This window comes from Festucalex cinctus, chromosome 1 (assembly GCF_051991245.1).
Source record: "Festucalex cinctus isolate MCC-2025b chromosome 1, RoL_Fcin_1.0, whole genome shotgun sequence".
NCBI lineage: Eukaryota > Metazoa > Chordata > Actinopteri > Syngnathiformes > Syngnathidae > Festucalex > Festucalex cinctus.
The window spans coordinates 4275355-4380800 of NC_135411.1; the positions used below are offsets into that span (position 1 = coordinate 4275355).

At 42.8% G+C, this 105446-nt stretch overlaps 3 protein-coding genes, 1 long non-coding RNA gene and 2 pseudogenes across 8 annotated transcripts; 3 read left to right on the plus strand and 3 right to left on the minus strand.

Moving 5' to 3' along the window:
• Positions 1-2919: 2919 nt before the first annotated feature.
• Positions 2920-11469, plus strand: LOC144006379 (uncharacterized). The gene is made up of 3 exons (XM_077505190.1): positions 2920-3338; positions 9068-9270; positions 9469-11469. Exons 1-3 carry the CDS (start codon positions 3215-3217, stop codon positions 11467-11469), a joined length of 2328 nt encoding a protein of 775 aa, XP_077361316.1. The 5' UTR covers positions 2920-3214.
• An 8608-nt stretch (positions 11470-20077) lies between these two features.
• On the minus strand, positions 20078-84339 carry LOC144006386 (uncharacterized; annotated as a pseudogene). Its single transcript, XR_013279792.1, has 14 exons — positions 83914-84339; positions 71249-71506; positions 68258-68443; positions 63873-65720; positions 61487-61560; positions 60103-60238; positions 56090-56347; positions 51705-52990; positions 43591-45011; positions 38349-38606; positions 37919-38104; positions 32783-33028; positions 31112-32095; positions 20078-22363 (listed from the first exon to the last, which is right to left on the minus strand). The product of XR_013279792.1 is annotated as an uncharacterized LOC144006386 (transcript).
• Positions 33674-36534, plus strand: LOC144007060 (E3 SUMO-protein ligase ZBED1-like). The gene is made up of 2 exons (XM_077506318.1): positions 33674-35190; positions 35417-36534. The coding sequence occupies exons 1-2, from the start codon at positions 33715-33717 to the stop codon at positions 35846-35848; spliced, it is 1908 nt and encodes a 635-aa protein (XP_077362444.1). The 5' UTR covers positions 33674-33714; the 3' UTR covers positions 35849-36534.
• On the plus strand, positions 73046-74330 carry LOC144007711 (uncharacterized). The gene is made up of 3 exons (XR_013280319.1): positions 73046-73277; positions 73702-73932; positions 74206-74330. It is a non-coding gene; the product is annotated as an uncharacterized LOC144007711 (long non-coding RNA).
• Positions 84340-85738: 1399 nt separating the features above from the next.
• On the minus strand, positions 85739-89369 carry LOC144006980 (uncharacterized). Of its 4 annotated transcripts, XM_077506183.1 has the most exons (3): positions 88795-89369; positions 88530-88720; positions 85739-88140 (listed from the first exon to the last, which is right to left on the minus strand). In XM_077506183.1, exon 3 carries the CDS (start codon positions 87986-87988, stop codon positions 86144-86146), a length of 1845 nt encoding a protein of 614 aa, XP_077362309.1. In that variant the 5' UTR covers positions 87989-88140; positions 88530-88720; positions 88795-89369; the 3' UTR covers positions 85739-86143. The 4 variants fall into 4 exon arrangements, with proteins under 4 accessions (XP_077362309.1, XP_077362328.1, XP_077362298.1 ...); XM_077506202.1 differs by lacking the exon at positions 88530-88720 and having other exon boundaries at positions 88964-89369; XM_077506172.1 differs by lacking the exon at positions 88530-88720 and having other exon boundaries at positions 88960-89369.
• A 3122-nt stretch (positions 89370-92491) lies between these two features.
• Positions 92492-94356, minus strand: LOC144006393 (uncharacterized; annotated as a pseudogene).
• Between the last annotated feature and the right edge of the window lie 11090 nt (positions 94357-105446).

Here is a 105446-nt window from a genome sequence, read left to right on the forward strand (position 1 = left end):
ACCCTGAGCCACACCAAGTCTCTGCATCATGTCACGCCAAGTCTCTGCATCAAGTCACGCCAGGTCTCTGCATCACGCCGACCAAGCCAAAGCCGACCAAGCCAAAGCCGACCAAGCCAAAGCCGACCAAGCCAAAGCCGTTCAAGCCAAAGCCGTTCAAGCCAAAGCCGTTCAAGCCAAAGCCGTCCAAGCCAAAGCCGTCCAAGCCAAAGCCGTCCAAGCCAAAGCCGTCCAAGCCAAAGCCGTCCACGCCAAAGCCGTCCACGCCAAAGCCGTCCACGCCAAAGCCGTCCACGCCAAAGCCGTCCACGCCAAAGTCTACCACACCACGCCAGGTCGGCCAAGCCTGCCACGCCTTGCCAAGCCTGCCACGCCTTGCCAAGCCTGCCACGCCTCGTCAAGTCTGCCAAGCCTGCCACGTCAAGTCTGCCAAGCCTGCCACGCCTCGTCAAATCTGCCAAGCCTGCCACGCCACGTCTGCCACGCCTCGCCAAGTCTGCCAAGTCTGCCAAGTCTGCCAGGTCTACCAAGTCAAAACTATCCACGGGATCCCCTTGGTACTTTCCAAACCTGATCCTGCGCTAGGAAAAGGTCTTCGGAACGGTCCCGACGGGACTCTCGTCTGGCGTCATGGACGCCCTCCTGAACTGCCTTTTTGTCTGGGACGGAGGGGTGGGTCGTGTTCCCACCTCCGTGCCCCCCTTCCACCCGCCCTTGTTTTTGGACTCCTTGCTGAAAGGCCGTCAAGGGCCGGCCATTGAGGGGGGGGTACTGTCACGCCGCCACCAGAGTGGCGGTTCATGCTTTTGTTTTTACAGTCATGTTCCTGTTTTATTTTGATAGCCCTGACTCCACTCTCACCCCAGGTCACTTACCCTTCCTGCAGCTCAATGATTACCGGTCCACGCCCATGATCAGCACCACCTGTTCCCAATCAACCTGGACATAAAAGCCACCTGATTCTTCCCCTCTGTGCCGAAGTGTCACATATCTCAGTGCATGGAAGCGTCCTCTCAGTCCTCGTACCACAGTCCTTGTTTAATGTCTAGCCTTGCCTTGTCTTGCGCCTTTAGTTTGCCCTGGTTTTCCTCCCTTGTGGAGCGCCTTTTGTTGTCACTGTTTTTGAGTGCCCTTTTTTGTATCTCCCGTGTGGAGCTCTTTTTGTTCAGCCTTTTTTCCCTCCTTGAGAGGCGATTTGAGTTTCGTGCGATTAAAGCTGCAGCCTTGTTGGCCAACTTACACACTGCGTCTGAGTCCTACCTCCTCTCGTCGTGTCACTGTTAAAAAAAAAAAAAAAAAAAAAAGGTTGTCATTTTGAATGATTTTATATACTTTTTGGAGATTCAAACCCACTTTTCAGGTTTGGAAATATTTTTTTCAACGTTTTGAGAACGTTCAGAGTTTACAGGTTTCAAAAACGGGAAACAAATAAATGCCTCGGGAGAACAATGCCAAAATGCCATTTTTGAAACTTGGCTGGTGACCATTTTGAACCTCTGAAAATTTGTGGGTGAAACACTGTAAAATCATACTTTAAAAAAATGTCTGTCTTTTCTAAGCATTTTTTATTTATTTTTTACAGCTTTTTCTGTGATTTTTTTTAGTCATTCAAAAATATTTTTGGAGATTCACACCGAAGTTACGAGGTATTGGCAGGATTCTGATTCCAAACTTTTATCCTTGACTTCTCATTTCAAAACGAGTAATCCATCTTGTTCGGTGAGACGAATAAACATTTGGTTTCCCCGTCATAACAGCCCTCTGAGATAAACCCTGAGGACTGCAACAAAACTGAGTTTTGACACCCCTGAGCTAGTCTAACAGCACAACAACCTCCCAAAATCCCCACTTAACTGGCATTGCTGCTTGAAAGCGCCATCTTTTCTGTCATATGTGTGCACGTAAGGACCCAATATTATTTGTTGAACAGTTGTGATTCTTTCATAAACAATGAATTAAACAAGTTTCCTCCTGTAAACGTCATGTAACATATCATTTATACGCCTTTAAGGCAAGTTGGAAAATGTCCGAAGTCCTCTTGTTTTTAACAAATTTAAATCACCATAAATCACGCTGTCCAAAAAAAAAAAAAAAAGACCAGAGACTCTTGGGTGGATATACAGATTTACAGTCTGAGGTAAAACAGCAAGGATGTTTTAAAAAAAAAACTGTGCTACTAATAATTCTGGGGTACATTATCACAATTCATTATAATGCACATTTATCCAGATTTCTCCTTACTTTGGAAGCATGTCTTATTTTGGTATATTTGAATTTGATAATAATGTCGATACACAGTTTCATTTGATAAATCTTATGATTATTCTAGCGAAGTTTTACATTCATAAGTCTAAATTTACACATAAGAAACAATCCTTTATTGATTTTTTTTTTGTACCCGTGAGAAATTATTTTTTGTCATTGTCTGGTTGTCTGTGCAAAAGCTGTAAAAACGTATAACTATTGCAAACTTATCATTTATTTATATGATTTTGTATCAAACTATTTTCTTTTCTTTCAGTTTTACTATTGATTTTATTTGGTTTAGCTTTTGTATGTTTTAACTTTCCTGGCGTGTTCTATGTTCTAATTGTTTATAGTGTATACAATGATTGTATTATTTCCCCCCAAATATTTTGTATACTTATTGAGTGAATAGAGATTTAAAAAAATAAAAACTAAACTGGGCTACTCTATGTACAGGAGATAAACATGTTTCTTCTTATTCGTCCGAGTGCAGTTTAAAGGTCTATTTATTTTTATTATCCAAATGAATCTAGAATTAAACGTATAATTTTATGAGCTTTTATTTTAAATTATTATTTTTAAGTAAAATTAAATATTAACATTTTCGTGACATAAGATTTGTCCAACTGTATTTGCCGTAGATTTCACGTGGTAGCAGAAGAGCTACTCCATTCTAGGCACGACGCGTTTACGCTCGGCTTCACGATAAAAATAATTCAACACGAATTCGTACGGAACGAACTGACACATCGACACTTTGCCCCGTCACTACTTTATTGAAGTCAAACATAATTGCTACGTTTCGTGTCTGATTCAATCGTATCTCTCGGTCCTCTTTATTTTGCCTTAGCTTAGCTTAGCTTAGCTTAGCTTGCTAGGCGCCAAAAAACGAGACGCGTTTGCTATCGCCAAATTGGCTCAGCAGACGTCAATCGTGAGCGTAAAGTGTCGTGAATATCGTGTGAAGATGTTCACAATGGCGAAAGTCAAGTACGAAGAGGAGCTTTGTGGAGCACAGGAGGACAACGAGCGACAACGTCAACTGCTGGACGCCGTTTACAAGCAGCCTCGAGTTGTGTTGAACAGAGCAGGTTTGTCACTTGTTTCATCGACACTTTTCAACCATATGTACGTTTTTATTTCTGTAATGACTCTTCACCGGGTCACTTTGTTACGATACACAGTTTTTTTTCTTCAGTCGGTTTGGTACATTTCTCAGTCGATACGAATTGGATTTAGCAGAACTACAACTGAGGTAAAGCTAGCCGCCTTTTCTTTTTACGCGGTCAAGTCAGCCGCCTTTTCTTTTTACGCGGTCAAGTCAGCCGCCTTTTCTTTTTACGCGGTCAAGTCAGCCGCCTTTTCTTTTTACGCGGTCAAGTCAGCCGTCTTTTCTTTTACGCGGTCAAGTCAGCCGCCTTTTCTTTTACGCGGTCAAGTCAGCCGCACTTCATTTTTTCTGTTCGCCCTTTTCTAGGATTTACGGTAGTGTGCTCGAAGAGACGCTGGCGCGGAGAATGTGACCGAGAACAACATTGGGTTTTCAAAATAAAAGATCGGGTTTCAAAAATAAAATTAAATTCAAACGCAGTTTAAAGTATGCTTGGTTTTATTCTTCTTCTTATTATTATTATTATAATTACTATTATTATTATTATTATTATTATTATTATTATTATAATTAACAGTTTAAAAGCTGTTTCACAATAACAGTACCAATTCAAATTTCACTGGGAATGCACTCTTGTGGGGTGATATTGAGCAATAACATTGATATGTACAGTATTAAGTTAACGGTAATTTAAAATGAAGGAAAGGTTGAAATTGAGAAGAAAATAGGTGTGTGTCATCGAGCAGACATGCCACTTTGAGGCAGAACTAATTTGGGGTCAATAGGTCATATGACCTAGAAGCTATTAAGCAGAAAATAAGTGGAAGTCTAAAATGAAAAAAATAAAATAAAATAAAAGGTGTGCATCATCTATCAGACATGGCACTATGATGCTGCATTGGTTTGGGGTCAATAGGTCACATGGCCTGGAAGCTATTGAGCTAAGAAGCTGAAATTTACAGATAATGAGAAAAAAAATGGTTAAAAATAAGCGGAGGTCTCTTTTTTTTTTTTTTTTTTTTTAAGGCTGTATGCAAATGAATATGTACAATTTTCTCTTGTTTCCTACAATATTAGTTGCTGATGTCATGTTGATCAAAATGTATGCTGTGTTGACCCTAGTCTCACACCTTGACTCCGCAACATTTTTGCATTATTTTTTTTTGCATATTTATTTTTTTTGTACAATGAAAAATGGTTGAACAAGTTACAATACGTCAACCATATTTCTATATATTCCCAGTAGACTTTTTTTTTTTTTTTTGGGCAAATGTTAACTTTTAATAATCAAAAATCAATTCAACCAATGAGCAACCCGTTTTCTGAAATTTGTGTTTTCATCTCTAATATTCTAATATAAATTATGGTGAAAACAGTGCCTCTGGATTGGCAGACCGGGGTGGTGGTCCCCCTTTTTAAGAAGGGGGACCGGAGGGTGTGTTCCAACTATAGAGGGATCACACTCCTCAGCCTCCCTGGTAAGGTCTATTCAGGGGTGCTGGAGAGGAGGGTCCCTCGGGAAGTCGAATCTCGGATTCAGGAGGAGCGGTGCGGTTTTCGTCCTGGCCGTGGAACAGTGGACCAGCTCTACACCCTCAGCAGGATCCTTGAGGGTGCGTGGGAGTTCGCTCAACCAGTCCACATGTGTTTTGTGGATTTGGAGAAGGCGTTCGACCGTGTCCCTCGGGGAGTCCTGTGGGGGGTGCTTCGGGAGTACGGGGTACCGGGCCCCCTGATACGGGCGGTTCGGTCCCTGTTTGGTCCGCATTGCCGGCAGTAAGTCGGATTCGTTTCCGGTGAGGGTTGGACTCCGCCAAGGTTGCCCTTTGTCACCGATTCTGTTCATAATTTTTATGGACAGAATTTCTAGGCGCAGCCGAGGCGTTGAGGGGATCCGGTTTGGTGGCCTCAGCATTGCATCTCTGCTCTTTGCAGATGATGTGGTGCTGTTGGCTTCTTCAGGCCGGGATCTCCAACTCTCACTGGAGCGGTTCGCAGCCGAGTGTGAAGCGGTTGGGATGAGGATCCGCACCTCCAAATCCGAGACCATGGTCCTCAATCGGAAAAGGGTGGCGTGTCCTCTCCGGGCTGCTATAAAGGGCCCTCACAGCCCCGGCCACATTGGGGTATTTGCACATTGGGGTACTTGCACGTTGTGGTACTCGCACATTGGGGTACTGGCACAGCAAAATTTCTTTAAACATGGCATGATAAACCTTTACATGTGGATTTTTTTTGCCAGGTGTGATGTGTGTGTCAAGCTCAATGGGGTTTGGTGATTGTTAAGATCTGCAAAAATCAGCGTCCTTTTTTATTTTTAGGGAATGACTTGACCTGATTGGTATTTTTTGCAAAAGTATATATACCCGTCATCGCTCATATTCATTGCACGATGTTGCTTTTATTGTCCATATAGGCTATGAAAAATAAATAAAACAAAATGAAAAAGTACATATGTTTGGATCGGTCTGATACCAGTGAACATCTTGAGTAGTGGAAAAAGTAAAAGAATATTCATAAATTACTTAGTTATTACACTTACAATGAGTCTTACAATGTTTTTTTTTTTTTTTTAATGCCTTAAGGACTAGGTGACGCTGTATTTATAACTGAATTTTGTCACAGAGATACCTTCACGCCTTGACTATAAATATCCATGTCAAGTGTGGGATTTTTTGAAGCATGCACCGGGGAGTTATTAAGTACATCCTTCATTCACGATACTGCTTTTAACGTCCATAGAGGCTATCAAAAATAAATAAAACTAAATAAAAAATACTTATGTTTGGATAGGTCTGATGCCAGTGAACATTTTGAGTGGTGGAAAGTAAAAGAATATTCATAAATGACTTAGTTATCACACTGAGAATGAGTTTACAATTTTTGTAAAAATACCGTAAGTGGGGTATTTATTTATTTTTTTCATGCCTCAAGGGCTAGGTGGCGCTGCATATATAACTGAATGTTGTCATATAGATAGCTTCAGGCCTTGACTATAAACATACATGTCAAGTTTGGGATTTTTTGGAGCATGTACAGGGGAGTTATTAAGCATATCCTTTTTCAGTGCAAAACACAAATTTTGATGTCCCGCCCTCATCATATAGTATTTCGAAAAGTCAAGATTTTTCCCCCTGTCGTTGGCTCAGGTCTTGACATGGTCCAGGTCAAGTCTTAACTCAGTCGGATGAAACGTGTAGGAGAAGTGGGCAAAAGTATGCCCCCTGTAAATGTGAAAAAAATCGTCAAAAATGGGACATTCAAAAATTCGTAGCTCACTTCCTGTTCATTTTAGCATATGGGTCCAAGAGACTTGTTTGTAGGTCTAGGGCTTCCTCATACACCTAAAAATATTCGTCGTTCTTGCTTAAACGTACAACCGGGGCTGCGTCGTTAAAAATTTCTAGGGGGCGCTATTGAGTCATTTTTGTAAAAATAGCACAATCAACAATAAAATATGGCTCATTTTACCAAGCCAGATGTGTGTGCCAAGTTTCATGAGTTTCTGTGCATGTTTAGACCCTCAAAACCGACGTTGTTTTCTTGGCGAACAGCGCTTAGCCACGCCCACAGCAATTCGCGAAAACTCACAAACTTCGTGTTGTGACATCATGAAGGCCGAAACCCTCATCTGAGCAAATCTGAGGTCCAGTTAACGTGTTTGGACAAAAACGTAGAAGAAAATTCGGAAGAAAAAAAATGCCACTAGGTGGCGCTATCAGTAAGATGAAATATAAGTTCGTAGATGTCTTTAGGGCTGGACTCTCATCAAATGTGGGAAATTTTGAGAAGATAGGATCATCTCGGTCAAGTTAATGCAGCTTTTATAGTCACGAAAAATCTTCAGACTTTGCGGCACCGTAGCGGCCACGCCCTTTGGCGAAAAGTTACAATATTCGGTGTGGGGCATGATCAACATCTTAAGGCTTTTCTGACCAATTTTCAACTGGATCCCTTCAACGAGCTCGGCACAGTAGCTAAAAACGTAAAGTATGACATTTATTGTTACCACTAGGTGGTGCTATATGTATAACTGAATTTTATCATATAGATGTTTTCAGGCCGTGACTATTACGTTGCATGAGAAGTTTGAGATTTTTTGGAGCTTGAACATAGGAGTTATTAAGCATTTGCTCTTTCTGGACAAATGAAATTTTAAAGGCAATATTTGATGCCCTGCCCCCGTCATATAGTATTTCGAAAAGGCAAGATTTTTTGCCCAGTTGTTCTCTCAGGTCTTGAGATGATAAATGCCAAGTTTGAAGTGAATTGGATGAAAAATGTTTGCAAAGGGGGAAAAAGTATGACCACAGTGAATGTGCCAAAATTGGACATTAAAAAATTCATAGCTCACTTCCTGTACATTTTAGGAAATGGCTTCCACTGACTTTTTTTTTTGTGCGTCTCAGGGTGCTACATGTGCCTGACAATTTTCGTAGCTCTAGGTCAAACGGGCCGGGAATGGTTTTTATTTTTCTACGCTAGGGGGCGCTATAGAGTCGCATTGTTATGACAACTACAAAATATCAAATTTTTCGCCGGGCCCGAAGAGACTGCAAAGTTTGGTGAGTTTTCGTAAATGTTTAGGCCCTCAAAAATGCGATCGTTTACGGAGAAGAAGAAGAAGAAGAAGAATTCTTACAAAAACAAGAGGGACCTCGCAGAGGTCGCTGCTCGGGCCCTAATTAAATCAATTACAACCACAGTGCAGGCTATGTTAAAAAAAAAAAAGTGACAAAAAACACTGCCACTCATTCACATTGTTTTTTGTGCAAATGTTCCAATGGTGGTTGAGGGGATGGGGTGGGTGGGGAGATGATCGATACTGGCTTCCACCGTGTAAGTGACACGGGCTCGGAAGCATTTGTTTGTGTGTGTTGAATGTGTTGTGTGTGTGTGTGTGTGTTGGGGGCGGGGTCGATATATCTATACATGGCTTTATGTATCGATATTGGGATATGAAAAGGCGTATCTATACGATATCGATATATCAATATTTTGAACCCAGCCCAAGTTAATTCAATTGAAATAGAAAGGGTGTATGAAAACAAATTCCTTGTAGTAGTTATTGATGATAAATTATTTTGGAAGCCACACATAGAAATTGTTAAAAAGAAAATGTCAAAAATCATAGGGATACTCTATAAAACTAAGGATGTCCTGAACATGAACTCATTATATACATTATACAGTTCATTATTCTTACAATATCTGACCTATTGTGTGAAAATCTGGGCAAATGCAAATAAAACAAACACCAACTCTGTATTCAAATTGCAAAAGAGAGCTATAAGAATTATTAATTAATCAAAATATACTGAATCAACACATCGATTATTTATTAAATTAAATACAATGAAATTTTATGACTTGGTTGAGTTTAAATTAGCACCAAATTAGACACAGTCCTTATGATATAAGGGGTGCACATGTCTATAAAAAAACAAAAAAACAAAAACAAGAACAAATATTAAGCAAAGGTGTGTATCTGTTAGGTGTTAATTTGTGGAATCATTTGTGAATTGCCCTGAAAGGATGTGACTCACTTGTTGAGTTTAAAAAAAAAATGTTTAAAAGTTTTAAAAAAATACTTGTGTATAGATTTGTTATTCATTCACTCATGTGGCCCATGTGATAAACGTCAATATAAAATACATAACATCACAATAAATTAACTTTACCAAACCATGTGTATCTTGTGTCTCGCAGATGTCAGTGAAAAATATATTTTTCCTGAGCGGCAGGAGCCAGAGTTCCCTGGCGTGAAACAGGAGGAGGACTTGGAGCCTCTGCAAGTTAAAGAAGAGAAGCGGCAACAGCCTCCCAACATCAAAAAAGAGGAGCAGCTGCCACCATACATTGAAGAGGAGGAGCACTTCACAGAGTTGCCCGTGACTGGTGTCCATTTGAAGACTGAAGATGAACGTCAATATGAAGAGAACAAAGGGGCGGAGTCTCCAAGCAGACAACAAATGACAAATGATGACAGCCGGTTAGCTCTTATGTCAGATGGTGAAGACGCGTCACACGCTGCTCACACTGCTGACGATGAACAGTGTGACGATGATGTGACATGTCACACTGATGGCAAACGGTGGAAATGTTCTCAGTGTGGAAAAACCTTTGGTTCCAAGTCTCATTTGAGAAGACACGCGATGGGCCACACTGGTCATAAACCCTTTGCTTGCACAGTTTGTGGTCGAATTTTCTCTCAGAAGGGATCCTTAAAAATCCACACACGAACCCACACTGGAGAGAAGCCTTTTGCTTGCTCAGTTTGTGGTCAAAATTTTGCTCAGAGGGTACACTTAAAAACACACACAAGAACCCACACTGGAGAGAAGCCCTTTGCGTGCTCAGTTTGTGGTCAAAATTTCTCTGAGAAGGGAAGTTTAACAAGGCACACAAGAACCCACACTGGAGAGAAGCCTTTTGCTTGCTCAGTTTGTGGTCAAAAATTTGCTTTCAAGGGATACTTAAAAATACACACAAGAACCCACACGGGAGAGAAGCCCTTTGCTTGCTTGGTTTGTGGTCAAAATTTTGTTCAGAGGGAACACTTAAAAACACACACAAGAACCCACACTGGAGAGAAGCCCTTTGCTTGCTCAGTTTGTGGTCAAAATTTTTCTTCCAAGGGATACTTAAAAACACACACAAGAACCCACACGGGAGAGAAGCCCTTTGCTTGCTTGGTTTGTGGTCAAAATTTTGCTCACAGGGGACACTTAAAAATACACAAAAGAACCCACACTGGAGAGAAGCCTTTTGCTTGCTCAGTTTGTGGTCGAAAATTTGCTTGGAATATATGTTTAAAAGTCCACACAAAAACCCACACTGGAGAGAAGCCCTTTGCCTGCTCAGTTTGTGGTAAGAAATTTCGTGAAAAGGAAAATTTAAAAATACACACAAGAACCCACACTGGAGAGAAGCCCTTTGCTTGCTCAGTTTGTGGTCGAATTTTCTCTCAGAAGGGATCCTTAAAAATCCACACACGAACCCACACTGGAGAGAAGCCTTTTGCTTGCTCAGTTTGTGGTCAAAATTTTGCTCAGAGGGTACACTTAAAAACACACACAAGAACCCACACTGGAGAGAAGCCCTTTGCGTGCTCAGTTTGTGGTCAAAATTTCTCTGAGAAGGGAAGTTTAACAAGGCACACAAGAACCCACACTGGAGAGAAGCCCTTTGCTTGCTCAGTTTGTGGTCAAAATTTTTCTTCCAAGGGATACTTAAAAACACACACAAGAACCCACACGGGAGAGAAGCCCTTTGCTTGCTTGGTTTGTGGTCAAAATTTTGCTCACAGGGGACACTTAAAAATACACAAAAGAACCCACACTGGAGAGAAGCCTTTTGCTTGCTCAGTTTGTGGTCGAAAATTTGCTTGGAATATATGTTTAAAAGTCCACACAAGAACCCACACTGGAGAGAAGCCCTTTGCCTGCTCAGTTTGTGGTAAGAAATTTCGTGAAAAGGAAAATTTAAAAATACACACAAGAACCCACACTGGAGAGAAGCCCTTTGCTTGCTCAGTTTGTGGTCGAATTTTCTCTCAGAAGGGATCCTTAAAAATCCACACACGAACCCACACTGGAGAGAAGCCTTTTGCTTGCTCAGTTTGTGGTCAAAATTTTGCTCAGAGGGAACACTTAAAAACACACACAAGAACCCACACTGGAGAGAAGCCTTTTTCTTGCTCAGTTTGTGGTCGAATTTTCTCTCAGAAGGGATCCTTAAAAATCCACACACGAACCCACACTGGAGAGAAGCCTTTTGCTTGCTCAGTTTGTGGTCAAAATTTTGCTCAGAGGGTACACTTAAAAACACACACAAGAACCCACACTGGAGAGAAGCCCTTTGCTTGCTTGGTTTGTGGTCAAAATTTTGCTCACAGGGGAGACTTAAAAATACACACAAGAACCCACACTGGAGAGAAGCCCTTTGCTTGCTTGGTTTGTGGTCAAAATTTTTCTTCCAAGGGATACTTAAAAATCCACACAAGAACCCACACTGGAGAGAAGCCTTTTGCTTGCTCAGTTTGTGGTCAAAGATTCCCAACAAAGGGCAACGCTGAGAGGCACAAGTGTGCTGGTGAGAAAAGCGGTTGATGAATGAAGCTTGATATGATCTCATTTAGGAATTGACGTTTAAAATGGTGCAGAAATTTCTACCGCTAAATGAATGATTGATCTGTGTACTTGTATCGTGTGTTGTGTCTTTGCCTATTTTGAAATTGAGTTTGTTTTGAAAACGTAACATCAACCTGACAAGTGGCTGCAGATTATAACTGACGGCTATAATCTGTCATCTGTACATGTAAATGTCCGTTCATATGTAGTTTGCCTTATATACATATTAAAAGGCTGTTGTTGAAAACATTATTTTAGGTTAATTAATTATGCACAAATTAGTGTGTCAAAAAAATAACGCAACTGATCGCGAGTCTGATTGCAGACCGCAGACTGGGAACGGAACGCCCACGGAACGGAACGCCCCTATGCTCTTGATTGACGGAAAGTGACGCTGCTGTCGTGATCCAGTAGTGTTGTTCTCAACTTCTCTGCAGCGAGCGGTCGCCACGAGAACTACGAAACGAAATCATTCCATCCATTATCACAACCTCTTAGTTCTCAAAAAGTTCCCGGGGACGACACGAAATAATTTGTAAAATGACGAGTCGGGAGCAGAAAGTAAGTGGACATGTATTTTATTTAATGAACATTAGCACATAGGTCGCTAAAGAAAAGTTCGTTTCCCGCACAGAAAGTTTGAAAAATGAATTGAAATGATTTAGTGGAACACAATGTTTTTCTTCCATATCTCTCTCGTTGAATTCCAATTGTTATTTCGCATGGAACAATAGTTTGAACCTGTGTACCGTACAATATGCTGACCTAAAAGTAGTAACTTGCAAATGGGGAATCCACCGTGACGCTGTACGTAATGCAAAATGGTGTAAGCCCAATACGTCACATATTTGCAACAGATAGGCCTGTATAGCGTAGCTACGTAATTAATTACCATTAATGTATCGATGGGATTTGAATAATAACATAATTTTACTCTGTTGTGGCATGAACGTTAAGAAATCTTTACATGAGTCCAGTTTTTTCTATTTCTGTTGGTATGTTTTTGGATTGCCCCTCCGTGAGCCGGTACCTTAACGTGGTGGAGGGGTTTGCGTGTTCCAATGACCCTAGGAGCTATGTTGTCTGGGGCTTTATGCCCCTGGTAGGGTCACCCATGGCAAACAGGTCCTAGGTGAGGGGCCAGACTAAGAACGGCTCAGAAGACCCCTATGATGACGACGATATTTGGAGAAGCGTTTCCCTCGCCCGGACGCGGGTCACCGGGGCCCCCCTCTGGAGCCAGGCCTGGAGGCGGGGCTCGCTGGCGAGCGCCTGGTGGCCGGGCCTGCACCCATGGGGCCCGGCCGGGCACAGCCCGAAGAGGCAACGTGGGTCCCCCTTCCCACGGGCTCACCACCGGTGGGAGGGGCCAAAGGGGTCGGGTGCAGTGTAGGCTGGGTGGCGGCCAAGGGAGGAGACCTTGGCGGACCGACCCCCGGCTACAGAAACTGGCTCTTGGGACATGGAATGTCACCTCTCTGGCAGGGAAGGAGCCCGAGCTGGTGTGTGAGGCAGAGAAGTTCCGACTAGACATAGTCGGACTCGCCTCCACACACAGCTTGGGCTCTGGTACCAGTCCTCTTGAGAGGGGTTGGACTCTCTTCCACTCTGGAGTTGCCCATGGTGTGAGGCGCAGAGCAGGTGTGGGCATACTTATTGCCCCCCGGCTCGGCGCCTGTACGTTGGGGTTTACCCCGGTGGACGAGAGGGTTGCTTCCCTCCGCCTTCGGGTGGGGGGACGGGTCCTGACTGTTGTTTGTGCATATGCACCAAACAGCTGTTCAGAGTACCCACCCTTTTTGGAGTCCTTGGAGGGTGTGCTGGAGAGCGCTCCCTCTGGGGACTCCCTCGTCCTGCTGGGGGACTTCAACGCTCACGTGGGGAATGACAGTGAGACCTGGAGGGGCGTGATTGGGAGGAACGGCCCCCCTGATCGGAACCCGAGCGGTGTTCTGTTATTGGACTTCTGTGCTCGTCACGGTTTGTCCACAACGAACACCATGTTCAAGCATAAGGGTGTCCATATGTGCACTTGGCACCAGGACACCCTAGGCCGCAGTTCGATGATCGACTTTGTAGTCGTGTCATCGGATTTGCGGCCGCATGTTTTGGACACTCGGGTGAAGAGAGGGGCGGAGCTGTCAACTGATCACCACCTGGTGGTGTGTTGGCTCCGATGGTGGGGGAAGATGCCGGTCCGACCTGGCAGACCCAAACGTATTGTGAGGGTTTGCTGGGAACGTCTGGCGGAATCCCCTGTCAGAAGGAGTTTCAATGCCCACCTCCGGCAGAGCTTCTCCCTTGTCTCGGGGGAGGCGGGGGACATTGAGTCCGAATGGGCCATGTTCCGCGCCTCCATTGTTGAGGCGGCCGATCGGAGCTGTGGCCGTAAGGTGGTCGGTGCCTGTCGTGGCGGCAATCCTCGAACCCGCTGGTGGACACCAGCGGTAAGGGATGCCGTCAAGCTGAAGAAGGAGTCCTATCGGGCCTTTTTGGCCTGTCGGACTCCGGAGGCAGCTGACAGGTACCGGATGGCCAAGCGGAACGCGGCTTCGGCGGTTGCTGAGGCAAAAACTCGGGCATGGGAGGAATTCGGTGAGGCCATGGAAAACGACTTCCGGACGGCTTCGAGGAAATTCTGGTCCACCATCCGGCGTCTCAGGAGGGGAAAGCAGTGCACCGTTAACACTGTTTATAGTGGCGATGGGGTGCTGCTGACCTCGACTCTGGACGTCGTGAAGCGGTGGGGGGAATACTTCGAAGACCTCCTCAATTCCACCAACACGTCTCCTTTTGAGGAAGCAGAGTCTGGGGACTCTGGGGTGGGCTCTCCTATCTCTGGGGTCGAAGTCACTGAGGTGGTTGGAAAGCTCCTCGGTGGCAGGGCCCCGGGGGTGGATGAGATCCGCCCGGAGTTCCTAAAGACTCTGGATGTTGGGGGGCTGTCGTGGTTGACACGCCTCTACAACATCGCGTGGACATCGGGGACAGTGCCTCTGGATTGGCAGACCGGGGTGGTGGTCCCCCTTTTTAAGAAGGGGGACCGGAGGGTGTGTTCCAACTACAGAGGGATCACACTCCTCAGCCTCCCTGGTAAGGTCTATTCAGGGGTGCTGGAGAGGAGGGTCCTTCGGGAGGTCGAATCTCGGATTCAGGAGGAGCAGTGTGGTTTTCGTCCTGGCCGTGGAACAGTGGACCAGCTCTACACCCTCCGCATGATCCTCGAGGGTGCGTGGGAGTTCGCTCAACCAGTCCACATGTGTTTTGTGGATTTGGAGAAGGCGTTCGACCGTGTCCCTCGGGGAGTTCTGTGGGGGGTGCTTCGGGAGTACGGGGTGCCGGGCCCCTTGATACGGGCTGTTCGGTCCCTGTACGACCGTTGCCAGAGTTTGGTCCGCATTGCCGGCAGTAAGTCAGATTCGTTTCCGGTGAGGGTTGGACTCCGCCAAGGTTGCCCTTTGTCACCGATTCTGTTCATAACTTTTATGGACAGAATTTCTAGGCGCAGCCGAGGCGTGGAGGGGTTCCGGTTTGGTGGCCTCAACATTGCATCTCTGCTCTTTGCAGATGATGTGGTGCTGTTGGCTTCATCAGGCCGGGGCCTTCAGCTCTCACTGGAGCTGTTCGCAGCCGAGTGTGAAGCGGCTGGGATGAGGATCAGCACCTCCAAATCCGAGACCATGGTCCTCAGTCGGAAAAGGGTGGAGTGTCGTCTTCAGGTCGGGGATGAGATCCTGCCCCAAGTGGAGGAGTTCAAGTATCTTGGGGTCTTGTTCACGAGTGAGGGTGGGATGGAGCGGGAGATCGACAGGCGGATCGGTGCAGCGTCTGCAGTGATGCGGACTCTGTATCGGTCCGTCGTGGTGAAGAAAGAGCTGAGCCAAAAGGCAAAGCTCTCGATTTACCGGTCGATCTACGTTCCAACCCTCACCTATGGTCACGAGCTGTGGGTCGTGACCGAAAGAACGAGATCCCGGATACAAGCGGCCGAAATGAGCTTCCTCCGCAGGGTGTCCGGGCTCTCCCTTAGAGATAGGGTGAGAAGCTCGGTCATCCGGGAGGGACTCAGAGTCGAGCCGCTGCTTCTCCGCGTTGAGAGGAGCCAGCTGAGGTGGCTCGGGCATCTGGTTCGGATGCCTCCTGGACGCCTCCCTGGGGAGGTGTTCCGGGCATGTCCCACTGGCGGGAGGCCCCGGGGACGACCCAGGACACGCTGGAGAGACTATGTCTCTCGGCTGGCCTGGGAACGCCTCGGGATCCCGCCGGAGGAGCTGGTTGAAGTGGCTGGGGAGAGGGAAGTCTGGGTTTCCCTCCTGAAGCTGCTGCCCCCGCGACCCGACCCCGGATAAGCGGAAGAAGATGGATGGATGGATGGATGGATGGATGTTTTTGGATTGTAATTGGCCAATTCTACAGTCGGATGACAAAAGATTTATACAAATAAAATGTGTTCTAATTTGCACTCAGCTTCATCGAACCGTCTATAAAGATGGACACCTACCAGCACCCATTTTGGAAGGCTTGAACCGATACAGATGCAGCATTTGTGCCAAAGGTGGAGAGTTTGCATATGTTGTGGCACATCTGCAAACTCAAGATAAGACGGCAGTTTGTCATGAAGGTATGTTGTAGTTTGAAGACCACTATAATCAATTTAAATTTTGTCAATATGGCAATTCTTTCTTAGTTGCCATGGTAAGCAATTTTTATAAATATGAAAAAGAATGTATTGTTAGTTTTATGAATGATGAATACATTTCGCTACAACCTAAAAAGTACTCACTGATACTGATGCCAAGTAATGGATGCCACTAGTACTCTATATAGAAAATTACAATTAAACAAATGACACAGACTTTTAAAGAAAGACCTTTCAAATTTGAAAAGCTTTTTCTAACCTAATGCACAGAAATAAGGCTGGCTCGCATTTCCAGAAAGAGGAAAATAGATGAGAATGCCAAGGTAAGAATAATGGACAGAATTTTCCAAACCCCAATTAATCTATGCAAATTGTCATTGTAGTGTATACATGTCCAAAACATATAATTAATCCCATTCCCTTGAACTTAAGTCCGATGTCAGCAACCAAGGTCAAGAAGCCTTCTGCAGAGAGAGTGGTCGCTTCCATCTGTCAGGCATGCATGCAACAATTTTTATTTATGTATTTTACACTTTGGAGGTGAAGCACAGTTATGAACTGATGATATACACTCACTGGCTAGTCAAACAGAACTACACAGAGTAGAGACTTTAATATTGCATCTTTATCAGAGAATCATGTGGCTCTGACATTTATACAATATAAACAAATTATGTGAAAGCTACAAAAACATGCTGATAAGGAATTCTTCATTGCACTTCTCTTGTTCCAAGAAGATAATGATGATCATATTGATGATGAAGACAAGTCTATTTTTAGTTTATGCGGTTATGTTCACAGCTACCAGAGGAGATTTTACGATCCATCCTGATTCTTGCTGTCCTCAATGATGGCGAAGGCGCAATCCACGTGCTGGCCCTGACATGCACCCGATTCTGGATGATCATCAGATAAGAATCATTTCGTAGGGAAGCACATTTTCAGTGGCTAGACAGTAAGTTGTGAGGGAGTGGGGATCATGAGGATAAGTGGTTAAGATAATGGATGGGTGGACACACAAAAAAAAAATTCTGTCTGTCTGTCTATCTATCTATCTGACAGCTAAGGCTGTTTGAAAGCACTATATACATAAGATGACTTGACTGTCTGTCTGTATGTCTGTCTATCTACCAGGTGTCGTCAACTGGAGTGCATTTTCACCCGATTTCAAAAAGATGTACAGGATCCCCTATTGCCTCACCCCTTGCATCCAATGCAATTCTATATTTAAAGAATATAGAGGGTTCTGGGGACATGGAAAAAGAGGCGAACTCATTGGTTTTTATTCAGATTACAACATTCACAGACGCTGCAGAAACTGCATAAATTGATGTCACAAAATAAATGTGATTTGGAAAACAAAAAAATGGGAGTGGTTATTTGAAGTTACAGAAGCATGTACATTACATAATGCTTACATGTATCATAAAACCATGTTTGGAGAGGAATTTAAAAAAAAAAATGAAGTAGGCTACTTTTTGTCATAAATATACCACCTAGTATTGCTTGTTGTAGGCCTTTATGGAAAAATATATTTTAAAGATGGCTAACAAAAAATAACATTTTGTATGTATATCACAATTAAACCAGCTTTAAAATACTATTTCCACCTCATAATTTTGTGGAAATAGTCTTTTTCATATGTGCTACGTTTGTGTGTTTGTTGCAATAAAGTTTAGTTTGTCGCGCCATTAATTGCATTAAGTTGCTATTCTGTTTCTAAATAGTCTGTAATCTCCTGGCACTCTTAGCACCTGTCCATAGACCAACTCGGCCGACGAACACTGCAGGTCCTCCTTAGGTGCAGTACGAAGGCCCAGGATGATCCAGGGTAGCTTGTCGACCCAATTACCTTCAGAAAGACCAGCGCGCAAAGCGGCTTTCATCGAACGATGGAACCGTTCGCACAGCCCATTAGCCTGAGGGTGATAAGCGCAGGTGCGGTGTAGCTTGACCCCGAGGCCCTCAGCAAACCTCTGACGTGAACTGCGCACCCCTGTCGGACGAGAGGTCCGCCGGCGGTCCAAACCGAGCGACCCAGGTCCCGATAAACGCCCGGGCCACGTCACTGGTCGATATGGAGGTCAGGGGAACGGCCTCTGGCCAGCGGGTCGTCCTGTCCACCATCGTCAGGAGGTAGGTGAAGCCCTGGGAAGGAGGAAGCGGACCTACGATGTCGACGTTGACATGGTCAAACTTCCTCACAACAAAAGTCTCCAAAGGCGCCTTGGTGTGACGGTGGACCTTGGCTCGCTGACAAGCCACGCATGAATCGACCCAGGCCCGTACATCTTTCTTCAACCCAGACCAGACGAACTTCTGAGCCACCAACCTCGACGATGCCTTCCTGCCGGGGTGTTAGAGACCATGCACCATGTCGAAGGCGGCCCTCTGCCAACCAGAGGGCACCAGCGGTCTAGGCCAGCCCAAGGAGACGTCACACCACAGCTCGACCCCGGAGTCGTCGACCGCTACCCTTTCAACTTGCAACCCGGTGTCGGAGCTCCGAAGCAACTGGGTGCCACGATCGGAAGCCTGGTCGGCCGCCATCCGGGAAAAGTCGAGGCCCAGCTGTACCGTGTTGACGGCTGCCCTGGACAGACAATCCGCGACCATGTTGTCCTTGCCAGCGATATGTCGGATGTCCGTGGTGTATTCAGAAATGAACGACAACTGGCAACCGGCGGCTGAAAAAGACGAGTGGCTGCCACGCACCTTCGACGCGCTGCTCCAAAACAGCCCCAACGGCAAAATCAGATGCGTCAGTAGTGAGGGCGATCGGGGCATCCGGGCGCGGGTGGGCCAACAAGGCCGCTTGGCACAGCGCGGCTTTCGTCTCTTCAAAAGCCTTGACTCTCACATCGGTCCAGTCGACCGCACGGTTAGGGGCCACACCCTTAAGTGCGTCGTAAAGCGGGTGCATCACATGGGCAGCGTGGCGGATGAACCTGTGGTAAAAAGTCACCATCCCGAGGAACTCGCGGAGACCCTGGGCCGTCTGGGGTCGAGGAAAAGCGGCAACAGCTTCCACTTTTGCCGGGAGCGGGGTGGCGCCGTCCTCGTTGATGAGGTGGCCGAGGTATTGGATGGAGGGCACACCAAAGACACATTTAGCTCGGTTAATAATCAGTCCAGCCTGGCTGAGCTTGGAGAAAAGCTGCCGGAGGTGTGAAAGGTGTTCCCCAATGGAGGAGCTGGCCACCAGGATGTCATCCAAGTAGACGAAGAGGAACGGCATGTCCCGGAGAACAGAGTCCATGAGACGCTGAAAAGACTGGGCCGCGTTTTTAAGGCCGAATGGCATCCTGAGAAACTCGAACAGTCCGAAAGGTGTTATCACAGCAGTCTTAGGCACATCGGTGGGGTGTACCGGAACTTGGTGATAGCCCCGTACCAAGTCCACCTTGGAAAACACCTTCGCACCTGCCAGGTGGGCAGAGAAGTCCTGTATGTGCGGGACGGGATAGTGATCGTGCGTCGTGGCATCATTGAGGCGGCGATAGTCTCCACACAATCGCCAGCCGCCGTCCGACTTCGGAACCGTGTGGAGAGGCGAGGCCCACGGGCTGTCGGAACGACGAATTATGCCAAGGCGTTCCATGTTGGCGAATTCGGACTAAGCTGTGGCCAATCTATCAGGGTTGAGGCGTCGGGCCTTAGCGTGAACCGGCGGGCTCACGGTCTCGATGTGGTGCTCGACCCCATGCTTGGTAGTAGTGGCTGCAAATGTAGGCGTGGTCAGGCTGGGGAATTCTCCAAGAAGCCACGTGAACACGCCGTCATCTGAGAGCGGGCTGGCAAGGCCCTCAAACGTCTCCACATCACACCCACAAGCAACAGTGGAAAACGTCACAGCGTCCAACAGGCGGCCATTTTTAACATCCACCAGTAGACTGTGGGCACACAAAAACTCCGCGCCAAGAAGGGGAAAAGAAATGTCAGCAGTGACAAAGTCCCAAGTGAACCGGCGCTCCCCAAAACATACATCCACTGTCTTAGTGCCGTAGGTCCGGATCGGTGCATCGTTGGCCGCTGACAGGTGCGGGCCGTGAGTGCCCCCGGCAGCATCTTCAGCCGAGGCAGGCAACACGCTTCTGCGGGCGCCGGAGTCACAAAGGAATTTAAGTCTGGAGAGGGTGTCCATGATAAACAGCAGTCGGCACTGTGCGCCCCCACTCACAGCTGCAGCTGAGTGGAGGCGTTGCCGTTTTCCGACGCAACAAAGGAGCAAGGGGCGCGGCACCTCTTCGCCTTGGTTCCAAAACGTGCGTGAAAATAGCATAAGCCAGGGGCTGATCGGCCATCCACGGCAGAGCGTGCCTTATGAGGTGCCGTTGCGGTCGCCGGGACTGGGAAGGCGAAAATTGTTACATAGAAAGATAAAATGTGCAAAATGCACGAGCATATGGCGTGTTAGCTCGCATGGAGCTGTGGTGGTTTGATCTCGGGTTGAGTTAGCAACAAAAAAAGGAAAAAAAAAAAAAAAAAGAGTAGGACTTTTGCGTCAATCATTTCAGTGATAACACTGTTCAACAAAAATTTTTAATCGCAGATGGCTTTGTGTGTCTGAACGTATTCTCGACGCCTATTTGGGGAAAATTGCAAGGTGGCTTTATTTCTATTTCATACACAAGGCAACTCAATGTGCTTCACACAAGCAAATACACAACACCTACAAACATCAACAAACAACCATTAACAACATTTAGAAGCAAACAAAAATAACTTCCTAAATTACGTACAAAAAAAACATACATTGACATTTAAACACATTAACAGCAAACATTTAATATTTACAGGTTGAGTAGTTTTGAAAGCATTACATTTACACTTTTAAGATGCACTGACACTTTTACAGCACACCAGTCTCACTTCCCTTCATTTTTTGAAGCTTCAAAGATGGCTGCTATTGTCACCAGCACACTCGTGTCTCTCAGCAAGCTTTTTACAAGAGAATCTTTTAGCACAAACACTGCAACTGAATGGTTCCTTCCCACCATGTCTTCTTGTGTGCTTTCTTAAATTTGACATGGAAGAGAAGCTTTTTCCACAATCTGAGCAGGAATACGGTTTCTCTCCATTGTGTGTTTTTGCATGTGCTGTTAAAGAATTGGTGGAAGCAAAGCTTTCCACACATTTTGTGCATGAATATGGTTTCTGTCCCGTGTGTGTGTTCTTATGTGGCTTCTTAATTCAGACTTGGCAGGGAAGCTTTTGCCACAGGCTGAGCAAGAAAAAGGTTTTTCCCCAGTGTGTGTTCTTGAATGTAATGTTAAATGTGACTTCTGAGAGAAGCTTTTGCCACAGTGGGTACAAGCAAAAAGTTTTTTTCCAGTGTGTGTCTTCTTGTATGTATCGTTAAGTCTGACTTCGAAGAGAAGCTTTTACCACAGTCTGAGCAAGAAAAAGGTTTCTCGCCACTATGGATTCTTGTATGTGTTGTTAAAGCTGACTTCTGAGAGAAGCTTTTGCCACAATCTAAACAAGAAAAAGGTTTTTCCCCAGTGTGTGTTCTTGTATGTGTTGTTAAATCAGACTTCCGAAAGAAGTTTTTGCCACAATCTAAACAAGAAAAAGGTTTTTCCCCAGTGTGTCTTCTTGTATGTGTTGTTAAATCTGACTTCCAAAGGAAGTTATTGCCACAATCTAAACAAGAAAAAGGTTTTTCCCCAGTGTGTCTTCTTGTATGTGTTGTTAAATCTGACTTCCAAAAGAAGCTTTTGCCACAATCTAAACAAGAAAAAGGTTTTTCCCCAGTGTGTGTTCTTGTATGTGTTGTTAAATCTGACTTCCGAAAGAAGTTTTTGCCACAATCTGAGCAAGAAAAAGGTTCCTCGCCAGCGTGTCTTCTTGTATGTATTGTGAAATCTGACTTCCAAGAGAAGCTTTTGCCACAATCTAAACAAGAAAAAGGTTTTTCCCCAGTGTGTCTTCTTGTATGTTTTGTTAAATCTGACTTCCAAGAGAAGCTTTTGCCACAATCTAAACAAGAAAAAGGTTTTTCCCCAGTGTGTCTTCTTTTATGCCTTGTTAAAGCTGACTTCCGAGAGAAGCTTTTGCCACAATCTAAACAAGAAAAAGGTTTTTCCCCAGTGTGTCTTCTTGTATGTGTTGTTAAAGCTGACTTCTGAGAGAAGCTTTTGCCACAGTCTGAGCAAGAAAAAGGTTTCTCGCCACTATGGATTCTTTTATGTGTTGTTAAATGTGACTTCCAAGAGAAGCTTTTGCCACAATCTAAACAAGAAAAAGGTTTTTCCCCAGTGTGTCTTCTTAAGTGAATTTTCAAACTTCCTTTTGAACTCAATGTTTTCCCACAGTGAGAACATTCGCAGGATTTGTCGTCAGTGTGACACGACCTATCATCAGCAGCATGTTCATCATTACCATCCAGATTATCATCATTATCATCATCATCATAAGAAGAAAGGGACCTTATGTCATCATTTTTTGCTTGTGATGGTCCCCAGTGGTCTGCATCACTTTCTGGAATCATGTTTTGAGGATTTAAGATCCTGTTTGGAGGCTCCGCCCCTCTGCCCTCCTCACTCTCACCCTTGACTTCATCTTCACTCTTTAAAGGGGCGAAGGTCATTGGTGACTTGGTGACGTCATCCTCAACCTCCTCCTCTTTGACACGAACGGGCTTTTCTTCCTCTTCGATGTAAGGATGTTCTTCCTCCTCTTTAACATTCGGAGGCTTCATGTCCTCTTGGTCAGGACGAAGATATTTCTCAGCGACGTCTGCAGGACACAAGAAGACAAACACACATTTGGGTTGGTCAAGTCAAATTTCAAGCGTGAGATGATGTGCATTGTTGTTTCTACAGTGCACCTCGACTTGGGGCCACCGCACACTCGGATTGGCCCATCCAAAAAACAAAACAAAAAGAAAAAGGGAAAAAAAAGTATTGGCCTTGTTAAAAATCTGACAGCCGATATAAGGTCAAATCTAAAACTATTTTAATCTCTCTATTGATTCAAGTCGACTAAATTGAGTTGAGCTGATATTGTCCATCCGCATACATTTCAACTTTTACATAGAAAATTAAAACACCTATTTGTAACCATAGTTAGGCTGGAAGACCCCTACTTCCACATGATTCATCCCATTCTCATCTTTCAATTTAAACATATTCCAAATATTCACGCCTTACCCACAATTCACTATTTTGTACCCTACGCCTGCCCTCAGCGGCAGCCATCTTGGCCAATTGATTTGGTACACCAGGGATTCTCGCCAGGAAATGCCCCGGCTTGAATAGGAAGTGACCTCATTTCAACAGGAAATGACTTGTTTTCAACAGGAATGACCTGGAAGTGACCTGATTTCAATAGGAAGTGACCTGTTGATTTGAACAGGAAGTTACCCAGAAATGGCCAAAAATCAACAGGAAGTGACCTGATTTCAACAGGAAATGACCCGGAAATGGCCTAAAATCGACAGAAAGTGACCCAGAAGTGGCATCAAATCAACAGGAAGCAACACGATTTCAACAGGAAGTGACCTGATTTCAATAGGAAGTGACCCAGAAGTGGCTTCAAATCAACAGTAAGTGACACAATTTCAACAGAAAGTGACCTGATTTCAATAGGAAATGACCTGAAATCAACAGGAAGTGACACAATTTCAACAGAAAGTGACCTGCTTTCAATAGGAAGTGACCTGAAATCAACAGGAACTGACTTGTTTTCAACAGGAAGTGACCCAGAAGTGACCTGTTGATTTGAACAGGAAGTTACCCAGAAATGGCCAAAAATCAACAGGAAGTGACCTGATTTCAACAGGAAATGACCCGGAAATGGCCTAAAATCAACAGAAAGTGACCCAGAAGTGGCATCAAATCAACAGGAAGCAACACGATTTCAACAGGAAGTGACCTGATTTCAATAGGAAGTGAGCAGGAAATGGCATAAAATGAACAGGAAGTGACTCAGAAGTGGCTTTAGATCAACAGGAAGTGACACAATTTCAACAGGAAGTGACACAATTTCAACAGAAAGTGACCTGATTTCAATAGGAAGTGACCTGAAATCAACAGGAACTGACATGTTTTCAACAGGAAGTGACCCGGAAGTGACCTGATTTCAATAGGAAGTGACCTGAAATCAACAGGAAGTGACACAATTTCAACAGAAAGTGACCTGCTTTCAATAGGAAGTGACCTGAAATCAACAGGAACTGACTTGTTTTCAACAGGAAGTGACCCAGAAGTGACCTGTTGATTTGAACAGGAAGTTACCCAGAAATGGCCAAAAATCAACAGGAAGTGACCTGATTTCAACAGGAAATGACCCGGAAATGGCCTAAAATCAACAGAAAGTGACCCAGAAGTGGCATCAAATCAACAGGAAGCAACACGATTTCAACAGGAAGTGACCTGATTTCAATAGGAAGTGAGCAGGAAATGGCATAAAATGAACAGGAAGTGACTCAGAAGTGGCTTTAGATCAACAGGAAGTGACACAATTTCAACAGGAAGTGACACAATTTCAACAGAAAGTGACCTGATTTCAATAGGAAGTGACCTGAAATCAACAGGAACTGACATGTTTTCAACAGGAAGTGACCCGGAAGTGACCTGATTTCAATAGGAAGTGACCTGGAAGTGACTTAGAATCAACAGGAAGTGGCCCGATTTCAACAGGAAGTGACCTACCAATAGGAAGTAGTCCAATTTCAACAGGAAGTGACCTATCAATAGGAAGTAGTCCAATTTCAACAGGAAGTGGCCCGATTTCAACAGGAAGTGACCTACCAATAGGAAGTAGTCCAATTTCAACAGGAAGTGGCCCGATTTCAACAGGAGGTGAACTATCAATAGGAAGTAGTCCAATTTCAACAGGAAGTGGCCCGATTTCAACAGGAGGTGACCTATCAATAGGAAGTAGTCCAATTTCAACAGGAAGTGACCTGATTTCAACAGAAAGTGAGCCTTACTCCAGTCCTCAATCTTTCCTCCATTAATTAATTCACTCATTAATTTACCTTAATTAAGCGCAACCGCTTCATTCCATTTTCACGTGTCTTCTTGTGCGCAGTTCGCATATATGCCCATATGAACTCGGCACTGATTTGCAAACCGGAATCGATTGTCATTGACTACCGTCTTCGTGAATGCTACAGTTGCAACCAGTGATATTTTTGTAGCCGAAAAATTGACATCATAATTTTCGTGACTAATTGTTTTTCCTGACGAAAATTAAATGAAAACTAAAATAGAAGCCATTCATTCAGACAATAACTATGATTAAAATTGACTGACAATTTCGTCAATGACTAAAATGAAAACACAGTCGTGAAAATTCACACAATCCAATCAGAATGAATGAGAAAAGAACCACTCAGAAAATGTTGTGTTCACTGCACTTTAACTCAACTCAACTTTATTTATAAAGCGCTCTAAGAACAGGCATTGCTGTATACAAAGTGCTGTACATAAACATAAATTGTGCAGCTGTAAGATTAATCTCAAGCAATTTAAATTATGCACTTTTTCTTATTCAGGTGAAAAGTTACATTATTGTCAGTTCAACATGATTCATTGAAACAAGAAAGACACCATTGTATGAAATGTGTCTTGCGTGTTAAACTACAGTCACAAATAGGTGTGCTATAATTTTCTGCATAAAAGTTTAAACGTATGCTGAAGGAAAATAGACTAAACTGTGAATTTAGTCGACTAAAATTGGATCAAAACTAAAATACAATCAGAAGACTAAATTATGACTCAAACTTGTTAATTTTAGTCAAAAGACTATAACTAAAACTAAATTAAAATTTCTTGTCAAAATTAACACTGGTTGCAACAGCAGTGGAATGTAATAATGCAGTAATCATGACAAAACTGTGACTGTGTAGTGATCAGAACATAATTCACCCACGGAACGTTGGGACGAAGGGGGAGTTTGTTGGGATGAAAGGATGAAAGGATAAAAGAACAAAATGTTGGTAGGTCTGTGAGCCTCGCACAGAGTGTGGGGTTGTTGCTGTTAAACGATGAGAAGCTGATATCAATAAACCGCCGGTCTTTGGCTCCGGACTTCAACACTCTGCCTCCGACTCCCGTCACTGCTCGCTACATTGGTGACCCCGACATTCGCCTCGTTGACGTTTCCGAGGCTGAGAATTTGATCGAATTGAGCGACATGGCGAACTCCGCTGATCTCAAGTTACCGGAGTTTTGGGAGTCGGCCGCGGCGACGTGGTTTGTACAAGCTGAAGCTCAGTTTGCCATCCGTGGAATTACGGACGATTCCACGCGCTACTACCACGTCGAGGCCGCGCTCGGGAGCTCCACGGCGGCCAGAGCTACGGCGATAGCGAACACTACCATCTCCGAGCCACGTGCTCTGGCGGAGGAAGCTGACCGCTTTTTCCTGGCCACCCAGCGGCACAACCACGAGGTCTTGGCCTCTGCACGCGCCTTCCCGGTCCCGGCGGCCGCAACGGCACCTCATAAGGTACGCGCTGCCGTGGATGGCCGATCGGCCCCTGGCTTATGCTATTTTCACGCACGTTTTGGTACCAAGGCGAAGAGGTGCCGCGCCCCTTGCTCCTTTGTTGCGTCGGGAAACGGCGACGCCTCCACTCAGTTGCAGCTGTGAGTGGGGGCGCAGAGTGCCGGCTGCTGTTTATCATGGACACCCTCTCCAGACTCAAGTTCCTCTGTGACTCCGGCGCCCGCAGAAGCGTGTTGCCTGCCTCGGCTGAAGATGCTGCCGGGGGCACTCACGGCCCGCACCTGTCAGCGGCCAACGATGCACCGATCCGGACCTACGGCACTACGACAGAATGTGTCTTTGGTGTGCCCTCCATCCAATACCTCGGCCACCTCATCAACGAGGACGGCGCCACCCCGCTCCCGGCAAAAGTGGAAGCTGTTGCCGCTTTTCCTCGACCCCGGACGGCCCAGGGTCTTCGGGAGTTCCTCGGGATGGTGACTTTTTGCCACAGGTTCATCCGCCTCTTCCGCTTCATCCTGGAGGGCCGTGAGTTCACGGTCTTCGTCGATCACATGCCGCTCGCCTTCTCCATGTCGAAGTTGTCCGAGCCGTGGTCCGCGCGGCAACAGCGACAGTTGCCGTTCATATCTGGATACACCACGGACATCCGACATATCGCTGGCAAGGACGACGTGGTCGCGGATTGTCTGTCCAGGGCAGCCGTCAACACGATACAGCTGGGCCTCGACTTTTCCCGGATGTCGGCCGACCAGGCTTCCGACCGTGACACCCAGTCGCTTCGGGGCTCCGACACCGGGTTGCAAGTTAAACCGGCTCATGTTGACCATGTTGACCCCCTGGACCACCCCGCGCCCCCCCGCCGCGGCCGCCCCCCTGGGCTGCGCCTTGTGGACCGTGTGGGGTCCCTTCCAGTTGTTCCTGCATCCCCGCCAGTTGGTGCGCGGGTCTGTTCTGGTGTTTCTGCTGTGTCCCTCCCGCCCTCGCTCCCTGGGTCATGTACCCGCAGGGGTCCGGCAGTTGCCGCCCCGTCATCCGGAGTTTGATTGTGGGTGAATTCTGGGGGGGCTTGTGTAGTGATCAGAACATAATTCACCCACGGAACGTTGGGACGAAGGGGGAGTTTGTTGGGATGAAAGGATGAAAGGATGAAATGATAAAAGAACAAAATGTTGGTAGGTCTGTGAGCCTCGCACAGAGTGTGGGGTTGTTGCTGTTAAACGATGAGAAGCTGATATCAATAAACCGCCGGTCTTTGGCTCCGGACTTCAACACTCTGCCTCCGACTCCCGTCACTGCTCGCTACAACTGTTTTGTTTAAAAAAAAATAATAAAAAATAAAAAGTATCCCGACAAAATAATAATAGTTTGTAGTATTGTACCACCGTTTTAATACAGTCTTATTGTGCACCTAAGTGTTCTTAAAATCGCACACGTCTTGTCAGATACATTGGTATGACTGTCTCATGACTGTATAATCGGCCCCTGTCCGGAATCAACCAATCAAATCAATTTATTTCACTCTTTAAAATAACAGTTGAATTTAATTACTGTGCACAGTAATGCGGACTGCAGTTAATTTTTTTTAACGCTATATAGTAGTGCTAAGCAAGGGAGAGTAATAAGAAGTGTACAAACCTGCTGCGTGTAGCACAATTCGAGGCTGCTCGCAAACATCGTCCAGCGGTTGAAAATGTTGCTCGTTCTCTTCTTTTACTCCAAAATGTTCCTCCTCGTCCTTTGGTGTCGTTCTCGCCGACATTTTGGCACAATAATGCCAACAAAGTCACACTTGGTCTCTTCCTGACCACGTGTTGTGTTCTTCTCTTTGTTAGCGGCTAGCGAGCTAAGCTAAGCTAAGCTAACTCGGCCGAGAAGCATCAACGCGCACCGAGACGAGTTTAAACACACGCCGACATTTAATAAATGGTGTCGCAGACCTTCAAAATGGTGATGGGAGTCCTGTGTGTTCAGTCCAACACCAAATAAGAAAGAATGAATTAGCAGAGGACGTCTGATGAAACGCGATGTAGCCGCCGGCCACGGCAGTGAGCACGTAAAGAAACGAATGGAGACGTGCGGCGGAAGTTAAGTCAGGCCGGACACGCCCCCGCTGCGTTACGATTGGCTGTTGGAAATTGTCCGGGGGCTTCCGAGCAAGCATTGTCATCAAGTCATCGGCAGATGTCGCCATTTTTGCTGCAGTTGGAATCGAAAGCCTCATTCCCTTTTTCAGTGTTTTCATCCCGATACAATTGTAAAGTTTAAATTGGACTTATTGAAAAGAGCTCCAGTTTATTGTGGTGAATGTGCAGTTTAAAAATTCGCCATCAAAGTTGAACAAGCATTTTGAGGTAATCTGACGTGTCGCAAACAGGGCAGAGCGAAATTGTCGGCTGCGTGACGTCACTCCCGCGGCAATTTGAAAGCACGCATGGATTTTTTTTCCCACTCACTCATTTACACATGTAAGCTTCTGTGAGTGAGTTAGTGAATACTACTACTACTACTACTAATAATAATAATAATAAAAATACGTACGGGCTGTCAAAACCCGCGAGAGTGACGTCACGCAGCCGACAAATTCGCCCGGCTCCGTTTGCGACAATCATTGTAAATTAACATTTTAACCTTGCCCTTTGTCTTTGCAAATACCTTAAAACCAAACTAAAATATATAAAAATGCAAAAAATAAATAAATCTTGAGCAATAGCTTTGCAAATTATTTACCAAGGAGCGTTAGAGGGGTGTCAACCACCACAGCCCCACAACATTCAGAGCCTTTAGGAATTCCGGGCGGATCTCATCCAACCCCGGGGCCCTGCCACCGAGGAGATTTCCAACCACCTCAGTGACTTTGACCCCGGAGATAGGAGAGCCCACCTCAGATTCGCCAGACTGCTTCCTCAAAGGAAGACGTCTTGGTGCAATTGAGATCTTCTAAGTATTCCCCCCACCGACTCACGACGTCCCGAGTCGAAGTCAGCAGCACACAATCTCCATTATACAGTGTTAATGGTGAACTGCTTTCCTCTCCTGAGACGCCGGATGGTGGACCAGAATTTCCTCGAGCCGTCCGGAAGTCATTTTCCATGGCCTCAAACGAACTCATCCCATGTCCGAGTTTTTGCCTCAGCGACCGCTGAAGCCGCGTTCCGCTTGGCCAGCCGGTAACTGACAGCTGCCTCCGCAGTACCACAGGCCAAAAAGGCCCGATAGGACTCCTTCTTCAGCTTGACAGCATCCCTTACCACTGGTGGTTCGAGGATTGTCGCCGCGACAGGCACCGACCACCTTACGGCCGCAGCTCCGATTGGCCGCCTCAACAATGGAGCCTCTTCGGGCTATGCCCGGCGCTCCCCATCTCCAGAGGGTGTCCGTGTAAATATACACAAACATACACACATACTTAGTGTCAAGGCGTGGGGGTGTTGGAGGCAGGACCCAAATGCAGGGGGCAACAAAAACAGGGCAAGGCAGGGATGCAAGTAAAAAAGGGGATTTAATTAACAAAAAATGTAAACAAGGGACTATGGAAAAAAATCAACAAGATCAAAAACAAACACGAGGCATGGAAAAGAGGGACATGAACATGAACAGGCACAATGACTCCCCCAAGAACCGAACGGAAAACAGGTGACTAAATACACACAGGCTAATTGACAATGACTAGACACAGCTGGGCAAGACACAAGTGGCAAGGGAAGCTGATTGGTGGATACACTGGGAAGGGAAGACACACTCAGGTGGACGTGGTTTGACATAACGGGACAAGGGAAGAGACAAGGAACACATGACAAACAACCAAAAACACCAAAAGAAACAAAATCCCACCCCCCACAAAACCAAAACATGACACTTAGTATGAAAAGTCTCAAAATCAGGGAGGGATTAAATACTTCCTACACTCGTTTTTTTTTATTCAAAATCATTGACACTTTTACAGCACACCAGACTCACTTCCCTTCATTTTTTTTAAGCTTCAAAGATGGCTGCGATTGTCACCGGCACACTCGTGTCTCTCAGCAAGATTTTTACGAGAGAATCTATTAACACAAACACTGCAACTGAATGGTTCCTTCTCAGTTCTCACTATTCGGGTTTTTCCACCGTCGGAACTTTTGGATAACTTTTCAGTTGACCTTGGTAAAATTCAGTTTAGGTGTTTTTCCACCAACAACAATTAGCAGGTTAATTAAATTCCCCAGGTGGCATCCAAGTGCTATCTCGGCAGCAGGGTCTTGCTGAGCCAGGCAGGAACTTTGAGGGGGCGGGCTGCAATGTCCGCGGCTGATTGGTCAAATTTCTTTACAGCAGCTGGGCTCAGTCAAACTCATTTGAAATAATTACCGAGAACTCAAAGACGCCGTGGAAACACAATTCTAACTTCCCAGCTGAACTTTTACAACCAAGAACTCCCTTTCCCCAAAACTCAAAGTTCCTGGTCTTGCTGGTGGCAAAGCAGCTCATGTGTTCTTGTGTGTTTTCGTAAATTTGACATGTAAGAGAAACTTCTTCCACAATCTGTGCAGGAATACGGTTTCTCTCCCGTGTGGCTTCTTATGTGTCTTTTTAAATATCCTTTGTGAAGGAAACTTTTTCCACAGCATGAGCAAGAAAAAGGTTTCTCGCCAGTGTGTCTTCTTGTATGTGTTATTAAATCTGAGTTGTGAGAGAAGCCTTGACCACAAACTGAGCAAGAAAAGGGTTTTTCCCCAGTGTGTGTTCTTGCATGTGCTGTTAAATGTGACTTCCGCGCGAACCTTTTGGCACAGTTTGTACAAGCAAAAGGTTTTTCCCCAGTGTGCGTTCTTGTATGTCTTGTTAAAATTGACTGCTGAGAAAACCTTTTTCCACAGTATGTGCAAGCAAAGGGTTTTTCCCCAGTGTGCGTTCTTGTGTGTGTTTTTAAATCTGACCGCTGAGAAAACCTTTTGCCACAGTGTGTACAAACAAAAGTGTTTTCTCCAGTGTGTCTTCTCAAGTGAATGTTCAAACCTCCTTTTGAACTCATTGTTTTCCCACAGTGAGAACATTCCCAGGATTTGTTGTCAGTGTGACATGACCTCTCACCATCAGGGTGTTCACCATTACCATCCAGATCATAATCATAATCATCATCATCGTCGTCGTCGTCATCATCGTCATAATCAAAATCATCATCATCATCATCATCATCATGAGAAGAAACGGACCTTGTGTCATCACTTTTTGCTCGTGATGATCCCCAATGGTATGCATCACTTTCTGGAGTCATGTTTTGAGGAGTTGAGATGCTGTTTGGAGGCTCCGCCCCTCTGCCCTCTTCACTCTCACCCTTGACTTCATCTTCACTCTTTAAAGGGGCGAAGGTCATTGGTGACTTGGTGACGTCATCCTCAACCTCCTCTTTTTTGACGCAAAGGGGATTTTTTTCCTCTTTAAAATAAAGATGCTCTTCCTCCTCCTCTTTCACATGAGACTTCAGTTCCTGTTCGTCAGGACGAAGATATTTTTCACCAATGTCTGCAGGACACAAAGAGACAAACCCAAATTTAGGTTGGTCAAGCGTGAGTTGATGTGTATTATCGTTTCTACAGTGGCACCTCGACTTGGGCCCACCACACACTCGGATTGGCCAATCCAAAAAAACAAAAAACAAAAAAAGTTTGGCGACAACACTGCACATGGAGCACTTTGACTATGGATCAAAGGATGATCTAAGGTTTTTCACCAGTTTGTGTTCTTTTGTTTATTGCAAACGTTGACTTCTGAGGGAAACCTTTGTGGGAGCTATTTCTTGAAATTTTCAGTTCACTTTATAAGAGATGCTACTGACCCTGGGAATCTTCTGAACCATTTGTTTTTGTGACCAGAAATGTCAACGTTTAATATAGCAGGCGTTTTTAAATTTTGGGGAAAAATATTTACTGACAAAAACTTGAGCAATATGGTATTTACTTGCTTAAGTTTCCATGTCACTTTTTTAGACGATACAACAGAATCAAGATTGGCTTTTGTATTTTAGAAAAAAATTGACACCAATACCCCCCTTTACTGTAAATGAATATCGACTTCAAATATCGGTTAGTGGCCTCCTTGACGACTAAAAATCTCCATCGGTATCGGTCCTGAAAAAACATATCGGTCTATCTCTAGCCCTTATGTCATGATGACTTTGTGCTTGTGGTGGTCGCCAGGGGTCTGCATCACCTTCTGTCGTCATGTGTTGACGAGTTGAGCTGCTGCTTGGAAGCTCCGCCTCCCCATCCTCGTCTTCATCTTCACTCTTTAAAGGGACGAAGGTCAGTGGTGACTTGGTGACATCGTCCTCAACCTCCTCCTCTTTGACACGAACGGGCTTTTCTTCCTCTTCGATGTAAGGATGTTCTTCCTCCTTTTTAACATTCGGAGGCTTCATGTCCTCTTGGTCAGGACGAAGATATTTCTCAGCGACGTCTGCAGGACACAAGAAGACAAAACACACATTTGGTTTGGTCAAGTCAAATTTCAAGTGTGAGTTGATAGTACTGTCACAATCAATTTTTTTTTTTTTTTTTTTTTTTTAGAATCCATTCATCTCGAGGGTGTGCGCTCCTTCACCACGTGTCCAGTAACGAGATGAAATGGGGAATGGTGAGGTTCAATATTTCGCCCTTGCTACATTAGTGCAGCCAATTTGTCTATCAAAATAGCACAGGGGGAAAATCGCTTTACCAAACATCTGTGTACAAAGTAGGGGTGGCACGTATAAGACGTATTTAATACAACAGTGTCTTTATTGTTTCAATGAAACATATTGAACTGACAATAATATAACTTATAACTGTAGAGGGCCCCTATCCAGAGCAGGTGTTCGCCAGCCTCTAGGGGTGTCACGATTTCGATTTTTTATCGAAATCGATCGAAATTACGTCACGATTTCGAGCATCGAAATAGAAGAGAGGACACACGATCACCCCCCCCCCCCCCCCCCCACCTCCCCGCCCCGCGCCGCACCGCACCGCCGCCCCGCACCGCAACCCCCGCCCGCCCGGCCCGCCCGCCCGCCAACCGCCACCGCCACCTCCCAGGAAGCAAATGAGACGCAGCCAATGCAGCTACTAGCTAACAACGGCACTTGTTTGCTAACTTCTCCTGCACTCATGACAAGCGCGGACAAAGACACGCCAATGGAGCTTCAAGCCGCTTCCGCTTCTCTCAAGTCACCAGTGTGGAAACATTTTGCTTTCCCTGTGAGTTATGTCGACAACGTTCGCGTTGTGGACAAAAATACCACAGTTTGCAAAATATGTTATGTGCGCGTACCGTACCTGGCCACGGGAAACACTACAAACATGGCAGGACATTTACGCAGGCATCACAAAGATTTAGATTTGACAAATTCAACTAGAAGTGGGAAAACTACGGTCCAAACAACTATTTCATCCTCATTTACAGGAAAACTTCCACACACTTCAGCTCGCGCAAAAACTATAACGAACGCTATAGGTCTATTTATAGCGGCAGACCTGCAGCCTTATTCGGCGGTAGAAAGCGCTGGATTCAAACATTTAATTAATGTACTTGAACCACGCTACAGTATGCCCAGCAGGTCGCATCTTTCAACCAAAGTGTTGCCCTGCATGTATGAAGACGCTAAAGAAAAAGTTTTGCTGGGCCTGAGCAATGCAGAGTTAGTTGCTATAACAACAGATGGCTGGACCTCAAGAGCAACTCAAAGTTACATCACTATCACAGCACACTACGTGAATAAGAACTGGGAGATTGAAAGTCCAGTCCTTCAAACTCGCCCTATCTATGAATCACACACAAGCGATAATTTGGCAGAAGTATTAAAGGAAGCGGTACAAGAATGGAAACTGGACAGACAAGACACCACCATCCCTGTAACCACAGACAATGCCAAAAACATTGTCAATGCCTCAAATTCAGCTGGATTGTCACCACATATAGGATGTTTTGCGCACACAGTGAACCTGGCATCCCAGAAGGGATTGGGAGTAAACCAGATTTCTCGTCTGTTGGGCAAAGTCAGGAGGGTGGTCACCTTTTTTCATAAGAGCACAACTGCAGCAGCTGCATTAAAGGCCAAACAAGAGATGCTCCACCTTCCGCATCACAAGTTGGTTCAAGATGTTTCTACAAGGTGGAACTCCAGCTATGACATGCTCGCACGCTACTTAGAGCAACAAGCTGCTATTTATTCAGCACTCACAGAGAAAGATGTTAAAAAGAGTGCCAAAGAGCTCATCACACTCTCTGATCAAGACGTGACTGTCATGGAAGATATGATCCAGGTACTGAAGCCCCTGAAAACAGTCACATCTCTACTGAGCTCAGAACAGCAGCCAACCGTGTCTATGATCCTGCCACTCAAACACACCATTCTCACATCAATGAAACACAATGACACAGATTCACAAATTGTGAAGGATGTTAAATCTGCTATTGCAACCAACATGGAAGGGAGGTATTCCGATCCCAAACTTCAACAGTTCTTGAATGAGAGCACTTCCTTGGATCCTCGGTTCAAGTCTTTACCCCACCTGGATGACCTCTCTCAGAATGAGATCTTCAATAGTCTGACAGAGAAAATCATACAAAAGCATTCCATGCAGGTATGTTACCAATTGAAATTAACGTGATGAAATGTCAACATTTAATAATGATGCAAATTCATCTTTTAGTTCAGACAAAATTATTCATATTCTTCTGAGTAGTTATCTTCATTAATATATTCACATTTTGTATTTTAATATTTAATTATAACATTGTGTTTGTTGTCATCACAACCTCATTTTCATTACATTGAACAGCTGTTTTATGTGAATTTATCTTTTACAGTCTCAGGCCTCAGAACAAGGAACCAGCCAAAACCCTGCAGATGATCCGGAAACTGCATCACCTAGTGAAGGCAGCCCCCCAGCAAAGAGAACAGCACTCAGTGAACTGTTTGGTGATTTTTTCAGCACAGCCCACACTGCATCATCAACACCAAAACATTTGTCTGATGTTATCAAAGAGGAGATTGAGCTATACAAGATGGCTAAAGTAATTTCTGTGGATGCAAATCCACTGAAATGGTGGAAGGACCATGAGCATCAGTACCCAAATTTGTCCAAGCTCTCCAAACATTATCTTGCTGTGCAAGCAACAAGTGTAGCAAGTGAGAGAGTGTTCTCCACAGCAGGGGATATTGTGACTGCTCAAAGAGCAGCCCTTTCTCCAGAGAATGTTGACATTCTCATCTTCTTAAAGAAAAACTTGAAAATGTAAAAATAACAGTTGTCTTGCATGGCCATTAATGTGCAAAATGCAAATACTTAATATTTTTTTATACTCAGAGCAACCCTCTCTCTATTTCCAGATAAAGATGCCACATATTTTTGTTAAAGAATAAAACTTGAAAGAAAAATATAAAAATGACATTATCATTTTCAGGGGGCAAAAAGTCCAAGCTACCTATTTTTTTTTATGCTCAACTGTTAGCATATATCCTCTAATTGTTCTGACTTTGGACATGACAGGTATATTTAGTTTTGTTTCATTGCACATTGTTATTGTTATTGTCGTGTACTCTGCTGGAACTAAATATGACTCAAACAGCACATAAATCTTAATTAAAGAATAACTTCAAAGAATAAAGTAAAAATGGCAGTTGTAATTCTCAGGGGATTAAAAATACAAATTACTTGATTTGTTTCTTAATTGTGTAACTGTTGGGATATAGTTTGTTCAGGCTGTATAATTTGTTCCATGACTTTGGATACAATATATTTTTTTGTTGTTGTTGCACATTGGACATTACTTTAAGAGTAATGCACAGCACACTGTTGTAACCAAAAACAGTCAATAGATGGCAGGCACCCTCTGTGACTTTTTGTTTTTTATTTTTGTTTTTCATTTCACTAAGAACAAGACTGTTAACTGTATATTTAAAATAAATTCTTTGAGTTTGATCATCACTGCCTAATGTCAATTGTCATACATTACCTAAAATTACACAATAATAATGGAAATTGCATCATCTATATGTAGCCGATCATTTGAAATGATATTTACTGTACAATGAAAAAAAAACAATGATCACAGACTAGACTAGACTTAGCCTGCAGAAGCATATTCCTCTGTGTTGTAAAAGTGGTAGGTGTGGGGGGTTGGGGCGGTTAGGGGGCGTCGGGTGGGAGGGAGCTGGACCAAAAAAAAAAAAAAAAAAAAAAAAAAAAAAAAAAAAAAAAATCGAAAAAAAAATCGAATCGTGACCCCAAAATCGAAATTTAAATCGAATCGTGGAGTTGGCGAATCGTGACACCCCTACCAGCCTCCCATAAGAGCCTACATGGATGACCTTATCATCGCCACAACATCTGTCCCAGGGTGCAGGTGGATCCTGCAGGGTTTGGAGAGACACATCACATGGGCGAGGATGAGCTTCAAGCCCTCCAAGTCAAGGTCCATGGTTCTGAAGAGGGGGAAGGTGATGGACAAGTTCCGGTTTTCGATCTCGGGAACCGAGATCCCGACAATCTCGGAACAGCCAGTTAAGAGCCTGGGGAAGCTCCTTGATGCAACTTTGAGAGACTCTGCTGCCATACAGGAGTCTGGTGAACAACTGGGAGCGTGGCTCACCAAGGTGGACAAGTCTGGCCTGCCTGGTAGATTTAAAGCCCGGATCTACCAGCATTCCATCCTGCCCAGAGTCTTGTGGCCTCTCCTTGTTTATGCAGTCCCGTTAACAACTGTGGAGTCTCTCGAAAGGAAGATCAGTGGCTTTCTTCGAAAGTGGCTGGGACTTCCCCGCAGCCTCACCAGCGCTGCCCTGTACGGGACAAGCAACACCCTCCAGCTACCCCTCGGTGGGCTCACTGAAGAGTTCAATGTGGCACGTACAAGAGAGGCTCGACAGTATAGGGATTCCAGGGACAACAAGGTGTCATCAGCAGGGATCGAAGTGAGAACCGGAAGGAAGTGGAGAGCTGAGAAAGCAGTGGAGGTGGCAGAGTCACGCCTAAGGCAGAAAGCGCTGGTAGGGGTTTTGGCAATGGGGAGAGCAGGCCTGGGCTACTTCCCAAAGACCCAAGTGAGCCAGGCCCAGGGAAAGGAGAGACATCAGCTACTCCAGGAAGAGGTCCGAGCAGGTGTGGAGGAAGAGCGAGTGAGCAGGGCAGTTGGACTCCGGCAGCAGGGGGCATGGACAAGGTGGGAGAGCGGGTTACAGCGCAAAGTGACCTGGTCGAACATCATGCAGGCAGACTTCCACCGCGTCCGGTTCCTTGTGCAGGCAGTTTACGACGCCCTCCCGAGCCCAACGAACCTTCATGTGTGGGGGAAGAGTGAGACACCCACCTGTCCCCTTTGCTCTGGAGGAGGCTCTTTGGAACATCTCCTCAGCAGCTGCCCAAAGTCCCTGGCTGAAGGTCGCTATCGCTGGCGCCATGACCAGGTTCTGAAAGCAGTTGCTGAGAGCAAAACCCTGGCAATCAGCACGAACACACATCACAAAGCTCCGAGCAGGGCAGTCCCTTTCATCAAGGCAGGAGAGAGACCCCAGTCATGTCCACAGACAGCAAGAGGACTACTCCACACTGCCTCGGATTGGCAGTTGCAAGTCGACCTGGGAAAACAGCTAAAGTTCCCCCAGCACATCGCAGCAACATCTCTCCGGCCAGACATGATCATTACCTCTGAGGCTTCAAGACACCTGATCATGCTGGAACTCACGGTATCCTGGGAAGAGCGCATGGAGGAAGCCAATGAGAGGAAACGTGCAAAGTACCAGGAACTGGTGGAGGAATGCAGGGGTAGGGGCTGGAAGATTTTCTATGAGACGAAGTTGGCTGCAGAGGCTTTGCTGGTCGATCCTTCTGCAAAGTCCTAGGACGTTTGGGTGTATCAGGGGCGGCCAAGAAGAAGGCCATTAAGTCAGTTAGCGAAGCCGCAGAGAAAGCCACCAGGTGGCTATGGCTCAAAAGGGCAGATCCGTGGACTGCTACTGGGACGCAAGCTGAGGCTTGATCAACCTCGGCTGGGTCACCTGGGCAAGAGTGTCTGATGTTGCGAGACCCGAAACACTCAATGAACCCAGGCTACATCACTGATGATGCGTCCCAGTTGCATCCAGGAGATGTTTCTCTTAAGTTTTCACCTAAATAAAAAAAAAGTACAGAATTGCTGGAGATTAATCTTACAGTTGCACAATAATAAATACAATTAAAAAAAATAATTTAATTAAATAAAGTGCAGTGAACACTGAACAGTTTCTGAGTGGTTCTTTTCTCCAACCCGCGTTTCATTCATTCTGATTGGATTGTGTGAATTTCCGTCACTGTATTGTTTTCATTTTCCTTTTAGTCATTGATGAAAGTGTCAGTCAATTTTAGTTATCATGTCAATGAATGGCTTCTATTTTAGTTTTTGTTTAATTTTGATCTGAAAGAAAAATTTAATGATGAAAATTATTCGTTGACGAAATTAGCACTGCTCACATGCTGGCAGCACAGGATGACGCGGCACACGGACTATTTTGACCAGGTCACGAACCCCTCGTCAAATCATAATTTTTCGGCAACGTCCTCCGATGAGGAATACTAACGGTTTTTATTTGTGTAAAAGAAGGATAATCAGACACATTCACGAGCGGGATGTCAGCCAGGTTCGCGGAGGGGAACACGGACTGTGTTTCATAACCGCTTATAACTGTTTAATTTCATTAATTCTACTAAATTAAGCGTACCCGTTTCATTCTATTTTCATGTGTCGTCTCATGCGCAGTTCGCACATATCCCCAAATAAACTCAACACTGATTGACGAAATGGAATTGATTGTCATTGATTGTCCTCAATCCAAAATACTGCTGCTCATTACTGGTGCCCGTAAGAGGGAGCACATAACCCCAATCCTGGCCTCTCTTCATTGTCTGCCTGTAAAATTTAGAGTCCACTTTAAGATTCTTTAATTTTGTTTTTAAATCTCTAAATGGTCTTGCGCCACCTTATCTCACTGAGCTCTTGCAGCCCTACGCACATGCTCGGTGCCTCAGGTCAGCAGACCAAACTCAATTGGAGGTACCGAGGGCAAAGCGGAGGCTTAGAGGAGATGGAGCCTTTGCTGTTGCCGCCGGTCCCTCCCTTTGGAACGACCTTCCACAAAATATTAGGCCGTCCCCCTCTTTATCCTCTTTTAAAACACGTCTTAAAACACAACTGTATTCTTTGGCTTTTGGCGCACCATGAAACTAAACATTGTTTTTGGTGTTTTGTGGCGTTTTGATGTTTATTCTACTTATTTATCTATGTATTTATTTATTTATTCACTTGCCTATTATTCATTTACTGATGTAAAATGTATTTACTTGTAAAAAAAAACAAACAAAAAAAACTTGTATACGCACTTCAAAATGTTTGCTTTGTTCTTGTTTTGTTACCTTATTCTTGACTGCACAACCGATTTATATTTCATGTACAGCACTTTGTATACAGCAATGCCTGTTTTTAAGACGCTTTATAAATAAACAAAGTTTAGTTCATGAATGCTACAGTGGCAACTAGCGATAATTTCGTCGACAAAAAATTGTCATGATTTTTGTGACAAACTTTTTTTTCAGACAAAAATTAAACAAAAACTAAAATAGAAGCCATTCATTGAGACGATAACTATAACTAAAATCGACTGACAATTTTGTCAATGACTAAAACGAAAATGAAAACAACACAGTGACGAAAATTCACACAATCCAATCAGAATGAATGAAACGCGAGTTGGAGAAAAGAACCACTCAGAAACTGTTCAGTGTTCACTGCACTTTGTTCAATGTTCAAACATGGTTACATTCATTGCGCAGCTGTAAGATTAATCTCAAGCAATTTAATTGTGCACTTTTATTTTTTTTTATTCAGGTGAAAACTAAGTCATATTATTGTCAGTTAAACACGTTTCATTGAAACAATAAAGACACCATTGTGTGAAATGCGTCTTGCGTGTTAAACTACAGTTACAAATAGGTGTGTTATAATTTTCTGCATAAACGTTGATGTGTATGGTGACTAAAATGTCAATACTAAAATTGGATTAATACTAAAATACAATCAGAGGACTAAATTACGACTAAAACTTTGATAAATTTTGGTCAAACTAAATTGAAATTTCTTGTCAAAATGAACAGTGGTTGCAACAGCAGTTGAATGTAATAATGCAGTAATCATGACAAAAAGATTAATGTGGTAATATTGTAAAAAAAAAAAAAAAATGTATGTGGGGAAACACCGTTTTAATAAAATAGTATCCTGGACCTGAGTAATAAGTGCACAAACCTGTTGTGTGTAGCACAATTCGAGGCTGCTCGCAAACATCGTCCAGCGGTTGAAAATGTTGCTCGTTCTCTTCTTTGACCCCAAAGAGTTCCTCCTCGTCCTTTGGTGTCATTCTCGCCGACATTTTGGCACAATAATGCCAACAAAGTCACACTTGGTCTCTTCCTGACCACGTGTTATGTGCTTCTCTTTGTTAGCGGCTAGCAAGCTAAGCTAAGCTAAGCTAAGCTAAGCTAAACTAAGCTAACTAGACTGAGAGCACTGAGCTGGATAGCCGACAGCCCACACAGTACAGAAGACCTGCGGAAGTGCGGCGGAAGTTAAGTCAGGCAGGACACGCCCCCGCTGCCTTATGATTGGTTGCTGGAAACTGTGCGGAGGCTTCAAAGCAAGCATTGTCATCAAGGCATCGACAGATGCCGCCATTTTTTATATATTTTTTGCTGCAGTTCGAAAGTTTCATTCGCTTTTTCAATGTTTTGTTCCCGATATAATTGTAAAGTTTTAAATGGCACCAGTTTATTAAAGTGGATGTGCAGTTTAAAAATTCGTCATCAAGGTTGAACAAGCATTTTGAGGTAAACTGAAAGTTTATTATCTGGGATGAGATTTAAACCACCAAATGTTATGAGTTTAATTAGCGGTCTTAGTTAGTAGTAAATGTTTGGGACAGTATCTGATGATATATTATTGATATATGCAACATTTATTTGTACTGCAAGTAATACAAATGACATTTGGCCAGTTTTTCTCATCTGTGGCTCTCACACTTTCCTTCAGCAAAGTTTTGACGCAACACTTACCTTCCAATGAAGGTAAAATGTTCGTGATGACTGATGATGACAAGCCATTGAAGTCAAGGAGGCGGACCTCAGAGCCAAGGAGTAAGTTGAGGGCAGGTACCAACTGACTCCTTATTTGTAGGGAGGGCACTAATGCTGATTGGCTAGGGATGTAAGGTATTGCCACACACTTCCCACCAGGGGGAGCATCATCTCATCAGCGCCACACTCAGAAGTACAAATGCAATTGCATTGTACTATCGCTTCTCTTAATGTGATCATTTTTGTCGGAACGCCGCCTGTGAGTCGCAGCAGTGGCCGGAAACGGAGCTGGTGTGTGAAGCCCGGAAGTCCAGGTGGCATCTACTCCATTTGATGTGTATTTTGATTTCAAAATGTGATGAAAGGTTGTTTGGCGACAAGAACAATCTGCCTGCAGAGGCAAAAGTGCCACATGAACAGAAATGATATTATTCCATGCAAAATGAAAGAATCAAAACCAGGTATGGACACAATTTTGTTCTGATGTCATCTGAATATTGTATGCTAATCATGTCCAAATTGTTACATAGAAAGATAAAATGTGCAAAATGCACTAGCATATGGCGTGTTAGCTAGCACGGAGCTGTGGTGGTTGAGTTAGCAACAAAGAGTAGGACATTTGCGTCAATCATTTCAGTGATAACACTGTTCAACAAAAAAATTTAATCGCAGATGGCTTTGTGTGTCTGAACGTATTGTCGACGCTTATTTGGGGAAAATTACAAGGTGGCTTTATTTCTATTTCATACACAAGGCAACTCAATGTGCTTCACACAAGCAAATACACAACACGTACAAACATCAACAAACAACCATTAACAAAATTCAGAAGCAAACAAAAATAACTTCCTAAATTACGTACAAAAAGAACAAAACAAACATACATTGACATTTAAACACATTAACAGCAAACATTTAATATTTACAGGTTGAGTAGTTTTGAAAGCATTACATTTACACTTTTAAGATGCATTGACAATTTTAAAGCACACCAGTCTCACTTCCCTTCATTTTTTTGAAGCTTCAAAGATGGCTGCCATTCTCACCAGCACACTCGTGTCTCTCAGCAAGCTTTTTACAAGAGAATCTTTTAGCACAAACAGTGCAACTGAATGGTTCCTTCCCACTAGGGGTGTTAAAAAAATCGATTCGGCAATATATCGCGATATTACAGGACGCAATTCTCGAATCGATTCAATAGGTGGCAGAATTGATTTTTAAATATCAATTTTTGATGGGAAAATATTCAACAAAACGTCTTATAGTTAGAGTTCACACCGTAAACATGGAAAAATGTTTACTATGTGGCTCACAGTTATAAGGTTGAAGTTTCAGATAAATAATACATCCATCCATTTTCTTGACCGCTTATTCCTCACAAGGGTCGCGGGGGGTGCTGGCGCCTATCTCAGCTGGCTCTGGGCAGAAGGCGGGGGACACCCTGGACTGGTTGCCAGCCAATCGCAGGGCACACAGAGACGAACAACCATCCACACTCACAAGCACACCTGGGGACAATTCGGAGCGCCCAATTAACCTGCCATGCATGTCTTTGGAAAGTAGGAGGAGACCGGAGTACCCGGAGAAGACCCACGCGAGCACGGGGAGAACATGCAAACTCCACAAAGGAAGGCCGGAGCCCGGACTCGAACCAGAGTCCTCAGAACTGGGAGGCGGACCTGCTAACCACTCGCTCACCGTGCCGCCTATAAATAATACATTTTCATACAAATCTTACAGTATACAAGATTACTGATTAGTATTTTCTAAATTTGAGTTAAAAAAAAAATCGCAGCAATCGACAAACAAAACCGTATCGGGATTAATCGGTATCGAATCGAATCGTGACCTATGAATCGTGATACGAATCGAATCGTCAGGTACGAGGCAATTCACACCCCGACTTCCCACCATGTATTCTTGTGTGCTTTCTTAAATTTGACATGGAAGAGAAGCTTTTTCCACAATCTGAGCAGGAATATGGTTTCTCTCCAGTGTGTGTTTTTGCATGTGCTGTTAAAGAATTGGTGGAAGCGAAGCTTTTCACACATTTTGTGCATGAATATGGTTTCTGTCCCGTGTGTGTGTTCTTATGTGGCTTCTTAATTCAGGCTTGGCAGGGAAGCTTTTGCCACAGGTTGAGCAAGAAAAAGGTTTTTCCCCAGTGTGTGTTCTTGAATGTAATGTTAAATGTGACTTCTGAGAGAAGCTTTTGCCACAGTGGGTACAAGCAAAAAGTTTTTTCCAGTGTGTCTTCTTGTATGTATCAGTAAGGCTGACTTCAAAGAGAAGCTTTTACCACAGTCTGAGCAAGAAAAAGGTTTCTCGCCACTATGGATTCTTGTATGTGTTGTTAAAGCTGACTTCTGAGAGAAGCTTTTGCCACAATCTAAACAAGAAAAAGGTTTTTCCCCAGTGTGTGTCCTTGAATGTAATGTTAAATGTGCCTTCCGAAAGAAGTTTTTGCCACAATCTAAACAAGAAAAAGGTTTTTCCCCAGTGTGTCTTCTTGTATGTGTTGTTAAATCTGACTTCCAAAGGAAGTTTTTGCCACAATCTAAACAAGAAAAAGGTTCTTCCCCAGTGTGTCTTCTTGTATGTGTTGTTAAAGCTGACTTCCAAGAGAAGCTTTTGCCACAGTCTGAGCAAGAAAAAGGTTTCTCGCCACTATGGATTCTTGTATGTGTTGTTAAAGCTGACTTGTCAGAGAAGCTTTTGCCACAATCTAAACAAGAAAAAGGTTTTTCCCCAGTGTGTCTTCTTGTATGTTTTGTTAAATCTGACTTGTCAGAGAAGCTTTTGCCACAATCTAAACAAGAAAAAGGTTTTTCCCCAGTGTGTCTTCTTGTATGTTTTGTTAAATCTGACTTCCAAAAGAAGTTTTTGCCACAATCTAAACAAGAAAAAGGTTTTTCCCCAGTGTGTGTTCTTGAATGTTTTGTTAAATGTGACTTCTGAGAGAAGCTTTTGCCACAATCTAAACAAGAAAAAGGTTTTTCCCCAGTGTGTGTTTTCATGTGAATTTTCAAACGTCCTTTTGAACTCAATGTTTTCCCACAGTGAGAACATTCGCAGGATTTGTCGTCAGTGTGACACGACCTATCATCATCATCATCATGAGAAGAAAGGGACCTTATGTCATCACTCTTTGCTTTTGATGATCCCCAGTGGTCTGCATCACTTTCTGGAATCATGTTTTGAGGATTTAAGATCCTGTTTGGAGGCTCCGCCCCTCTGCCCTCCTCACTCTCACCCTTGACTTCATCTTCACTCTTTAAAGGGGAGAAAGTCATTGGTGACTTGGTGACGTCATCCTCAACCTCCTCCTCTTTGACACGAACGGGCTTTTCTTCCTCTTCGATGTAAGGATGTTCTTCCTCCTCTTTAACATTCGGAGGCTTCATGTCCTCTTGGTCAGGACGAAGATATTTCTCAGCGACGTCTGCAGGACACAAGAAGACAAACACACATTTGGGTTGGTCAAGTCAAATTTCAAGCGTGAGATGATGTGCATTATTGTTTCTACAGTGCACCTCGACTTGGGGCCACCGCACACTCGGATTGGCCGAACCCAAAAAAAGAAAAAGAAAAAGGAAAAAAAAGTATTGGCCTTGTTAAAAATCTGACAGCTGATATAAGGTCAAATCTAAAACCATTTTAATCTCTATTGATTGAAGTCGACTAAATTGAGTTGAGTTAATATTATCCATCCGCATACATTTCAACTTTTACATAGAAAATTAAAACACCTATTTGTAACCATAGTTAGGCTGGAAGACCCCTACTTCCACATGATTCATCCCATTCTCATCTTTCAATTTAAACATATTCAAAATATTCACGCCTTACCCACAATTCACGATTTTAATGTAGCCGCGAGGGGGCACAAGCCAGTGTCTTCTTGTGCCGGTGCCAAGCCCGGATAAATACAGAGGGTTGTGTCAGGAAGGGCATCCGACGTAAAACTTTGGCCAAAACAAACATGCGAATCAAATATATGACTTTGATACCGGATCGGTCGGGGCCCGGGTTAACAACGACCGCCATCGGTGCTGTTGACCTACAGGGTGCCGGTGGAAATTGGACTACTGTTGGTCGAAGAAGGAGAGGAGGAAGGTGTGTTCGTAGGAAGAAAGAGAAGAGGAACACCACTAGTCTAGGACTTAGAGTAGGGACTTTGAATGTTGGGAGTATGACAGGAAAAGGTAGAGAGCTGGTTGACATGATGCAGAGGTGGAAGGTGGACATACTGTGTGTTCAGGAGACCAGGTGGAAAGGGAGCAAAGCTAGAAGTTTAGGAGCTGGTTTCAAATTGTTTTATCATGGGTTAAATAGGAAGAGAAATGGAGTAGGAATTATCGTGAAGGAGGAGTTTGTTAAGAACGTCCTGGAGGTCAAAAGAGTGTCAGATAGGGTCATGAGCCTGAAGTTAGGAATGGAAGGTGTGATGATCAACGTTGTTAGTGGGTATGCACCACAGGTAGGATGTGAGCTGGAGGAGAAGGAGAACTTTTGGTTGGAACTTGATGAAATGATGCAGAGCATCCCTAGAAGTGAGAGAGTTGTCATTGGTGCAGACTTCAATGGACATGTTGGTGCAGGAAACAGAGGAGATGAGGAGGTGATGGGCAGGTTTGGTATCCAGGAGAGGAACGCAGAAGGACAGCTGGTGGTTGATTTTGCAAAAAGGATGGAAATGGCTGTTGTGAATACTTTCTTCCAGAAGAGGCAGGAACATAGGGTGACCTACAAGAGTGGAGGTAGAACTACACAGGTAGACTACATCTTGTGTAGACGGTGTAATTTGAAGGAGATCAGCGACTGCAAAGTAGTGGTAGGTGAGAGTGTAGCTAGACAGCATAGGATGGTTGTGTGTGGGATGACTCTGGTGGTGAAGAAGACAAAGAGGCCAAGGGCAGAGCCAAGGACGAAATGGTGGAAGCTGAAAAAGGAAGAGTGTTGTATGGCTTTCAGAAAGGAGTTGAGAAAGGCTCTGGGTGGTGAGGATGTGCTCCCAGATGACTGGACAACTACGGCAAATTTGATCAGGCAGACAGGTAGGACAGTCCTTGGTGTGTCATCTGGAACGAAAGGAGATAAGGAGACTTGGTGGTGGAATGGGGAGGTGCAGAAGTGGATACAGAGAAAGAGGGTAGCTAATAAGAAGTGGGACACTGAGAAGACTGAAGAAAGTAGAAAGGAGTACAGGGAAATACAGCGTAAGGTGAAAGTAGAAGTGGCAAAGGCCAAACAAGAGGCTTACGATGACTTGTATGCTAGGTTGGACAGTAAGGAGGGAGAGAATGATCTATACAGGTTGGCAAGGCAAAGAGATAGAGATGGGAAGGATGTGCAGCAGGTTAGGGTAATAAAGGATAGGGATGGAAGAGTGTTGACAGATGCCAGCGGTGTGATGGGAAGATGGAAAGAGTACTTTGAAGAGTTGATGAATGAGGAAAATGAGAGAGAACGAAGAGTAGAAGGGGCGACTGTTGTGGACCAGGAAGTAGCAAAGATTAGTAAGGATGAAGTGAGAAGGGCATTGAAGAGGATGAGGGGTGGAAAGGCACTCGGTCCTGATGATATACCTGTGGAGGTATGGAAGTGTCTAGGAGAGGTAGCAGTAGAATTTCTGACTGGGTTGTTCAACAGGATCTTAGATAGTGAGAAAATGCCCGAGGAATGGAGGAGAAGTGTGCTGGTGCCCATTTTTAAGAACAAGGGAGACGTGCAGAATTGTGGCAACTACAGAGGAATAAAGCTGATGAGCCACACAATGAAAGTATGGGAAAGAGTAGTGGAAGCTAGACTGAGGGCAGATGTGAACATTTGTGAGCAGCAGTATGGTTTCATGCCCCAAAAAAAAAAAAAAAAAAAAAAAAAAAAAAAAGTACGACAGATGCAGTGTTTGCTTTGAGGATGTTGATTGAAAAGTATAGAGAAGGTCAGAAGGAGCTGCATTGTGTCTTTGTTGACCTGGAGAAAGCTTATGACAGGGTGCCCAGAGAGGAACTGTGGTTTTGTATGAGAAAGTCTGGAGTGGCGGAGAAGTATGTTCAAGTGGTGCAGGACATGTATGAGGACTGTAAGACAGTGGTGAGGTGTGCTGTAGGTGTGACGGAGGAGTTCAAGGTGGAGGTGGGACTACATCAGGGATCAGCTCTGAGCCCCTTCTTGTTCGCAATGGTTATGGACAGGATGACAGATGAGGTTAGACAGGAATCCCCATGGACTATGATGTTTGCAGATGACACAGTGATCTGTAGTGAGAGCAGGGAACAGGTGGAGGAGAAGCTAGAAGCGTGGAGGTTTGCCCTGGAAAGGAGGGGAATGAAGGTTAGCCGTAGCAAGACGGAGTATCTGTGCGTGAATGAGAGGGACCCAAGTGGAAGAGTGAGGTTACAGGGAGAAGAAACCAAGAAGGTGGAGGAGTTTAAGTATTTAGGGTCAACAGTCCAGAGCAATGGAGAGTGTGGAATAGAAGTGAAGAAGCGTGTGCAGGCAGGCTGGAACGGGTGGAGAAAAGTGTCAGGTGTGACGTGTGATAGAAGAGTTTCAGCTAAAATGAAAGGAAAGGTTTATAAAACTGTGGTGAGACCAGCAATGTTGTTTGGCCTGGAGACAGTGCCACTGAGAAAAAGACAGGAGGCAGAGCTGGAGGTGGCAGAGATGAGGATGCTGAGATTCTCTTTGGGAGTGACCAGGTTGGACAGGATCAGGAATGAGTACATCAGAGGGACAGCACATGTTAGAAGCTTTGGAGATAAAGTCAGAGAGGCCAGACTTAGATGGTTTGGACATGTCCAGAGGAGAGATAGTGACTATATTGGAAGAAGGATGCTGAGTTTTCAAATGCCAGGCAGAAGATCGAGAGGAAGACCAAAGAGGAGGTTTATGGATGTAGTTAAAGAGGACATGAAGGTAGTTGGTGTGAGAGCAGAGGATGCAGAGGACAGAGTTAGATGGAGGCAACTGATTCGCTGTGGCGACCCCTGAAGGGAAAAGCCGAAAGAAGAAGAATTTATCTATGTATTTATTTATTCACTTGCCTATTAATAATTTACTGATGTAAAATGTATTTACTTGTAAAAAACAAAAAACAAAAAAAACTTGTATACGCACTTCAAAATGTTTGCTTTGTTACCTTATTCTTGACTGCACAACCGATTTATATTTCATGTACAGCACTTTGTATATAGCAATACCTGTTTTTAAGACGCTTTATAAAGTTGAGTTCATGAATGCTACAGTGGCAACGAGCGATAATTTCGTCGACAAAAAATTGTCATGATTTTTGTGACAAACTTTTTTTTTTTCAGACAAAAATTAAACAAAAACTAAAATAGAAGCCATTAATTGAGACGATAACTATAACTAAAATCGACTGACAATTTTGTCAATGACTAAAACGAAAATGAAAACAAAATAGTGACGAAAATTCACACAATCCAATCAGAATGAATTAAACGCGAGTTGGAGAAAAGAACCACTCAAGAAACTGTTCAGTGTTCGCTGCACTTTGTTCAATGTTCAAACATGGTTACATTCATTGCGCAGCTCTAAGATTAATCTCAAGCAATTTAATTATGCACTTTTTTTATTCAGGTGAAAACTAAGTCATATTATTGTCAGTTAAACACGTTTCATTGAAACAATAAAGACACCATTGTGTGAAATGTGTCTTGCGTGTTAAACTACAGTTACAAATAGGCGTGTTATAATTTTCTGCATAAACGTTGAAATGTATGGTGACTAAAATGTCAATACTAAAATTGGATTAATACTAAAATACAATCAGAGGACTAAATTACGACTAAAACTTTGATAAATTTTGGTCAAACTAAATTGAAATTTCTTGTCAAAATGAACAGTGGTTGCAACAGCAGTTGAATGTAATAATGCAGTAATCATGACAAAAAGATTAATGTGGTAATATTGTAAAAAAAAAAAAAAAATGTATGTGGGGAAACACCGTTTTAATAAAATAGTATCCTGGACCTGAGTAATAAGTGCACAAACCTGTTGTGTGTAGCACAATTCGAGGCTGCTCGCAAACATCGTCCAGCGGTTGAAAATGTTGCTCGTTCTCTTCTTTGACCCCAAAGAGTTCCTCCTCGTCCTTTGGTGTCATTCTCGCCGACATTTTGGCACAATAATGCCAACAAAGTCACACTTGGTCTCTTCCTGACCACGTGTTATGTGCTTCTCTTTGTTAGCGGCTAGCGAGCTAAGCTAAGCTAAGCTAAACTAAGCTAAGCTAAACTAAGCTAAGCTAAGCTAAGCTAGACTGAGAGCACTGAGCTGGATAGCCGACAGCCCACACAGTACAGAAGACCTGCGGAAGTGCGGCGGAAGTTAAGTCAGGCAGGACACGCCCCCGCTGCGTTATGATTGGCTGCTGGAAACTGGGCGGAGGCTTCAAAGCGTCATCAAGGCATCGACAGATGCCGCCATTTTTTTATTTTTTGCTGCAGTTCGAAAGTTTCATTCCCTTTTTCAATGTTTTGTTCCCGATATAATTGTAAAGTTTTAAATGGCACCAGTTTATTGAAGTGGATGTGCAGTTTAAAAATTCGCCATCAAATTTGAACAAGCATTTTGAGGTAAACTGAAAGTTTATTATCTGGGATGAGATTTAAACCACCAAATGTTATGAGTTTAATTACTGGTCTTAGCTAGTAGTAAATGTTTGGTACAGTATCTGATATATTATTGATATTTGCAATATTTATTTGTACTGCAAGTAATACAAATGACTTGTGGCCAGTTTTTCTCATCTGTGGCTCTCACACTTTCCTTCAGCAAAGTTTTGACGCAACACTTACCTTCCAATGAAGGTAAAATGTTCGTGATGACTGATGATGACAAGCCATTGAAGTCAAGGAGGCGGACCTCAGAGCCAAGGAGTAAGTTGAGGGCAGGTACCAACTGACTCCTTATTTGTAGGGAGGGCACTAATGCTGATTGGCTAGGGATGTAAGGTATTGCCACACACTTCCCACCAGGGGGAGCATCATCTCATCAGCGCCACACTCAGAAGTACAAATGCAATTGCATTGTACTGTCGCTTCTCTTAATGTGATCATTTTTGTCGGAACGCCGCCTGTGAGTCGCAGCAGTGGCCGGAAACGGAGCTGGTGTGTGAAGCCCGGAAGTCCAGGTGGCATCTACTCCATTTGATTTGTATTTTGATTTCAAAATGTGATGAAAGGTTGTTTGACGACAAGAACAATCTGCCTGCAGAGGAAAAGTGCCACATGAACAGAAATTATATTACTACATGCAAAATGAAAGAATCAAAACCAGGTATGGACACAATTTTGTTCTGATGTCATCTGAATATTGTATGCTAATCATGTCAAAATTGTTACATAGAAAGATAAAATGTGCAAAATGCACTACCATATGGCGTGTTAGCTAGCACGGAGCTGTGGTGGTTGAGTTAGCAACAAAGAGTAGGACATTTGCGTCAATCATTTCAGTGATAACACTGTTCCACAAAAAATTTTAATCGCAGATGGCTTTGTGTGTCTGAACGTATTGTCGACGCTTATTTGGGGAAAATTACAAGGTGGCTTTATTTCTATTTCATACACAAGGCAACTCAATGCGCTTCACACAAGCAAATACACAACACGTACAAACATCAACAAACAACCATTAACAACATTTAGAAGCAAACAAAAATAACTTCCTAAATTACGTACAAAAAAAAACCATACATTGACATTTAAACACATTAACAGCAAACATTTAATATTTACAGGTTGAGTAGATTTGAAAGCATTACATTTACACTTTTAAGATGCACTGACACTTTTACAGCACACCAGTCTCACTTCCCTTCATTTTTTGAAGCTTCAAAGATGGCTGCTATTGTCACCAGCACACTCGTGTCTCTCAGCAAGCTTTTTACAAGAGAATCTTTTAGCACAAACACTGCAACTGAATGGTTCCTTCCCACCATGTGTTCTTGTGTGCTTTCTTAAATTTGACATGGAAGAGAAGCTTTTTCCACAATCTGAGCAGGAATACGGTTTCTCTCCAGTGTGTGTTTTTGCATGTGCTGTTAAAGAATTGGTGGAAGCGAAGCTTTTCACACATTTTGTGCATGAATATGGTTTCTGTCCCGTGTGTGTTCTTATGTGGCTTCTTAATTCAGGTTTGGCAGGGAAGCTTTTGCCACAGGCTGAGCAAGAAAAAGGTTTCTTGCCAGTGTGTCTTCTTGTATGTGTTGTTAAATTTGACTTCGAAGAGAAGCTTTTGCCACAATCTGAGCAAGAAAAAGGTTTTTCCCCAGTGTGTGTTCTTGTGTGTGTTGTTAAATGTGACTTCCGAAAGAAGCTTTTGCCACAGTGGGTACAAGCAAAAAGTTTTTCCCCAGTGTGTGTTCTTGAATGTAATGTTAAATGTGACTTCCGAAAGAAGCTTTTGCCACAATCTAAACAAGAAAAAGGTTTTTCCCCAGTGTGTCTTCTTGTATGTGTTGTTAAATCTGACTTGTCAGAGAAGGTTTTGCCACAATCTAAACAAGAAAAAGGTTTTTCCCCAGTGTGTCTTCTTGTATGTTTTGTTAAATCTGACTTGTAAGAGAAGCTTTTGCCACAATCTAAACAAGAAAAAGGTTTTTCCCCAGTGTGTGTTCTTGAATGTAATGTTAAATGTGACTTCCGAAAGAAGCTTTTGCCACAATCTGAACAAGAAAAAGGTTTTTCCCCAGTGTGTCTTCTTGTATGTATTGTGAAATCTGACTTGTCAGAGAAGCTTTTGCCACAATCTAAACAAGAAAAAGTTTTTTCCCCAGTGTGTCTTCTCAAGTGAATTTTCAAACTTCCTTTTGAACTCAATGTTTTCCCACAGTGAGAACATTCGCAGGATTTGTCGTCAGTGTGACACGACCTATCATCAGCAGCATGTTCATCATTACCATGCAGATTATCATCATTATCATCATCATCATGAGAAGAAAGGGACCTTATGTCATCACTTTTTGCTCGTGATGGTCCCCAGTGGTCTGCATCACTTTCTGGAATCACGTTTTGAGGATTTAAGATCCTGTTTGGAGGCTCTGCCCCTCTGCCCTCCTCACTCTCACCCTTGACTTCGCCTTCACTCTTTAAAGGGGCGAAGGTCATTGGTGACTTGGTGACGTCATCCTCAACCTCCTCCTCTTTTACACGAACGGGCTTTTCTTCCTCTTCGATGTAAGGATGTTCTTCCTCCTCTTTAACATTCGGAGGCTTCAAGTCCTCTTGGTCAGGACGAAGATATTTCTCAGCGACGTCTGCAGGACACAAGAAGACAAACACATTTCATCTAATTTCATTTTCATTTATTTCAGGCAATAGTGTACAGTTGAACACAGCAACAACAAGTCATACTGTAGTTTCATAATATGAACAGAAAAAAAATAAATAAGAAAAGAGGAAAATTTGATTCTGCCTGAAAGGGAGTGGGAAGAAGAAAATTTATTTAATCCCACCCCCGTCTCTAATCTATAAAATTACAAATATACAGTACTTCCTGCATCTTAAAAATGTTTTTATCATATATATATAGACAATATAATGGCATACCATTAACTGAATTATTAAGTGCTAATAATGGTGATGTTTTCGTAGGTAACAGATATCACATTTTTATGGTTCATACCAACGATGGTAATACATTCGATATTCCAAGAATAAGACATAAACATACATATCAACTTTAGTAATAGACAATAACAGCAGTAGTAGCAGCAAGGACACATTTACACCAAGTATTTATAAATTCAAGGTCCTCCGACATATTGTGACCAAACCATGTTTTTATATAACATTTTAAATCTGAAAATATTTTGGGATCGCTTATGTCGAGTACCCAGACTATTCCAATATTTCACACCACATACTGACACACAAAAACGTTATAAATTCTCCATATCCTCTCAAATTATGAACTAACTCTTTAAGTTGAAATAACTGTTGTAGATTAATTGGCAATAATTTATTAAATGCTTTATATCAGATTATCAAAGTATTACATTTAACTAGATCTTTAAATTTGAGTAAAGACTGTGTGTATGTTCAAGAAATCCAACTTTATGTATAATCCGCAAAGCACGTTTTTGTAATATGACGAATGGCTCTATTGTACACTGGTCGGTGTTACCCCACACTTCAACACAATATGTGAAGTAAGGGAGGACCAGCGTACAATATAATGTACGGAGAGAATCCTCATCAAGACATGACTTTACTTTATTCAAAATTGGGAGGCATTTAGAGATTTTATTTTTTGTGTGTCTGATATGGGCTTTCCAAGATAAATTTATTAATTATAACACCTACAAATTTAATCTCACTTACATTATCAATTAGGATGCCATCTATAGTTATCTGCGATTCAAAATGTATTCTAGATTTACTAAAGATTATTGTTTTTTTTTTCTACATTTAACGATAATTTATTCACATCAATCCACATTTTTATTTCATCAAGTTCATTATTCACAGCACTCACAAACTCATTATAATTATTACCCCTACAAAATATATTAGTGTCATCCGCGAAAAGTACAAGTTTGAATGTCTGAGACACATTGAAAATGTTATTAACTCTTTGACCGCCAAAAACGTTTAATAACGTTTAGTAAAATCACGACGTATGCCGCCATGAACGTTAAGTTCAAGTTAACTACATTTTTAGTTTTTAATATATCAGTGGTCAGTGCAACATCCAAGTGCAGCGCAGCCAGGTCAATGAGTTGTGAAATCAAAAACATCCACTAACTATGGCCAACAGATGGCAGCATTGTATCTCTTTTCAATGGGCTGCCGGTGTATGGAATTACTCAACTCAACTCAAGTTTATTTAACCTCACAGCGGAAGCTGCTCGGGCCCTAACTAGAGCTGCGAATTACAATGAACCATGACGCAATCTGATGAAATCGAACGTTTTCAAGGCTGTCGTGAATGATCACAGCCTTTGTCACATTAAACCTAATTTGACGGAGCGTCACTAAACTAAAAATATTAGTATGAAAGTCACTGTTGTGGATAAAATGTATCTTTTTTTTTTTTCAATTTTCGCTCAATGTCACTCAAATTACCTGTTTTCAAATGGTGATTACTAAAGAACGGAATAAGGTAGAAACACACTTTTTTTTTCTAATGAAAGAATGGAATGTGATCTTTCTTGTGGTACCCATGTTATATATGTAGCAAAACAATATAATATTCAGTTTACATCAAAAAATAAGTTAAAATGCTAAAAATCCGCTGGCTTTGGGGGTTGTTTTTTGATAACGTGTGGCAGTAAAAGAGTTAATTTACATATTAAATTATATTGGCCCTAATACGGACCCCTGGGGAACACCACAAGCAATGCCAAGTTGTCCAGATATGTGCTGCCCCATTTGAACATATTGTAACCTTTCTTTTAAATAACTTTTAATCCAGTCACCAGCAACTCCTCTAATCCCATATCGTTCCAATTTATTTACTAGAATAGAAAGGTTCATTGTATCAAAAGCTTTTTTGAGATCAATGAAGACCCCAACTGCAATTTTCTGTGTCTAGTCGAGAATTTACTTTTACATTTCAGGACAACACTTGTCACTTCCTGCTCACTCGTTGCCGAGAGGAACAAGTGACAGCGGAATATGTGTGATGGTCGAGGTGCAATTATTAACTCCCAACAAATATTTGGGTTGGTCAAGTCAAATTTCAAGTGTGAGTTGAAAAAAAAAGGGTTGGTGACAACATCGTACATGGAGCACTTTGATCGACAGACGGAAGGTTTTTCACCAGTTTGTGTTCTTTTGTCTGTTGCAGAAGTTGACTTCTGAGCGAAACTTTTTTCCCGTGTTTTGTGCGCTTTCAAACTCCATTTTGAGCTCAATGCTTTACCACATTGAGAACATTCCTAACAGTTATATAACATATTAACAGACATATATATAACATAGCCCGATATAGGCCGATTATCGGCGCCGATATTGGGCATTTTGACGAATATCGGCATTGGCCTTTTTCAAAATCTGACGGCCGAAATAAGGTCAATCTAAAACCAGTTTAGGGTCTGGGAGCTATTGATCAAAATTTTCAGTTCACTTTATAAGAGATGGGAAAAATATTTGCCTTTGAAAACTAGAGTGATATGGTATTTACTTGCTTACTTTCACTTTTTAGACAATCCAACAAAGTCAAGATTGGCTTTTGTATTTTAGAAAAATTTTTAAACTAATTCCCCCCCCCTTACTTAAAATCGGCTTTCGACCTCCTTGACTACTAATAATCGCCATCGGTATTGGCCCTGAAAAAAAAAATATAGGTCAATCTCTAGTTCTTATGTCATCATGAATTTGTGCTTGTGGTGGTCACCAGTGTTCTGCATCACCTTCTGTCGTCATGTGTTGAGTTGAGCTGCTGCTTGGAAGCTCCGCCCCGCCATCGTCCTCACTCTCACCCTTGTCTTCATCTTCACCCTTTAAAGGGGCGAAGGTCGGTGGCGACTTGGTGACATCATCCTCAACCTCCTCCTCTTTGACACGAATGGGCTTTTCCTCCTCTTCGACGTAAGGATGTTCTTCCTCCTTTTTAACATGAGGAGGCTTCACCTCCTGTTCGTCAGGACGAAGATATTTCTCGCCGACGTCTACAAAGACAAAACACACATTTGGCTTGGCCTAGGGCTGGGAATAAAAGTCGACCAAGTCGGTTTGGTCGACCAGAAACAGCAGTTGACGCAAAAATGCATGCATCAAATCAATTTTAAGAAACATATTTGCAGCACCTGGACGTCCAGGACAAATATTTCGGTTTCGCACGGACACTTATTGTTTACTCCAATTCACCACGACTAAGTAAGATGCTTCCGAGGGTTTGTTTGTGGTCTCTTTAGACTGAAAAGGGAGAAAATTAACATCGCTACATGTCTTGTGTTTGGAACAAAACAAACTGCGTCAAAATCGCTAAATAAAAGCTTGAATGAATTTGTTGCCGCCGGCAAGACACACGTAAGATGATGGGCGGCCCTACGTGCATTAACAACAGGAAGTCGTAGCTCCAACCCCGAGCAAAAAGTATGGAATCACCAGTCTTGGACAACTCACTCAGACATTTTATTGTGTAGATCAAACTCAGATAAAAAGCATGAAACAGTCGTAAGGTCATTCCAAAGTGCAACATCTTGGTTTTCAGAAACACTAAAAGAAATGAAGAAAAAACTTTATGCTGGTCAATGTTACTTTTATAAGAGCAAGTGCAGGGAAGTAAACATGGAATTACTCCATTCTGAGACAAAAAAAAATATGCAATCACTCCATTTTGAGCAGAAAATAAGGACACCCAGTCAATTTCCTTTCCTTAATTGGGAACCTGCCTCAAATGCGATCTGCTCGTTATCCAGCAGTTAAAAACAGTGGAGTTATAACACCTTAGAGGGCTGCTGGACCAAGTGGGTTGGCAAGAATCATGGCTCCAACAAAGAAGATGTCTCTTGAGACGAAAGACAGGATTATAAAACTTGTTGAACGATGTGGCTGTTCACAGTCAGCTGTATCGAAGGTCTGGACCAAGTACAAACAGCATGGGAAGGTTGTTCAAGTCAAGTATACTGGTAGACCAAGGAAGACATCTAAGCGTCAAGGCAAACAACGAAAGCCCATATGTCTTGAAAACAGAAAATGCAAAACATTTGTCCGACAAAAAGGTGGGTCGGGGCTGCCTCCTCGGCCAGACCGCTCGCTCGCAGCTCAGTTCCTCTTTCACCACAACAGCCCGATACAGCATCCACATCACTGCAGACGCCTGTCGATCGCTCGCTCCATCCTACCCTCACTCGTGAACAAGACCCCAAGATACTTGAAGTCCTCCACTTGGGGCAGGATCTCATCCCCGACCCGAAGACGGCACTCCATCCTTTTCCGACTGAGGACCATGGTCTCGGATTTGGAGGTGCTGATCCTCATCCCAACTGCTTCACACTGCTGCGAATCGCTCCAGTGAGAGTTGGGGATCTTGATGAAGCCAACAGCACCACATCATCTGCAAAGAGCAGAGATGCAATGCTGAGGCCACCAAACCGGAACCCCTGAACGCTTCAGCTGCGCCTAGAAATTACTGCCGGCAATGCGGACCAGACTCTGGCAACGGCCGTACAGGGACCGGACGGCCCGCATCAGGGGGCCCGGTACACTGTACTCTCGAAACACCCCCCACAGGACTCCCCGAGGTACACGGTTGAACTCCTTCTCCAAATCCATAAAACACATGTGGACTGGTTGACCGAACTCCCACGCACACTCTCGAGGATCCTGCTGAGGGTGTAGACCTGGTCCACCGTTCCGCGGCCAGGACGAAAACCACACTGCTCCTCCTGAATCCAAGATTCAACTTCTGGACGGACCCTCCTCTCCAGAACCCCTGAATAGACCTTACCAGGGAGGCTGAGGAGTGTGATCCCTCTATAGTTGGAACACACCCTCCGGTCCCCCTTCTTAAAAAGGGGGACCATCACCCCGGTCTGCCAATCCAGAGGCACTGTCCCCGATGTCCACGCGATGTTGTAGAGGCGTGTCGACCATGACAGCCCCACAACATCCAGAGTCTTTAGGAACTCCGTGTGGATCTCATCCACCCCTGGGGCCCTGCCACCAAGGAGCTTTCCAACCACCTCAGTGACTTTGACCCCAGAGATAGGTGAGCCCACCTCAGAGTCCCCAGACTCAGAATCAGAGATTCGACTTCCCTACGGACCCCGAAACTGGACACCAACAGCCAAAACAAACGGAAACAGAGACCAGCCGCTAGCAGCTCCAAGCTAACACAATCCACGGTAACACAGTCATTTGCCAAGGGCACTCCATATGAAAAAAGTTTGAAGTTTATATCGGAATACGTATCGCCTCGAAGATCAAGTATTGGGATACATATGTATCGCGATACGTATTGTATCGTGACCCCTGTACCGTGATACGTATCGTATCGTGGGGTTGGCGGCAATACCCAGCCCTAGTGTACAGTAGGGGCGTGACGATATCTCGATACGGATATATGTGGAATGGATACATTTCGGATTTTATCAAATGGAATAGAGACGAGACGGACTTGGTGCAAGAACTGTCTCACAATAGCTACACTGGAAACATGACGAATATGACAGCCACTTAGAGCGGCATCATCGAGGACTAGACGTGCTAAAGGTAAGAGCTAATTCTCTCTCTGTCTGCTAATTTAATTCTCCAAGGGCAAAGTTGATCACGCACAGCATCTCTGCGTATATTTGCAATCGATTTCCACCCGTAAGCGTAGTTGTGAATGATGGTTTTCGCTACGTGATTTCGTTAGGCGTCAGGGGCACGAGGGAGATGTCTTGCTCGTTGAGTTTAAGCGGGGGCAAAACGACACGAAAAACGCAACGCTGTGATAGTTACAAAATGAAATGGAGCTCAGCTCAAGCTCCCGAATGTGCAACAAGAAATGAGTCATGGCAAACTAACACACGAGAGCGGAGGCTCGCTAACAAAACGAAGGGAGAAAAGAACACATACAAATAGCCAGACCACGACTGAAGACAACCAGGTAAAATAACCGGTCATTTCACTGAGAAAAAGAATTCCAACTTTGTAAGAGGAGATCGGGGCTAAACTAAAGCATTTGAGTCGTCACGAGTAGGTCTTACCAGCGAGTCAACAACGGATGGACATCTATCTTTTTTTTTTACCATTTACACGCATTCCATCAGTGATTGGGACCTCAAATCATACGTGCTGCTCTTTTGCTTTTCTTTTTCTTTTTTTCTTTGAAAGAAAAGCATGAGCTTACTTTTACTTGTGTAAGACATTTATCTGTCCAGCGAGTGACCCAGTTTTGCATAAGTTTCTATGAAAAATGTGTATTACATCGGCAATGTTAGTTTTAAATTTAAATTTCATTTAAATTTATCAAATGAAACAATTGACTATGAAACTGACTGGCATGTTGTATGACAGTAGTGTTTAAGAAAGACACAAGTTCACAGAAAGTTCTCTGTTGAGAAGACATTCGTATTTGTTTTAAAAAAAAAAATGCACTAAATTACTCACTCTGAAGAAGAGACCAGTTTTAATATGTTTTTTTCAGTGATGGTATGAAAATAAACTATTTTGTCATTGAAAAAACATCAGTTTATGTCTTGAGTAGATTTATCGTGGACTTATTTTCTAACCAATATATCGATAATCGCAGTATCGTCATATCGCGAGATAATCGTTATCGTGAGCCTTGTATTGCATACCGTATCGTATCGTGAGGTACCCAGAGGTTCCCACCCCTAGTGTACAGTTATGAGGACTGCATTTATTGTTTTGTTTTTTTAACGCTATATAGTTGTGCTAAGCAAGGGGGAGTAGTAATAAGAAGTGTACAAACCTGCTTCGTGTAGCACAATTCGAGGCTGCTCGCAAAAGTCGTCCAGCGGTTGAAAATGTTGCTCGTTCTCTTCTTTTCCTCCAAAGAGTTCCTCCTCGTCCTTTGGTGTCGTTCTCGCCGACATTTTGACACAATAATGCCAACAAAGTCACACTTGGTCTCTTCCTGACCACGTGTTGTGTGCTTCTCTTTGTTAGCGGCTAGCGAGCTAAGCTAAGCTAAGCTAAGCTAACTAAGGCCGAGACGCATCAACGCGCACCGAAACGAGTTTACACACATGATGACATTTAACAAATGGTGTCGTAGACCTTCAAAATGGTGATGGGCGTCCTGTGTGGAGGCTGAATTCAGTTCAATACCGAATCAGAAATAATGATTAAACGCCATGTACCCGCCCGCCGCGGCAGTGATGACTCCGGAAACCAAAGTAGACGTGCGGCGGAAGTCAGGGGCAGGACACGCCCCCGCTGCGCTATGATTGGCTGCTGGAAATTGTCCGGAGGCTTCAGAGCAAGCATTGTCATCAAGTCATCGGCAGATGTCGCCATTTTTGCTGCAGTTGGAAAGTCTCATTCCCGTTTTTCAGTGTTTTGTTCCCGATATAATCGTAAAGTTTAAATGCCTGTTTAAATTGGACTTATTGAAAAGAGCCCCAGTTTGTTGTGTTGAATGTGCAGTTTAAAAATTCGCCATCAAAGTTGAAGAAGCATTTTGAAGTAAACTAAATGTTTATTATCAGGGATGAGTTTAATTTGTTGTAATAGCTTATAATGTACCCGCCATAGCTATTAATAAATGTTTGAAACAGTATCTGATACATTACTGATATATGCAATATTTATTTGTACTGCAAGTAATACAAATGACTTTAGGCCAGTTTTTGTCATCTGTGGCTTTCACACTTTGCTCCAGCAACAGTTTTGACGCAACACTTACCTTCCAATAAAGGTTTGAAGTTTATTGAACATATAAACATAACATATAGACCTATAATAAACATAAACAAATAGCAAATAAAAAATTGAAAGAAAGAAGAAGAAAATCTCATAACACTCATTGATGGTTTACATGTCCAAAGGGAGCAGGAAGAAGTTAAAAACTTATCTAATCCTACCCCTTAATAGCTGTATTTTATTTCATTATTAATCCAGTAAATTAATACATTACAATAAAAGAAAATGTGTAATCCTACTCATGTAGACAATTTCACTTTAACATATCGAACATTTGTCAGTAGTGTATGTGTATGAATTTTTAACTCAACAATTGACTTGCATCTTTTCAAGTCATTACCAAAATGATTCCACAATTTGTTCATAACTTCATATTTGGATTTTTTTGTAGACACTTGTACCCCTTATGTCATAAGGGCGAGGTCATCTGCCTGCAGAGGCAAAAGTGCCATAGGAACAGAAATTGGACGGAATTGGTCTAACATGAGATGAACGTCTTTAGGAGCTGCCAAGAGGCACTTGCACGTTATGACATGAAAACTGAAAGAAGCAAAACCGGGTATGGATACAACTTTGTTCTTATTAGGGGTGTGCTCAAAAAATCGATACGGCAATATATCGTTGTGGACCTCATCACAATACACGTATCGATACACAGGCATCAGAATCGATATTGCTTGTTAACTTTAAATCGGCAGTTCACGTTTGCCTTTGCGGCTTGCATTGTACCTAAAATATAAAAACCAGCAGCGTCTTTGAAGTTAATTGCCTTCAATTAATGCAAAAATAGCTCACTGGTGATTGGACACTGTGTCTTGCTAAGAAAAATGAAAGCAGAGGAAGAATGTCAACATTTGGCACGTATCTCAGTGTACCAATTTTCCTATATTTTGTTAAAAAATAAATAAAAATAAAATGTGTCTTATTTGGGATAGATATGTATCGCGATACGTATCGTATCGTGAGGCAGGCGGCAATACCCAGCCCGAGTTCTTATGTCATCTGAATATTGTACATCCATCCATCCATTTTCTGAACCGCTTGTTCTTCACAATGGTCGCATGGGTTGCTGGAGCCTATCCCACCCCGAACGGGTTGACAGCCAATCGCAGGGCACACAGAGACGAACAACCATCCACGCACACACAAGCACGCCTTAGGGACAATTCGGAGCGCCCAATTAACCTGCCAAGCATGTCTTTGGAATGTGGGAGGAGACCCACACAGGCACGGGGAGAACATGCAAACTGTAGCCTGCCGTAGCCTGGACTCGAACCCGGGTCCTCAGTACTGGGAGGCGGACGTGCTAACCAGTCAGCCATCCTGAATATTGTACATTATGGTAATAATGTAAAAACTGTTATATAGAAACATAAAATATGCTGAATGCATGTCCAAAGACGAGCATATGGCACGTTAGCTAGCGCGGAGCTGTTGTTGGTTTGATCTCGAGTTGAGTTAGCCGAGCCAGCCAGTCGACACACTTTCAAATATTGCAAAGAGTAGGACATTTGCGTCAATCATTTCAACAGCAAATCTTAATCCCAGATGGCTTTGCGTGTCGCTGAAGGTATTCTCGACGGCGTTTATTTGGGAAAATGGAAGCGGGCTTTATTGCTAATTCATACACAAGGCAGCTAACTCAATGTGCTTCACACGAGCAAAAAACACATCTACGAACATCAACAAACAGCCATTAACAACATTCAGAAGCAAAGCAAACAAAAATAGCTTCCAAAATGACAAAAAGGACATACATTGATTTTTAAACGCAAACGTTAAAAACATTTAATATTTACACGTTGAGTAGTTTTGAAAGCATTACGTTTACAATTTTAAGTAAGACGCTGGAGTTGATACTTAAGCCTTCTGAAATCCTAATTTCTATACTTTTACTTGAGTAATGAACGTGAATCATTTTGACAGACCCAGGTAGCTTTGAATTAGGGGTGTTAAAAAAAGAAAAAATCGATTCGGCAATATATCGCGATGTAACATCGCGCAATTCTCGAATCAATTCAATAGGCGGCCGAATCAATTTTTAAACGTCCATTTTTGATGGAAGAATATTCAACAAAATGTCTTACTTAGGGTGAGGATTCAAAACCTTAACTCATTTGCTCACAATAACGTGTAAATACGTTTTTTTTCAATGTTCTAAGTGTCCCAAAGACGTATTTATACGTTTATTTTGGTTTTTTTTTTTTTATGCTAGAGCATACAGAAGGCTTTGATGCAGCCTCTCAACTGCAAAAACGGTTGCAGAAATGGTATTTATTACACAAACGGCCAGCAGGTGGCAGCAGAGCAAAGGAGATCAACCAGGGCCATGTAGAAAAAAAAAATGCTCAATTACTTATAGATTTGTGAAAACTGATGAAACTTAGCTCTCTTCTAATGCAAATTGCTGCAAAACGGAAACAGATAGAAACATACTTTTTTCCTGATGAAAGAAGAGACTTTCATCTTTTTTTTGATAGGTTCCATCATGCTTTATAGCCATAAAACACAATATTCTGTGGGCCTTGCAAAATCAGTCAAAATCCAGTAAAACAGCCGGGAGCGAACGGGCCTACTTCTGTGAAAATGGCTGGGAGTGAATGAGTTAATCATGGAAATATGTTATGTTAATTAATGGAACATTAAAGCTGTTCAAATATGAAACAGATTACAACCTGTTTGTTAAATACAGTGGCTCACAGTTATGACTGAAGTCTCAGATAAATCAATAATACATTTTGATACAAATCTTGCAGTGTAGATGTACAAGTTTGGTTAGTATTTTCAAAATTTGAGTTTTTAAGCTTCAAAGATGACTGCCATTCTCACACTCGTGTCTCTCAGCAAGATATTTAGAAGAGAATCTTTTAGCACAAACACTGCAACTGAATGGTTCCTTCGCACCATGTGATCTTGTGTGTTTGTTGAAATATGATTGGTCAGAGTAACGTTTTCCACAATCTGAGCAAGAAAAAGGTTTCTCGCCAGTGTGGCTTCTTGTATGTATTGTTAAATGTGACTTCTGACAGAAGCTTTTGCCACAATATGAGCAAGAAAAAGGTTTCTCGCCAGTGTGTGTTCTTGTATGTTCTTTTAGATCTGACTTCTGAGAGAAGCTTTTGCCACAATCTGAGCAAGAAAAGGGTTTCTCGCCAGTATGGATTCTTTTATGTATTGTTAAAGCTGACCTGCGAAAGAAACTTTGGCCACAATCTGAGCAAGAAAAAGGTTTCTCGCCAGTGTGTCTTCTTGTATGTATTGTTAAAGCTGACCTTTGAGAGAAGCTTTTGCCACAATCCGAGCAAGAAAAAGGTTTCTCGCCAGTGTGTCTTCTTGTATGTATCGTTAAGTTTGACTTCTGAAAGAAGCTTTTGCCACAATCTAAACAAGAAAAAGGTTTTTCCCCAGTGTGTGTTTTTGTGTGTTTTTTTAAATTTGACTTCAAAGAGAAGCTTTTGCCACAGTGTGTACAAGCAAAAGGTTTTTCCCCAGTGTGCGTTCTTGTATGTTTTGTTAAAATTGACTGCTGAGAAAAGCTTTTGCCACAGTGTGTACAAGCAAAAGGTTTTTCCCCAGTGTGTCTTCTTGTGTGTATTTTTAAATCTGACTTCTGAAAGAAGCTTTTACCACAATGGGAGCAAGAAAAAGGTTTCTCGCCACTATGGATTCTTTTATGTCTTGTTAAATCTGACTTCTGAAAGAAGCTTTTACCACAATGGGAGCAAGAAAAAGGTTTCTCGCCACTATGGATTTTTGTATGTGTTGTTAAATTTGACTTCAAAGAGAAGCTTTTGCCACAATCTAAACAAGAAAAAGGTTTTTCCCCAGTGTGTGTTTTTGTGTGTATTTTTAAATTGGACTTCAGAGACAACCTTTTGACACAGTGTGTACAAGCAAAAGGTTTTTCCCCAGTGTGTCGTCTTGTGTGTATTTTCAAATCTGACTGCTGACAGTAGCTTTTGCCACTATATGAGCAAGAAAAAGGTTTCTCGCCAGTGTGGGTTCTTTGATGTCTGGTTAAATGTGACTTTGAAGAGAAGCTTTTACCACAATGGGAGCAAGAAAAAGGTTTCTTACCACTATGGATTCTTTTATGTGTTGTTAAATCTGAATTCTGAAAGAAGCTTTTTCCACACTGGGTTTGTGCAAAACGTTTTTCCCCAGTGTGTCTTCTCAAGTGATTGTTCAAACTTCCTTTTGAACTCAATATTTTCCCACAGTGAGAACATTCGCAGGATTTGTCGTCAGTGTGACACGACCTATCATCAGCAGCGCGTTCATAATTACCATCCAGATTATCATCATCATCATCAAAGTCAGCATAAGAATAAAGAGACCTTATGTCATCACTTTTTGCTCGTGATGATCCCCAATGGTCTGAATCACTTTCTGTCATCATATTTTGAGGAGTAGAGATGCTGTTTGGAGGCTCCGCCCCTCTGCCCTCCTCACTCTCACCCTTGACTTCGTCTTCACTCTTTAAAGGGGCGAAGGTCATTGATGACTTGAAGGTCATCTGTGACTTGGTGACATCATCCTCAATCTCCTCCTCTTTGACACGAACGGGCTTTTCTTCCTCTTCGACGTAAGGATGTTCTTCCTCCTCTTTAACATTCGGAGGCTTCATGTCCTGTTGGTCAGGACGAAGATATTTCTCAGCGACGTCTGCAGGACACAAGAAGACAAAACACACATTTGGTTCGGTCAAGTCAAATTTCAAGTGGGAGTTGATAGTACTGTCACTATCGCGATCCTCCAGTGACGCAGATGATCGGTTATAGTTCATACACAACATCGCTCCAAGCCAATAGGCGCATTGTTTATATCTGCTGGTGGCGGCATGCTTATGCTAGGGAGCATTAGCAAGCAAGCCGTTCTGTCACGGGCTGAGGAAGGCTAAAAATAGGACTATCACTAACAACTTTTTTTTTTTTTTTTTTTTTTTTTTTTTTTTAAATCGACTCAACTTCTCATATTTTTAACGACTCATCGACTTTTTATTTTTTTAATTTCTTTTTTTAGTTTTGAACATGAATGTTGAACATGTGTTGAATTGAGCGGATAATCTAGATATAAAACCCATTGTTCCTTATATTTCCTGTACAATAATAGTCTTCAATTTACAGTCTAGAGCGAGCGGCAGTCACCAGGCCCACAACATTCAGCCAAATGCAAGAGTAATTTAAACGCTTCTACAGAGGTAGCAGCTCTGACCTCCGAGGGGAGGGCATTCCAGAGCACCGGAACATTCGATTTGACGTCCTTACAAGCTGCCAAGAGGCACTTGTACATTATTACATGCAAACTGAAAAATCGGTTACGGATACAATTTTGTTCTTATGATATCTGAATATTGTACATTATGCTAATAATGTAAAACTTACATAAACAAAAACTAAAATGTGCAAAATGCATATCCAAAGACTAGCATATGGCACGTTCGCTAGCACGGAGCTGTGGTGGTTTGAGCTCGGGTTGAGTTAGCCTGGCCAGCTAGTCTACACTCTTAATATTTATACAAAGAATAGGACATTTGCGTCATTTCAGTGATGACACTGTTCAACAGCAAATTTTAAACCCAGACAGCTTTGTGTGTCCCTGAAGGTATTCTCAACGCTTATTTGGGGGAAATGGCAAGGCAAAGCAAGGTGGCTTTATTGCTATTTCATACACAAGGCAACTCAATGTGCTTCACACAAGTAAAAACACAACACCTACGAACATCAACTAACACAACCATTAACAACATTCAGACGCAAAGCAAACAAAAATAGCTCCCAAAATTACAAAAAGAACACACAGACGTCGTCTCACCACATTCACAGAAAACGTTAAAAACTTGAATATTTACAGGTTGAGTAGTTTTGAAAGCATTACTTTTACACTAAAACTAAGATGCTGGAGTTTATACTTTTTAAGTCTTCTGAAATCCTAATATCTAATCTATACTTTTACTTGAGTAATGAACGTGAATCATGACAGACCAAGGTAGCTTTCAATGTTTTGTTATTACAAAATAACATACCAGACTCACTTCCCTTCATTTTTTTAAGCTTCAAAGATGGCTGCTATTCTCACCAGCACACTCGTGTCTGTCAGCAAGCTCTTTACAAGAGAATCTTTTAGCACAATCACTGCTATCGAAAGGTTCCTTCACAACATGTGATTTTGTGTGTTTTTAAAACCGACTTGGCAGAGAAATGTTTTCCACAGTCTGAGCAAGAAAAAGGTTTCTCGCCAGTGTGTCTTCTTGTATGTCTTGTTAAATGTGACTTCAAAGAGAAGCTTTTGCCACAATCTGAGCAAGAAAAGGGTTTCTCGCCAGTATGGATTCTTTTATGTGTTGTTAAAGCTGACCTGTGAGAGAAGCTTTGGCCACAATCTGAGCAATTAAAAGTTTTCTCGCCACTGTGGCTTCTTACATGTGCTGTTAAAGATGACTTGTAAGAGAAGCCTTTGCCACAGTGTGCACAAGCAAAAGGTCTTTCCCCAGTGTGTGACTTCGTGTGTTTTTTTTAAATCCGACTTGGCAAAGTAACGTTTCCCACAATCTGAGCAAGAAAATGGTTTCTCGCCAGTATGGCTTTTTTTATGTTCTGTTAAAACTGACCTGCGAGAGAAGCTTTTGCCACAATCTGAGCAAGGAAAAGGTTTCTCGCCTGTGTGGATTCTTGTATGAACTGTTAAATGTTCCTTCCGAAATAAGCTTTTGCTACAGTCTGAGCAAGAAAAGGGTTTCTCGCCACTGTGGCTTCTTGTATGTCTTGTTAAATGTGACTTCAAAGAGAAGCTTTTGCCACAATCTGAGCAAGAAAAAGGTTTTTCCCCAGTGTGTGTTGTTGTATGTATTGTTAAACATGAGTTTGTATCGAAGCTTTTGTCACAGTGTGCACAAGCAAAAGGTTTTTCCCCAGTGTGTGTTCTCATGTGAATTTTCAAATGTCCTTTTGTACACAATGTTTTCCCACAGTGAGAACATTCCCAAGATTTGTTGTCAGTGTGACATGACCTGTCACCCTCAGCGTGTTCATCATTAGCATCCAGATTATCATCATTGTCATCATCATGAGAAGAAAGGGACCTTATGTCATCACTTTTTGCTCGTGATGATCCCCAGTGGGATGCATCACTTTCTGGAATCATGTTTTGAGGAGTTGCGATGCTGTTTGGAAGCTCCGCCCCTCTGCCCTCCTCACTCTCACCCTTGACTTCATCTTCACTCTTTAAAGGGGCGAAGGTCATTGGTGACTTGGTGACGTCATCCTCAACCTCCTCCTTTTTGACGCAAAGGGTCTTTTTTTCTTCTTTAAAATATGGATGCTCTTCCTCCTCTTCCACATGAGACTTCACCTCCTGTTCATCAAGACGAAGATATTTTTCGCCGACATCTGCAGGACACAAGAAGAGAAACACATTTCATTTCATTTCATATTCATTTATTTCAGGCAATAGTGTACAGTTGAACACAGCAACAACAAGTCATACTGTAGTTTCATAATATGAACAGAGAAAAAATAAAAATTTGATTCTGCCTGAAAGGGAGTGGGAAGAAGAAAATTTATTTAATCCCACCCCCGTCTCTAATCTATAAAATTACAAATATACAGTACTTCCTGCAAGTTACCATCTTGCTATCTTAAAAATGTTTTTATCATATATATAGACAATATAATGGCATACCATTAACTGAATTATTAAGTGCTAATAATGGTGATGTTTTCGTAGGTAACAGATATCACATTTTTATGGTTCATACCAACGATGGTAATACATTCTATATTCCAAGAATAAGACATAAACATACATAACTTTATATGTATGTTCAAGAAATCCAACTTTATGTATAATCCGCAAAGCACGTTTTTGTAATATGATGAATGGCTCTATTGTACACTGGTCGGTGTTACCCCACACTTCAACACAATATGTGAAGTAACGGAGGACCAGCGTACAATATAATGTACGGAGAGAATCCTCATCAAGACATGACTTTACTTTATTCAAAATTGAGAGGCATTTAGAGATTTTATTTTTTGTGTGTCTGATATGAGCTTTCCAAGATAAATTTATTAATTATAACACCTACAAATTTAATCTCACTTACATTATCAATTAGGATGCCAACTATAGTTATCTGCCATTCAAAATGTATTCTAGATTTACTAAAGATTATTGTTTGTTTTTTCTACATTTAACGATAATTTATTCATATCAATCCACATTTTTATTTTATCAAGTTCATTATTCACAGCACTCACAAGCTCATTATAATTATTACCCCTATAAAATATATTAGTGTCATCCGCGAAAAGTACAAGTTTGAATGTCTGAGACACATTGAAAATGTTATTAACTCTTTGACCGCCAAAAACGTTTAATAACGTTTAGTAAAATCACGATGCCGCCATGAACGTTAAGTTCAAGTTAACTACATTTTTAGTTTTTAATATATCAGTGGTCAGTGCAACATCCAAGTGCAGCGCAGCCAGGTCAATGAGTTGTGAAATCAAAAACATCCACTAACTATGGCCAGCAGATGGCAGCATTGTATCTCTTTTCAATGGGCTGTCGGTGTATGGAATTACTCAACTCAACTCAAGTTTATTTAACCTCACAGCGGAAGCTGCTCGGGCCCTAACTAGAGCTGCGAATTACAATGAACCATGACGCAATCTGATGAAATCGAACGTTTTCAAGGCCGTCGTGAATGATCACAGCCTTTGTCACATTAAACCTAATTTGACGGAGCGTCACTAAACAAAAAATATTAGTATGAAAGTCACTGTTGTGGAGAAAATGTATCTTTTTTCCAATTTTCGCTCAATGTCACTCAAATGACCTGTTTTCAAATGGTGATTACTAAAGAACGGAATAAGGTAGAAACACACTTTTTTTTTCTAATGAAAGAATGGAATGTGATCTTTCATGTGGTACCCATGTTATATATGTAGCAAAACAATATAATCTTCAGTTTACGTCAAAAAATAAGTTAAAATGCTAAAAATCCGCTGGCATTGGGGGTTGTTTTTTTGATAACGTGTGGCAGTAAAAGAGTTAATTTACATATTAAATAATATTGGCCCTAATACGGACGCCTGGGGAACACCACAAGCAATGCCAAGTTGTCCAGATATATGCTGCCCCATTTGAACATATTGTAACCTTCCTTTTAAATAACTTCTAATTCAGTCACCAGCAACTCCTCTAATCCCATATCGTTCCAATTTATTTACTAGAATAGAATGGTTAATTGTATCAAAAGCTTTTTTGAGATCAATGAAGACCCCAACTGCAATTTTCTGTGTCTAGTCGAGAATTTACTTTTACATTTCAGGACAACACTTGTCACTTCCTGCTCACTCGTTGCCGAGAGGAACAAGTGACAGCGGATTATGTGTGACGGTCGAGGTGCAATTATTAACTCCCAACAAATATTTGGGTTGGTCAAGTCAAATTTCAAGTGTGAGTTGAAAAAAAAAGGGTTGGTGACATCGTACATGGAGCACTTTGATCGACAGACGGAAGGTTTTTCACCAGTTTGTGTTCTTTTGTCTGTTGCAGAAGTTGACTTCTGAGCGAAACTTTTTTCCCGTGTTTTGTGCGCTTTCAAACTCCATTTTGAGCTCAATGTTTTACCACATTGAGAACATTCCTAACAGTTATATAACATATTAACACACATATATATAACATAGCCCGATATAGGCCGATTATCGGCGCCGATATTGGGCATTTTGACGAATATCGGCATTGGCCTTTTTCAAAATCTGACAGCCGAAAACCAGTTTGGGGTCTGGGAGCTATTGATCAAAATTTTCAGTTCACTTCATAAGAGATGGGAATCTTTTGAACCATTTGTTTTTGTGACAGAAATGTGAAGTTTAAGATTTCAGGTGTTTTTTTTTTTTTTTTTAAATTTTGTGGAAAAATATTTACTCTTGAAAACTAGAGTGATATGGTAGTTACTTGCTTACTTTCACTTTTTAGACAATCCAACAAAGTCAAGATTGGCTTTTGTATTTTAGAAAAATTTGACACAAATCCCCCCCCCTACTTAAAATCGGCTTTCGACCTCCTTGACTACTAATAATCGCCATCGGTATCGGCCCTGAAAAAAAAAAATATAGGTCCATCTCTAGTTCTTATATCATCATGAATTTGTGCTTGTGGTGGTCACCAGTGTTCTGCATCACCTTCTGTCGTCATGTGTTGAGTTGAGCTGCTGCTTGGAAGCTCCGCCCCGCCATCGTCCTCACTCTCACCCTTGTCTTCATCTTCACCCTTTAAAGGGGCGAAGGTCGGTGGCGACTTGGTGACATCATCCTCAACCTCCTCCTCTTTGACACGAACGGGCTTTTCCTCCTCTTCGATGTGAGGATGTTCTTCCTCCTTTTTAACATGAGGAGGCTTCACCTCCTGTTCGTCAGGACGAAGATATTTCTCGCCGACGTCTACAAAGACAAAACACACATTTGGCTTGGCCTAGGGCTGGGAATAAAAGTCGACCAAGTCGGTTTGGTCGACCAGAAACAGCAGTTGACGCAAAAATGCATGCGTCAAATCTATTTTAAAAAAACATATTTGCGGCACCTGGACGTCCAGGACAAATATTTCGGTTCCGCACGGACACTTATTGTTTACTCCAATTCACCACGACGAAGTAAGATGCTTCCTAGGGTTTGTTTGTGGTCTCTTTAGACTGAAAAGGGAGAAAATTAACATTGCTACATGTCTTGTGTTTGGAACAAAACAAACTGCGTCAAAAACGCAAAATAAAAACTTGAATGAATTTGTTGCCGCCGGCAAGACACACGTAAGATGGTGGGCGGCCCTACGTGCATCAACAACAGGAAGTTGTAGCTACAACCCCTAGCAAAAAGTATGGAATCACCAGTCTTGGACAAGCACTCACTCAGACGTTTTATTGTGTAGATCAAACTCAGATAAAAAGAATGAAACAGTCGTAAGGTCATTCCAAAGTGCAACATCTTGGTTTTCAGAAACACTAAAAGAAGTGAAGAAAAAACTTTGTGCTGGTCAGTCAATGTTACTGTTGGCGCAGCCATGCCTCAGGACTTGGAAATGCCGGCAGACGGAGGAAAACACAAGACAGCAGCAGTTTGCGTTTGGCCTGCATGCAACTCACATAGTGACTGAGTGCACAGCCATTTATTTGAATGAACACCGGTGTGTAACCCCGCCCACACCCAGTAGTAGATTACGTCAATTAAGGACACCTGACAACAATCCAACACCCCCACTTGTTCTTAAATTGACATAATTACAAAACAGTGCATCATATCCTTAAACACACAATTCAGTTTTCTATCAATACAAACATTTAAATACCAAATAGAAAAATTACAAATGCATCCATTCTCACTTTAGTAACAGGTTTAGTAAAAATATCTGCCACCATTCCATCTGTAGGACAGTAACAAATTATTATTTTCCATCACCAAGTATAGCTCTGACAAAATGATATTTAATGTCAATGTGCTTGCACCTTTGACGACATACTGGGTTCTTTGAAAGAGCAATAGCACCTTGATTGTCTTCAAAAATCGTGACAGGTGTATACACAAATCCATTGTCCATTCCTGCAAGTAAATGTACAAGGTAAAGACTTTCTTGTGTAGTAACTGACAAAGCAATATATTCAGCTTCACATGTGGATAAAGCTACAGTGGGTTGTTTCTTAGACTTCCAGGAAATAATAGCTCCACTCTCAGATAAGCTAAAACAGTAACCAGTCATACTCCGCCTATCATTTTGATCAGCTGCCCAGTCTGCATCAGCATAGGCCACAAGTTTAAGATTGACATGTTTCCTGTAACACAATTCCTTTTCCACTGTGCCTTTTAAATACCTTAACACATGTTTAGCTGCTACCCAATGTTGTTGTTTTGGTTCAGAAAGATATAGGTCGCTTGCACATGTCGTCACTTCCGCCTCGGATTTCTCGTAGTCGCCATGCTGGGTGGCCTCCATTTACGTAGCGATTCGGTCTAACACGTATCTATCACGTTTGTTTTCTGCGTTTAAAATGGTACATTGTTGCTGCATCGTTGGCTGTTCGAACAAAGCCAAGGGGGAAAATGGTCGGTCTTTTTTCCGAATTCCGAAAATAATTAGGAACCAGGGCCTGGAGACAGAGGAGTGCGGACTCCGGAGGGAAGTCGTTACTTTGGGCTCGTGTGTGCAGCGATCACTTTGTGAGCGGTAAGCTTGTTTACCTTTATTTAATGCATGAGGATTAATAACGTTTCGACCGCCCATATATGGGCAAGTTGCTTATGTTTTGGATTCATGAGCAAGCAAGTTCGGTAGTACAAGCTGGCTAGCGGACGTTAGCCGAAAGCTAACATCTAACATTTTCACCCAAGTAGTGCCAGTGCAAAGTGTTTACTGCTGAAATTGGATTGATTAGTCTTGGGCTTTTAATGCCGATAACATGTTTTTTGGTGGCAAAATGTAAACTTGGAAAAAAAAGAGACAGAAGGGGCTGATGCAAGAAAACAGACCCCCGGGGGTGATGCAAGAAAACAGACCCCCGGTAGCCTACACATCATGCTAAAGAACTTATTCACGGCCACCCTACTGCGGTAAAATAACCAGTCTTTCCATATTTTGTTTATTTTAACAGGTCGCCCTGCGCCCGTTTTTCTGTCCAATCATCCCGACTGGGCTCCAACATTAAAGTTGGGTCCCAAGTTACAACATCTATGTCTCAGCCCAGTCGGTGCCAAGATATGAACGTGCACAGGAGAGACAAGCAAAGAAAAGACGACTCGAAGTGGCAGAGATTGTTGCAGTTATGCAGCCAGATGGCTCCAGTAACCTGTACCCTCAAGTACTGCTGACATCATTGACTCTGGTATGCCACTCAGAATTCATTACATGATATATTGTATGCATGAGTGAATGTATGTGTTTGTTTGTGTGTGTACACGCACCTTATATTTTAGAGACATTTGGAAGTGTTTATAGAAATAAGTATTTGCCTGTAGCAATGTTCAGACATTAAAAAATGCAACAAAATGTGTACATTTCTTTTACACTGACAAAAAAAAACTATACTACTTTACTATATTAAACCTATTACTGGTACCGTATTTTTTTGTGATTTTTTCTTTATTTTTTTCTTTAGGGATCTCATGCCACACCGACTTGATTGCCAATGACATGATGGAAACGAAGGCGAGCATCAAAGCATTGGAGGAGGACAACATGCGACTGTTTGTTTGGCGCTAATGAAGGCAGCGTTTATACAAATTCTATTGTTGGGTTTGTTTACAAAGCTATACATAATACAAATGACAGGATTTGACTCAATGTGCAATATGGTCCCTCTTAAAGTAATGGCATAAATCTCTATTATTTCTAAAAGCACAAAAAATGAAGTGAATAATGATTAGATGTAGTAATTTCAGGGTTAAAAATGGAACTGTTAATTAATGTAGTTTATTTTAGCACAGGTGCCTACCATCCTGAGATGACGGTATGATGTAATGTTGATGGGGTACGCAATGACTTTCATTATGCTATGTACAGAGGAAAAAGTTGCTCTCTTTTAAATTTGTTTAATGTAAGACAAGTACCAGCACTGTGTTACAGTTTTCCCAATAATCCTTGTTTCACACTTGTCACAAAACCACTGTCCTTTTGGCAGTCTAGATTGGCACACTTCAAGTGATATCATTTGATTTTACAATCTGCTGCAGCACAAAAAACTACTTTATTCCGCATCTTTGAAGTACATGAGCAAGTGGTAGGTGACAGCGGCTGAGCAGGAACACTGGAAGTCCACTGCTGATCTAGTAAATGCTCTCCCGAGCAGTTCAGGTAAGGAGGGGATTTTGGGAAAAAAAAAACTCTGGCTTTTCCAACTGGCCAAAACGAGCGATCTGGGTGGACTCGCTCAATCACACTTTGTCCACACCACAAAGTCGCAGAAGTCCCGTCCAGTTAAACTCATCTGTGCCTGAATCTGAAAATATTACAAACATTGTAATTAAAATATGAAACATAGAATTAAATAAGAAACTACAAAAAGTAAAGCAATACATACCTGGTAATAATATTGGTGTTGCCGTGACAAGTGATGGGAATTGTTGCCATCTGGCACCAGACAGAAATTGGGTGTTGTGACAGCCTCCTTAACCGTGAGATCATAAGAAAAGCTGTCAGTATGCTCAGTAGTTACCATGAACACGTTTTATTGTACTGGAAACTGAAACTAAAAATACGTCCTCTGAGAGTGGTTAACCTTAACCATTTAGAATAAGTTGATTAAGTAACATGTAACTAGTGAAAGGGTAGCATTAAATTTAATTAAGCCACGGGGAGCTGTGCATAGTTACTTTTTATTCTTATACGCTCTGCCATATTTGCCTGTTATAAAATTGTTAGAAAAACCACATCAGGTAAACCTAGCTGTGCATGTAAACACAATGATAACAGGAAGCCTGAGAACAAATCAACATTTTTGTGTGCAGAATTACCAACACCATGTGGTTTACTTACGTGCAACAGCAACCGTTTCTTCTGATGCGATGTTAAAGTTTACACTCTGTATCCACCCGCTTACAAAATAATTGTAAGCCTCCAGGGATTTGTTGGCGTGTTATGGAGCATGTTGTCAACACGAGGTAGGGAAAGATGTCCAGAGATGTCACATTTGGCCAGCAAGCTTTCTCCGTCAAAAAAAAAATCACCCTTGGTCAGGACGTAATTAGGATCAATCCCGCCACACAGAGACACCTTCTGCCTGTATCGTTGTTTTTTATCTTTCGGTAAATCGTGAAAATACTGCGAAAATTACATCAGGTTGATAAGCTCTACCGTGTAACTCGCGAGTGTACCTTGTGAACCGGCGGACACCCAATATGGCGCCCGAAGGAAAAACTCCCATGATGCATTACGATGTGCAAGCGACCTATTGTGACAATTTACTCACGATGAAACTCAAATCTGGTCGAGTAGAAGTCATTACATAGATTAAACTGCCAATTAATTCACGATATTTCTTTGAATCAGCAAGTTCACCCTCATTATCAAATTTCATTTTCATTTCACATGGTGTTAATCTTGCTTTGCAGTGAGTCATGTCAAATCTTTCCAAAATCTTGGTTATGAATCTCTTCTGATCCATTTTTACTTGCCCCTGTTTCTGGGTAAAATCTATGCCAAGGAAATGTGTCAACTTCCCAAGATCTTTAATTTTGAATTTTTTTCTCAACATTTCCTTCACACTTTGAAGTATTTGACAATCACTCGCTGCAAGGATAATGTCATCAACCCAAATAATCAGGATGATCTTTTCATTGTCCGATTCTTTACCGTAAACACAATAGTCTGCTGTATTTTGAACAAAGTCATTTTCAATTAGACAGTCATGAAGCATTTTATTCCAATTCCGTCCTGACTGTTTCAGACCATACAGTGACTTATTGAGTCTACACACCAATTTCTTTCCTGTTTTCGACTTCACCTCAAACCCTTCAGGCTGCTCCATATAAATTTCACAATCTATAGGGGCATGCAAATATGCAGTTTTAACATCCATCTGATGGAGCTCTAAGTCGTACTGAGCTGCAAGTTGCATTAGCACACGGACTGAGGTCATATCAGGAGTAGGTGAGAACGTTTCATTATAATCAATACCAGCCACTTGACTATAACCTTTTGCCACATATCTAGCCTTGTAAATGGTCTCAACTGGGTTATCTTTAATGGCAAAAACCCATCTTCCCCCCACTGCATGTTTACCTTCAGGTAAAGATGTTAATGTAAAGGTGTCATTTTCTGTTAAAGAATCAATTTCTTCTTTCATGGCTTTAACCCACTGCTCTGATTTTGAAGAGCTCAAAGCCTCCTGTACTGTCAATGGAACATCACAAGTTACACGATAACAATAATCAACATCTATTAACCCTTCATCTTCAGTTTTTACTTCGTATTCATAATCAGTATAATACTGCGGGGGTCTTCTTTCTCTTTTTGGATAGCGAGGACTTTGGTTTCCCTCATCACTTTTTAGATCACTATTGGACTCACACAACTCGCTTTTTACTTTTTGTGGAATTACATTGGACAAATCAAGTTTCGGTTGCTGAAGGTCAGCTCTCATTTTGTGTTGGAAATAGTCGTGCAAATCATCTGTCTGAGTATCACATTCATTTGTATTCTTTGTGACAAACTTCACTAGCCTGTTTTTCATTACTTTACCCGTATTTGGATAATAGATTAAAAATGCAGGACTGTTTTTATCATAGCCAACAAATATTCCCTTTTCACAGCGCGTGTCTAACTTTTTCTTATCATATTTGTAGGCAAAACACTCTGTACCAAATGCTCTCATTTTGGACAAATCGGGTTTCTTCCCAGTTAATATGAAATATGGGGTTTGTTGAAGACGTCTATTCAAGCATCGATTTCTAATTATAGCTGCAGTTTGTACTGCATATGTCCACAACTCTTTTGGTAGTCCGCTCTCAATTAACATACATCTTGCCATTTCAAACAGAGTCCTCCATGCTCTTTCTGCAGTCCCATTCTGATGGGGTGAGTAAGGAGCTGAGGTTTCATGTTTGATAGCGTTTCGACTGAGCAGAGACTGAAACAAAGAAGATGTAAATTCGGTTCCATTATCTGATCTCATACATTTTATTTTCCCATAAGGAGCAACATCTGCTATAAATTTTTCCGTAGCTTTAACTGTGTCACTCTTGGTTTTGAGGAAATAAGTGAACATAGCTCCTGAGTAGTCATCTGTAAATGCTAAAGCAAATCGAAAACCATCTTTTCCAGCTGGTTCTATAGGTCCAGCCAAGTCTGCATGAACAAGTTCCAAAATGTTTTTAGCTTTTTCATCAGAGGCTGTGTTTCTGCTCTGTGCAAATTTACCTTTGATGCACACTTCACATTTCAAATTACATTTCTGACTTTTCCCTTCAATTTTCATACCTTTTGTGACACTTTCCAGCTTTAACACGTCATCATAATTACAGTGACCCAATATTTCATGCCATGTCTGGACATCATAACACACATTGCACTCATCAATATCATTTTGAATGGTACTCAAATAATATAGTCTGTCTTTTGTATTTATGTCAAAAATCATACCATCTTTATGGATGAGTCTATTTTGTCCCTCCTTAAAGATGACTGTGGCTCCCTGCCCCGTTGCCGCTGTGACCGAAAAAACGTCTTGGGAAAATGACGGGACGTAGAGCGCCTCCATCAAGTTCACATTGACATCGCGGCCTTCGCTGTTCCTTATGCGCACTTTGGCCGTACCTTTCTTCAGCGCAATCCCGCTTGTCCGCGCTCCGTCAGCCAACTCAAGAATGTGGCGCTGAGGTTTGAAGCTTGGATCAAACTCCTCAAATTTTTCAATGTCGGTGATGATGTGCTTCGTCGCTCCTGAGTCGACCATGAGGCCCTTCGCATTCACTGTGCTGACAGGCTCGTGCACCTTAAATGCGAACGTGTGGTCCTCCTCGTCCACCGCTTGCTTCGCTTCATCCCGCTTTCTCCGCCGACATTGTGCGTCCTTATGCGTAGCATTCTTGCAGAGACTGCACCATTGTCTTTTCTCTCTACGCTCTCCAGTCGATGCGCACTCCGCGGCTTTGTGGCCTTTTTGTCCACATTTAAAGCAGGTGATCTTTGCGGCCCAATTGTCTCTTCCTTTAACCTTCATCACGCTGTCTTCGCCTGAGCTCGAAGCTCCAAACTTCTCCGTGCTTTCATAGCTTCTCAATTTTGTTTTAAATTCGGCGAAGGTTATCTTTTCGTCACTCTGCGTAACATGAACAGAGAACGGTTTAAACGTGTCAGGCAGGCCCTTTAAAACCATTGCGGTCAGCAAGCTGTCACTCAGTGTCTCTCCTGCGTTACGCAACGCTGTAATGGCAGTTTCTGTGCGAATAATGTAGTCCGTGACACTTTCGTTCACACCTTTTTGAAGAGATGTCAGTTCAGTGTACAAACTAATTACGCGCGGCTTTCCTTTACCTGCGTAATGGTCGCGCAGGATCTGCAGCGCTTTCCTGCCATCATCCGCGGCGTCCCTCATCACAAGTGACAAACTTTTGTCGTCCAACAGCTGAATTAGAACTGCGTACGCCTCTTCATTTTTACTGGTGTCTTCATCTGCATCATCCATGTCTGCATCGGAAGGTTCACTCAAGATCGTGTTCTTGAGATCGAGCAGACGCAAATGTGCCAGGAACTTTGTTTCCCACAGTTCAGAATTCTTTTCATCTCCGTCAAAACATAAACGATTCCATCGGCTTCCAAAATCTTTCCCGTATCTACTACTGGGCCCCATAACCTGTTGGCGCAGCCATGCCTCAGGACTTGGAAATGCCGGCAGACGGAGGAAAACACAAGACAGCAGCAGTTTGCGTTCAGCCTGCATGCAACTCACATAGTGACTGAGTGCACAGCCATTTATTTGAATGAACACCGGTGTGTAACCCCGCCCACACCCAGTAGTAGATTACGTCAATTAAGGACACCTGACAACAATCCAACAGTTACTTTTATAAGAGCAAGTGCAGGGAAGTAAATATGGAATCACTCCATTCTGAGACAAAAAAAATATGCAATCACTCCATTTTGAGTAGAAAATAAGGACACCCAGTCAATTTCCTTTCCTTAACTCTTTCACTCCCACCCGTTTTGACTGAAACAATCGCGGCTGTTTGACTGGATTTGGACTGATTTTGCAAGGCCCACAGAATATTATGTTCTAGTGCTATAAAAAAAGGACACCTACTAAAAGAAAGATTAGACTCTCTTGTCATCAGGAAAAAAAAAAACACTGGGGAAAAAAAAAGCTTGTTGGAACATGGCTGATCTCTTATACTCTTCTGCCACTTGATGGCCGTTTTTTTGTAATACTACCATTGCTTTAAGCGACTTCTTCAGGTCAGAAGCTATATTAAAGCCTTCTGTTTGCTATAGCATAAAAAAAACATTAAAAAAACAATAAAAAAACGTATAAATATGTTTTTGGTTGTGAATGAGAAAGTATTAAAAACGTATTTATACGTTTTTGGGATTGAATGAGTTAATTGGGAACATGCCTCAAATGACATCTGCTCGTTATCCAGCAGTTAAAAACAGTGCAGTTATAACACCTTAGAGGGCTGCTGGACCAAGTGGGTTGGCAAGAATCATGGCTCCAACAAAGGAGATGTCTCTTGAGACCAAAGACAGGATTATAAAACTTGTTGAAAGATGTGGCTGTTCACAGCTGTACCGAAGGTCTGGACCAAGTACAAACAGCATGGGAAGGTTGTTCAAGTCAAGCGTACTGGTAGACCAAGGAAGACATCTAAGCGTCAAGGCAAACAACGAAAGGCCATATGTCTTGAAAACAGAAAATGCACAACGAGACAAATGAAGAAGAAACGGGAGGAAGCTGGAGTCAATGTATGTGACAGAACTCTGCAAAATCGATTCAAGGAAATGGGATTTACATACAGGAAAGCTAAAAGGAAAACGTCACTGACGCTTAAACAAAAAAGAACAAGACTGCAATGGGCTGAGGAGAGGCCATCATGGACTGCGGATGACTGGATGAAGGTCATCGTCAGTGATGCGTCACCAATCTGCATTGGACAAGGTGACGACGCTGGAACTTTGTGCCGTTCCAGTGAGATTTACAAAGAGGACTCCCTAAAGAAAACATCTGTATTTATTACTGGATATTTGTGTCAAGACGCTATTGGTAACCCCTGCACAATCGGTGACGCGCATGCGCAGAAGATCGGCGATCTTGGATCACCAATTACAGCACTCACACTAGAACAAGTACCTTCATATGCGTGTTCGTAAAAACACGATACATCCAGCCATCATCTGTAGGGGTCTGTTCAAAATATCGATACATAGACATGTATCGATATTAATAAAAATGGTACCGTATCGATATTGTAGTTCTGAGTATCGATACTCCTCCCTGACGTTCGGGTGGGCAGCGCAGCGAGCGACTTACATGAGAAGGGAGCGGCACAATGAGGAAAGTTATTACATTTTCAAAAACCACTTTTTCAAGACAATGTACCTCCAGAGCAGAACAAGGGAGGCTCACCAAACATTTATCCGACAAAAAGGTGGGTCGGGGCTGCCTCCCCGGCCAGACTGCTCACTCGCAGCTCAGTTCCTCTTTCACCACAACAGCCCGATACAGCATCCACATCACTGCAGACGCTCCGCCTGTCGATCTCCCGCTCCATCCTACCCTCACTCGTGAACAAGACCCCAAGATACTTGAACTCCTCCACTTGGGGCAGGATCTCATCCACGACCCGGAGAGGACATGCTACCCTTTTCCGACTGAGGACCATGGTCTCGGATTTGGAGGTGCTGATCTTCATCCCAACCGCTTCACACTCGGCTGCGAACCGCTCCAGTGAGAGTTGGAGATCACGGCTGGATGAAGCCAACAGCACCACATCATCTGCAAAGAGCAGAGATGCAATGCTGAGGCCACCAAACCGGATCCCCGCAACGCCTCGGCTGCGCCTAGAAATTCTGTCCATAAAAATTATGAACAGAATCAGTGACAAAGGACCACCTTGGCGGAGTCCAACCCTCACTGGAAACGAATCCGACTTACTGCCGGCAATGTGGACTAAACAGGGACCGAACCGCCCGTATCAGGGGGCCCGGTATCCCGTACTCCCGAAGCACCTCCCACAGGACTCCCCGAGGGACACGGTCGAACGCCTTCTCCAAATCCACAAAACACATGTGGACTCGTTGAGCGAACTCCCACGCACCCTCAAGGATCCTGCTGAGGGTGTAGAGCTGGTCCACTGTTCCACGGCCAGGACGAAAACCGCACCGCTCCTCCTGAATCCGAGATTCGACTTCCCGACGGACCCTCCTCTCCAGCACCCCTGAATAGACCTTACCAGGGAGGCTGAGGAGTGTGATCCCTCTATAGTTGGAACACACCCTCCGGTCCCCCTTCTTAAAAAGGGGGACCATCACCCCGGTCTGCCAATCCAGAGGCACTGTCCCCGATGTCCACGCAATGTTTTAGAGGCGTGTCGACCATGACAGCCCCACAACATCCAGAGTCTTTAGGAACTCCGTGTGGATCTCATCCACCCCCGGGCCCTGCCACCGAGGAGCTTTTTTCCAACCACCGAAGTGACTTTGACCCCAGAGATAGGTGAGCCCACCTCAGATTCCCCAGACTCAGAATCAGAATCAGAGATTCGACTTCCCTACGGACCCCGAAACTGGACGCAGACAGCCAAAACTAACAGAGACAGAAACCAGCCGCTAGCAGCTCTAAGCTAACCCAATCCACGGTAACACAGTCATTTGCCAAGGGCACTCCATATGAAAAAAGTTTGAAGTTTTGAAGTTTATTGAGCATGTAAACATAACATACAAACATAAACAAACAGCAAATAAAAATCGGGAGAAAAAAAAACCCCTCATAACAATCATTAGAAATTGTTTACATGTCCAAAGGGAGTAGGAAGAGGTTAAAACTTATCTAGTCCTACTCCTTATCCCTTACATCGTATTTCAACAGTAAATTAACACATCGCAATAAAAGAAAACGTGCAATCATACTCATGTGGACAACCCCACTTCAACACACAATTGCCAATAGCGCATGTGCATGAACCCCCTGGGCGCACACCGCAACAATACATCATCGTACTCGCACATTCAACCCTCATCACCCAAACAATGGAATCAAAAAGAACATTTCATTTCATTTCTATAATTGTTCACATCTGATCCAAATAATACTCTTGAACATTTTTTTTTTTAACTCAACGATTGACTTGCATCTTTTCAAGTCATTACCAAAATTATTCCACAAATGAACACCTCTTACAGAAACACACATTTGCTTAATATTTGGTCTTGAAACGAAAACAAGCAAGCAAGCGGTGGAAAGAAGTAACTGAGGCTGTTCATTACCATTTGTGTTTACTAGTGTTGTTCCGATACCGATACTGGTATCGGCAGAGGTGCCGATACTTCATTGAAACAGTATCGGTGTCGGTGACTACTCACAAGTATTGGTCTGGTCTTCGGTGATCCTGCAAAGCTGGGTATCGGTATCGGGGGCCAAAAAACGGTATCGGAACAACACTAGTGTTTACATGCATTGCACTATTTCAATTCCAACCTGCTCAGAAAGCTTAGTTGGCTTAAGATGGCTGTAATTTTTCTCTTTTAGGGTTTTATATAAATTTTAAATATGCTTTAAATATTAGAAAAATGTTCAGAAATGTGAAGATTAGCCTAAAAATATATGCAAAAAAAAAAGAATCGTGATAAAATCGAGATTGTGATTGATTGATTTATTTTTTTAATAGAACCGTGATATGAAATTTTTGCCATACCCCCCTACATTGAATGATGCAATAGAATACGTTCCAAAATACATTTTTGAGACAGGATTCAGCATTATGTAGCTGATTACAATTTGAAAGTATTCTCCCCAGCACTGTTTATAGTCTATGCTCATCATGTTAGTGGTTAAAAAAATAAAAAAAATCCCACCCACAGGTCTTGAATTTATTTTATTCCACTTGCTCTTTATATACAGTATTAAATATAAATATAATTTACAAGACTTAGACTTGACTTTATTGATCTTAAATAATAATAAATAAATCAAAAATAATGACTCTTTTCGGCAACGACCCCGAAACAGGAAGCATAAAAGCCAGTGGCCGCACATGCGCAGTTGTAATTCCGATTCGGCTTATTGAATTACTGTGTACAGTAATGACTGCATTTATTGTTTTTTTAAACTCTATAGTAGCGCTGAGCAAGGGAGAGTAATAAGAAGTGTACAAACCTGCTGCGTGTAGCACAATTCGAGGCTGCTGGCAAACATCGTCCAGCGGTTGAAGATGTTGCTCGTTCTCTTCCTTTACTCCAAAATGTTCCTCGTCGTACTTTGGTGGCGTTCGCGCAGACATTTTGGCCCAATAGTGTCAACAAAGTCACACTTGATCTCTTCCTGACCACGTGTTATGTGCTTCTCTTTGTTAGCGGCTAGCGAGCTAAATTAAACTAAGCTAAGCTAAGATAAACTAAACTAAGCTAAGCTAAGCTAAGCTAAGCTAACTAAGGCCGAGAAGCATCAACGCGCACCGAAACGAGTTTACACACATGCTGACATTTAACAAATGGTGTCGTAGACCTTCAAAATGGTGACGGGCGTCCTGTGTGGAGGCTGCATTCAGTTCAATACCGAATAAGAAATAATGATTAAACGCCATGTACCCGCCCGCCGCGGCAGTGATGACTCCGGAAACCAAAGTAGACGTGCGGCGGAAGTCAGGGGCAGGACACGCCCCCGCTGCGCTATGATTGGCTGGTGGAAATTGTCCGGAAGCTTCAGAGCAAGCATTGTCATCAAGTCATCGGCAGATGTCGCCATTTTTGCTGCAGTTGGAAAGTCTCATTCCCGTTTTTTTCAGTGTTTTGTTTCCCGATATAATCGTAAAGTTTAAATGCCTGTTTAAATTGGACTTATTGAAAAGAGCCCCAGTTTGTTGTGTTGAATGTGCAGTTTAAAAATTCGCCATCAAAGTTGAACAAGCTTGTTGAGGTTAACTGAATGTTTATTATCAGGGATGAGTTTAATTTGTTGTAATAGCTTATAATGTACCCACCCTAGCTATTAATAAATGTTTGAAACAGTATCTGATATTTTATTGATATATGCAATATTTATTTGTACTGCAAGCAATACAAATGACTTTAGGCCAGTTTTTGTCATCTGTGGCTTTCACACTTTCCTCCAGCAAAGTTTTGACGCAACACTTACCTTCCAAAAAAGGTAAAAGGTTAGTGATTGGAATATTGAGGGCGATATAAAAGACGAGCTCTTGCTCGGTCTCAGGACCATCTTCCGTCTTCGTAAATCCGTCAATATCTGAATCTCAGCGGCATTGTAATCATCAATCCGTCATTCGTCATGCATCAGCGTCATTGACGGGCTGATGGACAGCGAGGAACATATCCAAGTAAAATGCACAAATGAATTAGTTGTGAAACACTCTTTCTGGGTGATTCTTTTCAACAAATTCCGAAACTTCCTGGAAACTTAAGGCCCGTCTCGTCACAATTAAAAAACCTACTGTGCCTTCATCAATCGCCAATTGTTTGAATTTCTGCACAAATTCGTCGGCCGTTTGTTCATACATTTACGTAAAACTACCTGAACACCTCATGGTGGGGCGAATGACGAAGACGCTACATAGACACATACGGTATCGATTATATTATCGACGTATTGACACACATAGACACATATCTATTATCTATCTTACACACAGTCACACATTTATTGACGAATTTGACGTCTGTCATTGGGATATGTTAATTGACGGTGTGACGGATTGATGATTACATTGACGGAAGGAAACTTACTTCCGTCAATGGTTCATTCGTCCTTTTTTTTTAAGTTAGCCGTCAATCGCCAATCGACAAAAAAACGGACGCCCGCCGTTGACGGACCTTCCTTCAATGTTGACGAAACGCCCATCACGTCAATCATTTCAGAGATGACACTGTTCAACAGCAAATTTGAATCCCAGATGGCTTTGTGTGTCTGAAGGTATTCTCGACGCTGATTTGCGGAAAATTGCAAGGCAACACAAGGTGGTTTTATTTCGATTTCATACACAAGGAAACTAACTCAATGTGCTTCACGCAAGCAAAAAACAAGATCTACGAACTTCAGCAAACACAACCATTAACAACATTCAGAAGCAAAACAAACAAAAATAGCTTCCAAAATTACATAAAAAAAAACTGACATTAATTGACATTTAAACACATTAACAGTAAACGTCAAAAACTTAATATTAACAGGTTGAGTAGTTTTGAAAGCATTACATTTACACTTTTAAGTAAGACGCTGGAGTTGATACTTCTTAAGTCTTCTGAAATCCTAATATCTCTACTTTTATTTGAGTAATGAACGTGAATCATTATGACAGGCCCCAGGCAGCTTTGAATGTTGTGTTATTACGAAATAACATATCAGATTCACTTCCCTTCATTTTTTTGAAGCTTCAAAGATGGCTGCTATTCTCACCAGCACACTCGTGTCTCTCAGAAAGCTTTTTACAAGAGAATCTTTCAGCACAAACACTGCAACTGAACGATTTCTTCCCATGCGATCTTGTGTGTTTCTTGAAATTTGACCTGTCAGAGTAACGTTTTCCACAATCTGAGCAAGAAAAAGGTTTCTCGCCAGCGTGTTTTCTTGTATGTATTGTTAAATATGACCTGCGAGAGAAGCTTTTGCCACAATCTGAGCAAGAGAAAGGTTTCTCGCCAGTGTGCCTTCTTGTATGTATTGTTAAATGGTGCTTCCGATAGAAGCTTTTGCCACAATCTGAGCAAGAAAAAGGTTTCTCACCAGCGTGTTTTCTTGTATGTATTGTTAAATATGACCTGTGAGAGAAGCTTTTGCCACAATCTGAGCAAGAGAAAGGTTTCTCGCCACTATGGATTCTTGTATGTTTTGTGAAATTTGACTTCGAAGAGAAGCTTTTGCCACAATCTGAGCAAGAAAAAGGTTTCTCGCCAGTGTGGCTTTTTGTATGTCTTGTCAAATGTGACTTCAAAGAGAAGCTTTTGCCACAATCTGCGCAAGAAAAAGGTTTCTCACCAGCGTGTTTTCTTGTGTGTATTGTTAAATCTGACCTGTGAGAGAAGCTTTTGCCACAATCTGAGCAAGAAAAAGGTTTCTCGCCAGTGTGGCTTTTTGTATGTCTTGTTAAATGTGACTTCAAAGAGAAGCTTTTGCCACAATCTAAACAAGCAAAAGGTTTTTCCCCAGTGTGTCTTCTTGTATGTGTTGTTAAATTTGACTTCGAAGAGAAGCTTTTGCCACAATCTGAGCAAGAAAAAGGTTTTTCCCCAGTGTGTGTTCTTGTATGTGTTGTTAAATGTGACTTCGAAGAGAAGCTTTTGCCACAATCTGAGCAAGAAAAAGGTTTTTCCCCAGTGTGTGTTCTTGAATGTTTTGTTAAATTTGACTTCAAAGAGAAGCTTTTGCCACAATCTAAACAAGAAAAAGGTTTTTCCCCAGTGTGTCCTCTTGTATGTGTTGTTAAATCTGACTTCCAAGAGAAGCTTTTGCCACAATCTAAACAAGAAAAAGGTTTTTCCCCAGTGTGTTTTCTTTTATGTGTTGTTAAATCTGACTTGTCAGAGAAGCTTTTGCCACAATCTAAACAAGAAAAAAGTTTTTCCCCAGTGTGTCTTCTTGTATGTGTTGTTAAAGCTGACTTCCAAGAGAAGCTTTTGCCACAATCTAAACAAGAAAAAGGTTTTTCCCCAGTGTGTGTTCTTGAATGTAATGTTAAATGTGACTTCCGAAAGAAGCTTTTGCCACAATCTAAACAAGAAAAAGGTTTTTCCCCAGTGTGTCTTCTTGTATGTGTTGTTAAATGTGACTTCGAAGAGAAGCTTTTGCCACAATCTGAGCAAGAAAAAGGTTTTTCCCCAGTGTGTGTTCTTGAATGTAATGTTAAAAGTGACTTCCGAGAGAAGCTTTTGCCACAATCTGAGCAAGAAAAAGGTTTTTCCCCAGTGTGTCTTCTCAAGTGAATTTTCAAACTTCCTTTTGAACTCAATGTTTTCCCACAGTGAGAACATTCGCAGGATTTGTCGTCAGTGTGACACGACCTATCATCATCATCATCATCATCATCATGAGAAGAAAGGGACCTTATGTCATCACTTTTTGCTTGTGATGGTCCCCAGTGGTCTGCATCACTTTCTGGAATCATGTTTTGAGGAGTTGAGATGCTGTTTGGAGGCTCCGCCCCTGTGCCCTCCTCACTCTCACCCTTGACTTCATCTTCCCTCTTTAAAGGGGCGAAGGTCATTGATGACTTGAAGGTCATTGGTGACTTGGTGACGTCATCCTCAACCTCCTCCTTTTTGACACCAGGGGACTTTTTTTCTTCTTTAAAATAAGGATGCTCTTCCTCCTCCTCTTTCACTTGAGGAGATTTCACCTTCTGTTGGTCAGGACGAAGATATTTCTCAGCGACGTCTGCAGGACACAAGAAGAACACACACATTGGTTTGGTCAAGTCAAATTTCAACGGTGAGTTGATAATACTGTCACGATTGAATTTTATTTTATTTTTTTAAGAATCGATTCATCTAGAGGGTGTGCGCTCGTTCACCACCTGTCCAGTGACGAGATGAAATGGGGAATGGTGAGGTTAAATATTTCCCGGTTGGTCCGAAATAGCTCTGGGGGAACATTAGCTAAGCTAACTAAGGCCGAGAAGCATCAACGCGCACCGAAACGAGTTTACACACATGCTGACATTTAACAAATGGTGTCGTAGACCTTCAAAATGGTGACGGGCGTCCTGTGTGGAGGCTGCATTCAGTTCAATACCGAATCGGAAATAATGATTAAACGCCATGTACCCGCCCGCCGCGGCAGTGATGACTCCTGAAACCAAAGTAGACGTGCGGCGGAAGTCAGGGGCAGGACACGCCCCCGCTACGTTATGATTGGCTGGTGGAAATTGGAGGCTTCAGAGCAAGCATTGTCATCAAGTCATCGGCAGATGTCGCCAGTTTTGCTGCAGGTCTCTTCGAGCACACTACCGTAAATCCTAGAAAAGGGCGAACAGAAAAAATTAAGTGCGGCTGACTTGACCGCGTAAAAAGAAAAGGCGGCTAGCTTTACCTCAGCTGTAGCTCTGCTAAATCCAATTCGTATCGACTGAGAAATGTACCAAACCGACTGAAGAAAAAAAAACTGTGTATCGTAACAAAGTGACCCGGTGAAGAGTCATTACAGAAATAAAAACGTACATATGGTTGAAAAGTGTCGATGAAACAAGTGACAAACCTACTCTGTTCAACACAACTCGAGGCTGCTTGTAAACGGCGTCCAGCAGTTGACGTTGTCGCTCGTTGTCCTCCTGTGCTCCACAAAGCTCCTCTTCGTACTTGACTTTCGCCATTGTGAACATCTTCACACGATATTCACGACACTTTACGCTCACGATTGACGTCTGCTGAGCCAATTTGGCGATAGCAAACGCGTCTCGTTTTTTTGGCGCCTAGCAAGCTAAGCTAAGCTAAGCTAAGCTAAGCTAAGGCAAAATAAAGAGGGCCGAGAGATACGACTGAACCAGACACGAAACGTTGCAATTATGTTTGACTTCAATAAAGTAGTGACGGGGCAAAGTGTCGATGTGTCAGTTCGTTCCGTACGAATTCGTGTTGAATTATTTTTATAGCGAAGCCGAGCGTAAACGCGTCGTGCCTGGAATGGAGTAGCTCTTCTGCTGTCACGTGAAATCTACGGCAATTACAGTTGGACAAATCTCATGTCACGAAAGTGTTAATATTTAATTTTACTTTAAAAAAAGCTCATAAAATTATACGTTTAATTCTAGATTCATTTGGATAATAAATATAAATAGACCTTTAAACTGCACTCAGACGAATAAGAAGAAACATGTTTACTTCCTGTACATACGAGTAGCCCAGTTTATTTTTTATTTTTTTTAAATCTCTATTCACTCAATCAGTATACAAACTATTGGGGGGGAAATAATACAATCATTGTATACACTATAAACAATTAGAACATAGAACACGCCAGGAAAGTTAAAACATACAAAAGCTAAACCAAATAAAATCAATAGTATAACTGAAAGAAAAGAAAATAGTTTGATACAAAATCATATAAATAAATGATAAGTTTGCAATAGTTATACGTTTTTACAGCTTTTGGACACAGACAACCAGACAATGACAAAAAATAATTTCTCATGGATACAAAAAAAAATCAATAAAGGATTGTTTCTTATGTGTAAATTTAGACTTATGAATGTAAAACTTCGCTAGAATAATCATAAGATTTATCAAATGAAACTGTGTATCGACATTATTATCAAATTCAAATATACCAAAATAAGACATGCCTCCAAAGTAAGGAGAAATCTGGATAAATGTGGATTATAATGAATTGTGATAATGTACCCCAGAATTATGAGGAGCACAGTTTTTTTTTTTTAAACATCCTTGCTGTTTTACCTCAGACTGTAAATCTGTAAATCCACCCAAGAGTCTCTGGTCTTTTTTTTTTTTTTTTTTTAAGCTTTGAGCCAGGAAAAGTTCTAGTCGAGTGCCAGCAAATTCTATGCAGTATTGACTACACTTTTTCTTTTCTTGCTCGGCCGAATATCGCTGCCAAAAGTCAGGTGAGTTGTATCCGTAATTGACCTTTCGCAAACTCCGCCCCCCCAAACGAGCATTGACCAATCACACATTTGGCAACCGTTGCTATGTAAGCATAGTCCGTCAAGCTTTACTCAGCTCTCGATGACGTCCATAGTCTGATTGATTTTATTTGATGGCTTACGAGACTGCTAACCACCATAAAACTTTACGGAAGAAGAGTGACAACCATTAACAAGCTCCGGACCTCCAAAATGATGAAGCGGTGTGCCTACGGAGTATGTAAATCGTACTGTGCTAAGGTAAGACTATGCTAACTCTATCGGGCTAACTAGCTAGCTGTAGTTTGCTTTCGGGGCAATAACAAAATGATATCAAAGTTATTGTAGTTACTATTAATGAATAAAATATATTACTAGAATGTCATTGCCATCTAAGTTAAGCTTGTTCAGTCAGTGGTTAATGTTAGTTTAATGTCTTCTGTTAGCTTTTGCATTCGTCTAAATGTTGCGAGCTAACGTTAACACAAAGCTTCGTCAAGTTTGGCAAACTTAAGCGTCCTAATAAGTGCCCCGAGCTTATCTTGTTTTCATTTTTCATGCAGCATTTTGTGAACGGACACCCGTCTCCGGAGTATCCCAACCAGCCATATAACCTGAACTACATCCATGGCTAGGGTGACATATTTTTTTTTATGATGGACAAGGAATAACAATGACTGATCTGATGCTTTCAAAGACAAAAAAACCCCACTAATGTTTAGCTAGCTATAAACACCGAGGTTTAGCTAACTTGCTGACCTAACAGTAATCCTCATATTTTAACAATACTAGACTAATATAAGTAAGAAAACTTACCCGGCAGTACAAGAGCACGACTGGTCCATAATGCTGTGCTGGTTGCATCTGAAGTATAGGTCATGGGGTTTTCTCAGATTTAGCGTATGTTTCCCCTTCGCTGGCTAATTTCATATTATGACTATAACCCTCCACTGCATATTGTAAACCTTTTTGCCTCGATCTGGAGGATATTGCACTGCTATTGCTCCAAAAGAAATCACTAATACACGCCGGTGTAAGTCTTCCCGTCACGGCTTGTGCTGTCGGAGGCACCAAGCTTGACGGACTAGCAACAGTAACTAAGGGGGGCGGAGCTAATGCGAAAGGTCAATTGCAGTTTCAAAACAACATTGAAAACATTTTCAGTCTTTCAACCAATGCCTCGGGAGAACAATGCCAAAACACCATTTTTGAAACTTGGCTGGTGACCGTTTTGAACCTCTGAAAATTTGTGGGTGAAACACTGTAAAATCATACTTTAAAAAAATGTCTGTCTTTTCTAAGCATTTTTTTTTACAGCTTTTTCTGTGATTTTTTTAGTCATTCAAAAATATTTTTGGAGATTCGAAACATTTTTTCAGTCATTCAAAAATGTTTTCGGAGATTCAAACCGAAGTTACGAGGTATTGGCAGGATTCTGATTCCAAACTTTTACCCTTGACTTCTCATTTCAAAACGAGTAATCCATCTTGTTCGGTGAGACGAATAAACATTTGGTTTCCCCGTCATAACAGCCCTCTGAGATAAACCCTGAGGACTGCAACAAAACTGAGTTTTGACACCCCTGAGCTAGTCTAACAGCACAACAACCTCCCAAAATCCCCACTTAACTGGCATTGCTGCTTGAAAGCGCCATCTTTTCTGTCATATGTGTGCACGTAAGGACCCAATATTATTTGTTGAACAGTTGTGATTCTTTCATAAACAATGAATTAAACAAGTTTCCTCCTGTAAACGTCATGTAACATATCATTTATACGCCCTTAAGGCAAGTTGGAAAATGTCCGAAGTCCTCTTGTTTTTAACAAATTTAAATCACCATAAATCATGCTGTCCATGGAACTGAGTGATTAAAAAAAAAAAGGGGTCCTCAAAGTGGACATACCGTCCACCCACTGACGAGATGGTAGGAGCAAGATGGCCGCCCTGTGGCTTCAACGGCTTGCACGGGCGTGTAAGGGCTATCTGCTATCCAGTCATATCTACAGGTCGGTGTGCTCGTGCTACTCTGTAGTGGTGCCCCCTGCAGTCTACTCTGTGTACCTCAATGGGCCAAATTTTGCATTGACTCGCGATCAGTTGCGTTATTTTTTTGACACGCTAATTTGTGCATAATTAATTAACCTAAAATAATGTGTTCAACAACAGCCTTTTAATATGTATATAAGGCAAACTACATATGAACGGACATTTACATGTACAGATGACAGATTATAGCCGTCAGTTAGAATCTGCAGCCACTTGTCAGGTTGATGTTACGTTTTCAAAACAAATTCATTTTCAAAATAGGCTAAGACACATACAACACACAATACAAGTACACAGATCAATCATTCATTTCGCGGGAGAAATTTCTGCACCATTTTAAATGTCAATTCCTAAATGAGATAATATCAAGCTTCATTCATCAACTGCTTTTCTCACCAGCACACTTGTGCCTCTCAGCGTTGCCCTTTGTTGGGAATCTTTGATCACAAACTGAGCAAGAAAATGGTTTCTCATCAGTGTGGGTCTTTGTGTGTCTTTTTAACGTTTCATTAACAGTAAATTTTTGACCACAAACTGAGCAAGCAAAAGGCTTCTCTCCAGTGTGGGCTCTTGTGTGGATTTTTAAGTATCTCTTGGAAGAAAAATTTTGACCACAAACCAAGCAAGCAAAGGGCTTCTCTCCCGTGTGGATTCGCGTGTGCGTTGTTAAATTTCCCTTCCTAGGGAAACTTCGACCACAAACTGAGCAAGCAAAGGGCTTCTCTCCAGTGTGGGTTCTTGTGTGTATTTTTAATTTTTCCTTTTCAGGAAATTTCTTACCACAAACCGAGCAAGCAAAGGGCTTCTCTCCAGTGTGGGTTCTTGTGTGTCTTTTTAATTTTTGCTTTTCACGAAATTTCTTACCACAAACTGAGCAGGCAAAGGACTTCTCTCCAGTGTGGGTTCTTGTGTGTATTTTTAAGTATCCCTTGGAAGAAAAATTTTGACCACAAACCAAGCAAGCAAAGGGCTTCTCTCCAGTGTGGGTTCTTGTGTGTATTTTTAATTTTTCCTTTTCAGGAAATTTCTGACCACAAACTGAGCAGGCAAAGGGCTTCTCTCCAGTGTGGATTATTGTGTGTGTTTTTAAGTGTCGCCTGTGAGCAAAATTTTGACCACAAACCAAGCAAGCAAAGGGCTTCTCTCCCGTGTGGATTCGCGTGTGCGTTGTTAAATGTCCCTTCTGAGAGAAACTTCGACCACAAACTGAGCAAGCAAAGGGCTTCTCTCCAGTGTGGGTTCTTGTGTGTATTTTTAATTTTTCCTTTTCAGGAAATTTCTTACCACAAACTGAGCAAGCAAAAGGCTTCTCTCCAGTGTGGGTTCGTGTGTGGATTTTTAAGGATCCCTTCTGAGAGAAAATTCGACCACAAACTGAGCAAGCAAAAGGCTTCTCTCCAGTGTGGGTTCTTGTGTGTTTTTAAGTGTTCCCTCTGAGCAAAGTTTTGACCACAAACTGAGCAAGCAAAAGGCTTCTCTCCAGTGTGGGTTCGTGTGTGGATTTTTAAGGATCCCTTCACAGAGAAACTTCGACCACAAACTGTGCAAGCAAAGGGTTTATGACCAGGGTGGCCCATCGCGTGTCTTCTCAATTGAGACTTGGAACCAAAGGTTTTTCCACACTGAGAACATTTCCACCGTTTGCCATCAGTGGGACATGTCACATCATCGTCACACTGTTCATCATCAGCAGTGTGAGGAGCGTGTGACGCGTCTTCACCATCTGACATAAGAGCTAACCGGCTGTCATCATTTGTCATTTGTTGTCTGCTTGGAGACTCCGCCCCTTTGTTCTCTTCATATTGACGTTCATCTTCAGTCTTCAAATGGACACCAGTCACGGGCAACTCTGTGAAGTGCTCCTCCTCTTCAATGTATGGTGGCAGCTGCTCCTCTTTTTTGATGTTGGGAGGCTGTTGCCGCTTCTCTTCTTTAACTTGCAGAGGCTCCAAGTCCTCCTCCTGTTTCATGCCAGGGAACTCTGGCTCCTGCCGCTCAGGAAAAATATATTTTTCACTGACATCTGCGAGACACAAGATACACATGGTTTGGTAAAGTTAATTTATTGTGATGTTATGTATTTTACATTGAAGTTTATCACATGGGCCACATGAGTGAATGAATAACAAATCTATACACAAGTATTTTTTTTTTTTAACTTTTAAACATTTTTTTTAAACTCAACAAGTGAGTCACATCCTTTCAGGGCAATTCCCAAATGATTCCACAAATTAACACCTAACAGATACACACCTTTGCTTAATATTTGTTCTTGTTTTTTTTTGTTTTTATAGACATGTGCACCCCTTATATCATAAGGACTGTGTCTAATTTGGTGCTAATTTAAACTCAACCAAGTCATAAAATTTCATTGTATTTAATTTAATAAATAATCGATGTGTTGATTCAGTATATTTTGATTAATTAATAATTCTTATAGCTCTCTTTTGCAATTTGAATACAGAGTTGGTGTTTTTTTTTTTTTTGCATTTGCCCAGATTTCCACACAATAGGTCAGATATTGTAAGAATAATGAACTGTATAATGTATATAATGAGTTCATGTTCAGGACATCCTTAGTTTTATAGAGTATCCCTATGATGTTTGACATTTTCCTTTTCACATTTTCTATGTGTGACTTCCAAAATAATTTATCATCAATAACTACTACAAGGAATTTGTTTTCATACGCCCTTTCTATTTCAATTGAATTAACTTGGGCTGGGTTCAAAATATTGATATATCGATATCGTATAGATACGCCTTTTCATATCCCAATATCGATACATAAAGCCATGTATAGATATATCGACCCCGCCCCCAACACACACAACACACACACACACAACACATTCAACACACACAAACAAATGCTTCCGAGCCCGTGTCACTTACACGGTGGAAGCCAGTATCGATCATCTCCCCACCCACCCCATCCCCTCAACCACCATTGGAACATTTGCACAAAAAACAATGTGAATGAGTGTCAGTGTTTTTTGTTACTTTTTTTTTTTTTTTAACATAGCCTGTACTGTGGTTGTAATTGATTTAATTATTTATTGTTTTTATAAGGCCATGTTAAATAAAACAGTATTAATGTAACTGCAATTGATTCAATTCTTAATGTAAATATTCATATTTTTACTAATGCATTAAATTACAGCAAGAAGTTTCGACTATTTGCAGCACTGGTACTTTTGACTGTCTAAAATAGGTGCTGCATGAATTCCTCAAATGAATCGAAAATCGTTGTGAATCATTAATCGAATCGAATCGATCCTGGAAATTTTAATCGATACCCAGCCCTAGAATTCACCATAAATTCATCCATCCATCCATCTTCCTCCGCTTATTCGAGGTCGGGTCGCGGGGGCGGCAACTTTAGGAGGGAAACCCAGACCTCCCTCTCCCCAGCCACTTCAACCAGCTCCTCCGGCGGGATCCCAAGGCGTTCCCAGGCCAGCCGGGAGACATAGTCTCTCCAGCGTGTCCTGGGTCGTCCCCGGGGCCTCCCGCCGGTGGGACACGCCCGGAAGACCTCCCCAGGGAGGCGTCCAGGAGGCCTCCGAACCAGATGCCCGAGCCACCTCAGCTGGCTCCTCTCAACACGGAGGAGCAGCGGCTTGACTCCGAGTCCCTCCCGGATGACTGAGCTTCTCACCCTATCTCTAAGGGAGAGCCCGGACACCCTGCGGAGGAAACTCATTTCGGCCGCTTGTATCCGGGATCTCGTTCTTTTGGTCACGACCAGTGGCGCTCCTGCCATTAGGCAGATTAGGCAGATGCTAGGGGCGCTCGTGAGCAAAAGGACGACAGGGAAAGGAGAATTTTATTTTATTTTTTTACTTTTATCAGTCACGTAAACGTGCTCCTTCTATTCAAGTAAAGCATGGCTTGCCAGCCAACCACATACATCCTCTCAAATTTGGCTTTGATTGACATCTACGGCTAGCCAATGGTAATCGGGATTGGGGGGGTGACGCGCGCTCCGGAGACGCGCATTAGCCAAATCTACTTCCGCGTTAGATAGTAGTGCACGTTCGCCGGCCGGCACTGACCCAATGACTGAACAGTGAGCAAACGCCAAACCTGGATCCAGGATGACATAGTTGACATGGTTGGGAATCCTGCGTTCACTGGTCCACTAAACAACGTTCACAAGTGAGTGGCAAACTTTTGTTTTGATTAGTCAAGCCACACAGCACGGACAAATTGTAGCAATACACAGTATGCGGTTAACAGACACACGCAGTCACACATACACAACAAATACTTTGGAGCATAAAATTATTTATCACTAAAGCAGAGTTGCAGTACAATGTAAGTTGAATTCTTTGCCAAGTTTGTCACGGTTGATGACTGTCACTAAGTTATAATAATAATAATAATAATAATAATAATAATAATAAACAGCACTTTACACATCCTTATGGATTGATATTTTTCACTGAACCCATATGTCGTTTCTGTATATTATCGACATATCTCAACTCAATCTTTTTTTATAAAGCCCTTTAAAACATCCATTGCTGCATACAAAGTGCATGGAATAGAAATCAGTCTCGCAGTGGACACAAGTGAAAGAAAATAACACAAAATAAAATTAATTATAGTAAATATAAGTAGGTAAGTATAAAAGCAAAAAAAAAAAAAAAAAAAAAATATAAGATGTAGGGAAGTGAATAAGTAAATATAACTATAAATAAAATAACACAAAATACAGAAGGCACCATAAAACACTGAAATGATGCGAAGTTTCATGCTGAGTCAAAGACCAAAGAATAAAGATGTCTGGCAAAAATGATCCGAAATTTTAGGTCAAGTCAGCCGCCTTTTCTTTTTACGCGGTCAAGTCAGCCGCACTTCATTTTTTTCTGTTCGCCCTTTTCTAGGATTTACGGTAGTGTGCTCGAAGAGACGCTGGCGCGGAGAATGTGACCGAGAACAACATTGGGTTTTCAAAATAAAAGATCGGTTTTCAAAAATAAAATTGAATTCAAACGCAGTTTAAAGTATGCTTGGTTTTATTATTATTATTATTATTATTATTATTATTATTATTAACAGTTTAAAAGCTGTTTCACAATAACAGTGACACGACTCAGCTGAGTCGGTGAAAAACAGATCCCAGAAATGCAGGCTCAGAAGAGGAAAACAATCTCGATTTATTTTTGGTGATAAACCGATTGCAAAAAGCTTGCTCGCAGGCAAGTAGGCGAAATTTACAGAGGTGTCCCTGCACACAGGCGAGGGACACGGAAGTAACAAAAGGCACTTGCAAAAGGCAAGGAGGAATTGGAAAACACAAATCTCCTGCAAAAGGCAGGGAACACGAATGTAACAAAAAGCGCTTGCAACTGCAAGGAAAACTAACATAACCAAAATCGCTTGCAAACGGCAAGGAGAACTAACGTAACAAAAAACACTTGCTAACAGCAAGGACAAGAAAAACATAACTCACTTGCAACCGGCAAGGACGACACGAAATGTACACGGAATCAATCAACACGAGTATATCAAACAAAAGGCGACGCGGAAACACACACGTGAATACAAGTAAACTAAAGACGACGGCAGATTCAAAAAACTTTTACCAACAGGAAAACGCGGAGAACACTTGGACACGGAGGTGAGCAAATAATAATCCGACAGCTTGCTGTGCAGCTCGGAGTCCTTTTAAAGGCCTAATTGCCAACGCGATGCAGGTGCGGGGCTGGGGAACGCCCCCCTCGTTGTTGGCACTGGAACACACACACAAAAAAGCACAACAGGCTGAGAACCGAACCATGACAGTACCCCCCCCTTAACGGACGCCCCTTGGCGGACCACCTGGCTTATCTGGATGAGCAGCATAGAAGGTGTCGAGCAAAGACGGGTCCAGGATCCAGGACCGGGGGATCCATTGCCGCTCCTCCGGTCCGTAACCTTCCCAGTCGACCAGATATTGGAAGCCCCGGCCCCTGCACCTTGAGTCCAAGATTTCTTTGACCGTGTAGACAGGATCCCCATCGACCACTCGGGGAGGAGGCGGCGCGGGTGCAGGTGGGTTCAGCGGGCTGGGAGTCTCTGGCTTGAGGAGGGAAACGTGGAACACTGGATGGACCTTGAGTGAAGGCGGCAGACGGAGTTTCACAGTTACGGGGTTGATGATGGTGAGTATTTCAAATGGTCCGATGTAGCGCGGACCCAACTTCTTTGAGCAGCCAGCCAGACGCATGTCCCGGGATGAGAGCCAGACCTTGTCTCCTGGCTGGTACGAAGGCTCCGGACGCCGCCGACGGTCCGCAATCTCCTTATTGCGGGCCGCTGAACGGGATAGCGCCGCTCGGGTCTCCCGCCATACCTTGTGGGCCCGCCGGAGGTGATGTTGAATGGTGGGCAGCTCGACGGGACCTTCTTGAGAAGGGAACAGAGGTGGCTGGTAGCCGTACGCCGCCTTGAAGGGTGAGAGACCTGTCGCAGAGGACGGCAGAGTGTTCGAGGCGTACTCGATCCAGGAGAGGTGCGACGACCAGGATTCCGGGTTGTGCAGGCAAACACATCGCAGAGCAGCTTCAAGGTCCTGGTTGGCCCTTTCCGTTTGGCCGTTGGTCTGGGGGTGATATCCGGAAGACAGACTGACTGTGGCGCCCAACAGCTTGCAGAATTTCCTCCAGACCTGGGAGATGAATTGAGGACCACGGTCGGACACCAAGTCCACTGGAATGCCATGGAGACGGAAGACATGACGAACGAGGAGTTGTGCAGTTTCCCAGGAAGATGGCAGTTTGGCGAGGGCAACAAAGTGAGTTAATTTTGAAAATCGGTCGACCACTGTCATGATGACCGTGTTTCCCCTGGACCGGGGGAGGCCGGTGATAAAGTCTAGCGAGATGTGCGACCAAGGCCGCGCCGGGATGGGTAGCGGCCTTAACAGTCCCATCGGCGGTTGGTGGGACGATTTCCCGCACGCACAAGCGGTACATGCCTTGACGAACTCAGTAACGTCCTTTTTCATGTCGGCCCACCAAAACCGCTGGCCGACCAAGGCAAGAGTCCGGTTAATTCCCGGGTGACAAGCAACTCGTGAGGTGTGACCCCACTGGAGGACCTCAGCCCGCACCGGCTCAGGGACAAACAGTTTCTCAGCCGGGCACTCCTCCGGAACAGCAATCCCTTCCTGTGCTTCCATGACTCGTCTCTCGACCTCCCATCGAACTGCCCCCATAAAGCAATGTGCGGGTAGGACCGGTTCCGTTTCTGCCTCCGGCGTGGCCGCATCGTGGATCCGGGACAAGGCGTCTGGCTTCTGGTTCCTGGATCCCCGGCGGTAGTCCACGACAAAGTTGAACCTTGTGAACAGTAAGGCCCATCGTGCTTGCCGCGAGTTGAGTCTCTTGGCCGACCGAAGGTATGCCAGGTTTTTGTGGTCCGTCAACACTCTAAAGGGTTCCTTGGCGCCCTCCAGCCAGTGTCGCCACTCTTGAAGAGCCAAGACGATTGCCAGAAGTTCCCTATTCCCGACGTCGTAGTTCGCCTCAGCTGGACTCAGTCGCCGGGAGAAGAAGGCGCAGGGATGGAGCTTCCCGTCTTCTGGCGACCGCTGGGACAGGACCGCCCCCACTCCTGAATCCGACGCGTCAACCTCGACCACAAAAGACAAATCTGTATTAGCGTGGATGAGCACTGGCGGGTTTACAAACTGCTGTTTCAATTTCAGAAATGCATCTTCAGCAACAGGTGACCACCTAAAGGGTACTTTACTTGACGTCAGTTTAGTAAGGGGGGCTGCCCGTAAACTATAGTCTTTGATAAAGCGACGATAAAAATTAGCGAATCCCAAAAATCGTTGTAGCTGTTTACGGGTTTTGGGGGTCGGCCACTCGACCACGGCTTGAGTTTTTACCGGATCCGCCCGCAGTTGCCCTCCCTCGATAATGAAACCCAGGAACTGCACAGACTTGGCGTGGAACTCGCACTTCTCTGCCTTCACGTAGAGCCGGTTTTCTAATAGGCGCTGGAGGACCAGGCGGACATGTTGCCTATGCTCGTGAATATCGCGTGAGAAGATCAGGATATCATCGAGGTACACAAAGCAAAAAGTGTTCAACATGTCTCTAAGGACGTCATTAATTAAACATTGGAACACGGCTGGGGCATTAGTCAGCCCAAAAGGCATGACACAGTACTCGAAGTGTCCGAGTGGTGTCTTGAATGCAGCTGTGTATTAAGTCCTCGACGAAAGACACTCCGCAACACACAGTCTCCAAACCCGCTCTCGGCGGCCAGTATGCGAAACTCGATGGAATAATCAGCGACCGATTTCTTCCCCTGAACTAAGTCTAGCAACCGACCCCCGGCCTCTCTCCCCCTAACCGGATGATCGAACACGCGTTGAAACTCACCCACAAAGTTGGAAAAAGAGGACCGAAGGTCTGGTCGCGCGTTGCTCACCACCATAGCCCAGGTAGCGGCTTGACCAGTCAGGAGGCTCATAACGAACGCTACTTTGGACGGACCACGAGCGTAAGTCAACGGTTGCTGGTCAAAAACGAGCGAACACTGATGCAAAAATTGACCGCAACCTCCAGGCTGTCCATCGTAGCGTGACGGGTGGGGCAAAACAGGTTCTCTATGCGTAACCGGGAGCGCCGACATGGCAGTGTCCGAACGCGGAAGTTCCGGGGTCTGCACCCCGCGGGAACTGAGCTGTTCGAGTTTTCCGAACATCTCCTCACAACGATGAGCTAGCCCGCCGACCACCTCTTGAAGACCGATCAAGGTGGTCTCGGTTTGCCCGACCCGTTGTCCCTGGCTGGCCAAAGCCCGTCTCACCTTTTCCGAGTCTGCGGGATCCATGGTCGGATTATTCTGACACGACTCAGCTGAGTCGGTGAAAAACAGATCCCAGAAATGCAGGCTCAGAAGAGGAAAACAATCTCGATTTATTTTTGGTGATAAACCGATTGCAAAAAGCTTGCTCGCAGGCAAGTAGGCGAAATTTACAGAGGTGTCCCTGCACACAGGCGAGGGACACGGAAGTAACAAAAGGCACTTGCAAAAGGCAAGGAGGAATTGGAAAACACAAATCTCCTGCAAAAGGCAGGGAACACGAATGTAACAAAAAGCGCTTGCAACTGCAAGGAAAACTAACATAACCAAAATCGCTTGCAAACGGCAAGGAGAACTAACGTAACAAAAAACACTTGCTAACAGCAAGGACAAGAAAAACATAACTCACTTGCAACCGGCAAGGACGACACGAAATGTACACGGAATCAATCAACACGAGTATATCAAACAAAAGGCGACGCGGAAACACACACGTGAATACAAGTAAACTAAAGACGACGGCAGATTCAAAAAACTTTTACCAACAGGAAAACGCGGAGAACACTTGGACACGGAGGTGAGCAAATAATAATCCGACAGCTTGCTGTGCAGCTCGGAGTCCTTTTAAAGGCCTAATTGCCAACGCGATGCAGGTGCGGGGCTGGGGAACGCCCCCCTCGTTGTTGGCACTGGAACACACACACAAAAAAGCACAACAGGCTGAGAACCGAACCATGACAAACAGTACCAATTCAAATTTCACTGGGAATGCACTCTTGTGGGGTGATATTGAGCAATAACATTGATATGTACAGTATTAAGTTAACGGTAATTTAAAATGAAGGAAAGGTTGAAATTGAGAAAAAAATAGGTGTGTGTCATCGAGCAGACATGCCACTTTGAGGCAGAACTAATTTGGGGTCAATAGGTCATATGACCTAGAAGCTATTAAGCAGAAAATAAGTGGAAGTCTAAAATGAAAAAATAAAATAAAAGGTGTGCATCATCTATCAGACATGGCACTATGATGCAGCATTGGTTTGGGGTCAATAGGTCACATGGCCTGGAAGCTATTGAGCTAAGAAGCTGAAATTTACAGATACTGAGAAAAAAAATTGTTAAAAATAAGCGGAGGCCTTTTTTTTTTTTTTTTAAGGCTGTATGCACATGAATATATACAATTTTCTCTTGTTTCCTACAATATTAGTTGCTTATGTCATGTTGATCAAAATGTATGCTGTGTTGACCCTAGTCTCACACCTTGACTCCGCAACATTTTTGCATTATTTTTTTTTGCATATTTATTTTTTTTGCACAATGAAAAATGGTTGAACAAGTTACAATACGTCAACCATATTTCTATATATTCCCAGTAGACTTTTTTTTTTGGGGGGGGGCAAATGTTAACTTTTAATAATCAAAAATCAATTCAACCAATGAGCAACCCGTTTTCTGAAATTTGTGTTTTCATCTCTAATATTCTAATATAAATTATGGTGAAAACAGTGCCTCTGGATTGGCAGACCGGGGTGGTGGTCCCCCTTTTTAAGAAGGGGGACCGGAGGGTGTGTTCCAACTATAGAGGGATCACACTCCTCAGCCTCCCTGGTAAGGTCTATTCAGGGGTGCTGGAGAGGAGGGTCCGTCGGGAGGTCGAATCTCGGATTCAGGAGGAGCGGTGCGGTTTTCGTCCTGGCCGTGGAACAGTGGACCAGCTCTACACCCTCAGCAGGATCCTTGAGGGTGCGTGGGAGTTCGCTCAACCAGTCCACATGTGTTTTGTGGATTTGGAGAAGGCGTTCGACCGTGTCCCTCGGGGAGTCCTGTGGGAGGTGCTTCAGGAGTACGGGGTACCGGGCCCCCTGATACGGGCGGTTCGGTCCCTGTTTAGTCCGCATTGCCGGCAGTAAGTCGGATTCGTTTCCGGTGAGGGTTGGACTCCGCCAAGGTTGCCCTTTGTCACCGATTCTGTTCATAATTTTTATGGACAGAATTTCTAGGCGCAGCCGAGGCGTGGAGGGGATCCGGTTTGGTGGCCTCAGCATTGCATCTCTGCTCTTTGCAGATGATGTGGTGCTGTTGGCTTCTTCAAGCTGGGATCTCCAACTCTCACTGGAGCGGTTCGCAGCCGAGTGTGAAGCGGTTGGGATGAGGATCCGCACCTCCAAATCCGAGACCATGGTCCTCAATCGGAAAAGGGTGGCGTGCCCTCTCCGGGTCGGGGATGAGATCCTCCCCCAAGTGGAGGAGTTCAAGTATCTTGGGGTCTTGTTCACGAGTGAGGGTAGGATGGAACGGGAGATCGGCAGGTGGATCGGTGCAGTGTCTGAGGGTGATGCGGACTCTGTATTGGTCCGTCGTGGTGACGAAAGAGCTGAGCCAAAAGGAGAAGCTCTCGATTTACCAGTCGACCTACGTTCCGACCCTCACTTATGGTCTCGAGCTGTGGGTCGTGACCAGTAGCGTTCCTAAGCAACTTGGCACCCTCGGCAGGATTTCTGGTAGTGCCCCCCCTCCCAGCGCGTGCACAACTTATTAGACCAACCACAAACACGACCCCCACTCCAATTATTAGACAAACCACAAAATATTTACATTTAGAGCACTTCCCACAGTTATTTTATACTTAATGGTAGAACCGTACGTCACAGTGGTATTTTCGCTGTAGAGGAAGAAAATAACGTGGAGAAAATGCTGCTGAAAAGTCAACTTACTGTAGGTTTGGCAACACAAGATGGCCGCCGCCAGCTTCACTTTTCGCTACAGCATGAGCAGCCCAGTTAATTTATGACGGCCGTGCTGTATCAGCCTGCACATCCACCTGAGAATCTGACCGTGGTCAGTTTTTTTTTTTTTTTTTTTTTTTTTTTTTTTTTGAAGGTTTGAGCCAGGACAGCATACTAGCATTTTCATTTCATTTTCTTAACTAAAGAGCCAGACCTGTCACCAGAAAGAGAGTGCAGGGGGGGCATTACCTTTTTTGGGGGAGCACACTTCATCAACCTAAATCTAATGTTGTTCAGGTTGAACAGTGGCATTGTGACAACTGCAAAAGCGGCGGAATGACTGTGACCCAGCCCCTTCTATCTGAGATTAGCTAGCAGTTGCCTTCATTTGCTTTTTGGATTTAGGGCTGTACGATATGGATACAATTTCGGATCATTTTTGCCAGACATCTTTATTCTTTGGTCTTTGACTCAGCATGAAACTTCGCATCATTTCAGTGTTTTATGGTGCCTTCTGTATTTTGTGTTATTTTATTTATAGTTATATTTACTTATTCACTTCCCTACATCTTATATATTTTTTTTATTTTTATTTTTTGCTTTTATACTTACCTACTTATATTTACTATAATTAATTTTATTTTGTGTTATTTTCTTTCACTTGTGTCCACTGCGAGACTGATTTCTATTCCATGCACTTTGTATGCAGCAATGGATGTTTTAAAGTGCTTTATAAAAAAAAGATTGAGTTGAGATATGTCGATAATATACAGAAACGACATATGGGTTCAGTGAAAAAGATCAATCCAGAAGGATGTGTAAAGTGCTGTTTATTATTATTATTATTATTATTATTATTATTATTATTATTATTATTATTATTATTATTATTATTATTATTATTATTATTATAACTTAGTGACAGTCATCAACCGTGACAAACTTGGCAATAAAAAGAAAAGAAAAGAGAATTCAACTTACATTGTACTGCAACTATGCTTTAGTGATAAATAATTTTATGCTCCAATGGTTGCCAAATGTGTGATTGGTCAATGCTCGTTTGGGGGGGCGGAGTTTGCGAAAGATCAATTACGGATACAACTCACCTGACTTTTGGCAGCGATATTCGGCCGAGCAAGAAAAGAAAAGGTGTAGTCAATAGTGCATAGAATTTGCCGGCACTCGACTAGAACTTTTCCTGGCTCAAATCTTAAAAAAAAAAAAAAAAAAAAAAAAGACCAGAGACTCTTGGGTGGATTTACAGTCTGAGGTAAAACAGCAAGGATGTTTAAAAAACAAAAAACAAAACCTGTGCTCCTCATAATTCTGGGGTACATTATCACAATTCATTATAATCCACATTTATCCAGATTTCTCCTTACTTTGGAAGCATGTATTATTTTGGTATATTTGAATTTGATAATAATGTCTATACACAGTTTCATTTGATAAATCTTATGATTATTCTAGCGAAGTTTTACATTCATAAGTCTAAATTTACACATAAGAAACAATCCTTTATT

Bases quoted from the DNA above. Each gene is read 5' to 3' on its own strand.
- LOC144006379 (XM_077505190.1), top strand. From the start codon at position 3,215: ATGTTCACAATGGCGAAAGTCAAGTACGAAGAGGAGCTTTGTGGAGCA. The intron at 3,339-9,067 runs GTTTGTCACTTG...TGTGTCTCGCAG, and splicing joins AGTTGTGTTGAACAGAGCAG to ATGTCAGTGAAAAATATATT. The intron at 9,271-9,468 runs ACTGAAGATGAA...AAATGTTCTCAG, and splicing joins TGACTGGTGTCCATTTGAAG to TGTGGAAAAACCTTTGGTTC.
- LOC144007060 (XM_077506318.1), top strand. From the start codon at position 33,715: ATGACAAGCGCGGACAAAGACACGCCAATGGAGCTTCAAGCCGCTTCC. The intron at 35,191-35,416 runs GTATGTTACCAA...TATCTTTTACAG, and splicing joins TACAAAAGCATTCCATGCAG to TCTCAGGCCTCAGAACAAGG.
- LOC144006980 (XM_077506172.1), bottom strand. From the start codon at position 89,083: ATGTTCACAATGGCGAAAGTCAAGTACGAAGAGGAGCTTTGTGGAGCA. The intron at 88,141-88,959 runs GTTTGTCACTTG...TGTGTCCTGCAG, and splicing joins AGTTGTGTTGAACAGAGTAG to ACGTCGCTGAGAAATATCTT.